Source organism: Scyliorhinus torazame, chromosome 18, assembly GCF_047496885.1.
Source record: "Scyliorhinus torazame isolate Kashiwa2021f chromosome 18, sScyTor2.1, whole genome shotgun sequence".
NCBI classification, from domain to species: Eukaryota; Metazoa; Chordata; class Chondrichthyes; order Carcharhiniformes; family Scyliorhinidae; genus Scyliorhinus; species Scyliorhinus torazame.
In genome coordinates, this window is record NC_092724.1 from 49,679,508 (window position 1) to 49,823,686 (window position 144,179).

General features: G+C 46.6%; 1 protein-coding gene and 1 long non-coding RNA gene across 2 annotated transcripts; one reads left to right on the plus strand and one right to left on the minus strand.

Moving 5' to 3' along the window:
• Nucleotides 1-5,792: 5,792 nt before the first annotated feature.
• On the minus strand, nucleotides 5,793-114,813 carry hdgfl2 (HDGF like 2). Its single transcript, XM_072482728.1, has 16 exons — nucleotides 114,600-114,813; nucleotides 84,585-84,661; nucleotides 83,846-83,984; nucleotides 66,201-66,347; nucleotides 62,104-62,223; nucleotides 61,476-61,547; nucleotides 52,059-52,281; nucleotides 51,594-51,672; nucleotides 50,838-51,150; nucleotides 48,951-49,081; nucleotides 38,382-38,452; nucleotides 37,520-37,590; nucleotides 31,983-32,084; nucleotides 20,804-21,005; nucleotides 12,722-12,854; nucleotides 5,793-7,160 (listed from the first exon to the last, which is right to left on the minus strand). The coding sequence occupies exons 1-16, from the start codon at nucleotides 114,669-114,671 to the stop codon at nucleotides 7,064-7,066; spliced, it is 2,049 nt and encodes a 682-aa protein (XP_072338829.1). The 5' UTR covers nucleotides 114,672-114,813; the 3' UTR covers nucleotides 5,793-7,063.
• Nucleotides 61,482-113,836, plus strand: LOC140395199 (uncharacterized). Its single transcript, XR_011936125.1, has 3 exons — nucleotides 61,482-61,657; nucleotides 99,401-99,515; nucleotides 113,767-113,836. It is a non-coding gene; the product is annotated as an uncharacterized lncRNA (long non-coding RNA).
• Nucleotides 114,814-144,179: the final 29,366 nt, after the last annotated feature.

A 144,179-nucleotide genomic window follows, 5' to 3' on the forward strand; every position in this document is an offset into this window, starting at 1 on the left:
CCCTATGGGTCCCCCAGGTTGTTGTCTTTCATAAAGACCGCCACTTCTTCCGGCGAGCCAAAATATAGTTTCCCGGTCCTCGTAGGTTACCCAAAGACGGGCCGGGTAGAGCAGTCCAAATTTTATTCCCTTCGCATACAGGGCCGCTTTAACTTTATTAAAACTCGCTCTCCTCTTAGCAAGTTCTGCTCCCAAGTCTTGGTAAACCCGAATTTCGGCTTCTTCCCATATGAACCGTTTTGTCTGCCTAACCGATCTCATGATACGTTCTTTTCCAGGAATCGGTGCAGCCTCACCACCATCGCCCTCGGTGGCTCACGACACTGTGAGCCCGGTCCATCTTCAACGGCCTGTCAAAATCCTCTGCCCCCATAATTTTCTCGAACATCTTAACATACGCACCGGCATCCGATCCCTCCTTTCCCTCTGGCAGACCAACAATCTGAATGTTCTGCCTGTGAGAACGATTTTCCAGGTCTTCCACCTTTTCCAGCAGCCACTTTTGCCGATCCTGTAAAATGCCAATTTGCAGTGCCATCCCAGTGGCTGTTGTTCCACCGCCTGTAGCTTTTAGATTGACTGTCCCTGGGCTGTCACTGTCACCTCCATCCGGTTGACAGCCTCCTTAATTGAGGCTACCACCTTGATCAGGTCCTCCGCACACTCCTTATGGGCAAACTTCTCATCCACGTATGTAGCAACCAATCCATCAACCATTGAGCCGGCGGGGCCGGACCTAGCTTCTCTGTCATTGCAGCCACCAAGCTCAGATCCTCACTTCCAACCAGCTTTTGATTCCTTCTTTTGCGATTACATTTTGAGCGTAGTTCCATAGGATAGGGGTTGCCTTCTTCTCACTTTTGTCCACTTATGTTAGAAAAGATTTCCACGAAAATCCAGCTTAAAAGCCGTTACAAAAAAACACCAAGAGCGGGAGCTGCTAAATGTGCGACCGTTCACAGCATGGTCGCCACGGAAGTCCAATTTCATACAGTCCTTAACCATGGACTGGAAGAGCCTTTCTTTGTAGAGGGAAGCACATAGCATGAGGGCTTCTTTTACTTCAGCCAGATGCATTAGATAAGAAAGCCAATCACACAATCTGAAAGTGAATCACAAGGAAAGGATCAGTATTTCGCCTGTGCGAGCATGTCCATGTGTTCATTCAAAAGTTAGAATTGCATCAGGAACGATTGGTCAAGAAGAAAGTTGTCCATTTTGCAATACTGTCATCATGACATGCCGAGGGAGTGGACCATGAGAAGTATGCTGCACTGACTAGTGGCTGGAGATAAATTGAAGCAGATTTGTGGTATTCAGGGGGCACTGCGATGAAATGAAGTTGTTTGCAGATCTATTTGGAACTGATGATGCTGATGCATTCCAGATGGAGCTAATTGAGATGCAGAATGACAGTGCCCTAAAGAGAGCTTTGGAAGACCATAACCATCTGACATTTTAGTTATGTTCCCTCAAATTCATATCCAAACCAGTCAAGACATGCTTGTTGTTTCATTGCATTGTTTTGCAGCACATATTGCTGCAAGTAGCTTTTTTCATGAATTAAGAGTATCAAGTCAAAATCAAGATTACTGTTGACAGATGAACATCTATCTGGAACTCAGCACTTCATGTGCAAGCAACAGCAATGCCATATTTCTCACTGGACGGTGCTTACTGTGTTGTGGAGAAGATAGTGAAAAATTAGTCTTCTTATATAGATAGACCTTACTCTTAAAGATGCAGATTGCTGTTGCGCGAGATTCATTTCAAATCATCTGGTTGTTTCCCTTTCTTCCCAGAATTTGCACACAGAGAGGATGTGAGGCAACTACGGAAATGTGGCCCCTCCCACAGAGGATGGAGAATAGGGAATCAGTTTCACTCGCGACAGGCGGGCATCAGGTCCGATACGTCATGGCGCTACATCATGTACATGGGCATCCATTAACAAGATCAGATATTTCACTGAACCAGTGCTAAATGGATGGAGACGTTAAGGCGATAAATTAGTCTTCTCATCTGCAGCGTGTTCAGAGATGCAGATTTGTATTGCTTGGAGTAACAGGGGGATAAATTTCCATCCCACTGCGCCAATTTCCTCCAAGAAATTGCTCCCCGTCCCTAGCATCGTTTAGAAGAATGAAAAGTGGTCTTATTGAAACATAAAATCCTGAGAGGACTTGAGAGAGTGGCTTCTGGGAGAACGTTTCCTCTTGCGGAGGAAGACTAGAACTAGGGCCACATGTTATGATCCTAGGCCAGACCCCTAAGCCGTTGGTAAGATCTGGTTAGGAACCTAAAACATTTTATTTGAAGTAGACAAAGTTTGTGATCCAAGACACCTGTTCAATGAAGAAAACCATAAGATTCCACGGGTTTTTAACACACAAAACATTACAAAAGATAAATCAATTCACACTATCTCTCTTATATGCCAACATTCAGGGTAAGTATGAGGTACATGTGAATTAACAAGCCAACTATAGGCAAATATATCACAATACACAATAAATGGCAGGTGCGACAGGGGCCATAGATATCTCAACAACCCACTCAGACATCAGTAACACGGAGTCAACAAATTTCACTAAAATCTTTTGTCTCTCTCATGAGGGATTTCAGTCAAAATTGGCAATCCCCCCCTCACTCCAGCTCATGTGGATTAATGACTGTCCAACTTGTAGAATTTCAATCTTGTCTCCTGAGATTCTGTTCCGCTAGATTCCCAAATATGCATTAAAAGAACCAACTTAAGTGCAATTTCACATCTACCACCACATCGAGCAGAATGCGACTGCTCCAAAGGTGTACCTTACCCAAATAGCCCACAGCGTGGAGTGATCAATCTTCAGATGTCTTTTTGGATCTTTGGGGCTGCTCTTGAGCCCTCTTCATTAACCAATTTTTACAGAAAGCCTGCAATTCTCTATCCTTTTCCTATTCGAAGCCTCCACCCACCCCCCACTCCCATTCTCTTTTTAACTGAACTGAGACCTCTTCCTTCCCCCTCTCTGGCACTCTTTTGGGGCCTCTCAATGTCCCATCTCCCTTTGGGATCTCTTCTTGTCCCACTCTCTTTTGGGACCTCACTTGTCCCCGACCTGAGATATTCCGCTCTCACTGGGAAGCAGATGTCCAGTTATTCAAACTGATGTCTACACTCACAGTCAAGTGTACACAATGAGGTTTGGCTGAGAACCCAGACATCTATTAGAACAGTACAGAAAGCCCCAGAAGAAACATTTTGTTTGATTGACAGCTCACGCTCTCTGCTTTACTGGAGTTTCCAAGAGTGAAGACCTGCTTGACACATACAAGGTCCTGAATGGTCTTGCCAGGGTAGACGTAGTACAGATGTTTCCTCTTGTGGGCGAAGTCAGAACTGGGGGGCACTGTTTTAAAATTAACAGTCACCCTTTTAGGACAACGGGGAATTTTTTCTCTCTGTGGGCTTTTACAATACTGCCTCAGGTGGTGGAGGCGGGGTCATTAAATATTTTTAAGGCAGAGCTAGATTCTTGTTAGGCAAGTGAAGCAATCTAAGGTTACTGGATAGGGATAGATGGGAATAAGAAATTCAAAACACAGATCAGCCATGATATTACTGCTCCTAATTCATGTTGGTATGTATGCTCATATGTATCGGTTATCACTATTACAATGTTTGCTTACATAGTTCAGTTGGTTTCAAGTGTTTGTGCTTTGTGAAATTTCAAAGGGCCTGGGTGATTGAGCTTTTATTAGCTTTCAGTCCTGACCTTCCATATGAGAAATTTATCAATGGCGTAAACTTTTCAAAGCTCTTAAACACATCCTAATTTACACTGTGATGCGCATTGATTTGAGAAAATAACAATGGGCCAATTAAAATGAAGCTTGGTAAGGGACCATGGAGGGTGGTGGACGAATGACAATATAGACACGAGTACGAGGGGGACCTTTTGAACTGACCGTTTAAAAGGTTCCCTCAAGCAGAGTAGGTCCCTCAACTCCTCTGGGGGCCGTTAACCCCTGCCTTGGTAAGAATCCAGGTCATTGTTCCAGGATATAAAGGGTTGTCCATCTAAGACTGATGGGCAGGGGGAAAAGAGAAATTCTTCTCTCAAAAGAATCGTTGGAATTCTCTACCACCGAATGTTGTGGAGCTGGGGTCATTGACTATATTTAAAAACAGAGTCAGGGGTCATGGGCACAGACAGGAAAGTGGAGTTGAGGCCAATATGAGTGCAGCCATGATCTTATTGAATGGTGCAGTGTGAAGAGACTGAATGGTATGCTTCTGCTCCTATTTCTTATGTCTGTGTCCACAGCCTTTTGAACAAATACCTAAATAAATAGTTTGGTGGGCTGTAATGTTTTAACATTTAGAAGTACAACATTTGAAACAAAATAGTGTAAATATGTAAGAAAACTCTTCCAACATACCAAAATTATGTACATGCCCTTTCTTTCTTCTTCCTGTCCCACTCGCAACCACATTTTGTTTTTTCTGCGTATTGTCATCGCTTGCACCTTCGTGATGACCACAGTAATGAATGATGGTTCTTAGAACCATAGAATTCCTACAGTGACGAAGGAGGCCATTCGGCCCATCGAGTCTACACTGACCTTCTGAAAGAGCACCCCACCTCAACCCACTCCCCCGCCCTATCCCCACAACTCCAACTGCACATTAAAGGTCAATTTAGCATGGTTAATCCACCTAACCTGCACATCTTTGGACTGTGGAAGGAAACTGGAGAACCCAGTGAAACCCACGCAGACACAGAGAGAAAGTTCAAACTCCACACAGTCATCCAAGGCAGGAACTGAACCTGGGTTCCTGGCGTTGTGAGGCAGCAGTGCTAATCTTGCGATCCAAAATTAATGGGATATTCAAATATGGCGCCAAATACCATTTGTCTGCTAAAAATTTTATGTGGTGACATTTCAATACAAATTGTACCAAAACCATGCCACGAAAGCCAATTTCTTCAGCTAAGCTACAGATTCCTACTGCTGTGTAGTTCTATGACTGCTAGTAGTCCTGCCCCAGTCTAGATATGAATCACAACAGAATGTTTGGCCATGGAGGACATAACAGCTAAGCCCCAACTTCTTTCACCAGCTGCAGATGTATGCACTTATGGAGTATCTGAAATGTTACCACCCAACGTCCTCCAAAGCTAAGGCAATAAAGACAATTGGACTTCTCCCAAAACAACCCAACTCCCAGAAGTTAATAATGTTCAGGAGCTAGAGCCTGTACAGACCAATTACAAACTACCCTTTGTTACTGAGCCCCTAGCGGAGCATGGCATTTTTTGCATCCTTGAAAAACTGGCACCTCTGTTGTGTCCAAGGTGATGGTGAGTATCCTCCTTTAGGGTACTACCACTTTGATGCTGTAACCTCTCAGCTGAAAGAAGTTTGAGATACAGATAGTGAATTCCCTGCCATTGAGCAATCTTCTTTACTTCAAATGTCTATGTAGTGAGGAGTTTCCATTGTGAATAAAAGCTTTTTAAAAGACATAAAAGCAAATAATTGTGATCTGATTTCTGGTCTATATCTCAGCTGCAGTAAAATACATTCATTTTAAATTTTATTCATTGTGTGAGCTCAGGTAGGAAGATGAAATGGTCACAACTATGCGTTTGAACAGCACTACTATAATATTTCAAATATGGGCAAAAGCACTCACCCAAGACAAATAGCCAAGTAAAGAGTCTTCTAATTTTCACAACGGTCAGATTGAGGTCATATTCACGATCCTTTGATAACTAGTAGAAACAAAGTCAAAAGAAAACTCCACACAAAATGTTTTTTTAATATATAAAAGTTCGCATTTTAAAACTTTCTAGATTAACCTGCTAAAGGCCATTTTTCCTTGGTGGTCTTTTACAACAGATTTGATTTTCTTTCCTTTAAATTATTAACAAACAAAAGCCAGAGGTCAAGGCTCACAGTGCAGACCACCACAGTTAAGACGAAAAGCGACAAGGAGGTTGATCAAGACGTAAAGGTTAGGCAATGTCAAAATAGAGTTTTATAAAGTCTTTAGGTTAAGGGTGGAAGGGGAGATAAAGAATTATGAATCACACACAGTTTTGAGGTCACATGAAAGAATTAGAGGAAGAGATGACGTGGCAAGTGTTGATTTCAATATAACAAGGATGAAGAGTATGTAGATTGACACATTTGGAATTTAGAAGGAATAAGAGAGGAAGACATTCAGAGGATTAACATCCATAAGTAGCTACAGGTCTCCCCTGCAGTGCTACTCTCTCGCACCCTATTAACAAAGTAACTTGAAAAGGGAGCTCACTACACCTGTATCGACAGCACATAAAAACTCCCACAAGGTCAAACTTTAATAACCGGTACTGATAATAAAGTTACGATGAGAAAACCAAAATCTCTACATAATCAATTCATCCTGTAAAAAAATAGGTTAAATGCTGAGAAACTAGCTGTTTGGGGAAATTATGTAATGGAACATTGCGGCTGGAAGAAGTTAAAAAAAGAAAATGAAAGAAAAACACATTTTCTTTGTCTACTTCTGTGAGCCAACTCATCATGGAGAACATACTTCAGATTGAAAAAAGCTTTACACAAATAACTTCATGAGAAGTCAAAAAAAACATACGCTCTGAAGTAAAGCATCCAGTATTAATTTCCTCGCGCGCTCTCCCGATTGGCCACTGCAGCAATAAAAAAAAACTGTTTACATGTCTAGCAAGGAATTCCACTGGTAGAGAGAACCAGGAGGAAATTCGTAGTGATAAAATTTAATCCACCAAAAAGCAGCCATTTCTGTACTTTGCACCTCATTCACTTCCTCTGCTCAAGGTAAGAAAAAAAGAAACATTAAATGTGCAGACCAATATTTTTGCTTCTTTTCAACAAAATGAAGAAATACAGAGTTCTGCAAAGTAAGTGACCTCGTTCAGCTTCTTCACGTGGGCAGACAACAAAACAGTCTTTACTAGGTTCTAGGACGATTCAAGTGACAAATGTTCTTCTTTGAAAGCAACCCAGGTTTTAAAACGTGTCCCATAGTTGATTATGGCTCAAAGCCTTAGCTCTCATTAGCTGATTCCAACTCCATTGGAACGGTCTCTTTATCGGTGGTGTGTTGCTCATCTGATGGAAGCACTTCAGATTCGTTTGGAGCACTGCAAGAGAAAATTATAAAAACATATAATTTTTATTCTATGCAATGTTAAAATCATTGGAACATGGCTGAAGCTTCCACATTTAATCTATTCATAAAGCTAGCACCTTGTAGGAGAAACTAAACACTTTTGCTTGTTAATTTTTAATAATTTATCATTTCAAAAACTGATTACCAAAACATCGTCAATGCTAAAATGAGCTATGTTATCCACATGTGAATTAGTTGTGAGCTGCTGATCTACAAAACAAAGGAATGTTCATGATTTGATCCTCAGTATGTTCGCTGTTCTCAACCAGGAAGGCAGCAACATGGCACAACAATTAGTTTCCTTTAGGTCACACGAGGCGGAGGAAAGGAAATCAGTTAGGCTGCCCTAATATTCATTAATGATTGACAGACTTGCCCTGACAAATATCTCCTGGTCATGACGAATATCCCCAACAGTTGAGAAAGCTACCAGCATTAACTGTGGGTTGCTTCCCCTTCCAACCTTTTCCTTGGCAAGTAAGGTTTGTAAAGATGCCTGGCTCTAGTTTGAGAGGGCATTACCTCTACTCTGCGATTCACAGAATTCTCCTTGCATGGTTAGGTTTTGAGGAAACTTGAATAACGGGGAAAAATAAGAGAAGCAACTTAAAGTTATAGGTAAAAAGACAAGATTGAAAATGACACAAAGGGACTTCCGGTGGCGGCTATGGAGGAGAAAGTCGCACATTTGGTGGCTCTCGATCCCCCAACTTTTGAGCGCTGGATCTGAAGGCATAGGCACTCAGGCACTGACTCCAGATATAGGTGTATGGAATTAAGAAGCAGAAAGAATCACAAACAGCTGAGGAAGTGGGCAAACAAGGGCAGTGTAGAAGTTGCTGCTGAGGACAATATGGCCGATGTCCGGACCCCGGTGCAGACAGCCCAGCCAATGACGGAGCATCTGCTGAAGGTCATCCAAGAGGGCTTTACCGCGTTGAAACGGGACGGTTTAGACTCGATTCAGAAATCTATCGAGCGCCTGGAGTATAGGCTAGATGCCCAGGATCAGACGATCCAGAAGCTGGAAAAGGCGCTGGAGGAGCAGGAGGATCACCAAACGGTGGTGGAGGCAGGGATGGAGAGGCTGAAGGATCAACAAAAAAGGTTCCTGGAAAAGGTGGAGGACCTGGAAAATAGGTCCCGTCGGCAGAACTTGAGAATCATTGGTCTCCCGGAGGGGTCCGAGGGAGAGGTTGCCGCAGCGTATGTGGCAGACATGTTCCAGAAAGCTGTTGGGGGATGATGTCTTCCCTCGCCCAGTGGAGGTGGACAGGGAGCACAGAGCACTGGCGAAGCAGCCGCGAGTGGCCGCCCCCCCGCCCGAGCGATGGTGGTCAGGTTCCACAGGATCGTGGACAAGGAGTGGGTGCTAAAGTGGGCCAAGGGCACGTGGAGCTGCCATTGGAACAACAGTGCCTTGCGCATCAACCAGCACCTGAGTGTGGAGGTGGCCAGAAGGAGGGCAGGCTACAGGCAAGTCAAAGAGATTCTGTTTAAGAAGGTGAAGTTTGGGCTGCTGTACCCGGCGCGCCTGTGGACCACGCACAAGGGACAGCGCCATTAATTTGAGGAACCCGAGGATGCGATGGACTTCGCCAAGAGAGAAGGGCTGGTGCCGAACTAAGGGCTTTTTGGACTTGTGTTAAAAAGACACTAAGCGATGTTTACATGTTTTTCTTGTGCTGTGTTTTTTTCCATTTTTTTCTCTCTCCTGTATTCGAGTTTTCGCTGGAAAAAGAGGGTAGTTAAGGTATTTGGTGCTGGGGGCTGTGTGTTCTGATCGGGATGGTTGGAAGTACCTATTACTTATTTTGTTTTATTCGATTTGCCCTAGCGTCGGGGTTTTCTTTGTTCCTTTTCTTTTCAGAGCAATGGCTCGAGGATGGCTGGTTTGGGGAAGTGGTGTTGACGGGCCGGGGGGGGGGGGGGGGGGGGTGTCAGAGGGAACAATAGGTGGGAGACTTGTTGGCGCTGGCGTCGAGTCACCAGGCTAGCTGGGTGAGCTGGTCTACGGAAGCCAGGTTTGGGGGGGGGTGGGGGGGGGGTTGTATATAGCTAGTTTATGGCAGGGGTTAGTTACAGGGTGTAGTTGCTGGGGGTGGGGTAGTTGATCTGCTGACGAGGGAGGGACTTGGGTTTGGGAACATGGAAGAGGTCGGAGGTGGGGGCTGCCAGGAGAAGTGCGACACAGGGGCTAGAGGCGGCCCCAAGAAAGGAGATGGTTGATCGGCACGGTGCCCCTCAACCAGGCTAATCACCTGGAACATTAGAGGGTTAAACGGGCCGGTAAAGAGGGCACGTGTGTTCGCGCATCTGAAGGCGGACATAATGCTTTTAACATAGTCCTTGACCCCGGCCTAGGCCGGTCGTGGGTAAGATGCAGGTAAGAACTGAGGGGGTTTATGGAGCAAATGGGGGTGCTGATCTACGGAGGGCTAGTTGGCCGACGGGGAGGAAGTTTTTGTTCTATTCACATGTTCATAAGGTGTATTCCCGAATTGATTTTTTCATCATGAGCAGGGATTTGATGGCGGCGGGGGACATACGTAGAATATTCGGCGATCGCTTTTTCGGACCATGCCCCACACTGGGTTGATCTGCAGGTCTGCAAGGAAAGTTTTCAGCGCCCTCAATGGAGGCTAGAGGTCGGTTTGTTGGCAGATGAGGCGGTGTGTGAGAGGGTGAGGAAATGTATGCAAAACTACCTGCAGGTCAATGACACAGGAGAAGTCTCAGCTGCGGTGCTTTGGGAGGCGCTGAAGGCAATGGTGAGAGGGGGTTGCTGATTTCGATTAGAGCACATAGGGACAGGACGGACAGGGCAGAAACTGACCAACTGGTAAAGGAGATCTTACAGATAGACAGGAGATATGCGGAGACCCTGAGGGCAGAGCTATTAAGGGAACGACTAAGGCTACAGACTGAGTTTGGGGTGTTGTCCACGGGTAAGGCTGTGGAGCAGCTTAGGAAGGCGAGGGGTGTGATTAATGAGCATGGGGAGAAAGCCAGTAGAATGTTGGCACAGCAACTGAGGAAGAGGGAGGCGGCTAGGGAAATAGGGAGGGTAGTCGACGGGGGTGGAAACTTGGTAGGGGATCCGGCAGGGCTAAACAAGGTGTTCAGGGACTTCTATAGTAAGCTTTACACCTCGGAACCCCCTCCGGGGCTGGGGGGGATGAGGTGCTTTCTGGATGGACTGACCTTCCCAAAAGTGGGCAGGGGGTTGGTAGACGGGCTGGGGGCCCCGATCAGGACTGAAAAAATATTGGGGGGCTTGAGGGCCATGCAATCGTGTAAAGCCCCGGGGCCGGATGGGTATCCGGTGAGTTTTATAAAAAGTTCTCAGAGATAGTGGGGCCGGTCTGGTTAGGGTTTTCAATGAGGCAAGAGACAGAGGGGTGCTACCCCCGACGATGTCACAGGCCACCATTTTCCTGATATTGAAATGGGACAAAGACCCGGAGGCATGTGAGTCCTATAGGCCGATCTCTCTGCTCAACATAGATGCTAACATATTGGCCAAGCTCTTGGCGGCTAGGATTGAGGACTGTGTGCCAGACGTCATTATGGAAGATCAAACCGGGTTCGTCATAGGCAGGCAGCTGGTGGCCAACCTAAGAAGGCTGCTGAATGTGATCATGATGCCCCCGGAGGCTAGGGAGGTAGAGGTAGTTGTGGCAATGGATGCCGAGAAGGCTTTAGACCAGGTTGAGTGGGACTATTTATGGGAGGTGCTGGGTCGATTTGGGTTCGGGGAAGGCTTTATCGACTGGGTCAGACTGTTGTACCAGGCTCATGAGGCTAGTGTAAGGACGAATAGGATGACATCTGACTATTTTAGACTGTACCGAGGGACAAGGCAGGGGTGTCCACTCTCCCCACTGCTGTTTGCGCTAGCAATAGAGCTGCTGGCAATTGCCTGAGAGCTTCTAGGGATTGGGATGGGCTGATACGGGGAGGGGTGGAACATAAGAGTTTCACTGTACGCCGACGACCTGCTCTTATACATCACGGATCCAGTGGCTGGGATGGATGAAATCATGGGAATCCTGAAGGAATTCGGCCGGTTCTCGGGGTACAAACTGAACATGGCAAAGAGTGAGTTGTGTGTAGTCTAGGCGAGGGGCCAGGAGGGTCGGTTGAGGGGGCTGCCATTCAGGTTAGATGGGGACAGTTTTAGATACTTAGGGATACAGGTGGCGTGGGACTGGGGCTGGCTGCACAAGTTGAACTTATATCGGTTGGTGGAGCAAATGCGGGCTGAGTACGGGAGGTGGGATACGCTCCCACTGACACTAGCGGGGAGAGTGCAGATGGTTAAAATGATGATCCTCCCGAGATTCCTGTTCGTCTTCCAGTGTTTCCCCATTTTCATTCCGTGGTCACTTTTCAAGAAGGTCAATAAAAGATTATGGGATTTGTATGGGCGGGAAAGTCCCCACGGGTGGAGATTGATGCTCGAGAGGAATCGAGGGGAAGGGGGGCTTGCGCTGCCAAACTTTAGTAACTACTACAGGGCGGCCAACATAGCTATGATAAGGAAGTGGATGGTGGATGCGAGGTCAGTTTGGGGGAGAATCGAGGCCGCTTCGTGAAGGGGCACCAGCTTGGCAGCCCTGGTTACGGCGCCCCTGCTGCTCCTGCCGGCACGGTACTCCACCAGCCCTATAGTGGTGACGACCTTGTGGATCTGGGGCCAATGGAGAAGGCACGTGGGGGAAGTGAGAGCATCGGTTTGGTCCCCAATCTGCGACAATCACCGGTTTGCCCCGGGGAATATGGACGGTAGGTTCAGAACATGGCGGAGGGCTGGGATTGAGAAGATGGGGGATCTGTTCTTGGCAGTGAGCATCCCGAGCATGAGGGCGCTAGAGGAGAAATTTGGGCTGGCGAGAGGAAATGAGTTCAGGTACATGCAGGTGCGGGACTTTCTACGCAGAGATTCCATCCTTCCCACGCCTGCCACTTAGGGGGATCCAGGACAGGGTAGTGTCCAGTGGATGGTGGAGGAGGGGAGGGTCTCGGATTTTTTTAAAGAACTTATGGGAGCAGAAGAGACGCAGACCGAGGAGCTGCAGACCGAGGAGCTGAAATGTAAATGGGAAGAGGAGCTGGGGGGTGAGATAGAAGAGGGCTTATGGGCGGAGGCGTTGAGTAGGGTAAACGCGACCGCAACATGCGCTAGGCTCAGCATGATTCAATTCAAGGTCGTCCACTGGGCCCACATGACAGTGGCCCAGATGAGTAAATGTTTTGGATTGGAGGACAGGTGCACCAGATGTTCGGGAGGACCGGCTAACCATGTCCACATGTTCTGGGCATGTCCAAAACTCAGGGGGGTACTGGCAGGGATTCGCCGACGTTATGTCCCGGGTACTGAAAACAAGGGTGGTGATGACTTGGCTCTACACACATCTAGCACAAAGTTTTGATAGCTTCCAATTAAGCAGAGCCGATTGGAACTAATGGTTCATGTGTAATGCAGTGTCAAGGATGTGATTCACTTGCTGTTGCTTATACCACACTCACCTATTCTGTTGGCCAACCAATATTCCCTCAGCATTCTTCTCCTTATCGGTCTGTGACGGATCTTCTTCTTGGTTCTCTGGAAGTATTTCATTCGTCTGAGATGCTGTCTCCCCATTTACTGCGGTAGAGGAATCTGCAGATAATTTATTGGGGAAAACAGAACAGATTAACTGCAGATCTTTATTTTTTTTCAAATAAACTTAGCTCAAGGATAAACACAGTAGTTAGCACTGCTGCTTCACAGCACCAGGGTCCCAGGTTCGATTCCTGGCTTGGGTTACTGTCTGTGCAGAGTCTGCAAGTTAAGAACAAAGAAAATTACAGCACAGGAACAGGCCCTTCGGCCCTCCCAGCCTGCGCCGATCCAGATCCTTTATCTAAACCTGTCACCTATTTTCCAAGGATGTACTTCCCTCTGTTAAGGAACAAAGAAAATGTTAAAGAACAAAGAAAGGTTCTCCCTGTGTCTGCGTGGGTTTCCTCCGGGTGCTCCGGTTTCCTCCCACAAGTCCCGGAAGACATGCTGTTAGGTGGATTAGACATTCTGAATTCTCCCTCTGTATACTCGAACAGGCGCCAGAATGTGGCGACCTGGGGCTCTGCACAGTAACTTCATTGCAGTGTTAATATAGGCCTAGTTGTGCCAATAAAGATTATCAAACTGGTACAATAATTAAATTATCACTCCGAGAAGCGAATGTTTGTTTTTGAAGGCAGGCAAGAACCCAGAGGAGATTGCTTTCTGTACACCAATCTCACTTCTGAATAATAATTTGGAAATGTTGTCTAAAGTGTAAGCGCGGCAATTGCAGGGAATTCTCACATTGATCATCGGAGGAGGGGAATCAAACCGGGTTCATAAAGGGTCGGAATTCTTGCAATGTCAGACGGTTACTGAACATTATCCAACTCTTTCAAAAGCAGCGTCGGATGGGTTAGTGATTTCCCTGGACTCAGAACTCTTTTTAATCAGGTTGAATGGAACTACATGGTTCATACGGAGATTTGGGTTGGGAGAGGAATATGTTAAATGGATACGTGTTTTCCGGGTCCTTAAGGGGGAGGGGGAGCAGCCCCAAGTTGTGGTCCACATTGGCACTAACGACATAGGTAGGAAAGGGGACAAGGATGTCAGGCAGGCTTTCAGGGAGCTCGGATGGAAGCTCAGAACTAGAACAAACAGAGTTGTTATCTCTGGGTTGTTGCCCGTGCCACGTGATAGTGAGATGAGGAATAGAGAGAGAGAGAGCAATTAAACACGTGGCTACAGGAATGGTGCAGGCGGGAGGGATTCAGATTTCTGGATAACTAGGGCTCTTTCTGGGGAAGGTGGGACCTCTACAGACAGGATGGTCTACATCTGAACCTGAGGGGCACAAATATCCTGGGGGAGATTTGTTAGTGCTCTTTGGTGGGGTTTAAACTAATGCAGCAGGGGCGTGGGAACCTGGATTGTAGTTTTAGGGTAAGGGAGAATGAGAGTATAGAGGTCAGGAGCACGGATTTGACGTCGCAGGAGGGGGCCAGTGTTCAGGTAGGTGGTTTGAAGTGTGTCTATTTCAATGCCAGGAGTATACGAAATAAGGTAGGGGAACTGGCAGCATGGGTTGGTACCTGGGACTTCGATGTTGTGGCCATTTCGGAGACATGGATAGAGCAGGGACAGGAATGGATGTTGCAGGTTCCGGGGTTTAAGTGTTTTAGTAAGCTCAGAGAAGGAGGCAAAAGAGGGGGAGGTGTGGCGCTGCTAGTCAAGAGCAGTATTACGGTGGCGGAGAGGATGATAGATGGGGACTCATCTTCCGAGGTAGTATGGGCTGAGGTTAGAAACAGGAAAGGAGAGGTCACCCTGTTGGGAGTTTTCTATAGGCCTCCAAATAGTTCTAGGGATGTAGAGGAAAGGATGGCGAAGATGATTCTGGGTAAGAGCAAAAGTAACAGGGTAGTTATTATGGGAGACTTTAACTTTCCAAATATTGACTGGAAAAGATATAGTTTGAGTACATTAGATGGGTCGTTTTTTGTACAGTGTGTGCAGGAGGGTTTCCTGACACAATATGTTGACAGGCCAACAAGAGGCGAGGCCACGTTGGATTTGGTTTTGGGTAATGAACCAGGCCAGGTGTTGGATTTGGAGGTAGGAGAGCACTTTGGGGACAGTGACCACAATTCGGTGACGTTTACGTTAATGATGGAAAGGGATAAGTATACACCGCAGGGCAAGAGCTATAGCTGGGGGAAGGGCGATTATGATGCCATTAGACGTGACTTGGGGGGGATAAGGTGGAGAAGTAGGCTGCAAGTGTTGGGCACACTAGATAAGTGGAGCTTGTTCAAGGATCAACTACTGCATGTTCTTGATAAGTATGTACCGGTCAGGCAGGGAGGAAGGCGTAGAAACTTCTTTACCAAAGAAGTGGAATCTCTTGTTAAGAGGAAGAAGGAGGCCTATGTGAAAATGAGGTGTGAAGTTTCAGTTGGGGCGATGGATAGTTACAAGGTAGCGAGGAAGGATCTAAAGAGAGAGCTAAGACGAGCAAGGAGGGGACATGAGAAGTATTTGGCAGGTAGGATCAAGGAAAACCCAAAAGCTTTCTATAGGTATGTCAGGAATAAGCGAATGACTAGGGATAGAGAAGGACCAGTTAAGGACAGGGATGGGAAGTTGTGCGTGGAGTCTGAAGAGATAGGAGAGATACTAAATGAATATTTTTCGTCAGTATTCACTCTGGAAAAAGATAATGTTGTGGAGGAGAATGCTGAGACCCAGGCTATTAGAATAGATGGCATTGAGGTACGTAGGGAAGAGGTGTTGGCAATTCTGGACAGGCTGAAAATAGATAAGTCCCCAGGGCCTGATGGGATTTATCCTAGGATTCTCTGGGAAGCCAGGGAAGAGATTGCTGGACCTTTGGCGTTGATTTTTATGTCATCATTGGCTACAGGAATAGTGCCAGAGGACTGGAGGATAGCAAATGTGGTCCCTTTGTTCAAAAAGGGGAGCAGAAACAACCCCGGCAACTATAGACCGGTGAGCCTCACGTCTGTAGTGGGTAAAGTCTTGGAGGGGATTATAAGAGACAAGATTTACAATCATCTAGATAGGAATAATATGATCAGGGATAGTCAGCATAGCTTTGTGAAGGGTAGGTCATGCCTCACAAACCTTATCGAGTTCTTTGAGAAGGTGACTGAACAGGTAGACGAGGGTAGAGCAGTTGATGTGGTGTATATGGATTTCAGTAAAGCGTTTGATAAGGTTCCCCACGGTAGGCTATTGCAGAAAATACGGAGGCTGGGGATTGAGGGAGATTTAGAGATGTGGATCAGAAATTGGCTAGCTGAAAGAAGACAGAGGGTGGTGGTTGATGGGAAATGTTCAGAATGGAGTTCAGTTACAAGTGGCGTACCACAAGGATCTGTCCTGGGGCCGTTGCTGTTTGTCATTTTTATCAATGACCTAGAGGAGGGCGCAGAAGGGTGGGTGAGTAAATTTGCAGACGATACTAAAGTCGGTGGTGTTGTCGACAGTGTGGAAGGATGTAGCAGGTTACAGAGGGATATAGATAAGCTGCAGAGCTGGGCTGAGAGGTGGCAAATGGAGTTTAATGTAGAGATGTGTGAGGTGATTCACTTTGGAAGGAATAACAGGAATGCGGAATATTTGGCTAATGGTAAAGTTCTTGGAAGTGTGGATGAGCAGAGGGATCTAGGTGTCCATGTACATAGATCCCTGAAAGTTGCCACCCAGGTTGATAGGGTTGTGAAGAAGGCCTATAGAGTGTTGGCCTTTATTGGTAGAAGGATTGAGTTCCGGAGTCAGGAGGTCATGTTGCAGCTGTACAGAACTCTGGTACGGCCGCATTTGGAGTATTGCGTACAGTTCTGGTCACCGCATTATAGGAAGGACGTGGAGGCTTTGGAGCGGGTGCAGAGGAGATTTACCAGGATGTTGCCTGGTATGGAGGGAAAATCTTATGAGGAAAGGCTGATGGACTTGAGGTTGTTTTCGTTGGAAAGAAGGTTAAGAGGAGACTTAATAGAGGCATACAAAATGATCAGGGGGTTAGATAGGGTGGACAGTGAGAGCCTTCTCCCGTGGATGGAAATGGCTGGCACGAGGGGACATAGCTTTAAACTGAGGGGTAATAGATATAGGACGGAGGTCAGAGGTAGGTTCTTTACGCAAAGTGTAGTGAGGCCGTGGAATGCCCTACCTGCAACAGTAGTGAACTCGCCAACATTGAGGGCATTTAAAAGTTTATTGGATAAACATATGGATGATAATGGCATAGTGTAGGTTAGATGGCTTTTGTTTCGGTGCAACATCGTGGGCCGAAGGGCCTGTACTGCGCTGTATCGTTCTATGTTCTATACAGGTGCCAAATCATAGGCCCTTGGTGGCAGTGCTCACAAATGGTTATAGACCTGAGTATTTTGGCCTTCAAAGAGGGACCAGGCAGGGGTGCCCCTCATCTCCCTTGTTGTTCGCATTGGCCATCGAGCCTTTGGCAGAGGCCATGAGACAGGAGCCTCTGGTTTTTGGGCTGCGCAGTGGTGGTGGTGGTGATGGTGGGTAGTTTGGGGGGGGGGGGGGGGGGGGGGGTGGTTTTTGGGCTGCGCAGTGGTGGTGGTGATGGTGGGTAATTTGGGGGGGGGGGGAGGAAACAGCACAAGATCATGCTTTTTGATGATGTACTTCTGTTTGTGTCAAAACCGGACATCTCGGTTCCTGCTATTATTGATGTGTTACATGTTTTAGTATTTTCTCTGGCTACAGATTAAGATTAATTTTATCAACTCTGAAGCTATGCCAGTGGGAGGTTTGAGAGGTAGACCACTACCTGAGCTGACTTCCCATTCAGGTGGTCCCCCTCAGGGTTTACTTATCTGGGTGTTGCAATTGCCACTTTCTTGAAGCACTTTAGGGCAGCACGGTAGCCTTGTGGATAGCACAATTGCTTCACAGCTCCAGGGTCCCAGGTTCGATTCCGGCTTGGGTCACTGTCTGTGCGGAGTCTGCACATCCTCCCCGTGTGTGCATGGGTTTCCTCCGGGTGCTCCGGTTTCCTCCCACAGTCCAAAGATGTGCAGGTTAGGTGGATTGGCCATGATAAATTGCCCTTAGTGTCCAAAATTGCCCTTAGTGTTGGGTGGGGTTACTGGGTTATGAGGATAGGGTGGAGGTGTTGACCTTGGGTATGGTGCTCTTTCCAGGAGCCGGTGCAGACTAGATGGGCCGAATGGCCTCCTTCTGCACTGTAAATTCTATGAATTGTACAGGGCCAATGTTCCATTGCGTCCATTAGGTCGGACTTACAGAATCACAAGGAGGCTATTCAGCCCACTGAGTCTGCACCGGCCCTCCAAAAGGGAACTCCGCCAGGGCCCAATCCCCTGCCCTCTCCCGGTAACACCACCTAGCCATTGGACACCAAGGGTCAATTTGGCATGGCTAATCCACCTAAAATGCACATCTTTGGACTGTCGGGAGGAAACCGGAGCACCTGGAGGAAGCCCACGCCAACAAGGCGAGAAAGTGCAAACTCCGAAGGTTGGAATTGAACCCGGGTCCCTGGATCGGTGAGTCAGGTCAACAGTGCTAACCACTGTGCCACCCGTTGATCTTCCCTGCCGAATTATGGCTAGTAGGATTGCATTGGTTAAGATGAATGTGCTGCCACAAATCTTATGAAAGCAAATTACTGTGGATGCTGGAATTAACAAAAACAGAAAATACTGGACAATCTCAGCAGGTCTGACAGCATCTGTGGAGAGAGAGAAGGGAGTTAATGATTCGACTCTGGGTGACTCTTTGACAAACCTTCTCTTTGTCAGACCCATTGAGATTGTCCAGTATTTTCTGTTTTTGTAGCCCATTATATTGTCTGCGAAGGTCTTAAAGGAGATCAATAGAGTGATCAGCTCGTTCATATAGAATAAGAAGCCTTGTTTGAAGTTGGCCAAGTTGCAGCTTCCAGGTTCTAAAGGAGGACTGGGGGTACCGAATCTTAGAATGTACCAATTGGCCTCGCATCTTGGGTTCATAAGGGACTGGGTTAGACGGGATCCAAACTCCATTTGGCTCAGTATTGAAGCAGCCCAGTCTGTGTATCCTTTACAGATCCTGGGTTGTTTTACGGGGACTTTAGACTGTGTTTTGTCAAGTGTAAGAATCCTATAATCATTAACACTCTTACAGCGTGGAGGTTGGACTGTCAATTAGAAGGGAGATCTAAGCTGACATCCCCACTCTCTCTCATTCAGGGCAACCTCGACTTCCCACAAGGTCTTATGGACTCTGAATTCGCTATTGGGAGAGAGAGGTATTTGCAGGCTGGGAGATATGTTCAGTGCTGCCTCCTCGTCATCCTTTAAGCAGCTTTGCCAACAGATTAACATTCCGAGACACTCCTTTTGTAAGTACCTGCAATTTAGAGACTTTATCCTAAATAAGAAAACTATGCCTCTTGACAATTTGGTTTCCCCGGTGGAAAAAAAATCCTGATTTCTGGGGTGCCTAAACAGTTAATTAGCAAGCTCTATGTCTTGTGTTCCAGATCCTGAGAGAGTATATTGGCTACCTTGCAGTCTTGGGAACGAGGCTTGGTAACCAACATTGTTGCAGAGACATGGGGTAATATATGGGATTATGCCAATAACATTTCAGTAAGTAACAGAACAAAGGAGACTCAATTCAAGAAACTGCGCCATTTGATCATTACTCAGAGTTTGAGACACACGTTGAATCTTGTTATTTCCCTGAAGTGCTTAAAGTGCCTGGTAGTCGAGGGTGATTTTATGCACTGCATTTGGTCCCGTTTCAAGATTCAATTCTATTTGTCTGGTAATTAAGGAGCTTGAGAGGATATTTGGTATGGCCTTGGAATTTGATCCTTTATTCCTAATTCTGGGCCTTCCCGATATGATAATTATTGACACTAATGAAAAAAGGCAATTTAACATCCTTACTTTTGCAGCTCCGAAAAATACTCTACTCCTGGATTAGTGACAAGTGCCCTTCAATTCAAAATTGGCATAAAATAGTTATGGAATGTATTCCTATGGAATCCTCATCTCTGTGATCGGTTCAAAGTCAGATACATTCCGTAAAGTCTGGGACCCCTATCTCAAATTTATAGGCTCTGCTCTGTCAGACCCACTCCTGCAAGGTTTTCCATGAGCCATGTTGCTAGTCTTGACCTCGCTATACATAAAGATGTGTAACTTGCTGTTATTTTTATTTTACCATGTTTGTATGGCTTTATCCTTGTTCCCCCGTACTCTCTGATTAATCCGTTGTGTAATTAGAGGTACTAGTTCTTAAGGACCATAACGTCTGAAATTATCCCATCTTTCTCTGCTCTTGTGTTTGCAGAAATAATTGTTCTGTACTGTACCAGTTTGTGTTTTGAAAGTTTGTTGCGTTATCTGTAAAAATTATCAAACTCGAATATAAATATATATTTTTTAAAAAACAGAAACTTTCTTGGTCTCCACATATTCAGATATTCTCATCAAGAATGAACAGCTGTGCAGGTTAGGTGACAACAATTGGCAACCAAGTCAAGTCTGGCCTGTCCTTGAAATAAACACAAATGCAGTGACTTTCCAGTATAGGCTGTTGGGTCAATCACCTTCTCCTTCCATAGCCCAAGGGCTCTCATGGCCACTGCAGTGGCCCAATTGCTGGTGACCAGCTAACTCTCAAACAAGAGGACTTTCACCTGTGAGATCCAGTACCAAATCAAAGAATATGATTTTACACTAAACCATCAAGGAAAGATATGAACATTTTAAACTGGTACTCATAGTGAATTGCAATCCATGCCAAAATGAAGAGTGAACAACAGAACATTATGATGCTTACAAGTTAAGTGATGCAAGTGATATGGTGAGCCCCAGCAGGTTGTATTTATATGGAGCTTTTAACATAAAAGGTTTCCGCAAAACATTTCACACATACAAAGAGACAGGGACATGAACACTATGTCACGGAAAGGGAGATTAGATGGGCAACAGACATGATCATAGAACCCAGCTGCAGTCTGCACCACAGTATCCCACTTAAACAGTGCTCACCGGAATCCTGCTTCTCCTTCATGCTGTTCTCAGCTTCTTTCTCCTCATCTTTGGTTTTGTTATTCTCTTGCTGCTCCTGGTCAGAATGAGTCTTCTTCAGTGTACTATTGCCAGAATCATCTCCCACAAACATGGACTTTAAATGACTGTAGATCTCACCCGCTTTTGCCATTACTTCCTGACTGGCTTTATAGCGGCGTATCTAGAAAACATTGCCAACAATATGTAGACACATGAGTTACAGCGGTCTTACATATGAAGGACAACATTTCATGTGCTTCTTAGGGTGGTCCCAGAGTTCTCACTGATGGAGATGGGGAATGGTGCAGAACAACACCTTCCAGTTCTCTCAACACTCTTTTCAGCTCTCAGCTTCATTCTATGTCTCTTCAAACTGCTTGGGTGAATTCAGGAAGAAAGATTACAAGGGAGGATTGTGGACAAAAGTGAAGCATCATTTCTTGCTTTAGCTTTATATAGGTCCATTAATTCAGTCACTTAGTCAGGAAGAGTTTTAAAAAACGGTGAGAATTTTGTCGCAAGTTTAAATTAAAAACTAATGTCAGATGTTACATCAGCTATTTACAACTCTTGAGGGAGAATTCAAATTACTTTTAAACAACCATATATTGTGGTATTTGTCCAGTTATTTGTATAATTGTCACTTACTTTTAAATGTAATCAATACCTATTCAAATCCAGGAATTCCCAGTAACTGTTTACAGGACTTTAGCTCTATTAGTTGGAGAGTCAGTTTAGAATTTTCAAGAGATATAGTTCAGACTAACAGCTCCCAAAGTGATTGAACGAATGTAAGAAAAAGAAAAACATCGTCTGTAAAAGTTAGCAGCAAAGTTCTTAGTTTAGCATTGAGATGGCAACCTTTCATGTTGAACAAGAGCATTTCGTAATCTTATGATCCTACAGGCACAGCACTAAAGCTTTCAAACCAAATCCTCTCCAAAATCATTTACTTCCAGTTTCACAACCAAATCAGCTCATGGCCACCCACTGTTGAAACACTTATTTAGCAAATTGTCACTTTGAGACAACCATTCTAATGAACCCTTTATTGGCGTTCCATCCTTCCAAAACTCAAACTTTCTCAAAACTGGAGCATATATTCTGCCCCACTTATCAATAATTCCATCTTTATTGACCTACTCAAGCTCACAATCTTTGAAAGCATTACATTTAAAGTCCTTGCTTGCATTTATAATCTCTTCATGGTTTTGAATCACCCTGGTTCTGCAATTTTCTCCAACCCTGCAGCTCTTACCAAACACTCCGATCTTCTGGTGATTCCCAACACTGTTGCAACTACTTAGACTTCTGCCATGCTAAGCTTACCAAGCTTTCAGACACTCGACTGTCACCTTTCTGGCTCACAATCTGTTTTTTATTACTTATTTCTGAAACACTTTGAAATGCTTGTGTTAAGGTGCCATATAAAAAGAAGGGGTGAAATTCTCTGTTTGGGAGACTAAGTGTTGACACCAGGACAGAATTGCGGTTCATTTTCTCATTGGGGGCATACTAATGGGCCAACATTCTGCAAATTCCGAGCAATTCCTGGTCCAGTGGATGTTCTTTTTCAAATTTTAAAATTATTTTTTACAAGTTTAGAATACCCAATTATTATTATTTTTTTCCCAATTAAGAGGCAATTTAGCGTGGCCAATCCACCTAACCTGCATATCTTTGGGTTGTGGGAGTGGAACCCACACAGACACAGGGAGAATGTGCAAACTCCTCGCGGACAGTGACCCAGGGTTGGGATTCGATCCCAGGTCCTCAGCGCCATAATCCCAGTGCTAACCACTGCACCACGTGCCACTCTTCCAACGGATGTTCTGACTGTTGGGGCCAGAGTTAGTGCCAAAGAGCCCGGCAGGTGGATCTGTTTTTAAGCACTCCACTTACCACACACTTGCTGCAGCACCAAGAAGGCTCAGAGAAGACCTGCCCCCGGGGCCGGGTGTCCGAGGTAAACCCACAGCTCCATGCCAGAGTGTAGCGAAGGGACACCCTCTTCCCCAGGGTGGGCCGCAAACTCACGCCTGTCCTCCTGAACACTGCCTGGGAGGTAGTGGCAGAGGCAGTCAACGCTGCCAGTCTCACAAGGATGAGACAGCTGGCGATCCGGTGGGGTGGGGGTCACTGGCGAGTCTTCTGCCCTGAGAAGGGCAGAGAACCAGGGAAGGTTCCAATGGCTGCAGTGCTGGTGTCCTCTGGTTGAAGACGAGTTCTGCTGATCCCTAGCTTCCTCTGCAGTCGGGCAGCGCTTCTGAGGAGTGCCAACACCTGGTGGGCTTCTGATTGAGCTTGGCACTTGATGATACAGCTGGGGTATGAGGGTGTCCGGAGGAGTGGCCTGGGTGGGCTCCTAGATGACCAGAGGCCTTCTGGGCATTTAAAGGACACAGGCAGCACTCAGCAGTGTGAGCAGCCAGGAACCTGTAGCACCAGAAGGATGCGCGTTTAAAAGAGAGACTGCAGCAATGGTGGTCCGAGCCAGTCCAATATTTGTAGTAATTCACGCCTGCGGGACTTCTGCCTGAGAGGGGCAGAGAACATGCTGGTCAAACTCACTGATGACATTTAAATGCATGTAAATGCCAGTTTTGCATGCCGCCACCTTGTTATCGCCACCAGCGAGAGACCGGAGCATGGCATCCGATTCAATTTTGGCCGAACGCCCGATTCTCCGCCCGATCGCCGTTCGCAGTGTCACGAGGTGGAGAATTTCGCCCAAGTTGTTTTCCTTGCGAAGAATTACTTCGGGTTTTTCGCTCTCACTTTATAGGCATAATTTTACTTTATTTCTACATTTATAATTCACCGAATTACTAAATATTTAATTGCTCAGGATGTACAATTCTCAGTAACACGGCTCATGAAATAAAACCTTTATTTACACTCAAACATAAGTACGTGCACTGTATCACCCAACAATCTTCAACATTTTAATCAAGTGCACAAGTATCTTATAGAAATGTAATCAAAATAAATAACATTAAAATGACACAGTCATATCTCTTGTGTTGAGCCATTTCATATATAATTACTTACATCTGAAACACAGTCCAGTATGCTTTTTCTAAACAAAGCAATGCTATTTTCCAAGACATTGGGAAAAACACCCACAATTTGTACATATAATGATATGGGATGGATCATATTTGCAGCACTCCAAACAGACACAAAATTCCAGTTTAGTTTCTCAACTGAACAGCAGCATTTCTATCTGTGCAGCACCTGGTGTATTGTCTTGGAATATCAGCAAAGATTCGTGCTAGAGTGCCAGAATAGGCTTGGAACCTACAATCATTTACAGTCAACTCCCACCATTTATGACCCCCTCCACCACGAATTTGTTCACCCACACAAAAATGTTTGTACACCTTATCATGGTTCACAAACCCAAATCTTTGCCCAAACACAAGTTAACATTTAAAACTTCTCACCTAAACAAATGTCGGTCCTGAAATAAATAAAAGACTGAATTTAGCGGCCATAAAAAAAATGTTTCCGTGTTGACATTCCCATGTAGAAAATGCACAGTGCGCATGGTTTGCTGTGATTACAGGAAACTAACTCCCAACCAGTATTTTGCAGTTCAGGTACAGTAAAGCACTTTACTGAAAATGAACAAGTCAGCTCCAAGCAGAAAATGTGTCAGGAAAGTAATGGCACTTGAACAAAAAAGGTCACAATTTTGGATAGACGGAAAAATATTGCAAATGCTACCATGGTGGCCAGGGAATACTCGCTGAATGAATCCACAATCGGGTACATTAGGCAGTCTGAGGAAAAAAATAAGGGGCAGTGTTAGTGTTTCTTACTGCCAGGTTAAATTTTGTGAGCAGGAGAGGAAATGGTGCAGTTACTCAACATGTTGATAGAGCACCAGCATGAAAGGAGGACCCCAGTTAATGGCCCAATTATTTGAAACAAAGCACTTGAATTGTACCAGCAGATAAAGAGTAGTAAAGAGGGTAGTACTGGTGTCACCAGTGATGATGTGGTGCGGAAAGTGCCTCTGCTTCAACTTCCAAAGGATTCTCAGCCAGCACAGAATGGTTTGATTGTTTTAAAAAGTGCTTTGGGCTGCATAATGGGTGGGGGGGCTGTTTCAGCTGACCTTGCAGCTGGAGCTTTCCAAAGTGCTGCAGGCACACATTGAGGAGTGGCTACCAGGTAAAGCAGGTCTTCAGCAGAGACAAAACTGGCCTGGTTCTGGAAGATGATGCCAAATAGGACCTACATTTTGAAAGAAGACAGCAGCGCCTGATTTTAAAGCAGCAAAGGACAGGCTAACAATTCTACTATGTGCTAATGTGGCTGGCTTTAAATGTAAACCAATGCTGGTTTATAGGTCAGAAAACTCTTGAACTTCTAAAGGGAAAAATAAATCTCATCTGCCAGTCTTTTGGAAAGCTAAAAGCAGTGCATGGCTTACAGTAGCAGTCTTTGAAGACTGGTTCGCCAATTGCTTTCTGCTGGAGGTCAGGATTTATCAGAGGGAAAAGAACCGGTCTCTCAAGGTCCTATTAATCCTCAATAATGTACCTGGGCATCCGAACACTCGCATAGAGCCACCCAGACGTTGGCATTTTGTTTTTACTCCCAAAAACTACCTCACTTATCCAACCAATGGATCTGGGAGTCATTCAAGGTTTACTACACCTGACAAAGTTTCAACCGTATTCTGCGCGATTGCTGGAAGCAATTCAACGTCCTATTAGCAATCGGCATAATTAAGGACTCATGGGGTGAAGTTTGATCTTTAACCATAAATGTCTGGTGGGAGTAAATTTGGTCTGAAGCTGCAAATTATTTCATAGGGCTCCCCAATGTGGCTGCTGAACCATTGAAAAGTTGCGGTGCAGTAAAAGGCTTTAGAAGTCTCTTCCTTAAAAGGCAGCGAAGCGGAGTCTTTGAACATTTTTAAAGCAGAGGTAGCTAGAGTCTTGATAAGCAAGGGGGTGAAAGGTTACTGGGGGTAGGCAGGAATGTGGAGTTGAGGCTACAATTAGATCAGCCATGATCTTATTGAATGGCAGAGCAGGCTCAAGGGAAAGAGTCGTCTGCTCCTAATTCATATGTTTGTACATATTAAATAATCACTTGAACACAAAACAGGATCTAATTCTATGGTGCTGTTAAGAGAACAGCTGATGGTAAACACCAGGGTGTGCAAGATCCCAAAAGTGAAACTTGAAACACCTGCTCTCAACTGTATTTTGCAATTTGGTATGTGAGGAAAGGTGTGAAAACCAGAGGAGGATGTCCCAAATGTCCTTGTGATGATTTTAAACAAAATGTTTATTCAACAACAAAATACATATTAATGTCAACTAGAAATACACTTAACTCAATGGCTCCACACATTATTCCTAAATTTATCCAGTTAATCCCTTTATTCCCCTAACTTAAGAGCTAATTCTCCCCAAACAACATCCTATAAGTTTTAGAAAAATCCAGCAATAGCGACCAAACGAGGCACCTTAATCTTTCTGGGTTGCTTCTGATGTCAGGCAGAGCAACTGCTTATTCCAACAGGATTTTCTACAGATACAGCTTGCTGGGAGTTCACACAGCTTTTCCTGTTGTGGGCTGCATTCTCAAAACAGCTAACCTGCATATATTGAAATTGCTCCTGATATACCGTTTCTCCATTATGTCTTCCCTTATCTGAACTAACCTCCTCAGAAGTCACTCTCAATTGATTTTATTTTGTGAGTACACCTTTTAGAATGTAATGACAAAATTCACACCTTGTCACCTCCTTTGAACTTTTAACATTACTCAAACCCCTTGAGATTCTATTCTTCATTGTTACCAACTTGCCTTAGGTAAACATTTGTTTACAGGGCTGCTTGATTTATCAACATATCAAAAGCACTAGTTCCATCGACCTAGCCAAACTGTCTTTACCACTAGTTTCCATTTGAAAATAGTTTTTTAAAAACATGGGGCGCGATTCTCCACTCCCACGCCGGTTGGGAGAATCGCCTGGGCTGCCAAAATTTCGCGGGACGCCGGTCCAACGCCCTCCTGCGATTCTCCCAAGCGGCGGGAACGGCCCGGTCGAGTTTCGCGGGCCGCAGGCCGGAGAATCGCCAGAGACACCGGAAATGGCGATTCTCCGGCACTCCCGCTATTCTGAGGCCCGGATGGGCCGAGCGGCCAGGCCAAAACGGCGGGATCCCCCCCTGCGCCTTCCACGCCTGGTCGCTGCAGTCGTGAGCGGTGCGTGAACGCTGGGGGCCCCCCAGCTGGGGGGGGGTGAGGGGGGATCCTGCACCGGGGGTACCTCAGATGTGGGGTGGCCCGCGATCGGTGCCCACCGATCGTCGGGCTGTCCTCTCTGAAGGAGGACCTCCTTCCTTCCGCGGCCCCGCAAGATCCGTCAGACATCTTCTTGCGGGGCGGACTGAGAGGACGGCAAACACGCATGCGGGGGTTGGCACCGGCCAACCCGCACATGCGCGGATGACGCCCGTTATGCGGCGCCGGCCGCGTCATCTATGCGGCGCCGCTTTTACGCGGGCGACAAGGCCTGGCGCGTGTAGATGACGCGGCCCCGATCCTGGCCCATTGTCAGGGCCCGAATCGGTCAGGACCGGGGCCGTTTCGCGCCGTCGTGAACCTCGACGGCACTCACGACGGCGCGGCCACTTCGGCGCGGGAGTGGAGAATCCCGCCCATGTACTCAGCAGAATACATTGAAGTTTTAATTGTTTTTAATGCAACTAGCAAGAAGAAAAACATTGCTCACTCCAATATTTCTCCTCACCTAAAACAGTCCACGTGATTCTGCATATGATGGTGTCATCCGACACAAGACTTCTTGCCACCCTGTGTTTTGCCACTCTATTTGTTAACTCATTTTATAATTACCTTTCTTTAAAGCAAAGCTGAAATCATAAGAGACATGTTATTATTTTGTTGACTTTCACCTGGACTGTGCAAACTATTCTCCATCCCCTCTACCAAAAAGCACCACAGTTTTAATTGGGGAAACTCACAGCTCAGGTTGAGAACTAAATAGTTATGGTACAACCTTCAACACTATCTCACTCCATCAAAATCTCATCCTACATTCATTATCTTGGAAACTTCCAAATTCAAGCCATCCACCTTAAATACAAAGCAATGTTGGAGACACCATTGTGCAAGTAGTCCACTCGCTACTCTAGAACATAGAGGTAGAATATTAACTGAGGGGCCATGCGATGTGAGCACAAGACTGGCTGCATTTTCGCGAATTCTGGCTCGGCTCTTTTAACGCGTCTTTTCATCCTCGCACACATTTCATATTTGCCTCTTCTTGGTTTGCATGGTTGTTATGTCCCGAGAAGTGTTTGGTCAGTGTTTTTGAATGAAAGATGATAAAATGCTTACATCTTCCTTTGTTCGTGGCAGCTGGAGTGGGTTGGGGCCCTGCTTTCAGTTGCGCAGTTGTTATTGTGCGGGCTTCCTCCTTAACGATGCTGTATGAATGATGGCTGCTAACAATGATGCTGAAATGGCTGAAAATCACAGCTTTGAGGTGGAGGTTTTTATGGTTTATTTCCAAGAATTGCAAGGTACTATTATGGAGGTGATGGAGGCACACAAGGAGGATCTTGCAACAGAGAGAGCAAGAGAGCACTGTCGCTGGTGTCACCTCCATACTGTTACATGGCTTGTCGTCCATTCTGGCGGATTCAGGGGAGAGATGGGGGCTGTGGTGGTATATATCACTGAGTCTTGCCGAGAGGTGATGGATGAGTGCCCGAGTGAGTTTGCAAATTGGCTGCCACGTTTTGGTAATCTTGAAGTCTGGCCCTATCAAATTCGATGGAGACAACATAGCCTGTCTTCAATGCCTGGGGTCGGTTTGGCCGACTAATCACTAGTCCTATTTTGTCCTGTTCCTGATGCTGTTGGGAAGGGTTGGAGGTGCCGAACTGGTCGAGCCATCTCCCCCGGCTGGGGCCTGGGCTGTTGGTGATGTCATGGTGTCTCTCGCTTCGATCACTGGAAAACTTGACAGATCCGGAAGGGTGCTTATTGGATCCTGTTTCACCCTTGGCTATGCATTAGAACATAGAACATAGAACAATACAGCGCAGTACAGGCCCTTCGGCCCACGATGTTGCACCGAAACAAAAGCCATCTAACCTACACTATGCCATTATCATCCATATGTTTATCCAATAAACTTTTAAATGCCCTCATGCATTCTTTGTGTATCCATGAAAAATCTTTATCCCAAGGGCTGCCCTGCATTTCAGTCGTTATCGTGGATGTTGCTCCCTGTTGATCATTTTGTTGTTTGCTTGATGCGGTCTCATTTTTTCCTACAGGGGATTGTCTAATACAGGTGCGATGGCCTGTATCTTTGGTTATCCTGATTTAGCAAGTCTGAATTGAGTTGAATGTGGAGAATCGGATTTGTGCACAGTTTCAATCCTAAACGTAATCATGCTTTATAATGTCTGATAATTTTATGGTGGAGGGAGGGTGCAATGTTCTTTATTAACTCACCCCCACCCCCCATCATTTAGGGGGAAGATAGGCACAGCCCAAGGAGGGAGAGGGGTGGAAGGTTGGGGATGGTAGGGCTAGTTTGTCCTCGCTGTGATTGAGGATCACCCTCCGTCCAGTTAGAGATAACCCGTTTTGGGTTTTCCTTTTGGTTTTGAGAATCCGTGTTTTCATCTTTCTTTGGCCTGGGCCGACTTCTTGTTATCCTGGGGAGGACTGGGTTCTAGCGACTCTCCCTTTGGATCGAGTTTGTCTTTTCGCCCAATATGGGTCACTCGCTCTCTTTAGCTGTTTTCGGTGCGATTGCAACAAATAGTGTGTCTGGTCCGGTATTGAAACAGACCGTAGTGGAGTCGGTGTCTGCGGCTGGGATGAGGATGGCTTGGAGTAATCTTTGTATGGCGATGGTTTCCGCGATCCAGTTTAGGTGTCCCCTGGCGGGGGTCCTTATTACTTCTCTTGTCTGGGTGAGTGACTGATCCTGGTTCTGGTCTGGTGGAGTGGGCAGGGGCATTGGGTGTCGGGGGAAGAGGACTGAACCTCCCTCCCAGGACAACAATAGATGGATGTCTTGACAGTACTTCTTCCGGACTGGGCTCCCCTCCTGGCTAGGACTGAAGTGCTTCTCCTTTCCCCTTTTGTCGAGATGGGAGTAGCACCTTGCTCCGGTTGGGATCTCCTGAGTGTTTTTTCCCTGAGGTTGTCCCTCCTGAGGGCATCTGGTGGGGGAAGCACGGAGAGGCTGCGTTTGGCACCCGGGTGTGTGGACATTTGGGGATGGCTGAGCGCTGTGCCGAGTAGATAACCGGTTTCTTTTTCCTTTGGGTAAGCGTGATATCCCCTTGTGGTTTGGATGGCTGGCTTCAATTCCTCGAGTGTGCATTAGGTGGTTGCTCGAAAGTTGGGGGTCTGGGTTGGATGCTGATATCCAGTGATTAGTTTTGATGGTTCTTGCTATTTCTTACCGTTTTTCTCTTCTGAGACACCGTGGAGGTGATTCTCACCTTTCCGCTAGGACCGAAGGATATCCTCACTTAAATTCTGGGGCTCATGGTTATCCTGTCGTTCCGCCTAGGGGTGTGTTGTTGCTTGGCACTCGAGTCGCCTATTCTCCCTTGGTTGATGGATCCTTACGAGTGTTGTGACTAGTAAGGACCTGGGAGGGTCAATTCTGGTGGCTCAAAGGTGGGATTCTCCGTTGCCCGTACATCGATAACAGGCGAAAAATTGACAACACGCCCAAATTGGTGCCGGCACCGCCGGTCAGCAATGCTCTGCCACCTCGGAAATGACATCATCGCATCGCGCGCCATTGCAACGCCGTTGCCGCGTCATCAGCGATGCTCAGCACCCCGCCATGGGCAGAGTTCCCGACGGCACGGGGCACATGTGGTCTCAATGGTCGGAAACCCGGTGTGGCAGCTGCGGACTGTGTCCAGTGCCGCCACACTCGGCTGGGTTCCGTGCCATTGGCCGGGAGGCGATCGGCCCGTGGGGTCGCGGATGGCCGTTCGCCTTCAGCCATGCGCATGCGCGGCCAGGGACCTGGCCATTCTCCGGACGTTTTTGGCACGGGAGCTTCACTCGGTGCTGCTGCCAGCCCCTCACGGTACCAGAATCGTTGAGGGGTTCGCGCCGATTTTTTCCATGTAAACCTCCTGCAAATTCTCCATTCGAGCCGGCACTTAGCCGCTGAAACAGAGAATCCTGCCCCAGGTTTTTCCCTTTTTTCTTCTTTTTCTAGGAGAGACCATGCGCCAGAGTATAATTTCGACTTGCTGTCGCTGGTGCTTTCTTCATAATTTTGTAGTCATATGACTGATGCCGGATCTGTCCTGGGCCTGGATCGGGGTTGATTTGCATGGTGAGGTACAAATGTAATTCCCCCTTAGTGCGGATTTCCTTTTTTTTGTAGTGCTGGTATGATGCATCTCCATGTTGATTTTTAAAAATGTTTTTATTCTCCTCCTTTTTCACATTTTCTCCCAAATTTACACCCAACAATAAACAATAATCAGTAACGAATGTAATGTCAATCCCCATAATCAATAACAATGATCCCATCCTCCCACCAAACCCCAGACATTAGCCCACACTTTAGAGATTACCCTAAAAACCTCCTTCCAGTAATCCTCCAGCTTTGGACAAGACCAAAATATATGAACGTGGTTTGCGGTCCCGTCCGTCCATTCTCCCCCCCCCCTCCTTCCATACCTTCTCCCACTTTGCCTTGATCCCTTCTAGCGGGCATCTCTATGCTGTTGATTACATCCTGCATTGGCACAGAAGGGATATTGTTCTAAATTCATCCTGTATTGTCTGTTCCCATGATTCTTGTTCTGTGCTGTCCTGTTTTGCATTGATAACCCTTTTCTTTCTTATTGTGATATTTGTAAAAACTTAAATATCCAATAAAAATGCTTATTAAAAAAAGATTAACTGAATCAAAATATTTTTAAATCAATTACACAGGCAATGGCAAATAGATACCAAAAAAGTTATTTGATTATTACTTAGCCTAAGTTTTCAAACAATGTAACACACAAGTAAATAAACCCGTACGACTAGACGATGCCAGAATGACTTGAATTAGGATCAAGTGCTGTAGACATCAATAGAACGCGCAGTACAACAAACATACCTTTTTTAATGTTGCGACCAGATCACTGTGTTTCTGCAAGAGCTGTGTCGTGACTTGCAGTGTCCGCAGTTCTTCAAGTGCCTCCACACATTTCTTAACATCCTACAAAACAACAGTAGTTAGAGCATTTGTTAATAGTTTGGCCTCTGTATACGGTTTGCTTAGCTTTCAATTACTTTTCAGCGGAATCTCTGTATCCCTCTTTAAGATCATAAGAAATAACAGCAAGAGCAGGATTAGGCCATTCAGCTCATCGAGTCTACTTGCCCTTTTTAAAAAAATATATAAATTGAGAGCACCCAATTCTTGTTTTTTTCCAATAAAGGGCCAATTTAGCATGTCTAGTCTACCTACCCCGCACATCTTTGGGTTGTGGGGGTGAGACCCATGCAGACACAGGGAGAACATGCAAACTCCACACGGACAGTGACCCGGGGCCGGATTGAACCTGGGTTCTCGGCCCCGTGATTCAGCAGTGCTAACCACTGCACCACCGTCTGCTTGCCCTTTCAATAAGATAATCTAATTGTGGCCTTAAGTCCTCTTTTCTGCCTTCGCCCATAATCTTAGACTCCCTTGTTGATCAAAAATCTGTCTATTTCAGCTTTAAATATATCCCATCACCTAGAGAGAGAAGAAATTCCTCCTCACCTCTATCTTAAATGTGGGACATTTTATTTTTAAACTGTATCCTCTGGTTCTAGATACCCCCATTGGAGGAAACAACCTCTCAGCATCTACTCGGGTGCACAGAGGGAGAATTCAGAATGTCCAATTCACCTAATGGCACATGTTTTGGGACTTGTGGGAGGAAACCAGAGCACCCGGAGGAAACCCACACAGACACAGGGAGAACGTGCAGACTGCACACAGACAGTGACCCAAGCCGGGAATCGAACCAGGGACCTTGGAGCTGTGAAGCAACAGTGCGAACCACTGTGCTACTGTGCCGCCCACTATGAGGTTATTAATTGACCCTGCCTCTTTACACATCACCATGTCTAAAATAGCTTGTTCACTGGTTGGTTCTGAATCATTTTGTTCTAAGGAACTGTCCCAAACACACTCCATGAACTCATCCTCCAGGCTACCGTGGCAAATTTGATTCAATCTATATGAAGACTAAGGTCTCTCACATTTATTGCAGTACTTTTCTTACTAGTCTCTGTAATTTCTTGATTTATGATCCGCTTATGTCCATATGCTAAACATCACAAGCTGTTATACAGCCCTAAATTCTTAAATTGTCTGGCTTCCCTGATATTTCTAATTCTGTTTTTTTCACATATTACTGTACTGTAATAGTAACAGGGTAACGTTTATTACTACTTTCTATGCAAGATCAGCCATGCCTGTGACTTTTAGATACACAAAACCAGAGCAATGATGCCATCCAGTGACTTGCTATGAACAATGCGTCTGAATAGCCTGACTAGAGAAGTCACTAATTCTGCTCTCAATCTCCAAGAAAATAGTTGTTTTCCTTTCATGTAACAATGGATAATACAGTAATAACGCTTCCTGTTGTATTTCAATTGCGCAGCTTGAAAGCTAATTCCTATTATTACAATCCTAGAATCCCTGCAGTCCAGAAGGAGGCCATTCGGTCCATTGAGTCTGTACCGACCCTTCGAAAGACCACCCTACCTCGGCCCAATCTCCCGCCACAGGCCCATCTCCTGCCCTGCCCCTGTAACCCTACCTAACCTTTGGATACTTCGGGGCAATATCTTTGGGGGAAACCAGAGCACCTGGAGGAAACCCACGCAGACATGAGAAGAATGTGCAAATCCACACATCACCCGGGGTCGGAGTCGGAGTCGAACCCAGGTCCCTGGCGCTGTGAAGCAGCAGCGCTAACCACTGTGCCACCAGATTCCAACAGTGGCTAGGATACTGGACCGAATAAACAATATTTTATTTTTAATTTTGTAAGATTGTGAGCAAAGGATACTTCGCTCCAGGAGTGATTGCATGAAGAAATGGGGATATGGTGTTTAAAACAAAAGTCTTACTTGTAAACATACCCTTACTTGCTATCTTTATTCCCACTTAAAAAGAAAATAGACCATCCCAGCTCTCAATCTGTCCTAAGTACCAATGGCACAGAAGAATACTTGCTTTACAGGCTTATTCTTTAAGAAAGAGATCTCTTGACACTGCTTTACAGAACTGATCTGACTCCAGTCTGAGCCCCTTGAAAAACTCCATCTGGATGTCTTTAAAACCTATTTTCAACAGGTTTGTTTCAGCTCCCCCTTAACCTCAGATAAGTCTGCACTACTTTTTTTAATTCGTTCTTGGGATGTGGGCATCGCTGGCTGGGCCAGCATTTGTTGCCTATCCCTAATTGCACTTGAACTAGTGGTTTGCTCAACCATTTCAATGGGGGCAGTTAAGAGCCAACCGCATCGCTGGATGGGTCTGGAGTCACATGTAGGCCAAACCAAGAAAGGAGGGCAGATTTCCTTCCCTGAAGGACATTAGTGAACCAGATGGATGTTTACAGCAATCAACAATGGTTTCATGGTGACCTTTCGACTTTTAATTTCAGATTTTTATTGAGTTCAAATTTCTCCATCTGCCCTGGTGGTATTCGAAACTGGGACCCCAGAGGATTACCCTGGGTGTCTGGATGACTAGTCCAGTGACAATACCACAACACCACCGTCTCCCTTTAAATATAGTTAATCTTTTTTAACTAACTTACAGTGAGAACAAACTGCCTTACTTGGTCTCAGCTTCAGCCAGATCAAAACTCAACTGAAAATGGTTTCTCAAAATGCCTGATGCCTTAGCTCCACCCAGCAGTGACATCATCTCACCAAGCTAAAATCTAATTAAAACAAATTTCATTAGCCCATGCTTTTACTTGCACCTTTTAATTGCATCTCAGGCTCCTGAAAGCTGTCCTTCAAACCAAGATTATTTTAAAAACATAACTGCAGCAGTCAAATACACTAACCCAGGCTTTTAACCATTACTTCACAATATAATTCAATATAGCTAAAATCCTACATTCATCACACTATCTTGTTTCTAGGTTGTAAATTCTGTGTTTAATAGGGCAAATAATATTAGTTCTACAAAAGTAGTGGAAATAGTGCAATGGGTTCGGGGGGGGGGGGTTCAGTGGTGTTGGTGGTGGTGTTGGTGCTGAAGCACAATTCTTGTTTTTCTGCATCAGTAATGTGCTTTCTGTGTAGGGGGTTACACATTTTGGGTTTCTACTGTACAGTATAGGCCTTTGGGTTCTGCATTTTGCAGCATATTCCTTTGGGTGCACTTTGTGTAATTGAATCAGCATCCTTTATGATCAGCAATTAACATATATGTGAACCGGATATTGCAATCTTACATCAGTCCCTCAATCTTCTGGACAGCACCTGCTTGTTCCAGGCAAGGCCAATTACAAAACAATAAACTGATTTATTTTACACATGGATGAACAGAGTAATTATACAATGATCTTTAAATAGTTTTCTTAGTACTCCTCTTAACATAGGGTCTCCACAATATCCACATTTAGTTGGCTAAATGTTTTCTGATTAGCATTCACCCACAGTCTAGTCATACTAGATCTAAAACAAGACTTTTTCTTATTTACTTCCTTACTCATGCAGACTTCTCATATTCTTTCACTGACTGTGCCTCCTTAATGGTGCATGAAGCAAAGATCTCTGACCCTTACTGCCACTATTATAGGCATCAGTTTCCTCTAATGATTTTCACCACATCATTCCACCACCGCCTCACCCTGCACCCAATCGTTGCTGGGCCCGCATGCATAAAGCCGTTCAGTGTCACACCCAATTTTCTGCGAGACACGTTGAAAGATTCAAATTTGCTCAAACCGATGTGGTACTTGAGAAATACATCCTGGACAGGCACCAAGTCTAATTCTCTATCTGTTGAATAATAATCCACAGTTCCAAAGGTTGTGTGTTGTGAATCTAACCTCAGTTTGACTGCATTAAACTTTTTAAAAAATATATAAATTTAGTGCAGCCAATTCATTTTTTTTCCAATTAAGGGGCAATTTAGCGTGGCCAAACTACCTACCCTGCACATCTTTTAGGATGTGGTGGCGAAACCGTGGCAAACACGGGGAGAATGTGCAAACTGCACACAGATAGTGACCCACAGCCGGGATCGAACCTGGGGCCTCGGCGCCATGAGGCAGCAATGGGGCTGGTTTAGCACAGGGCTAACTAGCTGGCTTTTAAAACAGACCAAGGTAAGGCCAGCAGCACAGTTCAATTCCCGTACCAGCCTCCCAGAACAGGTGCCGGAATGTGGCGACTAGGGGCTTTTCACAGTAACTTCATTTGAAGCCTACTTGTGACAATAAGCGATTTTCATTTCATTTTTTTTTCAACGCTAACCACTGCGTCACCGTGCTGCCTTGACTGCATTAAACCTAGCAGAATGTATTGATGCAGACTATCTGAAATTCCTCCAAGATGAAAACAATCCCAAAATAAGTTATTTGGTTAATTGGGGGCCTCACCTTTGTGCGGTTGGCTTCCCTTGGGAGTGTCATGGGAGTGTCCCTTTAAGAAATGTTTGTCTTATCACATGGCTTCAGTGATGTCATTGTGTGGGTGGAGCTGGGCTGTGGCTCAGAGTTTTTACTTTCGCTTTGAGTTTGGACTGGTTTGAACTGCACAGGTTGAAAGAAGTGTCTCTCTATTTTCATTTTAAAAGCTGTTTCCAAACTGCTTGCTAACTTAAAAGAGATGCTTTCGGGAAGGAATTCAAATCTGCTGTTTGAAAAGGGGAACAGAATATCAATAACAAGTCTTATATCAGTAAGAATGCCGTGTGCTGGGCCACACCTTGAAAAAGGGTTTTTTGGTTTTACTTGGACCTTGTTATTGAATTGGAACAGTTAAGGGGGGATTCATTAAGGATTATACATAGATTACTGTATTTGTGTGGGGTCCTTGTTTGTAATTGATAAAAAGTCTTGCTGTGTGTGTCTATACAAATGTTAACTAAGTTCTTCGAATAAAGCTTGTTTTTTTGATTAAAAGTGCCTAAGAAGTCCGTTGAATAACACCTGAAAGGCAGGCTCTTGTGCTTATCTTAGCCAAATTCAACAAACAGTTATAAGTCAGGTGAACTCCATAATATACTTTGGAGTTGTTAAACCCTGGCCCATAACAGGGGTCTAACTTAAATAGCTTGATGTATGTACTTGGTCCCAATCTCCAAGTGACTGGATATCCTTGGTTTAAGACATTTGATCTTAAAATAATATTTATCTTCCAAATCTGAATTGATATAACTCAATGCAAGTGTAAACTATGATATGTCCAGGCTGGAAAAGAATTCAGCACAACCATAACGCAAAAAAAATTAAATAGAATACAGAAAAGCTTTACACAAAATGATTTTCACTTTAAAGTTGCTTGAATCTTTAAAGTGTTTGGAATTAAAAAGACAAATTATTTTAAAATCCTATACAAGTTTCACATCAGCCCCAATGGAAATACAAAGTCTGGCCTTCAATGCAAATCTTTACTGATACTCACAGGATTGTCAACCTTCAGAGCATGTTTAATGTCTGTGTGTATCTTCTGAAGCTTCTGCTCTGCCGTCATCTCTGTTAAATAAAAGTGTCATCAGAAATGCGTTGGATCTTTCACAATGTCTTTATGAACCACAAGAGGGAGACAGCATGAACCAAATGATCAACTCACTTGATCTCTATCATTAAGGCAGTAGGGTTGATGTGTGCACATCACAGACCCTTGCTTCAGCCTTTTTAAAGAATACTGCCATTTTCTCCATTAAGTTCAGGAGACACAGTCCACAAGTTAATGGTCTGGTTACTTAAAGAGGGCAAGATGAGTTTGGCATATTAAAAATCACCCTGCTCTCAGTTATAAAAATGAGCTTCTGCAAATACAAAACTTCAGAACCCCAGATACTCTGGAGAGCCTGCTCCACCACAAAATATTGGCCAGGGTTTTGCAGTTGTAATGACAAGACTGTTGGCATTTAGCATCCTTAGTCTGGTGAAACTGACAGCAACATTAGGTGTCCGCACATCTCAATTTTTATTTTGCTTCTAAAATTATAGAAAGTGAACTGCAAAGCCTGATTTTACTTCTGGCTTGGTGCCTATGAGAATGCTTCAATGTGATTGGCTGCTTGGCTGGCTTGATAACATTACTATTTCTGGGTGCCATGAGATCCACTACAGCTAGCACTAGGATAAAATTCACATCGGGGGAGGTGAAATCAATACCAAGCAGAGCACTAGATCTTGTGGGCAAGGTGGGAGTGATGTCATTTCATGCTGACCGCCAAACCTGGGCTATCACATTCCCTTTAAGCTGCATGTTTAAACTGTTTGTTTCCAGCAGGTCTTAAATCCTACGAGGTATGTACCTTTTTTCTTTTCTAGTTTCCTAGCTTGCAACTTTTCTTCTTTTTTCTTTGCCTTTTCTGCTTTGGCTGCCCTGCAGAAAAATGAATTATATAAATGAGAAAAGAAGCAAAAAGTCTTCAATTAGTAACTTCAATTTTGGGTTTCGGGAGTGGCATTCTTCTTCTCCTAAACAATAAAGAGAAAGATTGCATTTCTGCAGCACCGATTTTGACCTTGGGGCATTGTAAAATGCTCAAGAGAATTACTTTATTGAAGTGCTGTTACTGGTCCAATGTAGGAAATGTGGCAGCCACTACGCATAGAACAAGGTCCCATAGTCAGAAATGTATTTATTCACCTTATTTTCATCATGTTCGCCATACAAACAATAAAACCAGGAAAACAACCATGCCAATGAGAAAACCTTAAACATCGACTCGTAAGTTAAAAAACGGAAAGAAAACAACGAACAAGCCCCCTCCCTCCCTAGCATTCAATGGCAACCAACTCCCGAAAGTGCATGATAAATAAATCCCAAGAATTGTAGAACCCCTCCTTTGTCCTCCTTAACTCAAACTTCACCTTTTCCAGAGTCAAAAACTCCAGCAGGTCCCCCCGTCAATCCAAGGCAGAGGGTGGAGAAGCGACCGCCGCTCCAACAGGACCGGCCTATGAGTGATCAGCGAGGCAAAGGTTAAAACGTTTGCCCCCGCAACCGGCTGCAACTCGGGCCGGTCCGACACCCCAAAAATGGCATCTGGAGGATCAGGCTCAAAATCCTTATGCCTGAGATGGTGCTAAATACCTCCCTCCAATATCTTTCAATCTTCGGGTAGGATCAAAACATATGAACATGGTTTGCGGGACCCCTCCCATATCACTCACAAACATCCTCCACCCGCTCAAACAACCAGCTCATCCTTGATTTTGTGAGGTGCACCCTATACGTGACCTTCAATTGTATCAGCTCCAACCTCGTGCACGAGGTTGAGGCATTCACCCTTCACTTCATTTACATCGCTCCTCCCCCCGCCGCAGGTCTATCTCCCATTTCAGCTTAACCCCCTCCATGGACACCCTGGGCGAAATTCTCCGGAAACGGCGCGATGTCCGCCGACTGGCGCCCAAAACGGCGCCAATCAGACGGGCATCGCGCCGTCCCAAAGGTGTGGAATGCTCCGCATCTTTGGGGGCCGAGCCCCAACATTGAGGGGCTAGGCCTGCGCCGGAGGAATTTCCGCCCCGCCAGCTGGCGGAAAAGGCCTTTGGTGCCCCGCCAGCTGGCGCAGAAATGACATCTCCGGGCGGCGCATGCGTGGGAAACTGTCAGCGGCCGCTGACGTTCCCGCGCAGTGGAGGGGGTCTCTTCCGCCTCCGCCATGGTGGAGACCGTGGCGGAGGCGGAAGGGAAAGAGTGCCCCCACGGCACAGGCCCGCCCGTGGATCGGTGGGCCCCGATCGCGGGCCAAGCCACCGTGGGGCCACCCCCCGGGGCCAGATCGCCCCACGCCCCCCCCCAGGACCCCAGAGCCCGCCCATGCGCCTTGTCCCGCCGGTAAGGTAGGTGGTTCAATTTACGCCGGCGGGACAGGCATTTTGGCGGCGGGACTTCGGCCCATGCGGGCCGTAGAATCAAGCGGGGGGGGGGGGCGCCAACCGGCGCGGCGCGATTCCCGCCCCCGCCGAATCTCCGGTGCCGGAGACTTCGGCAACCGGCAGGGGCGGGATTCACACCAGCTCCCGGCGATTCTCCGACCCGGCGAGGGTTCGGAGAATTTCGCCCCAGATCCTCCTCCAGAATCCTCAATAAATCGCCGGTACCACCCCTTTCTCCAACCCCCCCTTCTCCAAACGCCGCCACCCCACCCCCAGTCCCCGACAGTACCGCCTCCAACAGCGAGGGGCCCGGCATTATTGGGAAGGTCGAGAAAGCCTTCCTTGCAAAATCCTAAATCGGCAGGTACCTAAAGCCTTCATCCTGCGCCAACCCGTACTTCTCTCCCAGCTCCTCCAAGCTCACAAATCATACCCACAGGAACAGATCTTTCATTTCCTTAATTCCCCTCTCCTCCCATCTCCGAAAACCCGCATCATGCCTCCTTTCTCGAACCTATGATTCCACCTAATCAGCACCTCCCTGACCTGGCCCCCAGCTTAAAGTACTGTCTAAACTGTCTCCAGATCTTCAAAGTAGCCACCATCGGACTCACTGAATAACTGCCCTCCTCCATCGGGAGCGGCACCGTTGGCAGTGCCCTCAATCCCGTCCCCTCCTACATGAGCCCACCTCCATCTCAACTCATCAGACTCTTGCCCCCCGCCCCCCCCCCCCCCCCCCCCCACACACACACACCCTTAACCCAGCCCCACCCCTTCTCAGCATTCACCACCCAGTAATAGTACAGCAAGTTTGGGTGGCCTGGCCTCCCCACCTGTCGTCCTCTCTGCAAGAGCACCCTCCTAACCCTGGCCACCTCTGCCCACCCTCCATTCCATCCCCCCCCCCAAAATAAAAAAGGTGACCAATTTGTCCACCTCCTTGAAGAAAGATTACAGGAGAAAGACCGGCAGGCACTGAAGTAGAAACAGAAATTGTGGTCGCACATTCATTTTAACTGCCTACACCAGGCCTGCCAATGACAGAGGCAGATTGTCCCACCGTGCCAAATCAGCCTTCACCATCCCCACCAAACCAGTTAAATTATACCTTCGGATCCTATCCCAATCCTGCGCCACCTGCAACCCCCAGGTACCTAAAGTGGGTTGTCGCCATACGAAATGGCGGCACCCCCCCCACCCCCCGGCTGGTACAACATAAAATACTCGCTCTTACTTAGGTTCAATTTATACCCAGAGAAAGACCCAAATCTTTGGAACAGCGCTATTATATTCCCCACCGGCATGGGGGGACATAGGACACCCCTGCCTGGTAACCCTGTGCAGAGCAAAGTAGCCCGAAATTCATATTAGTGCGAACACTCACCATCAGCCCCCTATACTACAGCCGTTCTCGCGTCGTGAACCTCAACCCGATCCTAAATCTTTCTAAGATCATCATCATCAAATAACCCCACTCTTCCCGATTAAATACCTTCTCCGCATCTAGTGCCACCACCACCTCAGTCTCCTATCCATCCACCGGCAACATGATCACATTTAGCAACCTTCTGACATTCGAGAACAGCTGCCTTTCCTTCACGAACCCAGTCTGATCCTCTCCTATCATCTTCGGAAGACACCCTTCCAACCTTGTCGCCAGCACCTTTGCCAATATTTTGGCATCTATATTCAATAGGGATATAGACCTGTACGACCCACACTCAACCAGCTCCTTATCGTTCTTTAACAGCAGGGAAATTGAAGCCTGCCCCAACATCTGTGGCAAGACCCCCCCACCTATCACCTCCTCAAACATTCCCACTATCAGCGGTGCCAACTTGTCCTTAAATGTCTTTTAATATTCCACTGGGAATCCATCCGGTTCCGCCACTTTCCCTGACTGCATCCTCCCAATTGCCTCCTTTACCTCCTGTTCCCCCACCAGCCCTGCCCTGTCCTCCTACTCCAACCTCGGATACTCCAACCCGTCCAGGAATCCCCTCATCTCTTGCTCCGCTCCTGGTGGCTCCGACCTACACAATTTCTCATAGAGCTCCTCAAAGACGAGCGGCTATGACCTGCTAGGTCACGCGAACGGCAGCTCCTGCCAGGATTGGTGTTTCGGGCCGCTAAAATGAGCGGCGGTGGCAATTGACAGGAGAGACCGGCGTGGGAACGGATGTGGTGCATGGAGAGGACCAGGAGCTGAGCCAGCAGTCACGCGAACCCGGGGAAGAAGGTAGAGAAGGTCCGGGAGGACAAAATGGCGGCCGGAGAAGATCGGGAGGTGTGGGCCCAGTGGGCCAGAGAACAGCAGGAGCTCCTTAAAAACTGCTTCATGAAGCTGAAAACGGAGATGCTGGCCTCCATGGAAAGAATTGTGATGACCCAGAAGGTGCAGGAGAAGGAGATCAAGGAGGTGAGGAGGTCCGGGAGGACAAAATGGCGGCCGGAGAAGATCGGGAGGTGTGGGCCCAGTGGGCCAGAGAACAGCAGGAGCTCCTTAAAAACTGCTTCATGAAGCTGAAAACGGAGATGCTGGCCTCCATGGAAAGAATTGTGATGACCCAGAAGGTGCAGGAGAAGGAGATCAAGGAGGTGAGGAGGAAGGTGGCGGAGGACGAGGACGAGATCCTGGGCCTGGTGGTGAAAGTGGAGGCGCACGAGGCGCTCCATCAGAGATGGCAGGAGAGGCTGGATGACCTTGAGTGCAGGTCTCAGAGCCACAATCTGCGGATCCTGGGCCTTCCCGAAGGAGCGGAGAGGGCGGACGCGAGCACGTACGTGGCCACAATGTGATGGGCGCGGGGGCCTTCCCGCGGCCCGTGGAGCACAGGGTTCTCGGCAGAAAGCCGAGGGTAAACGAGCCACCGAGGGTGATGGTGATACGGTTTCAGCGCTTGGCAGACCGGGAGCAAGTCCTGCGATGAGCGAACAGAGAGCGGAGCAATAAGTGGGAGAATGGCGAGATCCGAATTTACCAGGACCTGGGAGCTGAGCTGGCGATGAGGCGTGCAGGTTTTAACCGGGCGGAGGTGGCCCTCCATGGTAAAGGGGTGAAGTTTGGGCTCCTGCACCCGGCGAGACTGTGGGTAACATACCAGGACAGGCACCACTATTTTGATACCCCAGACGAGGCGTGGTCGTTCATTAGGCAGGAGAAGCTGGACCTGAACTAAGGGACTGTTGTATGGGGGTGAAATGTGCGGGTGGGGAGTGACCGAGGGGAGGATGGCGGGCAAAGCATAAGTTTATGGGCATGTCTGCCCTAGTTTGGTTGGGGGTTTTGTTGTTTGTTCTGCTGGTTTTCCAGGTGTTTTGTTTTCCAGGTGTTCGGTGCTAGGGGACGGAAAACGCCCGGGACGGGCTGTCCGGGGCACGAGGAGGTCCCAGATTGCGCATGTTGCAAGAGACGCATTTAAAGCTCGCGGACCAGACGAGGCTGAGGAAAGGATGGGTGGGACAGGTGTTTCACTCGGGGTTAGACTCCAAGACCAAAGGGGTGGCCATTTTGGTCAGTAAACGAGTGGCGTTTGAGGCGGGGAGCATCGTGGCAGACAAGGGGGGCAGGTATATAATGGTGAGTGGCAAGCTGCAGGGGGCCTGGGTGGTGTTAGTGAACGTATATGCCCCAAACTGGGACGATGCAGACTTTGAGGTGTTGAGTAGGATCCCGGACTCGGAGATAAGTCACCTGATAATGGGAGGGGACTTTAATACGGTCTTGGATCCGAGCTTGGATCGTTCCAAGTCCAGAACGGGAAAGAGGCCGGCGGCGGCCAGGGCCTTGTGGGAGTTCATGGGCCAGATGGGGGGAGTGGACCCCTGGAGGTTTACGGGGCCAAGGACGAAGGAGTTTTCCTTTTTCTCCCATGTCCATAAAGTCTATTCACGAATACTTCTTTGTGTTGAGTAGGGCGTTAATCCAGAGGGTGGAGGGGGTTGACTACGCGGCCATTGCGGTCTCGGACCATGCCCTGCACTGGGTGGACCTGCGACTGGGGGCGGAACGGGGTCAGCGCCCTCTCTGGCGACTGGATGTGGGGCTGCTGGCAGACAAAGAGGTGTGCGGGCGGATAAGGAGTATTGAGAACTATGTGGGAGCGAATGACACAGGAGAGGTGACGGTGGCAATGGTTTTGGAGGCTCTGAAGGCGGTCATTAGGGGAGAGTTAATCTCCACTAGGTCCCATAGAGAGAAGGAGAGGGCGGAGAGGGAGAGACTGGTGGGAGAGATACTCAGGGTAGATAGGAGGTACGCGGAGGCCCCAGATGGGGGGGCTGTTGAACGAACGCCGGAAATTACAGGCGGAGCTTGACTTGCTGTCCACGGGGAAGGTGGAGCCGCAGCTGAGGAAAGCGAAGGGGACAGTGTACGAGTATGGGGAGAAGGCGAGTAAGATGCTGGTGCACCAGCTGCGCAGGAGGGAGGCTGCCAGAGAGATTGGGGGAGTGCGGGATAGGGACGGCAACATGGTGCTGAGCCCAGAGAGGGTTAATGAAGTCTTCAGGGAGTTCTACGGGAGGTTATATGAGTCGGAACCCCCCGGGGAGGGGGAAGGGATGAGGCGGTTCATGGACCGGTTGAGGTTCCCAAGGGTGGAAGCAGAGCGGGTGGAGGGACTGGGGCCCCGATTGAGTTGGAAGAGGTAGTCAGGGGGCTGGCAGGCATGCAGACGGGCAAGGCCCAGGGTCCGGACGGCTTCCCCATAGAATTTTATAAGACGTTCTCGGAGCTGCTAAGCCCACTCCTGGGAACCTTCATGTCGCAGGCATTGATCTCGCTTATCCTGAAGGAGAAGGATCTGCTTCAGTGTGGGTCCTACAGGCCGATATCGCTCCTGAACGTGGCTCTGCCGAACTTCTGCAGTTATTACTGGGCGGCCAATGTGGCCATGATCAGGAAATGGATGATGGAGGAGGGGGCGGCGTGGGGACAGCGGCGTGTAGAGGCACCAGTCTATGGTAACCTTGTTACGGCTCCGCTGCCGTTCCCGCCGGCGCGATACACCACTAGTCCAGTGGTGACGGCGGCACTGAGGATCTGGGGGCAGTGGAGGAGACACAGGGGAGAGGAGGGGGCCTCGGTATGGACCCCGATACGGAATAACCACAGATTTGCTCTGGGTAGGTTGGATGGGGGGTACCAAGGCTGGTACAGGGCAGGTATTAGGAGGATGGGGGAGGGCCTGTTTATAGACGGGGTTTTCCCCAGCATGCAGGTGCTGGAGGAGAGGTTCAGCCTATCCCCGGGGAATGCGTTCAGGTACCTTCAGGTTCGGGACTTCCTTAGAAAACAGGTGGGTACATTCCCGCGGCTGCCCCCACGTAGGATCCAGGATAGGGTGGTGTCTGGCGTCTGGGTAGGGGAGGGGAAGGTGTCGGACATATATCAGGAGCTGCAGGAGGTAGAGGAAGCCTCAGTGGGGGAGTTGAAGGATAAGTGGGAGGAGGAGCAGGGCGAGGAGCTGGATGAGGGCCTGTGGGCCGATGCCCTGGGCAGGGTGAACTCCTCCTCATCATGTGCCAGGCTCGGATTAATCCAGTTTAAGGTAGTGCATCGGGCGCATATAACAGCGGCAAGAATAAGTAGGTTTTTTGGGGTGGAGGATCCGCCTGAGGTGTGCGGGGTGTCCGGCGAATCATGCCCATATGTTTTGGGCATGCCCGACGCTTAAAGGATTCTGGCAGGGGTTTGCAAGGGTGATGTCTAGGATTTTGGACGCTCGGATGAAGGCGAGCCCAGGGGTAGCGATATTTGGGATGGTGGAGGATCCGGGAGTGCAGGAAGCGAAAGAGGGCGAGGTACTGGCCTTTGCCTCCCTGGTAGCCCGGAGACAGATTCTGTTAATGTGGAGGGACTCGAAACCCCCGAGCGTGGAGATCTGGGTTAGTGACATGGCGGGGTTCCTCAGCCTGGAGCGAATAAAGTTCGCCTTGAGAGGGCCCTTGATGGGGTTCTCACGGCAGTGGCAACCTTTCCTTGACTTTCTAGGGGAGCAGTAAGTGTCAGCAGCAACAGCATCCTGGGGGGAGGGGGGGTACTGTTGATATGTGAGTTGAGCATGGAGACAAAACCCACCTTGTTCTGTTTAAAAAATTTTTTAAATTCTGTTGTGTAAGTAGTTTCATTGTAAGCTTGGGCTATGTTTATTGTTATTTTTTATTACTATCTGTATTTCTATTTTTGTTATGTAAAAACGCTCATTGGAAAAACTTTAATAAAATATTTATTGAAAAAAAAAATTCCTCAAAGACTTCATTGATATGCTCAGAGGGCCATCACTAGCTTATCCGTCTTATCTTGTACCTGGACGATCACCCTCACCTTCGCCTCCCTCCAGAGCTGGCCAGCCAACATACGCCCGCCTTCTGCCCATATTCATAAACTGCCTCCCTCACCCTTCTTAATTGGCGTACCGCTTTCCCTGTGGACAACCGATCAAACTTTGCCTGAACTTCCTTCCTCCTGGCCAAAAGGGCAGGACCCGTGTCCCCCACGTATCTCCTGTCCACCTCCAGCATCTACTCTGTCAATTTTTGGTGCTCCTCCCTCTCTTTCTTGTCCACCTTAGCCTGAAACAAGATCATCTCGCCCCTCACTACTGCTTTCAGAGCCTCCCAAACCACCGATTGCGAAACTTCCCCAGTGCAGTTAAACCCCACATATTCCTCGATCACCTTCCCTATCTTATTGCAAAAACTCCGGTCCATCAACAACCCCACATCCATTCTCCACCCTGGGTTTCTGGGCCACCCACCTCTCCAGAACCACATCCACCCAATGCGGCGCATGGTCCAAAATAAATATCGCTGAATACTCCGACCCTTTGGCCCCGGCCTATAACTCCTTGCCCACCATGAAAAAGTCTATTCTCGCATACACTTAATGTAACGGGGAGAAAAACGAACTCTCCCATTCCCTCGGGTGCAGGAAGCTTCACGGGTCCACTCCTCTCATCTCTCCCATGAGCCCAGCCACAAGCATGGCTGTGACCTGTCCATCCTCGGCTCTTGTATCAAATCACCTCAGTCAAAGTCTCGACTGTGAAGGACGCGGCTCCAGCCAGCGACCCAGTTTCTGCGATCTTTCCTGCAGCCGGGCTGACCCGCTCGCTCAACAGTGAACGTTCACTCACCCCCTTCTTCTCAGCAGCTTTTTTCTGGGTCTTCGACATTCCCCTCCTTCCTTAGGTCTACTTGCACCAGCTTATCCAAAAACTGCTCCTGGAACCAGGCATTAAACTCCAAAAGTCAGAGCCTCAAGCAGGGGCCACCCAAGGTGCGACTTCCACCTACATGCCACCAACGGGAGTCCTCCCCTGTAGCCAGTTAAAATGGCTAACTCCCGATTTAGGATGGCTAACCCCCGATTTAAAATGGCGAACGGCAAAAGCTGATGGGAAAATCAGCCAACAGGACTAAAACAAGCAGCTGCAGGTAGACTGTGTATTCACCTCTGGGAAGGCCAGACAAGATCAATACCAGTAACCATCAGCACAACAATACAGCAGCCATCTGCATACTAATGAGCAATCCCCGGGAACAATGTGACAATTAGACACACAAAGCCAACCCAGACTCGGCGGCGCCAGCAGAAGCCTACACAAAGAAAGGTGAACGACCACCTCAAGACAGCCCATCGATCAAGGAATCACTCCAGCATTGGAGAATATCGAACCAAGTGATTGGGACAAAGTCCAATCACTTGGAACCAGGTACAGGGTCCGCCCCGAAAGGCGGGAAGCCCCTGGGGACTATAAGAATAGAGTCCAAGTTCAAATCGGCCCTTCTGCTTGCCCCTGCCGCACCCTTCTTCGTCTTCTGACCGGGTCACTCAGCAACGCAGACCAACCGTTGAGTGACCGGTCCAGCCATCGCAAAACATCCCGTAAGTCTTACTTCAATGCTCGCAACGAGATAGGCGCTCCTAGCTATCAATCTGTACCAGCTTCGAATCCCGCAGGCTCAGAACCCGAACGAAAGGCCATTTGTTTCCCTGACCTGGTGGGCCATTTCCAAGTTAAGTATTGGCCTGTTAATTGTAGGAAGTAGCTTAGATGTAGAATTTATGCATGAGTATTGATTACTGTATATAATAAATGTGCTTTGATTTAACTCTTACTAAGCGGTGTATTGGATTATTGATCATTACTCGGACTTGAACCACGTGGCGGTATCTGAAAGATACCTGGCGACTCGCAAAGGTGATAGAACAGAGCAATTAAACTAAAGCAAAAGTTAGCAACACCCCTATCGTCATAAATGTGATCATGACCAAATTGCCGTCTACTTTTAAAGTGTTGGTTGAGGGATAATTATTGACCAGGGGTGCTACCTTATGATTCTTTATAATATAGTCATGCCATCTTTAAAAAAAAAAAAAAATTAGAGTACCCAATTCATTTTTTCCAATTAAGGGGCAATTTAGCGTGGCCAATCCACCTACCCTGCACATCTTTGGGTTGTGGGGGCGAAACCCACTCAGACACGGGGAGAATGTGCAAACTCCACACGGACAGTGACCCAGAGCCGGGATTGAACCTGGGACCTCGGCGCCGTGAGTCATACCATCTTTTCGTCCAACCGAAGATTGGGTCGTGATTAAAAAATCTCAGGAACTTTTTACAGGCTGTGGTTCCATGGCACCGGTAGCCCTCTGACAGCTATTGTTTTGGAAGATTAGCGGATTCTTAGTCAAGAACGTTACCTACAAGTCGAATACTATTTTTAGCTGAGGCACTGCAAGTGCACTGGGTTATGACTGCTGTGAGAACTTTGGCTGATTTTGCTTCCTTAGTCCAGGTAATTATCCAATTGCTTGTCTGAGATCAGTCATGGATGGCTTTCTCCAAAAAACAGGAAGGCATGATTTACTGAGAAATTGAATGTTTAATAGATTTGATCACTTTTGATACACCACTGGATAAACAAAAAGTGCTGACGGCTGACTTGTTTTAGTTGCAGAAGTACAAAACAAAACAACTCACCTTTCTTTGTGACGTTCTTCCATCTTGCGTTCTTCCAGCTTACGTTTTCTTTCTTTTTGTTCTTTTTCTTTTTCCTGTTGATTCTGCTTATTTGTGGGCTCGGGGGGTGATTTCTTAGACTTTTTCTTCACCTGCAAATGATAAAATGATACTTATTTACTTTTGTTTAACAATAACCGCCCACTTAATGTATCCTGTTTTTCCTAAATTTTTCTGATTTTCATATATCTTTTTAAAAAAGATTTAGAGTAGCCAATTATTTTTTCCACCTAAGTTGCACATCTTTGGGTGGTGGGGGTGAAACCCACGCAGACATGGGGAGAACGTGCAAACTCCACACGGACAGTGACCCAGGGCCGGGATTCGAACCCGGGTCCTCAGCGCCATAGGTAGCAATGCTAACCACTGTGCCACCGTGCTGCCCTATTTTCATATATCTTAACCTTCCAGAAGTAGAGTTCGATTTTTCTGGTACGAAGAGGTGTTCTGCTGACCAACTTGACGAAAGCAAACAAAAATCTTGTTCTACCAAAGCAGCAACTCCCTCTCTTCTCTCCAGGTGTACTCCGTAACCAATATAAATGTATATTCATAACCAAGTCATCTTAGGCAGTATTTATAAAACAACTTTAGCATCAATTCAGGCAGTTTGCAGTGTAAATGAATCTAATTAAAGTGGACCCATGTCCTTTGTACAGTGTGAGGCAGAGGCAGTGGAAGACTTCCTCATCCAGGGTGCACAGTCAACACAACCAGGTAAAAACAATCAACAGTTCGTCAACTTGCATGCAATGAACTTAAATATTTAGGGAGTGGAGACAGTGGCTCGCACACCAGTTAAACATTCAAAATTTAAATGCATACATACATTTACAAAAACACAGTTCTCTCACCTGAGCAGCAGAATTTATGTTTCAACTAGGCAATGTAAACAGAGAACGACCAAAACAAAAGCCAAAGCTAGCAGTCTCAAACTGGCAGCTGGAGTGAAACTGCTCCACCAAGTTGGAGTTGGGCTAGTTCTTTTCACTGGGCGACATAATCCAAAAGACTGATTAATAATATACTTCTATTCGTTTCATGCGTCTCCCTGAATGCATCTATGCATCAAAACTCAACAGCTTAGCATGTTCCACAGGTAACCAGCTGTCTATTATAATTCTCAAAGTCAAACCTTATAGTTGTCTCAAGTTATCGCATATGTATTAGTTGATGCATCTCTGTATCTCATTTTATCTTTGATGAACTAGCTAATTTTGTCGTGTGGTGTGCTTTGCTGTGATCAGTGCCGTTTATGAAATATTATTTGAACTGAGAAACAATACAGTTCATGGGAAACCCAAATTGTGGAATCTAAATATCGATGATGTTTTTCATATGGACTTGCAGAAGGTATTTCACAAACTCCCTCTTAAGAGACTGTTAGCTAAAGTCGAAGCTCATGAAATTGAAGACACCTGGCTAGGAAATTGGCCAAGTGACAGGAGAAAGTGTAGGGATAATGGGCAAATACTTAATTGGCAGAATGTGACCTAGTGATGTCCTACAAAAATTATCTTGTTATGTGGCTGATCAGGCTCAAGGTACTAAATGGCCTGCTCCTATGTTTCAATAGAGGTAAATATAGACATTTTGCTCACACAATGTACAAAGTAACAGCTCCCATCATTATTATTATTATCCAGTCAAATAGCTTGCCACCATTCACAGTGTGGACACACACATTAAGTACAGCAACTTGGATGAGTATCAGTTGGCGGCTAATGGCCATAAAACGGCAACCCAAAATGAGTCTGTGCCTTCAACAATGTTAGCATGAACATTTGAATGAAAAAAATAAACATTTTAAATTCAACAAATAATGAATATATATGAGAAAGCAGTCACCTCTTTTTCCACCTCTGAGTCAGAATCAGAGGCATATTTCAATTTAGTCCTATTTTTTTTTGTCTTCTTTGATGAATCTTTCTTCTTTATGTCATCTACTTCATCAAGTATTTTGTCCTGTTTCTCCTCTTTTTCTTTCTCTTCTTTCCGTTTCCTCCTTTCTTCCTCCTCCTCCTCCCTTTCCTTTTCTCTCAACTTCTTCAGCTCTTCTTCCTGCTGTTTCCTCCTTCTTTCCTCTATCTCTCTCTTTCGTTCCTCATCCCGTTTTTTCCAGTCGCTGATCTTGCTTTCAGCATCGCTATCACTGTCACTGCTAAAAATTAAATACTAAATTAAAGATACATACGTCATTTCACATACGTCATTTCACATACGTCATTTCACATTTGTCATTTCACATACGTCATTTCACATGGAATTTCTAAACAACTAGTACAGGTGCAATGGGCCAAGCAGAGAAGCTGTATTTTAAATTGTTGCAACTACAGGTGGGGTTATACCAATTCTTGGATTTACTAATAAACTTGTGTTCTTTAACACAAGTCAGTGATTTTTAAAAATTTATTATTCTGCTCATATCAAGGTAATCTACAAGGCAGTAATAACCAAACTTCGACTTTACGTGGACAATTCTAGACGATTTCCAAATTCTTTTTTCCTTTAACATACCAACATATACTTCATTCTGTTCCAGTAACTTTGTAAATCCAGTTTGGTCTATTTTCAAAACCAAATAGTTTTGACAATTTTACTAACCTGAGGCTGCTGGAGACAGATGGTAACCTTTCAATCTTTGGCTTCCTCCCTCGTGGTTTTGGAGTCTTCTTCTGAATTGCTGAATAGAAAGAAAAAAAATGGATGAGGTTCTGTCTAACGTGGGCCTGTAGTTAATCTGATATTCACAATTTATTTGTTGGCTGTACAAAGCTCTGTATTTTCAATATAATAAACTAACCACATTATATCTTCAGAAAGTTAGATATTGTAGGCCTCAAAATAGCAAACAACATAATTATTTTGTTTAATTAATCCATCACAGGAGAGATAGATTACAAATGCTAATAATGGCAGTGACAGATTGCAAATTGATTAATGTTTAATTGTAAGTGTGTAAATAATTAAACTAATAACAAACTAGTCCACTATCCAATATTTGGACACGACCAGGGGTTATGAAAAGAAATGCTGAGTTCCAGAAATTATTGACCCTCATTGTTATACCTGGTTTCCTGCCCCTGGCAGGTTTCTTTATAGAGTCATCAGAGTCAGATTCTTTTTTATATTCTTCATCATCATCCTCTTCCTCGTTAGCTTGTTCCTGCTTCTTCTGTTGTTCCTTCTCCTCCTCCGCCTCCCCGCCCTCCTCCTGATCGTCGTCATCATCATCATCATCATCATCATCCTGCTTCTCATCTTCTTCCTCCTCCTTTTCAGAATCAGACTTCTAGAAAAGGTTTACATAGAAAACAAATGAATAGTTTTCCTATTCATCTTGTGGGAGGGGTGGGGTTGGAGTCAAACTGCACAAAATCTGAGTGGTTGGCTTCATCCAAAAATTAGACAGTTGCTTGCAAATCACTCAACAATAAATGACATTTGCATTTAGCACTTTTAACTAATAAGATGTCCCAAAATGCTTTACACCGAGAGCCAAATGAAAATAAATGTTTTGAGGAAATTTTTAAAGGCATGGAGGGAAGTCATGCAAAGAGGTTTAGGAAGCAAGTTTTAAAAAGGTTGAGCCAACATAGTGAAGGCACTGCCACCAATGAGGTAGCTGAAGGGAATGGGTTCAGAGCGAGAGAGAAAAACAAGAGTCAGAGATGGTTCAGAAAAATTGGGGATCAAGTTTATGAAAGATAGTGACGTAGTGGTAACGTCACTGGACTAGTAATCCAAAGGTCCAGGCCGGTGTTCTGGGGCCACAGGTTCAAATTCCACCACCGTAGCTGGTGGAATTTAAATTAATAAAATATTGAAATCGGGGCAGCCCGGTGGCACAGTGGTTAGCACTACAGCTTCACAACACCGAGGTCCCAGGTTCGATCCCGGCCCTGGGTCACTGTCCGTGTGGAGTTTGTACATACTCCCCGTGTTTGCATGGGTTTCGCACGGATGTGCCTGGTAGGTGGATTGGCCAAAAAATTCATTGGGTACTCTAAATTAAAACAAAACAATTAAATCATTTGTTTTTTCAATCTGGAAATGAAAGCTCGTCTCAGTAATGGTGACCATGAGGACTTCCGGTGATGGCTATGAAGGAGTAAGTCGCACATTTGGTGGCTCCCGCTCGGGTTGGACTTTTGGACCTTTTCCTCCAATTTTCTACCAGACTTGAACTGTAAAACTGAAGACAGAGGCAATTGTTCACTGAATTCCCACATCGGTGCATGGAGAGAAGGACTAGAAGTGCTCGTAAAGGCAGAAACAGAAAGACAGAGAAGGCTTGGGTTGAAGCTGCAGCGGGAGACAGCATGGCGGAGGACCGGACCTCTGGTTTGTCGACCCAGCGGTCAACAGAGCAGCTGATGCAAGTTATTCAGGAAGGCTTTGCTAAGCAGAAACGGGACTGCTTGGACCTGAAAAAAGAGTTGATTGAGCAGCTGGAGCTTAGATTGGACGCCCAAGATCGGGCGATCCAGAAGGTGGAGAAGGTGCTGGCTGAGCAAGAGGAACATCAAACTGCAGTGGAGGTGGGGATGCGGAGAGACCAGCAGAAGAAACTCCTGGAGAAGGTGGAGGACCTAGAGAATAGGTCCCACCGGCAGAACTTGAGAATTGTTGGGCTCCCGGAGGGGTCCGAAGGAGCAGACGCTGGGGCATACATTGCAAATATGTTTGAGAAGCTGCTGGGGGGATGGGGCATTGTCCCGGCCCTACTTGGTGGACAGAGCTCACAGAGCACTTGCGAGGAAGCCGCGAACGGGAGACCCCCCCCCCCCCCGCCCCCCCCGAGGACAATGGTGGTGAGATTCCACAGGTATTTGGATAAGGAGCGCATTCTACAGTGGGCCAAACAGGCACGGAGCTGTAAGTGGGACAATAGTATCGTGCGGGTCTACCAAGACCCGAGTGTGGAGGTGGCCAGGAGAAGAGCATTCTTCAACCAGATTAGGTCGATCCTTTTTAAGAGAAAAGTGAAGTTAGGACTGTTGTATCCGGCCCGTCTCTGGGTCACGTCTGAGGAACAGCACTTTTATTTCGAGTCGCCTGAGGACGCACCGGACTTCGTGAAAAGGAAAGGACTGGTGCTGGACTGAGAACTTTTGAACTTTGCTGCAACATGCATGTGTTTTTTTTCTTTTTGTCTCTCTGTTCTTTAAAAAAAAGTTTCTCATTTTTTGTTTTGTGGAAGCTGTTGGTGATGCCTTCTGTATTGATTTGGGTGGCAGAGCTGAGTGAGTGAAGGTTCTCATTTGCACTGTTGGGGGATGGAGGTGTGCTTGTTTAGATTTTGGTGTTTTTCTGTTGGGCAATTGTGTGGGGATTGTTTGATGTGGGAGTATGTTTGTGCGAGCAGGGGGGAACAATAGGTGGGAGACTATCCGGCACCAGTGATGGGGGCCACCAAGCTAGCTGGGCGGGCTAGCTCACGGGAGCGCAGTGGGGGGTGTGTGCATATGTTTGGTATAACAAAGGGGTTGGGTCACAGAGTGTTGTTACTCGGTGGGGTGGGGGGGGGGGGGGGGGTGGATGTTCTGCTGACGAGGGAGGGACTCGGGCCAAGGGACAGAGAGGAGGTTGGGGGTGGAAGCTGCCTGGGGGCGGGCCGGTGGAGGCGTGGATCATGGGCTGGAGGCAGGCCCAAAAAAGGGGATGGCTGATCAGGGGGGGGAGGAGGGGGGGGCAATGAGCCCCCCAACTAGGCTAATCTCCTGGAATGTTCGAGGGTTAAATGGATCGGTCAAGAGAGCACTGTGTTTGTGCATCTTAGGGGACTGAAGGTGGACATGGTAATGTTGCAGGAGACGCACCTTAGAGTAACTGACCAGATCAGATTGTGGAAAGGCTGGGTCAAGGCAGGCCAGCAGCATGGTTCAATTCTCGTAACAGCCTCCCCGATCAGGCGCCGGAATGTGGCGACTAGGGGCTTTTCACAGTAGCTTCATTTGAAGCCTACTTGTGACAATAAGCGATTTTTATTTCATTTCATTTCATTTCAGTCAGGTATTCCACTCAGGACTGGATTCAAAGACTAGAGGGGTCGCGATCCTGATCAATAAGCGGGTGGTGTTTGAGGCGGGTAGAATAGTTTCGGATGTGGTACATTATGGTCAGTGGGAAACTGAAGGGGGTGCAGGTGGTATTAGTAAATGTGTATGCGCCAAATTGGGATGATGTGGAGTTTATAAAGAGGATGCTGGGGAAGATACCGGACCTGGACTCGCACAGGTTGGTCATGGGAGGGGACTTCAACACAGTTATTGACCCTGGCTTGGACCGGTCAAGCTCGAAAACGGGCAGCAATGGCAAAGGAACTAAAAGGGTTCATGGAGCAGATGGGGGGGGGGGGGGGGGGGGGGGGGGGGGGGGGGGGGGAGAGATCCAGAGAGATTTGGGCAGCCAAGGGTGAAGGAGTTCTCCTTCTACTCACACGTGCATAAAGTGTATTCCTGGATCGATTTCTTCATTTTGAGCAGGGCCTTACTGGCAGGGGTGGTGGACACGGGATAGTCGGCGATCACAATCTCAGACCATGCTCCGCACTGGGTTGACCTGCAGGTTAGTAAAGACAGTAACCAGCGCCCGCACTGGAGGTTAGATGTGGGACTTTTGGTTGACGAAGGGGTGTGCGAGCGGCTGAGGAAATGTATTCGGAACTACCTGCAGGTCAACGACACAGGGGAAATTTCAGCAAGAATAGGTCCCGCCGGCAGAACTTGAGAATCGTTGGGCTCCCGGAGGGGTCCGAAGGAGCGGACGCTGGGGCATACATCGCAGATATGCTTGAGAAGCTGCTGGGGGATGGGATTTTGTCCTCCAGGATTGAGGATTGTGTTCCGGACATTATTGAGGAGGACCAGATGGGGTTTGTTAAGGGTAGGCAGTTGGTGGCCAAAGTAAGAAGGTTGTTAAATGTGATCATGATGCCCCCAGAAGGTAGGGAGGTGGAGGTAGTGATCGCAATGGATGCAGAAAAGGCTTTTGATCGGGTAGAATGGGATTATCTGTGGGAGGTGCTGGGACGATTCGGATTTGGGCGGGGCTTTATTGACTGGGTCAGGTTGCTGTATCAGGCTCCTGCGGCAAGTGTACCAACGAATAGGACAACATCGGACTATTTTAGACTGCACCGGGGGACGAGACATGGATACCCCCTCTCCCCACTGTTGTTCGTGCTTGGTATAGAGCCGTTGGCAATTGCTCGGAGAGCCTCAAGGGGCTGGTCCGAGAGGGGTGGTCGAGCACAGAGTCTCGCTCTGTGCAGATGACCTGCTTCTGTATGTATCGGACCCATTAGAGGGGATGGAAGAAATCATGAGGATTCTCGGGGAATTTGGCCGGTTTTCGGGGTACAAGCTAAATATGGGGAAAAGGGAGATGTTTGCAGTCCAGGCGAGAGGACAGGAAAGGCGATTGGGGGAGCTGCCGTTTAGATTAGTAGGGGGTAGCTTTAGGTACCTAGGCATTCAGGTGGCGCGGGAATGGGACCGGCTGCATAAATTAAATCTGGCCCGGGGGAGTAGACCAAATGAAGGACGATTTTCGGAGATGGGACGCGCTCCCGTTGTCATTAGCTGGGAGGGTGCAGACTGTGAAGATGACGGTCCTCCCGAGATTCCTGTTCGTGTTTCAATATCTCCCCATCTTTATTCCGCGGTCCTTTTTTAAACGGGTCAACAAAGTGATCTCTGGCTTTGTTTGGGCGGGCAAGATCCCGCGGGTAAGGAAGGTAATGCTTGAGCGGAGGGGGAGGGTGGGCTGGCGCTGCCAAATTTTTGTAACTATTACTGGGCGGCGAATATAGGCATGGTCAGGAAGTGGGTGGGGGGGGGGGGTCAGCATGGGAGTGGATGGAGGCAGCTTCATGCAAGGACACCAGTTTGGGGGCATTGGTAACTGTGCAACTGCCGTTCCCACCGGCACGGTACTCCACCAGCCCCGTGGTGGTGGCCCTGAGAGTCTGGGAGCAATGAAGGAGACATGTGGGAGCAAAGGGAGAATCGGTCTGGTCCCCAATCTGTAATAATTGTCGGTTTCCCCCGGGAAGTATGGGTGGGGGGTTTGGATATGGTGGATTGAGAGGATGAGGGGATATGTTTATAGAGGGGAGTTTTCCGAGTACGAGGGCGCTGGAGGAGAAGTTTGGGTTGGCGAGGGGAAACTAATTCAGGTATCTGCAGGCGGGACTTCCTACATAAACAGGTGTCAACCTTCCCGCTCCTACCGCTAAGGGGGATTCAGGACAAGGTAGTTTCCAGAGGGTGGGTAGGAGAAGGGAGCGGCTCGGACATTTACAAGGATCTTATGGGGTCGGAGGAGACGCAGACCGAGGAGCTGAAGCGCAAGTGGTAGGAGGAGCTGGGAGGAGAGATAGAGGATGGTGTATGGGCAGAAGCGTTGAGTAGAGTCAACGCGTCCGCAACATGTGCCAGGCTCAGCCGAATACAATTTAAGGTCGTTCACCGGGCTCACATGACAGTGGCCCGGGTGAGCAGATTCTTTGGGGTGGAAGACAGGTGTGCAAAATGTGTGGGAGGACCAGCGAACCATGTCCACATGTTCTGGGCATGTCCGAAGCTTAGGGGATTTTGGCAGGGTTTGCAGATGTCATGTCCACTGTGTTAAAAACAAGGGTGGCGCTGAGTCCAGAGGTGGCGATTTTCAGGGTGTCGGAAGACACGGGAATCGAGGAGGAGAAAGAGGCAGACGTTCTGACCTTTGCTTCCCCGGTAGCCCGGAGATGGATACTATTAGCTTGGAGGGACTCAAAGCCCCCGAAATCGGAGACCTGGCTATCGGACATGGCTAGCTTTCTCTGTTTGGAGAAAATCAAGTTCGCCTTGAGAGGGTCAATGTTAGGGTTCGCCCGGAGGTGGCAACCGTTCGTCGACTTCTTCGCGGAAAATTAATCATCAGCAGAAGGGGGGAGGGGGGGTTAGTTTAGCTTAGAGTAGGGGGTTAATAAAGGTGTGACCTGTAAGGGAGGGAGACGGCTTTTGGACTATGTTTATAGTTTCACGTACATTGTTTATTGTGTTGTTGTAATACCAAAAAATACCTCAATAAAATGTTTATTTAAAAAAAGTAATGGTGACCATGAAACTATCAGTGATTGCCGTAAAGACCTATCTGGTTCACTAATGCCTTTTAGTGAAAGAAATCTGCCATCTTTACCTAGATTTGACTCCAGATCCACAGCAATGTCCTCTGAAATGGTCTAGAAAGGCAGAGTTCAAGGTCAATTAGGGAAGGGCAACAAATGCTGACTCTGCCAGCGACACCCACATCCCATGAAAGAATAAAAACAGTGTTGCACTGGTTATGGGGTGACAATTGAAGTCAGCAAGAATTTAGTGTCACATCATAATTGAAGGTTCTTTTGTTTTTCTGCCTCCGTAGATAGTTCAGGCAGTGCCCTATTGGGCCCTCTCCTCCACCAACACCCCGACTCCCTCCCTCCCACCACCCTCCTTTCCACGCTCTCCCCACTCCCGCTCTCCTTTCCCTTCTGTCGGTACAGAGGCGAGGGTATCTGGTCTCTCCAGCGCAAAGTTTAGTGTTTGTACCATTTGTTTTTTGTAGAAATGTGTTGTGAACCGTTTTAATAATCAGAGTATCCACCCCCCTCCCCGTACATTGGTGCTGAGGGGAAGGTGCCCTGTTTCTCCAACACAAAATTAGTGTTTGTACCATTTGGCCTTGTATATTTTTTTTACTGTTTTAATAAAAAGATATGGATGAGGAAGTAAGCACAGGATTGTGAAACAGCTGCGTAACAAAGGCAGAATAAGGGATAGGAGTACAGGTAGACAATATTGTGGCAGTGATAAGCCTTGGTTATAGACAGGATATGGGATTGAAGCTCAAATCAAGGTCAAGAGAACATCAGTATTGCATAGCATGTTTCAGCCTCATCACTGGAGGGAAAGAATCACAGAATTGTTATAGTGCAGAAGGAAGTCATTTGCCCATAGTGTCTGCACTGGCTCTCCAAATGAGCATCATGACTAAGCAGGAACAGTTTCTCCCCTTCTACTCTCTCCAGTACCGTCATAATTCTGAACATCTCTATCAAATCTCCTCTTAGCCTTTTTCTCTCCAAGGAGAACAGTCCCAATCTCTCCAATGTATCAAAACTGATGTTTCTCTCCCTGGAACCATTCTTGTAAATCTCTTCTGCGCTCACTTCAGTGTATTCACATCCTTCCTCGAGTGTGGTGTCCAGAATTATACACAATAGTCCAGCTGAAGTCTAACTAGTTGTCTTGTATGAAAATAGTTTCATGGTCACCATTACTGGTGCTCATTTTATATTCCAGAATTACTAATTCATTGACTTTAGATTAAACCAGCTGTCAAGATGCGATTTGAACCAATGTCCCCAAAGAATGAACTAGATTTTTGATTGATGCCACTGTCTCCCAAAAACAAACCAGCCATTTAACTTTACACATAGGCTTAAAGTATTGGAGCTGGTGTCCGTAGGTTAAAGCTTCTTCTGAAATTCTCATTCCACATCTTGGTGGCTAATTTGTATTGGTAGTCTCTAGTTTAGCTCTTCCTTACAAACAGAAACACTGTCTATTCAGTCAAACATTTTCATAATTTTAAAGACCTATATCCGCCCTCGGCCTCCTCTTTTTATGGGAAAAGAGACACAGTTCGATCTTTGCCAATAAGTGTAACCTCAGTTTTGGAACTGGAGAGAGTGTAAATAAGATTTGCACTCTCTCCAGTTCCTCAACAACCTTTTTATAGGATGTCCATTTCTGGACATACTACTCAAGGTTTAACACAAGTTTAGTAAATCTTCTCCAGGTTTCCATTCTATCGCTTTAGAAAATGAACCCTAGTGTTTAGCTTGGTTTTATTACGCCCTCATGGACCTGCGTTACTAATTTGTATACCCTGATCCCGATGCTCCTCAAACCCGCTTGATTCTTATCTTTCAAGAAATATGTGACCTCGATTTTTACTTACTAGAATGCAATTCTTCACACTTATGTTGATATTCAATTGCCAATGATACGCCCATTTTCATAGAATTTACAGTGCAGAAGGAGGCTATTCGGCCCATCGAGTCTGCACCGGCTCTTGGAAAGAGCACCCTACCCAAGGTCCACACCTCCACCCTATCCCCATAACCCAGTAACCCCACCCAACACTAAGGGCAATTTTGGATACTAAGGGCAATTTATCATGGCCAATCCACCTAACCTGCACATCTTTGGACTGTGGGAGGAAATCGGAGCACCCGGAGGAAACCCACACACACACGGGGAGGATGTGCAGACTCCGCACAGACAGTGACCCAAGCCGGAATCGAACCTGGGACCCTGGAGCTGTGAAGCAATTGTGCTATCCACAATGCTACCGTGCTGCCCATTTTGATTCCCTGTAATTTGTACAGTCCTCCTCAGTGTTGACTATTCTTCTCAATCCACAAATTCATCCACAAATTTAGAAATGCTGCTTTTGGTTCAAAGTCTAAATTGAAGAGGCCATGCACTGATCTTGGAGAGGCCACACTTCCTGCCTTTTGCAACTCAATAACTACTCCTTATTGGAGATTGACAGATGATCAGATAGAGGTATTTAAAATGTTAAAAATATTTAATAGAGCAAATATGCAGAAGCTATTTTCTCTATGGGAGGTTAGGGCAGCATTTCTAAATTTGTGGATGGCTGATTGAAAAGAATAGTCAACTGAGGAGGACTGCACAAATTACAAGGAACTATTAATAAACTTGCAAAATGGGCATATCATTGACAATTGAATATCAGTAATCAAGGCGGTCTAATTAGAGGAACATCGGGATCTGGGTATACAAATACATAATATGTAACGCAGGTAAAAATACCCTATCCCTTAATAACACTTTCTTAATCTCATAACAGAAATCCACTCAAGCTCCACCCTAAAAGCAAAATGCCTTTTCATATACTGGTAGATATGTAGGTGGATAAATAACAAATAAATAAATTCCTTTCTAATAATAATAATAGTCATCTTTATTAGTGTCACAAGTAGTCTTACATTAACACTGCAATGACATTACTGTGAAAATCCTGTGGTCACCCCACACACCGGCGCCTGTTCGGGTACACAGAGGGAGAATTCAGAATGTCCAATTCACCTAACAAGCACGTCTTTCGGGACTTATGGGAGGGAACCGGAGCACCCGGAGGAAGCCCACACAGGGAGAATGTGCAGACTCCGCGCAGACAGTGACCCAAGCCGGGAATCTAACTCAGGTCCCTGGCGCTGTGAAGCAACAGTGCTACCGTGACACAAAGGAACTTAAACTTGGCAGGACTGGGATTTGGAATTGATTCATTATAACAGAAATATTACACCTTTGGATCATTAATCAATCAGGCATTTTCCAATCTTCATAAGAGAACTCCGTTACCCTGTCACAACCAGACATTAGTACAGTGCAATTCAGTCACAAAGTTGAAAATGCGAATTACCTTTTTCTTCCTTCCAGCTGCAGGACCTCGCCGAGGTGTTCTGGAAACTACTTTCTTTTCTAGCGTGAATTCCTAAAGGGACAAATGCGAGAGAAATCAAATATCTTCGATGGTGACTGCCCTGGGGATTATCCTTGGCTGCTGTGCATTCGACTGGACAGATTCGTCCTCACTAACTTAAGGTACCAATTATCATCTCACAGCAGCAATTAGCTCACCACAAACTGGGACAAGTCGGAGACCTTTCTAGCCTGTGTAGCTTAACTATTCAGTGGATAAACACTCGAGCCATCAAGAGAGCTTTCTACTTTAGAGTGAAATGGTGAGGGAGGTGGCGCAGGGCAGGGGAAGCAGAGGGAGAGGAGTGTCAATTAATGTGTCTGGCACTGTCGAAACGGAGACCGATAGATTTCTACGCATTAAAACAGGAAGCGATAGTGCGGGAAAACGGTGCTGAAATAGATCAATCATGATCTCAGTGAATGGTGGAACGGGCTCAAAGAGCTGAATGGCCTATTCCAATTTCTGTTCTTATGGTCTCCAAAAATTGTGCGCAAGTATGAAAAGGTAAAATCTCATTTTTATTATTTTCCCTTTGATGAATCAATATTTAAATGTTTATACTTACTTGGTCACTATTTTTCTCAGATTCGGAAGAGCTTGCTTCAGAATTCTCCTCCAGCGAGTTGGAACCACTTTCCTCTTCCTCTTCTTCACTTGATTTACGAGCTCGCTTTGGAGGTGGTTTCTACAGATTTACAAAAAAGCAAATATATATTTTTTTCCATTGATGAGCATTTGTTTGCTGCGGGTTGGGATTTATTGCTTTAAAAAAAAGGCAATTATGATTAACTTGAATTAGAGATAAATATGCTACAATTATTCCGGACACACTTTCATTAGTTTCCCATCATATGACCAGAGGAAATAGGAACAGGAAAAGGCCATTCAGCCCTTCGAGCCTACTCTTACCATTTAATAAAACTATGGCTAATCTAACACTCACTAATCCCACTTGCCTGTTTTAGCTCCAGAACCTTCAATTCCCCTGCTGATTAAAAACCTGTCAATCTCAGCCCTGAAAATATGCAAGGACTTGACCTCCACAGCATCCTGGGGTAAAGAATTCCAACGATTCACCACTCTCCGAGAGAAGAAAATCGTCCTCATATCTTTCTTAAATGAGCAACTCCTTAGTCTGTGACTATGCCTTCTGGTCCTCCACTCTTCCATGTGTGGAAATAGCCCCATAACATTTACCCTGTCTAACTCGCGTATACGTTGCAATCATATCACTTCTCATTCTTCTGAACTCCAATAAGTACAGACCCAATCTGCTTAACCTTTCCTCATATGTCAGTATCTCCATACCCGGGATCATACTAGTAAACTTCCTTGATACTGCCTTCCAATTATAATACATCTTTCCTTAAATAGGCGGACCAAAACTGTACACAGTATTCGAAATGTAGCCTCACTTGTACCTTATACAGTTTCAGCAACAGCTCTTCACTTTTATATGCCAGCCCCTTTGGAATAAAAGCCAGCATTCCATTTGCCTTCCCCATTACCCTCGACACCTGTAAGCTAGCTCTCTACGTTTCATGAACAAGGACCCCCAAATCCTTTTGTGCTACTGCTTTCTGCAGTCTCTCTCCATTTAACTAATAATCCGCCTTTTAATTCTTTTTTCCAAAATGAACAGTCTCACATATTCTCACACTGAATTTCTTCAGTAACTACATAAGACTGGAGGATATTATTTATATGAGCTACAATATGTAACCTTTCCAATAATTTCTCCAATCCTTCAGAAATACTCAGCTTCTGCTTTGCATGAATGATTTCTTATATTAAATACCACAAAACAACAGTGTAATTCCATGGAACTCCACGCAAGACTGATTTCTGTTATTAATACCTATTTTAGGGGTGGCATGGTGGCGCAGTGGTTAGCACTGCTGCCTCACGCGCCAAGGACCCAGGTTCGATCCCAGCCCCGGGTCACTGTCCATGTGGAGCATGCACATTCTCCGTGTCTACGTGGGTCTCAACCCCACAACCCAAAGATGTGCAGGGTCAGTGGATTGGCCACGCTAAATGCCCCTTAATTGGAAAAAAAATAATTGGGTACTCTAAATTTATAAATTAAAAAAATTAATACCCATTTCTGATTCAATTTTGACAGCAATAAACAAACCCTTTAAAAAATGTTAAAGGGCTAAATTGGGCCAACGGTATACCAAGATGAGGAAACAATGCACATTTGTAAGCCCCAAATTAGGATAGAGCATCCTAATTCAGACATCTGGAAAACAGATCAAGTGCCTACTGTCTGTTTGCAGAAGGAATGACAACTGCATCATCAATGTAATATATTGATAGGAGGATGGTAATCCTAATTTGAAAAAGTCTGGGTCAACACTGCTAAAATTGTAATCAAATTTGTCGAAATTCACGTCGGATAAACCAGACATTTTTTTTCTGCCCAGCTAAATGAAAAGGCAGAGTTATGGTATTGTGGCTTTCTTTGAGTTAAGTCAGTAGCATTAATTTGATGATTTTTCTATAGGTTTTGTTTACTTTGAAAAGAATCCACAATCAGGTCGTAACAGATAATCTGTGTTGGGAGGCAAAGGTAGCTCATGGGAGCATTTAGAGTTTTGATTGTACAGCATTTATTTAATTTATAGGATTTTTATAACATTAAGTGCAACATTTTTGACACAACATAAACCAGTCGCCATAAAATATGTTGATGAACTTGGCTGTTGAAGCCAAGGTAGCTTATTTTCTGTGAGATTTTCATCTGTGTGTGAATCAAAGAGGAAACATGAGGCCAGTCAATCAAAAAGACCCAGCGCTGACAACATCTTGGGCTTAGCAAGAATGGTCTTCATTCATTGTTGATGACAGTCTATTTTGTCTGTTGAGAGATGTGTTGGAAGCAATTTTGAAAATTAAGACGTCAGTAGCATTTTCAAATTCACCCATTTCTGGTTTTAACAGAGCCAGGATGAGTCAGTTGACCAATCCACCCTACTGTTAACTTCTGTCGGATGACTTTTCGATCAGAAAACGGGAAAGTAAAGAGGGGCAATCGGGAAGCGATCCAGAAGTCATGTGCCTTTACATCACTGCTTGTGGGCCAGGAGGAGCAAGTGTTTCTTCATGGCATAAAGAACTGACCCTGCAACCCATCCGCCCAAACTGCCTGACCCAACTCCATGTTCATTGATTGTTAATGTAAATATCATAGAATTTACAGCGCAGAAGGAGGCCATTCGGCCCATCGAGTCTGCACCAGCTCTTGGAAAGAGCCCTACCCAAGGTCAACACATCCATCCTATCCCCATAACCCAGTAACCCCACCCAACACTAAGGGCAATTTTGGACACGAAGGGCAATTTATCATGGCCAATCCACCTAACCTGCACATCTTTGGACTGTGGGAGGAAACAGGAGCACCCGGAGGAAACCCACGCACACATGGGGAGGATGTGCAGACACCGCACAGACAGTGACCCAAGCTGGAACCGAACCTGGGACCCTGGAACTGTGAAGCAATTGTGCTATCCACAATGCTACTGTGCTGCCCATCCTATTTTAATTCGGGAAATGTTGCAGCATCTAAAATAGTACCACGTGTCCAAGTTCATAATATCCATTGGGTTTCATTAGGTTCCAATGCATCACGATAATTCACCAGTTTTGATTACAACATTGCTGTTGAGGGATTCGATCATTTAATACTCCAAAACCATTACTTCATTACACCTATATTGCATTAATACAGAATTAAAATTGTACAACATTACCTAGGACAACAGCAGCATTAATATTCAACAGAGCCATTGGTCACCATTAACAATGCAATTTTACAGAGGTAAATAACAAAGACCACAATGGTACCTGCTTGTACCAGTACAAATAATAGCAAAAGTATTTGAACATCCCTCGATTAGTGCTGCAGGAAACATGTCATGGCATTTCTTTGTTGATAATGTGATGTTGTCAGTAAGAATACACTGCAGCTGCAAGGGAGGGAGAAAGAGAAAGAAAAAAAAAAAGGGAAGGAAAGAGAGAGTGAGAGAAAAATAATGGAGAGAGAAGGAAAGAAAAGGAGAGCGAGAGGGAGACCCAGAGAGAGAGGGAGGGAGACCTTCCACATCTTCCGAATGTCCCAAATGATTCATCAACATTAAAATATTCTAAAACGATTATGCAGACAAAAGCAGCAACCAATTTGCACACAAGGGCCCCACAAATTTCAATGATGTAGTGGATTAATTATTTACTTTCTTTTTTAAGAGTGGTGTTGGTTGAGGCCCTAATTAGAATTCCTTGCGCTTCTTTGAGAAGGGTTGTGAAATCTTTCATATCCACCGGAACAAGCAGCTGGGTCCTTTGTTTAACCTCTCACCCGAAAGACAAACCACCAGTCCCTTTGGATTGCATGGGAATGTCACCGTGGTGTATCTAAGTTCATATCAACCCGTTGACCATCAAACTCAGGCGAGCATGCTACCAGTGAGACAAGCTGGCACATGCTAGCACCAAGAGTTACAATGCAACTATATTTCAGCATGAATTAGCATCTCCAGGAGAGATGGAGATAATGTGGGGAACTAGGGTGCAGGGACAGAAAGAGGCATCGCTGTTAAAAAGATAAAATTTCTTTAAAAGCACAAAGACCAGTCAATAGTCTCACTTGTAAGGATGTACCTTTGCAAGTAGGGGCTTCCTCTTCATTCCACTCTGTTCAATGCTGTCCTTCTCAGATCCCACATCACTCGCTTCTTTCTCCACTTCTGCCCCACTTCCTGGGACTACTTCATTTTCTGGAACTTCACTGTCTGATGAACTTGATGGCTAAACAAAAGAATTAGAAAAGGGGTCAGCTACCAAATCTTAGCAAAATAGAAAATAAAAGCTCCAGAGTCTTGCTTATTCATTCTCTTCATTTTCAAGGAAAACATACATCCAGGCAACAACTCTGGAAAAGCAGTATAAATAAACAAGTTACATTTAGAGAACATTTAATAATATAAAACATTCCCAAAGTGCATCTCAGGAGCATAATCAGACAAAAGTTGACTGAGCTGTAAAAGGAGGTATTCAAGATGGGTGACTATAAACTTGGTCAGAGACATCTTAAAAGAGAGATGTGGAGAGTTTAGTGAGGGGCTACGTAGTAGCAGTTAAGAGAAATAAGATGTTGATGGTACAATTCAGGTTTCCCCAGGTACTTTATCTTGCATGCAACCCAAAGTTTGGCTCCCATTCACAAGCTCTTAGCCCTCCTGTGAAGCAAAGCAAGGTCTTGTGTGCCTGTAGTACTTTTAAATACAGTGCCTTCGATAAACATTGGCTTAATATCTCTGGATTACATATAGACTTTCGACATGATGCCTATGTCACTTGATTGGTATCAGTCACATCAGACACATTCTCAAGTGAAATATTCAGAGGGGCCATTTGTAGAAGCTGCATTAAAAGCCAATTATGGTACAAATACCAGCCCATGAAGTTGCAGTAAATTACAATACCCTTCTGAACAATAAAAAGTTGCTAAATTCTTGCAGAATAGAGTTCTGTGTAATGAAGTGCAAGAATATTCCACCGTCCCCGAATGTCAACTGGTTACTGAAACTAGTTCTTCAGAAAATTTAAATTAGGCAAAATGTGATTGTCCATCCCACACTCTTTGATATCTGAATTGAGACAAAGAAATTTGTAATGGCATATTTTCACAATTAAATAAAACTGATAATCAAATCTAGAGTTAAAGACATAGATCTTTTTCAATTCATTTTTACGGGTGTGGGCTTCGCTGGCTAGGCCAGCATTTGTTGCCCATCCCTAATCTTCCTCGAGAAGGTGGTGGGTGAGCTGCCTTCTTGAACTGCTGCAGTCCATGTGGTGTATACCCACTGTGCTATTAGGGAGGAAGTTCCAGGGTTTTGGCCCAGCAAGTGAAGGAACAGCGATATATTTCCAAGTCAGGATGGTGACTTGGAGGGGAACTTCCGAGTGGTGGTGCTCCCATGTTTCTGCTGTCCTTGTCCTTCTAGATGGCAGTGGTCGTGGGTTGGAAGGAGTTGCCTAAGGAGCCATGGTGAGTTCCTGCAATGCATCTTGTGGATGGTACACATGGCTGCCGCTGTGCGGTGGTGAAGGGAGTGAATGTTTGTGGAAGGGGTGCCAATCAAGCGGGTTGCTTTTTCCTGGATAGTATCAAGCTTCTCGAGTGTTGTTGGAGCTGCACTCATCCAGGCAAGTGGGGAGAATTCTATCACACATCTGACTTGTGCCTTGTAGATGGTGGACAGGCTTTGGGGAGTTACTCACTGCAGGATTCCAAGTTTCTGACCAGCTCTTGTAGCCACAGTATGTATATGGCTAGTCCAGTTCAGTTTGTGGTCAATAGTGTTATGGGCGAGGCGTTTTCAGAACCCTAAAATGTATCATGGAGTTCAACCAACCTCTCCCTTTAATGTGTTTGTTGCTTTTCCTAGCACACGGCTTGTTCCCTGATGTCGAAAACTAATCTTTGATTTATGAACTAATTCATAATCATCTGCCATTTCCGCTGCTAATCTCGCAGTTTTAACCCTCTGTTCTTCCACATGAGTTCTCACTACATCAGGAATTGAATTCTTAAACTCCTCCAAAAGTATAATTTCTCTGAGAGCTTCATATGTTTGGTCTATTTTCAAAGCCCTTATCCACCTATCAAAATTACTCTGAGCCTTTCAAACTCCATGTATGTTTGACCAAATTCTTTCCTTAAATTTTAAACCTTTGTCTGTAAGCTTCAGGCACTAGCTCATATGCACTTAAGATGGATTTCTTCACCTCCTCATACGTTCCAGATACCTCCTCCGGTAGTGATGCAAACACTTCACTAGCTCTACCTACCAGCTGTGTTTGAATCAGTAACACCCACATGTCCTGTGGCCATTTCATTTGTTTAGCTACCTTCTCAAATGAAATGAAAAAGGCTTCCACTTCCTTCTCGTCAAACCTTGACAATGCTTGGACATATTTAAATAGATTCCCACCAAGCCTTCGACTATGACACTCTTTCTCACTATCCTCATCACTATCATCCAACTGTACATTTCCCTTTACGTCTGCCAATTTTAACTGACTGTCATGTTTCATGGTCATTTTCTGAAGTTCAAACTCCCTCTCTTTATCTTTTTCCCTGATCTGTATCTCCCTTTCTTTTTCTTCTGCTAGGGCTATTCTTTCTTTTCTCCTTTCTTCTCTCTCCTTTTCTTTTTCCTCTCTCTCTCTTTCTCTTTCTTTTTCCTCTCTCTCTCTTTCTCTGTTTTTCCTCTCTCTTTCTCTTTCCTCTCTCTCACTCTCGTATGCCAGCCGCTTTAATTCTTTCTCATGTTCCATTTGTTTAATTTGCAACTGAATTTCTGCCATTTCCAATGAGTCAAACTCGATCTCAGGCACTATAAATGCTTAACCACCGCCATAATTACCTCATCTGTTCGCATTTTGTCAGCATGTTAACTGCAATGTTCTTGCCAAATCTAATAGTCTGTGTTTCGTTTCTGTCCGTAAAGTACTACGTGTGACATTCTCTTTTATCCCCCTCGAGCCCCCTATTGTTATGGGCGAGGCATTTTCAGAACCCCAAAATGTATCATGGAGTTCAACCAACCTCTCCCTTTAATGTATTTGTTGCTTTTCCTAGCACACTGCTTGTTCCCTAGGTTACAATTAAGGACGCGTGGGTTTTTAAACACAAAACAATGTGTATTCCATGAACTCAACTTAACATCTTAAATAAACATTGGATCTCATAACACCCCTTACTTCAAAGATAACTCAGAAAATATTGCAACAGTAAATACTTCCTTAAAATGATCCTTCAAACTTCCAAGAGACTTAACACCTTTAAACAAAATCACATCAGGTTAAAGGCTTCACTATTATAAGTTTAAATCACCCAAATGATCCAGAGATAGTCTTTCATGGGAGAGATCCAGCTCACTGCAAACACAGACACACACCCAGCTCTTTTCAAAACTGAACCTAAAAACCTGCAAAACTAAATTGCAAAATGGCTGACCTGACCTCAGCCCCACCCACTCTCTGACATCACTGTTTTCCTAAAGGTACATTGCTTAAACATCCATGTCTTAAAAGTACTCTCACATGACAATAGTAACCCCCAGGATGTTGATAGTGAGGGATTCAGCGATGGTAATACCATTGAATGTCATGGGGTGATGGCTTGATTCTCTTTTATTGGAGATGGTCATTGCCTAGCACTTCTGTGGCGCAAATGTTACTAGCTACTTGTCAGCCCAAGCCTGGATATTGTCCAGGTCTTGCTGCATTTGCACGTGGGCTACTTCAGTGTGAGGAGTCGCAAATGGTACTGAACATTGCGCAATCATCAGCAAACATCTCCAAATCTGACCTTATGTTGGAAGAAAGGTCATTGATCAAGCAGCTGAAGATGGTTGGGCCGAGGACACTACCATAAGGAACTCCTGCAGTGATGTTCCAGGACTGAGATGACTGAGCTCCAACAACCACAACCAAATTCCTTTGTGCTAGGCATGATTCCAACCAGTGGACAGGTTTCCCCTTGATTCCCATTGACTCCAGTTTTGCTGGAGCTCCTTGATGCCACACTCTACCAAATGCTACCTTGATGTCAAGGGCAGTCACACAGATCTCACCTCTTGAGTTCAGCTCTTTTGTCCACGCTTGAACAAAACAGGAGCCAAGTGGCCTTGATGGTACCCAAACTGAGCGTCAGTGAGCAGGTTATTACGAAGTAAATGTCGCTACGTTCTGTCTATCACTTGTTGCTTCGTTTTTTTTTGATGACTCCTCCTATCAATTTACTGATGATTGAGAGTAGACCAACAGGACGGTAATTGACGGTTGGATTTGTGCTGCTTTTTCTGAACAGGGCATACCTGGGCAATTTTCCACATTGCAGGGTAGATGCCAATGTTGTAGCTGTACTGGAACAGCTTGGCTAAGGGCGCAGCAAATTCTGGAGCACAAGTTTGCAGTACTATTGCAGGAATATTGTCAGGGTTCATAGCCTTTGCTGTATCCAGTGCGTTCAGCCATTTCTTGCCATCATGTAGGGTGAATTGAATTGGCTGAAGTCTGGCATCTGTGATGCTGGGATCTCTGGAGGAAACTAAGATGGATCATCCACTTGACACTTCTGGCTGAAGGTTATTGTGAATGCTTCAGCCTTGTCTTTTGCACATACGTGCTGGGCTCCTCCATCATTGAGGATGGGGATATTTGTGGAGCCTCCTCCTCCAGTTTGTTTTTTGTTTAATGTCCATCACCATTCACGACTGGATGTGGCAGGACTGCAGAGCTTAGATCTGATCAGTTTGTGGGATCACTCGGTTCTGTCTATCACTTGTTGCTTACGATAGTTTTTTTTTTTTAAAAAAGAGTGCCCAATTCATTTTTTCCAATTAAGGGGCAATTTAGCGTGACTAATTCCACTTACCCAGCACATGTTTGGGTTGTGGGGAGAAACCACGCAAACACGGGGAGAATGTGCAAACTCCACACGGACAGTGACCCAAAGCCAGGATCAAATCTAGGATAGTGGCATTTCAGGGTTGATCCCCTGGCTTGGTCATTTGCCTCGGTGCCGTGAGACAGTAATGCTAACCACTGTGCCACCGTGCTACCCAGTTGCTGATTGCTATTTGGCATGCAAGTAATCCGGTGTTGTAGCTTCACCAGGTTGACACCTCATTTTTCAGTATGCCGATGCTGCTCCTGGCATGCCCTCCTGCACTCTTGTTTGAAACAGGGTTGATCCCCTGGCTTGGTCATAATGGTAGAGTGGAGGATATGCCAGGCCATGAGGTTACAGATCGTGGCAGAGTACAATATTTCTGCTGAACAAAGAACAATACAGCACAGGAACAGTCGCTTCGGCCCTCCAGGCCTGCGGTGACCATGGTATCTGCCTAAACTAAAACCGTCTGCACTTGCAGAGTCTGTATCCTTCCATTCCCACCCTATTTATATATTTGCCTAGATGTCCCTGAAATGCCACTATCGTACCTGCTCCCACCACCTCCCCAGGCAGCGCATTCCATATATTTACCACCCTCTTGTGTAAAAAAAAAACCTTACCTCGCACGTCTGTTATGTCCCCGAGTACTTAACACTCCTACCCGAGAAAAGAGCATCTGACTATCAACTCTGTCCATGCCACTCAGGTCACCTCTCAACCTCCGTCATTCCAGTGAGAACAGACCGGGTTTGTCTAACCTCTCCTCATAGCTAATGCCCTCCATACCAGGCAACATCCTAGTAAACCGCTTCTGTACCCTCTCCAAAGCGTCCACATCCTTCTGGTAGTGTGTTGACCAGAATTGTACACAGTATTCCAAAAGAGGCCTAACTAAGGTACTGTATAGCTGCAACATGACTTGCTAATTTTTATATTCAATGCCCCAACCAATGAAGGCCAGCATGCCATATGCCTTCTTGACCACCTTATCCACACGCGTTGCCACTTTCAGTGATCGGTGGACATGCATGCCCAGATCTCTCTCCCGGTCAGTAGTCGCAAGAGTTCTACCATTTATTGTGTAATTCCTACATGCAATGGACTTTCCAAAGTCCATTATCTCACACTTGTCCGGATTAAACTCCATCTGCCATTTCTCCACCCAAGACTCCAACCAGTTTATATCCTGCTGTCTCCTTTGACAATCCTCTTCACTATCCGCAACTCCACCAATTTTTGTGGCGTCTGCGAACTTACTAATCGGACCAGCTACATTTTCTTCCAAATCATTTATATACACCACGAACAACAGAGGCCCCAGAACTGATCTCTCTGGAACACAGCCTTCCATTCAGAAAAGCACACTTCTATTGCTACCCTGTCTTCTGTGCCCAAGCCAGTTCTGTATCCAACTTGCCAGTTCTCCTCTGATCCCATGTGACTTCATCTTTTGCACCAGTCTACCATGAGGTACCTTGTCAAAGGCTTCACTGAAGTCTATGTATACAACATCTACTGCCTTTCTCTCATCCATCATCTTTGTCTCTTCCTCAAAAAACTCGGATCAAATTAGTGAGGCATGATCCCCCTCACAAACCATGTTGTCCATCACTAATAAGTCCATTTGTTACAAATGTGAGTAAATCCTTATTTACAACAATCAACAATGGTTTCATGGTCATCATTAGACCTTTTTATTCCAGGTATTTATTGATTCAATTTCCACCACCTGCCATGGCAGGATTCGAACCTGGGTCCCCAGAGTATTATCCTGGGTCTCTGGATCACCAGTCCAGTGACAATAGCACTATGCCACTACCTCCCCTTTGATACTGCCTCATTTGTTTTTTTGTACCTCTGGTATTAAAAAAATCTTTTCCCCCATGGAGGATGCCCTGCATCATTCATGGTAGTTGTACAACTACTGGTTAACAATTGAACGGACATGGCTTTTTAAATGACATTTGCAGGAAACGGTGACAGTGAGAGAATGACACAGGACTAGTAATCAAGAGACCAGGCTAATGCTCTAGAGGCATGGGTCTAAATTCCCACCATAGCAACTAGTCTAGTCCCTCCAGAGCCCTTGGAAGAATGCTGCAACTTCCCATTTTTGGCGCAAGTGTCATGCTGTAAGTTACAGTGCTGGTGCAGTCCTCAACAGCGGCATATCTCTCAGCATTCACCGCCATTGAGGCCATAAAATCCATTTAAATGTCAACTCTAATTCTCCTCTTTTCATGCTGCTTTTATGTTTTTCCTTTTGAAATATTTATTCGATTCTCTCTTTGAAAAATGTTGGAGCCTTGGTCTCAATAGCCATTTGTGGAATGCACACAGGGAGTCAGGAGCAAGTCTAGTCTTTAAATGGTAAATAATTGGACCATTATTTTTAGGTTTAAAGGAGCCACCTTTTGAAAGTTATGCATTCTGTCCTTATTTTTAACATTCCAAACTATAAATTATGCCAAAATCTACAATGAAAATGGCATGCGTGTACATTTCCTGTAAAGCCAAAACTTAGCTTACGCACTGTACTTAGCAGAGTCCTCAAAGTGTGATTCTCATGCTACTGTTGCATACTCATCTCAGACTATACAACTTTCACGTCCAAGTTGGGACATGCTCCTGTCTAACCATACTACCATTCCCATGGGCTATGGACCGGGTGCAGAAAGGTGAGATTAGAAAGGGCACCTGGGTGTCCTCAGGCTGGCATGGACAAGATGGGCCTAATGGCCTCCTTCTGTGCTGTAACTTTTCAATGATCTCATAGAATTGGGCCTGCATTACCGAACTGTTGCTCCACCTTTTCACTGACCCACACCGTGACTGGGGGCCCTCAGACATTGCCCTAACCTCAAGTCTCTGTCCTCCTTGCCACCAACTACTAAACTTCAGGAGTGCTAAGCAAACTGGTGTATATTGTATCGTGCAGTTTTAAGGTCCATTTTTACAGAACGTTAATTAATAAATGCATTTTAAAGCCCAGTTAGAGTTCTCCGATCCTGTTGTTCAATCACCAGGTTGTCTCAAAATATGACAAAGGTGTATTATCAAGCATTTGCTATTCTTAAGACACATTATTTTACAAATTCTTCTCCTGCAATTTGCACACTGTCTTCACATACAGTAGAGGAAATTTCATGACAACACCTATGGCGAGTCTGCCCTGTAGTGTTAATGATTCAGCAGTGCATTATAAACTATGATAAAAGGACGATAGGTTCTAAATAGCAGCAATGAAAATAATATGAAAATTAACAACTTCTTTTGTTCTGCCTTCATGGAGGAAGCACAATTAACTTCCCAGAAATGCTATGGAATGAAGGGTTAGTGAGAAAGAGGAATTGGAAGGAAATTTGTATTACTAGGAAAATAGTGCTGGAGAAATTAATGGGACTGAAAGCTGATAAATCCTCAGAGCCTGATAAGCTATATCCCAGTGTACTAAAGGATGTGGCCATGAAAATAGTGGATGCATCACTTGTCATCTTCCAAAATTCTGTAGATTCTGGAACAGTCTCGGCTGATTGGAGGGCAGCAAATATAAACCCCCTATTTAAAAAAGGTGAAGGAAAAAACAGGGAATTACAGACCAGTTGGCCTAATAGGTAAAATGCAAGGGTCTGTTAAAAGGATAGTAATGCAATAACAGTACACTTAGAAAATATCAACGGGATTAGACAAAGTCAACATGGATTTTTGAAAGGGAAATCATATTTGACAAATCTACTGGAGTTTTCTGGTGACGTAACTAGTAGAATAGATGAGGGTGAAACAGTAGATGTGGTGGATTTGGATTTTCAGAAAGCTTTTTGATAAAGTCCCACATAAGAGATTAATGTGTAAAATTAAAGACAATGAGATTGGGGGGGGGTAACATCTTGGCATGGATTGAAAATTGGTGAGCAGACAGGAAAGAGTGTAAGAATAAATGGATATTTTTTTTTAAGTGGCAGGCAGCGGCGAGTGGGGTTCTTCAGGGGTCAGTGCTTGGGCCCCAGTTATTCACAACACCCATGATTTGGATGAGGGAACCAAAAGTAATATTTCCAAGTTTGCTGACGACATGAAACTTGGTGGGAACATGAGTGGTGAGGTGGATGTCAAGAGGCTTCAAGATGATTTAGACAAGCCGAGTGAGTGGGCAAACATATGGCAGATGCAGGAAATTGTCTACTTCGGATGGAAAAACAGGTGGCAGGGTGTTATTTAAATGATGATAGATTGGGATATTTTAACAGATAGGGATCTGTGTGCCTTAGTACACCAGTCACTGAAAGCAAGTATGCAGGTGCAGCAGCTGTTAGGAAGGCAAATGGTGTGCTGGCCTTCATTGCAAGAGGGGTTGAAAACGGGAGCAAGGATGTATTGTTGTCACTGTACAAGGCCTTGATGAAACCGCACCTGGAATTTTAGGACGGTGAGTGATCGGCACTCGCCATCCTGAGAGTCGGTGTGTATCGTGCTCCAGTCGACTTTCAGAAGTCCACTTCTATTTAGCACTCAATTGAGCATTGATTGGCAGTGTGTGGGAATTCTGTCCCCCTTTGGAAGGAGGTCCCACCTTGGAGAGCTGTCAGCCAGAAGAGGTACTGCAGCACCCTGCCTGGAACTAAGTCCCGGGACCAAACGATCCTCAAACTATTCTCCTAAGACAGGCTCAATTAACTTATGGATGTGTGTTTTTTTAAACTGCTTGGACACAATTGCAGAGCATGTCCATTCAAATTTACTAGTCCTGGATTTCACGCTACAGTACCTACAGTCCTCAGAGGTTGAGAATTCCAAAGATTCATAACCTCCAAGTAAAGTTTCTCTTGATCTTCGTCTTAAAATGGCTAATCCCTAATCCCAAGACTAGTTCTACACTCTTCAATCAGAGGAAACAGCATCTCAACACCTACCCCATCAAACTCTCTTAAGAACTTTAAAGTTTCAATAAGATCTCTCATTTTACTAAACTCAAGAACATATTCCACTATTCCCATTCCAATAAATCTTTCATTAGGACAACCCATTCATCCTGGGCTTGGTTCTAGATCTTGGCATTGAGCACCAGGAATCGAGGTGCTCTATGGGATCCATGTATACCTGTCACACCATTTGCAGGCGTTAATCATCCCACTCCCAAAGGTTTGTGTTGGGACAATGTTGTTCATGTCCATGTCCAGAAGGTGTAGAAGGCACCTTCACCAAAGGCATAGTTAGAATATGTGACAAAAATTCCATAATATTTCAATTGTTCATATTTTTATTGTGATTTTATACAAGCTAAAGATTTTCCCACACATCCTTGGTTAAAATAACGATGTAATTTAATCCTGAGTATATAACCCCTGCATTCTAATTCTTGTGGGAGTCTTTAACAATCAAGCCTATTTGATCTTGGTTAATAATCTGCATATTTGGCATCAGCATTGCAACTCAAAAGAATCCAACTGAATCTATTGAGCTTCTTATACAAAACGAGCAACTATTTAACCCAGTCCTCAAGTCCCTAAGCTCGGGAATGCCCTTCCTCGATCTCTACACTTGACCCAGTTCTCCTTTAAGATTCTCCTGAAGACTTGCTTCTTTGATTAAGTTATTTTTCTTATTTAGGTTGGGGTCAAATTTTAAACCATAGAATTTACGGTGAAGGAGGCCATTCGACCCATTGAGTCTATACTGGCCCTTAAAAAGAGCACCCCACTTAATCCCATGCCTCCACCCTATCCCAGTAACCTCAACTAACCATTTGGACACATTGGTAATTTATCATGGCCAACCCACCTAACCTACACAACTTTGGACTGTGGGAGGAAACCGGAGCACCCGGAGGAAACCCACGCAGGGGCTGGTTTAGCACACTGGGCTAAAGAGCTGGCTTTTAAAGCAGACCAAGGCAGGTTCAATTCCCGTACCAGCCTCCCCGAACAGTCGCCGGAATGTGACGACTAGGGGCTTTTCACAGTAACTTCACTGAAGCCTACTTGTGACAATAAGCGATTTTCATTTTTCATTTCAGACACGGGGCGAAAGTGCAAACTCCACAAAAACAGTCACCCGAGGCCGGAATTCAACTCGGGTCCCTGGAGCTGTGAAGCAGCAGTGCTAGCCACTGTGTCACCATGCCACCCCCAACCTGCAATCTTCTAACATCATCACTAAAATCACCAAAGTCAGTTTTGTTTGATAACGCTTCTGATAAGTGCCTTGGGACATTCTACAGCATCATATAAACACAAGTAGTGTTCTTGTTGAATTCACAATGAGCAACATATCTTTCAGAGTGTCATTTACACCACTGTGTATGTCAATTTGTCGGAGGATGGTATTGGGTAGAACAGAATCATAGTACATAGTATTACCACACTGAGCGTAGCATTGACTGGGATATCAAAATAGCACTCAGATCAGGCAGAATATCTTCTGGAAACCAATCTGGGTTAACATTTCTACCACGGCCATGATGTTGGTATATCTTAGGGCCACTATTTCTGGATACCATAATTACACCAGGGTTTTTCAGCTGGGGCGTTACTGCCACCCAAGGTTTGAAAGCATTCATCATAAATACAGGTACACATAACTACCACAAAAACCTAATCTTTCTGCTGACCTGCAGCACATTTCCTGATTTTTGATTCCCAAAATTCAGTGATTCCATTCTGTAAATCAGAAATCAGTACTGCACCTGCAATAGGTGAAATTAAAATTCCCCAGGACCAGGCAAAAGAAATTCAGTCATTCCCAATCTTCTATCACAATTCTCTGCCATATCCTGGCCCAAGAGCACCAGATTCCATGCCCCCAACCTCAACGTTAAACCATTTACATTCCAGCTAATGTGAGCGAAACACTGGACAAAACTGGCCAGTGGAATGAAAAAAGAACGTAACTTGGACAGGACAATGCATTGCAGTTGTTAGTCAAGTGAGTTCAATGCGAGTTTGAGAAAGCAGGAGCACGGGATTGTGTGCATGTTGTTGCTACTTATATCAGAACGAGTGGGAAGAAAATTTAAGTGGGAAGGAGTTATAATATTTTTCCTGTACAAAAGGTTGCACGAAAAATTCCAACATCAAAAATTGATCATTTAAAGTGCTCTCCTTTCTGTTCAATTGTTGAAAAAGCACCAATTGTCTTGCTAACCTATTCAGTCTGGTGGTTGATCTACCTCCTTGACAGGCCATTCCAGTAACGATGGGTGGACAATGGATATGTTTGAGCTCTTATGTTCTTTCACTGAAGAAACATTGGGTCAGATTTTTGGAGTTGGGAAGACTCTGCGGATCTTTAAACAGTGAATGGGGCCGGATGTGCAAGTCCTGCCCCCACTTCCTATAAATTCCATTTCTGTTGGAAGTGGAATGGGGATGATGCACGATCCACGTAGGAGAGAATCCAAACCTCAGTAGAGCCATTTGAACTCCGCTAAGTTCAAACAGATCCCATTTTGGCTTTGGTAAGGGCCTTAACTCACAGTGTGTCACAAATTTCTAAAGTAAACATTCTTGAAGGGTGGATATGCTCTGTTTCCTAGTCATGAGCGGAGATTTTTTAAATTCGCTGCTCTTCAAACTGCAGCTGTTAGTTTAGAAAATACCGCTGCTGGACTGCTTTGACTGGCAGGCCATCTGATGTGCATCTGTTAGAGCAGTTCCAATAGAGTTCTTTGTTGACACTTTCCCAAGGGCTATTTATTTTGAATGCTTGGCTGAGTCTCAATGGCTATAATTATCTCAGTGAGGTTCAGAGTTCACAGTTTGACAGCTTAACAAAGCCCAGCCATGTCAACCTTGTATAGTCTGTCGACTCTGCAAAGTCCTCCTTATTAACATCTGAGTGCTGGTGCCAAAATTGGAAGAGCTGCCTCACAGACTAATCGAAAAGCAGCCGGACATAGTCATACCCATGGAATCATACCTTCCAGATAAAGTCCCAGATACCATTATCTGCAGTCCTGGGTATGCCCTGTTCCACCGGCAGGACAGACCTAGCAGAGGTGGAGGGACAATGGCATACAGTCGGGAAGGAGTTGTCCTGTGAGTCCTCAACATCGACTCCGGACCCCATGAAGTCACATGGCTTCAGGTCAAACGGGCAATAAAACCTCCTGCTGATTACCACATTCTGTCCAATCTCAGCTGATGAATCAGTATTCCTCTGTGGTGAACACCACTTGGAGGAAGGGGGACAAGGGTGCAGAATATACTCTTGGTGGGGGACTTCAGTGTCCATCACAAAGAGTGGCTCGGTATCCCCACTACCGAACGAGCCCTAAAGGACATAACTGTTAGACTGAGTCTGCGACAGGTGGTTTGGAATCCAACAAGAGGGAAAAACATACAAGACCTCAGTCAGCAAACTGCCTGCTCCATATGAATCTGTCCATGACAGTATCAGAGGGGTGACCACTGCACAGTCCTTGTGGAGACGGAGTCCCGTCTTCACAATGAGGATACCATCCATTGTGTTGTGTGGCACTACCATCATGCTAAATGGGCTAGATTCATAACAGATCTAGCAACTCGAGACTGGGCATTCATGAGGCGCTGTGGGCCCTCAGCAGCAACAGAATTGTACTCAGCCACAATCTATAACCTCATGGCCCAGCATCTCCTCTGCTCTACCATTACCACCAGGCCAGGGGATCAACACTGTTTCAATCAAGAGTGCAGGAGGACATGCCAGGAACAGCTCCAGTAATCCAAAAAATGAGGTGTCAACCTTGTGAAACTACAACACAGACTACCTGCATGCCAAACAACATAAGTAGCAAGTGATAGAGCGAAGTGATCCCACTACTAATGGATCGGATCCAAGCTCGGCAGTCCTGCCACATCCAGTAGTGAATGGTAATGGTCAATTAAACAACTCACCGGAGGAGGAGGCTCCACAAATATCTCCATCGTCAATGATGGAGGGAGCCCAGCATATATGTGCAAAAGACAAGGCTGATGCATGCACAATAATCTTCAGCCAGAAGTGTTAAGTGGATGATCCATCTTGATTTCCTCCAGAGGTCCCCAGCATCACTGATGCCAGTCTTCATCCAAATCGATTCACCCCCACGGGCAGCACGGTAGCACAGTTGCTTCACAGCTCCAGGGTCCCAGGTTCAATTCCTAGCTGGGTCACTGTCTGTGCGGAGTCTGCACGTTCTCCCAGTGTCTGCGTGGGTTTCCTCCGGGTGCTCCGGTTTTCTCCCACAGTTCAAAGATGTGCGGGTTAGGTGGATTGCCCTTAGTGTCCAAAAAATGTTAAGTGGGGGTTACTGGGATAGGGTAGATACATGGGCTTCAATCGGGTGCTCTTTGTAAGGGCTGGTGCAGACTTGATGGGCTGAATGGCCTCCTTCTGCACTGTAAATTCCATTATATCAAGAAACAGTTGAAAGCACTGGATACTGCAACGGTTATGGGCCCTAACAATATTCCGGTAATAGTACTGAAGACTTGTGCTCCAGCACTTGCCGTATGCCTAGCCAAGTTGCTCCAGTACAGCTACAACTCCGGCATCTACCCGCAATGTGGAAAATTGCCTAGATAGTGTAGCCACCTGGGTTGGCCACTTCCCGATTTAAAACGGAGAACCGCAACGACTACAGGGAAATTCAGCCAAAACAGGCAAAAAACTAGCAAGTGCAGAAATCCTGTGTATTAGAACCTGCAAAAGCCCAGACAGCACTGAAACACACAGCCATCTGCATACTAATGAGCGATCCCCGGGAACAATTGAAACGTTTAAGGTGAATAAGGCCAAGCCAGACTCCTCGGCGCCAGCAGGAGCCAAGACAAAGGAAGGCTAACGGACACTTAGGAACCGCCCAGCGATCAGGGAACAACTCCAGTATTGGAGAAATCGATTCAAGTGATCGGAACGTAGTCCAATCACTTGGAACCAGATACGGGGTCCGCCCTGAATGGCGCGAAGCCCCTGGGAACTATAAAGTAAAGCCTCCAAGTTCAATTCGTCCTTCTTGGCAGGGTCACTCAGCAACTCGAATCAACCCTGGAGAGTGAACTGCCTAAGCTGCCGCATCAACCAAGTAAGTCTCCAGTCAACGCACGCTACGAGATAGGCGCTCCTAGCTACCAGTCCATACCAGCTTTGAATCCTGCAGACTCAGATCGAACAAAAGGCCATTTGTTCCCCTGACATGGTGGGCCAGTTCCGAAGCCAAGTATAGGCTTTTTAGTGATAGAGAATAGTCTAGAAAATAGAGTTGATGCATGAGTAATGATTTACTGTGTATAATAAATGCGTTTTGATTTGAATCTTACTAATTGGTGTGTTGAGTTATTGATCAGTACTTGAACTTGAACCTCGTGGCGGTATCATAAAGATACCTGGCGACTCTAGAGCAAAGGTTATAGAAACAGAGCAAATTCAGTAAAGACCCAATGGGCAACGAATTAAGAGCCAACCAAAGTGAGCAACAATATGTCCGGTACTCAGAAAGCAGGATAAATCCAACGCAGCCAGTTACTGCCCTTCAGTCTACTCTCAATCATCAGTAAAGTGATGGGAGGGGTCATCAATTATCAACAGTTCTATCAAGTGGCACTTACTTATCAGTAACCTGCTTACTGAAATGCAGTTTGGGATCTACCAGGGTCACCCAACTCCTGACCTCATTACAACCGTGGTTCAAATATGGACAAAAGACCTAAACTCGAGAGGCGAGGAGAGAATGACTGCCCTTGACATCAAGATTGAATTTGATCCGAGTTGGGATCAAGGAGCCCTAGCAAAACTGGAGTCAATGGGAATCAGGGGGGGTTAACTCTCCACTGGTTGAAATCGTACCTATCGCAAAGGAAGATGGTTGTGGTGGTTGGAAGTCAGTCACCTCATCCCTGGGACATCACTGCAAGTGTTCCTCAGGGTAGTGTTCTAGGCCCAACCATCTTCAGTTGCTTCAACAGGAGATCAGATGTGAGGATATTCACTAATATTTGTTCAGTACCATTCGCAACTCCTCAGACACTGAAGCAGTCCACGTGCAAATGCAGCAAGACCTGCACCATATCCAGGTTTGGACTGACAAGTGGCAAGGGATGTTCACGCTACATGTGCCAGGCAATGACCATTTCCAATAAGAGAGAATCAAATAATCGTGCCATGACATTCAATGGCATTACCGTCACTGGACCCTCCACTATTAACATCCTGGGGGTTATCACTGACCACAAGCTGAACTGGACTAGCCATCTAAATACTGTGGCAACAAAAGCAGGTTAGAGGTTAGGAATCCTGCAGTGAGTAACTCATCTCCTGACTCCCCCAAAGCCTGTCCACCACCTAAAAGCTCGATACCATCCAGGACAACACAGCCCACTTGATTGGCACTCCTTCCACAAGCATTCACTCCCTACAACACTGCTGTAGAGCAGCAGCAGTGTGTACCACCTACAAGATGCATTAAAGGAACTTACCAAGGTTCCTGCAGCAGCACCAATCACTACCATTTAAAAGGACATGGGCAGCAGATACATGGGAACATCACCACCTGGAGGCTCCCCTCAAGTCATTCACCATCCTGACTTGAAATATATTGCCATTCCTTCACTGTTGCTGAGTCAAAACCCTGGAACTCCCTCCCTAACTGCAGAGGTGCACCTACACCACATGCAGAGGTTCAAGAAGGCAGCTCACCACCACTTTCTCAAAGGGATGGGCAACAAATGCTGCCAGCAAAGCCCGCATCCCATAAAAATGAATTTTTAAAACCATTTGAAAATACTTCTTAATAATGGAGAAGACAGCATCTGCTCAGACATTCTACAATATTCAAGTTACATCACTGGAGGTATGCAGCTTATAAAAATGTTGCCACTCTCTGTTCTCCCTGCACTTAACCCTGGGCTCAGCAAGTGGATGTCAAGAACTACTTCAAATAGTCATTGGCAGTACAGCAAAGGAAGCACTATTGGTTGGAACACTGCCAGTTGGTATTGATCTCCGTTGTCAAATTAAAAAGCCTTTCCTTATAATTCCACTGGGCTTTTTGGTGCCCTGATGACCTGTGCGACCCGAGCTGGCCAGGCTTTGAGCATAAAGTCAATCTGTTGAACTTGCTTAGGCTTCCCTAGTTGGCGGTGTGCTGGGAAATTTCATGCAAGTAACCCTAGTGGGCTTTGACAGGAATCTCCTCCCCCTGAAGCCTCTGGCCAAGCTGTGTTCTGTTGTGGAATCCCTTGCTGCATCAGGTGGCAACTGCCATTAGCTGCCTTGAGGTTGCTTCACCCTGGCTTTTCTTTCCAGCCTACACCTAGCTCTGAATAGTGGACTTCCAAATCAAGATTGACGCTGCACCCACACAATACATCACAGAATAATGCATCTTACTCTAGTGTACACTTCCACCGTTCCAAAATTTACTTGATCAGGTAGACCTCTTATTGCCCTGAACCTGCTGCAGAACAGTCTTCCCCTTCATTCTGATCATTCCAGAATTTGTCTTTTCCACACTGGGACAATTAGCGTATAGAGACAAAGTCGGATGTGTCAAACTCTTCTTCCCCATTTTTCCAAAATATAAATTAACAGAACACAATACTAAAATAGGTCATTCCTAATTCCTCCATAATGCATGCGCTAATTTGATATTGTGACTTAGTCTTCAATCTCAAATTTCTGGAAAGTTCACCAATTTGAACTGTGCTACAGCTAACATAGTTACACAAGGGAAGCTTTCCTAAAGTTCATAGTATAATCTGGCTATTGCAAGAATTTTGGAATTCTTAATCACTACAAACTGTCACATGCAGAAAGGCCACATCTCTCACTAACAAGACGTCACAGCGGAATTAAACACATGACAGGATAGTGTCTAACTCACCAGTTGTGCAGTAAAGCTGACGTTTGGGTTGTTTTGTATTTCCCACAGTCCTTCATTGAATCCTTTCCTCTTGTTTGGTTTCCCATATTTGTCTTTGTACTTTTCAAATAGGAAAATATCTTTTGGTCCCAAAAAAGCCCTGGATAACCAAAATAAAACAAACTAAGCGACCAAACTTAAGGCCAAGAGTCAGCGTGACCTTCAAAAATCATCTATGCATCAATATACAAAAAAACTTCCCATTATTTGAGGGCAAAATGGAAATGGAGGGAAGGGAGATTTTCAGAAGGTTAAACTCATAATGATAGCAAATCAGAGAATATTTTCCCCAGATAACCCTTCTTTTTCTTTTCCAGTTTTGTTTGGTTTAATACTAGAAATGCTAAATTTGAGGTTACTTTATGGACTGTATTTCCAATCTGTATTTGCAAGGCTGTGGCCCATCTACGCACCGCAATTAATGACATTTACTAGGCTTTCTAAAATACTCGAAACCACAATTTATTTTTGAACCATGCATATAATTAAGGTTCTGCACTGTAAATTCTATAAAACTATAAGCATCACTTTAGGTTTAGCTGCTTTTACTTAGCAGAATAAAGGCATGTTCCTGTACAAAAACATTATGTTGATGAAAAGTTGGATTGAAAGCAAAAAAACAATGGTCTAGCTTGGCAAACAAATCCAATATTAGGGCTGATTATACATTACATAGCTGTTGTAAGGCAGAGATACATACGTTTCGTGAGTGCCATAGAAGAAAATTGGGTACTTATTTGATGGAGGTTTCACGGCTCCCTCTGCAACATCATCAATCTGAAATAGAACAATGTGGAATTAATATACTGCAGCGTTATCATTCATTTATAAATAAAAATATTCCACCAATTTTACATAAGAACATAAGAACTAGGAACAGGAGTAGGCCATCTGGCCCCTCGAGCCTGCTCCGCCATTTAATGAGATCATGGCTGATCTTTGTGGACTCAGCTCCACTCTCCGGCTCATACAACATACATACATAGCTCATTTTACAGGTTTGAAACAGGCATGCCCAATGATTTGTTCCAGTCATAGTAACAGTGACCAGTGTTTCAGCATGCAAATTATCTGCACATTAATAATCAGGGGAACAAATGTTGTAGCACAGTAACAATTTTCAATGATAACTACACCCATTTTTGAACTTACTAATTACCATAATTTCAGAATTCAGTGGCAGCTTTGTGCTTTTAATTCAGATTTTCCCCTCTTTTGGCATCCACCTCCCGCTCCTTAAGTCACAAGCAGGTTGGCTGCTCAGCCATGCAACCAAGGCACAAGAAAATGCCCAGGCAGGCTACATGATTCACCAGGATTTGGCTTCCTTCCCACAGCAATGCGTCTAACGTTGAATCAACATTCAACAAAAAACACAAACCTGGCTCCCAGGAAAGATTTTTATGCACCTCGAGGTGAAGGATTTGCATTTACATAGCACCTTTAATGACCTCGGCAAGTCCCAAAGTGCTTTACTGTTAACGGGAGTATTTTTGAAAGGTTGTCATTGCTGAATAATGAGAAAACCCAACGGGCAATTTGTGCACAGCAATGTCTGACAAATTGCAACGAGATAAATGACCAGATTATCTGTTTGAGTGATGTTGGTTTAAGGATAAATATTAATAATAATAATAATCTTTATTAGTGTCACAAGTAGGCATACATTACCACTGCAATGAAGTTACTGTGAAAAATCCCCTAGTCACCACACTACGGCGCCTGTTCGGGTACACCGAGGGAGAAATCAGAATGTCCAATTCACCGAACAAGCATGTCTTTTGGGACTTGCGGGAGAAAACCCATGCAGACTCCGCATTGACAGTGACCAAAGCCGGGATTCAAACCGGGGTCCCTGGCGCTGTGAAGCAACAGTGCTACCGTGCCGCCCACACTGGTTAGGACACAGGAAGAGATCCAACAATTTGGTTACTCAGCCTAAATCCAAAAGGTACAAATAGATGACCTGCTAAACGGCAAAGACACAACCATCAGCCCTCCAACAGCAAAGGGATTATCATGTCCTGTTGATCACAGCTCATTAAACAGCTAATGCGATTTCCACTTACAGGCTTTAGAACTTAATTTGTTCCTCTTTTCACTGATATCATTTACAGTTGTTTGAATTCATGCCTCTGGTGTACTAAAAATATCCCGGTGGCACAGTATGCAACCACTGCACACACATGGCCAGAGTTTAGAAACTTTTCCCTTAAAGTTCTCTTGTAAACTATTTATTTATTCTTCACCTAGAAATGGCCTGAGTTATTACAGCAAGCATCCAGACTAAAAGCATGGTACTGCTCATCGTTGTAGCACAGTTTTCTGAACTCAACTTTGGCAATTAAACTGGGATTTCTTTTCTTTGCCTTTTTGAATAGGAGTCAAAAGTTGCAACTACAAGAACTATCAGTCTGGAGCTTGCAGCAAAATATACAAGCAGCTCCATTCTCAAAGCAACACAAGTATATTTTAGTTTACAGTAATCTATATTCAAGGTAATCTATAAACTTGCCTGAAAAGGTGTTGGAAACGGATTCAATAAAAACTTTTAAAAAGGGACTAGATCAATGCTTGAAAGGGAAATAAAAATGGAGACAGAGCTGAACAACAGAATGACTAATTGGATACCTCTTTCAAAAGAGCTGGGACAGGCACATTGTGATCAATAGTCCCCTTCAACTCTATAATTTCAAATCTCAGAGCAGCACCGTGGCACAGTGGTTAGCACCGCTGCCTTGCGGCGCCAATGACCCGGGTTCGATCCCAGCCACGGGCCATTGTCTGTGTGGAGTTTGCAAATTCTCCCCATGTCTGTGTGGCGACTCACACCCACAGCCCAAAAAGATGTGCAGGGTAGGTGAATTGGCCACACAAAATCGCCCCTTAATTGGAAAAAAAACCGAATTGGGTACTCTAAATTTTATTTTACAAATTTAAAATCTTGTTTTTCCTTTAAACATAAGATTCTTTTAGTGGGTAGAACAACAACTTGGCTGAATAGAACCTATAAAATTGACCCAAGTTCGAAACACAATGCAACTTTGAAGTATCCTTACACTCTATACAGGATAAGTTATGCAGTTTCTTTCAGATTAGGTAGTTTGAAATATTCTCATTACAAGCAAGATTTTATTTAATGAATTAAAACGCAGCATAAAGATGGTATTCGTTTATTTTTGAATATTTTAAATGTATTTTCAAACAATGAACTGAAAATAAATACGCACCTTGCAATGTGTTCAAGAGGATCACAGTGCAAAGGCAAAATAGGTGTTGCAGGCCTGGGTACAAGTTCTCTCCGACAGTATATTTGCAATTCATAGTTTTCAGATCCAAATATAGTTATTACTCTCTCCAAAGTTCCCCACTGACCTTATAAGAAAACAATAGGTATCCCATGTATTATTATTTCAGATGATCCTAGGTCCAGATCTATATGGAGTCAGTTGAGCTCTGTCATTGCAGTAACAGGGAAACAACAGCTGGGATCAAGACTGTGGAGGGAATATTACTTATTTTGTTCTATGCATTTTCCCAGTTCTTGACTATAAGAGTCACCCAATAATTCCTGTTGAAAATGTGTGCGAGTACAGAAATCAGGAGAGTATAGCATTTGAGTTCAACTGGTTGAATAGCTTGCTCACAATTATTGCTGGGCTCAGCTTTTGAAGAATAGTCTGTACACCCTCACAGATCAGGAGCCTCAGAACAGGAGGGATGAACAGTGAAAAATACATATCCTGATTCCCAGTTGGTGGATTTAGTTGGATTTGCAGATGTAAGTAAGTAAATTTGCCATAGGCCCAGATGACCATAGACTGCTTTCCTCTTTGAGGAGGAAATCATTAAATTTACAGTGCAGAAGGAGGCCATTCGAGTCTACACCAGCCCCTGAAAGAGCACCCTATCCAAGCCCACACCTCCATCCTATCCCTGTAACCCAGCAACCCCACTTAACCTTTGGACACTTCAGGGCAATTTAGCGTGACCAATCCACCTGACCCGCACATCTTTGGACTGTGGGAGGAAACCGGAGCACCTGGAGGAAACCCACGCACACATGGGGAGAATGTACAGACTCCACACAGACAGTGACCGAAGCCAGGAATCGAACCCGGGTCTCTGGCGCTGTGAAGCAACAGTGCTAACCACTGTACTACCATGCCGCTCACAGGGAGAGCTGACTGGTGATGATTTAACCCGAGGATCACCACACCCTGGGCGAGGGGCAAGGTTGAGAAGGCATGCCTTCGTGACGCTACAGATGATCTCCACAACCTGAGGTTGGATGGAAATTGGAAAATATCTTGACCCAACAACATTATTAAAAGTGCATATGAAGATGGATTACATTCAGCAGTGCTGCCCATGTGGCTAGGGAGCTTGGCAACACTTTATACAAAGCTCCTATTTGAATAATGGCCATTTGACTGAGGTATTGGAGGGCAACTAGAACCTATGCTACTGTAAACTTATAAGGAATTAATGGTTACAGAAAACTGAAAGCTGGCAAGAAAAGAACATGTCCACACTTCTGCTCATCGCTTCTTTAATGTAAGCCAGAAAGCTTTCCATTTAGGCACACCTTTAGTCACAAAAGCTTTTTGACTGTTTATTTTCCTTGTCTTCCATTTCTCTTAATCTGTAATGCATCAATTTCCCATGCCATTTCAGATACACATGCAACTTTCAGATGAAATTGTGAATAACTGGACTGGAACATGTAGTGTAATTCAGCCCTGCTTGCAAATCACATGTTCTATGCTTATATTTCCACTATAAATTCCTACATCTAATAAAAATTGCTCATTTAAACTTGGATCAGACCCTCACACTAGTCGGAGTTAATCTGTCTCCATTGGTGTGAAGATGTAATTACAATGCGACAAGTTTATATGAGCAGCTTCCACTAATTTCAGATGGAGGAATTTATAACTGAAAATGTTGGCAGAGATGCCTCCATCTCTTTAGCGTGGACACCACCACTGGATTTGTCGAGTAACTTGCCGGCACCAACAGAAGTGGCGCTGTTACCAATGCCCCCAAACTTGTCCCCCTACATGACCCTGACTCTATCTGAGCCCAGAGAGGCCCCAGGTTTCCGCACCACCCCAACACCTCTCCGCTCTGGCCATTGTTGCTCTTTTTAGCCTTAGTTTTATTAGCTCTGATTATGTCACCTTTGCTCACGAGTCGCCAGGTATCTTTCTGATACCGCCACGTGGTTCAAGCTCAAGTTATGATTAATAAGTCAGCACACCGCTTAGTAAGATTGAAATCAATGGTCATTTATTATGTACAGCAATCAATACTTACACAATAATCCTACTATCTATATCAAAACCTACCACTACTGGCCAATACTTAACTTTTGGGGATGGCCCACCAGGTCAGGGAAACGAATGGTTTATCGAATTGGATCTGGCCTGCGGGATTCAAAAGGCTGATATGGGTCGATGGCTAGGAATCTCTATCGGGTAGCGATCGCTGGAGTCAGACTTACTGTTTCTAGTCGATGTTCTTGCGAAGGTTGCGAGCAGAAGAAGGGAGAGAGAGAGATCTGAACTTGGCCCCCAGGGGCTTCCCACCTCTCGGGGCGGCCCTTGACCCTGAGTCCCAAGTGATTGGACTTGTTCCCAATCACTGGGTTCGATATGCTCCAATAATGGGGCGATTCCTCGATCGGTGGGTGGTCGTTCACCTGTCTTTGTTTCAGCCAATGCAGGCGCGAGAGGTCTGGCCCGGCATTCAATTGCTAATATGTTGCAATTGTTCCCGGGGATAGCCGATTAAACTGCAGATGTCTGTGTTGATGTGCTGCTAATAGTCTTAGGTATCGATCTGGGCCAACTTCCCCAGAGCCGAATACGCTATTCTGTCTGCAGCTGTCCGTTTGTGTCCTATTGGCTGCTTTTCCCATCAGCCTTTTCGGTTAGCCATTTTAAATCAGGTTTTGGCCAAATTAATAGGGAATCAGCCATTTTAGGTGGCTACACCACCCAATAACAATACAGCAAATGTGCCTGTCTCTCCCTCTGGAGTATCCCCTCCGAAACCGCGGGGTCATACCCGCCCAAATAAACGTGGAAACAAGCCGCTAGACCCTTCCGAAAAAACAAATTGGACAGGTACACCAGGAGAAACTGAAATAAAAATAGAAATCTCGGCAAGATATTAATCTTAACTGATTGGACCGGGCCCGCCAACGATAATGGGAGACTATCCCACCTCTGCAAGTCCACCTTAACTCTACTCACCAGGCTTGTATAATTCAACCTCCAAAGCTGTTCTCTGGATTCCGAGGTATTAAAAACTAGCCCCCGCCAACCAAAACGGCAACCCCAAACCGGCTCCCCTCCCTGATGCACTGACCACAAAATATTCACTCTTCTCTATGTTCAACTTATAACCGGAAAAGGCACCAAAGTACTGCAAAATACCCATAATGTTCCCTATAGATGACCCCAGGTCCCTAACATAAGCAAATCATCAGTGTATACCGACACCCTATGTTCTACCCCCCCCTCTAATGATCCCACTCCATGCATTTGAGGCCCTCAAAGCAATGGCAATGGCTCAATTGTCAACGCAAACAATGGAGACATCAGACAACCCTGCCTCGTACTCTAATGCAACCAAAAGGACCCAGAGCTTATGGTGTTGGTGCAAACACTAGCAAACAGGGCCGCATACAGCAACCACACCCACGACACAAACCCAGGACCAAACTCAAACTTCTCCAACACCGCAAAAAGGTACCCACACTCCATCTGGTCGAATGCCTTCTCCACGGCCAATGATACAATTATCTCCGGTACCGGCCTGGCCACAGGGATGAACACCACATTCGGCAACCGATGCACATTCGACAAAAACTTCTGGCTCTTCACAAACCCCATACTTCCCCTACTACCTCCAGGAGGCAAGGCTCCAACCTTAATCCCAAATAACTTGTCACCTACATTTAACAGAGAAATCAGGCAATATGACCCACACTCTTGTGGGGTCCTCATTCTTTTTTTTTTAATAAAAAGAGCAGCAACATGGACTCCTGCCCCAACGTCTCTGGGAGGGCGCCCCCTGCCAAAGAGTCCCTAAGCATGCCCAGCAACAATGGATCCAACTGATCCAAAAACTTCCATTCGGTCCCGATGCCATCCCTGCCTGCGTTTGCTTCAACGCTATCTGAATATCCTCCAGGTCCAGTAGCACCTCCCACAATTCCTCCTCCACTGTGGGAAACTCCAACCACCCCCAGGAACTCTCCCATCCTTTGTTCGTCCTCCGGCGGCTCCGACCTATACAACCTCTCATAAAAGGCCCTAAACACTCCATTCACATTCTCTGGGCCAGAGACCAGCCTATCCTCCAAATCCCTAGCCTGAACAATTTCCCTGGCCGTCTCCTGTCACCTTATTTGGTGGGCCAAGAGACAGCTGGCCTTCTCCCAATACTCATACACTGCCCCTTTGCCCACCTCAATTGCCACACCACCCTGCCCATGAACAGCAAGTCAAACTGCATTTGCGGTTTTTTTCCTGCATGCCAGGGAGGTAGCGAATTTTAAAGGCGAAGCATGATGAGCTTTGACCTGGATGGTGCCACATTCATCCAGGCAAGTGGGGAGTATTCCATCACACTCCTGACTTGTGCCTTGTAGATGGTGGACATGTTTTGGGGAGTTACTTGTTGCAGAATTTCTATCCTCTGACATGTTCTCATAGCCGTGGTATTTATACGGTTAGTCCAGTTTAGCTTCTGGTCAATGGATAACCAGGGTGTTGTTGATGGGGTTTCAGTGACGGCAATGCCACTGAATATAGTTATTGAGCAACTATTGAGAGTTAACATCAAAATCATTCAAACCGCCGGTCTGCGGCTGGGAGTTACTATTTCGGATGAGTTAATATGCATAGAATTGTTACTGTATTTGCATTGCAGGCTATGGCAATAACAAGAGGAAATAAACAAAGTGCAGAGTGCAAGTGAACCAATAGCTGAAATTCATCAATAACTACAAGTTTCAAGTTTAGTCACAGTGTCTACCGAAAGTTGCAGCTGGCATAGTGCTTCAGGGACTGGTTTAACGTCACTTGAAAATACTAAATACAGGTCTTGTTCTCCTGATGTTTTTTTTAAATTAAAATGTACCTACCCTGCACATCATTGGATTGTGGGGGTGAGACCCACGCAGACATGGGGTGAATGTGCAAACTCCACACAGATAGTGACCCGGGATTGAACCCGGGTCCTCGGTGCCGTGAGGCAGCAGTGCTAACCACTGTGCCACCATTCCAGTCCCGCTCTCCTGATGTTATCAAATCACAAGGTACTATGCAATACATTGACAGCTTGCAGGTCAAATGTAATAACATGTTAAACAGCAAATCTAACTGGCTATCTGCAAGCACGTAACTACGGCTACGGCTAATAAGAGTCCCATAATTCAGTAAAGCAAGCATATTGCTTAAACAGTAACAGATACATTCGTACAGTGAATGACTAGTACTAATTACCCACAACAAATTTCAGGAACATATAGATTCTATCCTGGCACCTTGTGTTAGCACTCAGTCTCTAGACAGACAAGGAGTCACAAAAAAATCATCAGCTCATGCAAATATTTGTGGCAAGAGGTAGGACCAACAAATGAAGGCACAAAGTGCTGGAGCACAAATGCAGAGATTTGTGACACTAATAAAGATTTTTATTACACAGTGAAGAAATCCTCCACTCCACGGGTTTATGACCAGTGTTGTACCAATTCAGGAGTCACAAATGTGAGAATCTTTTTTTTTTTATATAAATATATTTTATTAAAGTTTTCAAACACAATTTTTCCACCTTACAAATCAAAAGATAACACAATAACTAATAAGTAACATTATTAAAATAAAATAGTGAACTAGCAAAGTAACAAAAAAAAGTGCCCCCCCCCCCCCCGGGCTGCTGCTGCTGACGATCTATTTTCCCTTAACGTTCCGCGAGATAGTAAAGGAACGGTTGCCACCGCCTGGAGAACCCCTGAACCGATCCTCTCAATGCAAACTTCATCCGTTCCAGTTTTATGAACCCTGCCATATCGTTTATCCAGGCCTCCACGCCGGGGGGGTTTCGCTTCCTTCCACATGAGTAAGATCCTTCGCCGGGCTACCAGGGACGCAAAGGCCAGAATATCAGCCTCTTTCGCCTCCTGCACTCCCGGCTCCTCCGCTACCCCAAATATAGCTAACCCCCAGCCTGGCTTGACCCGGACCTTCACCACCTTTGAAATCACTCTTGCCACTCCCCTCCAGTACTCATCCAGTGCCAGGCACGACCAAAACAGGTGTGTGTGGGTCGCCGGGCTTCCCAAGCACCTCTCGCACCTGTCCTCCACCCCGAAGAACCTGCTCAGCCTTGTTCCAGTCATGTGTGCTCTGTGTAGAACCTTGAATTGTATCAGGCTAAGCCTGGCACACGAGGAAGAGGAATTTACCCTACTTAGGGCATCAGCCCACTGATCCTCCTCAATCTCCTCCCCCAGCTCTTCTTCCCATTTTCCCTTCAGTTCCTCTACCAGCGCCTCCCCCTCGTCTCTCATCTCCTGATATATTTCGGACACTTTGCCCTCCCCGACCCATACCCCGGAAATCACTCTATCCTGGATCCCCTGTGTCGGGAGCAGCGGAAATTCCCTCACCTGTTGCCTCGTAAACACCCTCACTTGCATGTATCTAAAGATATTCCCCAGGGGCAACTCATACTTTTCCTCCAGCGCTCCCAGGCTCGCAAACTCCCCGTCAATGTACAAGTCTCTCAATCTCCTAATTCCTGCCCGATGCCAGCTCTGGAACCCTCCGTCCATCCTTCCTGGGACAAACCTATGGTTATTCCTGATCGGGGACCACACCGAGGCACCCGTCACACCCCTATGTCGCCTCCATTGCCCCCAGATCCTTAAGGTTGCCGCCACCACTGGGTTTGTGGTATATCTTTTCGGGGAGAGCGGTAGCGGCACCGTCACCAGCGCCTTTAGGTTCGTTCCTTTACAGGACGCCATCTCCAGCCTCTTCCACGCCGCCCCCTCTCCCTCCCTCATCCACTTGCGAACCATCGCCACATTGGCGGCCCAGTAATAATCGTCCAGATTCGGCAACGCCAGTCCCCCCCTGTCCCTGCTGCGCTGCAGGAACCCCCTCCTTACCCTCGGGGTCTTCCCTGCCCACACGAAACTCATGATGCTCCTATCTATTTTCTTGAAAAAGGCCTTAGTGATCAATATAGGGAGACATTGAAACACAAATAGGAACTTCGGGAGGACCATCATCTTAATCGCCTGCACTCTGCCCGCCAGTGACAGCGGCAGCGTATCCCACCTCTTGAAATCCTCCTCCATCTGCTCCACCAGCCGCGTCAGATTGAGTTTGTGTAAAGTTCCCCAGCTCCTGGCTACCGGAATCCCCAAATAATGGAAGCTCCTTTCCACTCTCCTTAACGGCAGGCCGTCGATCCCTCTTCCCTGATCCCCAGGGTGTACTACGAAAAGCTCACTCTTCCCCATATTAAGCCTATATCCCGAAAAATCTCCAAACTCCCTCAGTATCTGCATAACGTCTGTCATCTCCTCCACAGGATCCGCCACGTACAGCAGTAGGTCATCTGTGTAGAGTGACACTCGGTGTTCCTCTCCCCCTCTAACCACCCCTCTCCATTTCCTGGAGTCTCTCAACGCTATGGCCAGTGGTTCAATTGCCAGCAAAAATAGTAATGGGGACAGGGGGCACCCCTGCCTTGTTCCCCTATGTAACCGAAAATACTCCGAACTCTGCCGATTTGTGACTACACTTGCCACTAGGGCCCCATAGAGGAGTTTGACCCAACTGACAAACCCCTCCCTGAACCCAAACCTCCCATAAATACTCCCACTCTACCCTATCGAATGCCTTCTCTGCATCCATCGCTGCCACTATCTCTGCCTCCCCCTCCGCTGGGGGCATTATTATCACCCCCAACAGACGTCGCACGTTGACATTCAATTGTCTCCCCTTTACAAACCACGTCTGGTCTTCATGCACCACCCCCGGGTCACAATCCTCGACGCTGGCACTTTTGCCAGCAACTTGGTGTCTACATTCAGGAGTGAGATAGGCCTATATGACCTGCATTGCAGCGGATCTTTATCTCGCTTCAGGATTAATGATATCGTCGCCTCCGACATGGTCGGAGGTAGAGTCCCCCCTTCTCTGGCCTCGTTAAAGGTTCTCACCAGCAGCGGGGCCAACAAGTCCACATATTTCCTGTAAAATTCCACCGGGAACCCGTCTGGTCCCGGGGCCTTCCCTGCCTGCATGTTCCCAGCCCTTTAGTCACCTCATCCACCCCGATTGGCGCCCCCAGACCTGCCACCTCTTGCTCCTCCACCTTCGGGAACCTTAGTTGGTCCAAAAACTGTTGCATCCCCTCTTTTCCCTCTGGGGGTTGGGACCTATATAGCCTCTCATAAAAGGTCTTAAACACCTCATTTACCTTCCCTGCACTCCACACCGTAGTTCCCGTTTCATCCCTAACTCCCCCTATTTCCCTCGCCGCTATCCTCTTACGAAGCTGGTGGGCCAGCAACCTGGTGGGCCAGCAGATCTCCTTGTAAGCCCTAATGGAGATCAACTCTCCCCGAACCACCGCCTTCAGCGCTTCCCATACTACCTCCACCTGGACCTCGCCATCATCATTGGCCTCCAGGTACCTCTCAATACATCCCCACACCCTTCCACAGACCCCCTCATCCGCCAATAGTCCCACATCCAGTCGCCAGAGTGGGCGCTGTTCCCTCTCCTCACCTAGTTCCAGATCCACCTAGTGCAGGGCATGATCTGAAACGGCTATGGCCGAGTACTCCGTTCCTGCCACCCTCGAAATCAGTGCCCTACTCAAACCCCCCCCCCCATTACCAGGCTTCCTACCTCCAGGTCCGGGATACGTCCCAGCATCCGCTTCATAAATCCCGCATCGTCCCAGTTCGGGGCATATACATTTACCAGCACAACCTCCTTTCCCTGCAATCTACCACTCACCATCACATATCTACCACCGTTGTCCACCACTATATTCCTAGCCTCGAACGACACCCATTTCCCCACCAATATCGCCACCCCTCTATTTTTTGCGTCCAACCCTGAGTGGAACACCTGTCCCACACATCCTTTCCTTAACCTAACCTGATCCGCCACCTTCAGATGCGTCTCCTGAAGCATGACCACGTCTGCCTTCAGTCCTTTTAAGTGCGCGAACACTTGGACCCTCTTAATCGGCCCATTTAGGCCTCTCACATTCCACGTGATCAACCGGATTTGGAGGGGGGGGGTCGCCCACCCCGCCCGGCCGACGAGCCATCCCCTATTCTAGGCCAGTCCCACGCACTCACCCGTCCCCCAGGCGGCGCACTCCCGTCCCGACCACCTCTCCCCTTACCAGCTCCCTCTCGCTCCCAGCAGCAGCAACCCAGTTGACCACCCCGCTAGATCCCCATCTAGCATGGTTACTCCCCCCATAATGCTTCCGAAAGTCAGCTGACTCCAACTGACCCCCCCCCCCCCCACCCCCACCCCCCGTGTGTGGAACTCTCATCCTCCTTCCGCCTATCTTCCCACCATCATCTCCCTAGCGCGGGAAAAAAAACCACGCTTTCCTGGATCAGCCCCGCCCTCTATGGCAAATGTGAGAATCTTAAAGAGGCAAAAACAATCACAACTATTTTCCATCAAGAGGAATTTGTTCCTTTCACAATTAAAGCAAAAGTTGTAGAAATCAGTTAAGTTAAAAAAATTGCCATTGATACAAGTTTGTCAGCCGAATTCTGTAAGTTGCAAAGAAAAGACAAACTGTCTTACACTGGTCGGGGTTATTCGATTTATTTTCTAGGCCCTTTCCTTTATCTCTACTTTTAACTTCCATCAAAAGTTTTACAATTTGGTTTTTCTTACTCTTTCAAGTTCGTGTGTCACTGAATAACTTCTGTTGAACTCAATCTAACAAGGTCTTAACTCAGACCGTGCTGAGCATCCTTTAAACCAATAGCAATGCATCACACCTCAAAGCTACAAACTGCAATTCTGTACGCCAAAACACTGAATCATGCTTGCTGTTCTAAATGGACAAGAAATTCAAAAGTACTTTGATACTTTATATCAATATTTCTAAATGAATCCCAGACACATACACCTGAGCAAGCAGGAGTGCAACAGAGAGATTATTCCAGTAGTACATTTTATACACAAACACCCTTTTTGTCCATAAAGATCCTCAATATCCCCTTGCACACTCTGCAACCTCCACCTGATGTTATCATTGCATGCCATTTTTTGTTTTATTTTAACTATTTCCTTTATCATTCATGGAGATAGTTCCTGTTTTGGCAAATATACCCAATTTTAACCCAAACATCTCTGCCCTGAAGGCCTGTCATTGTATTTTCATGGTTTAATTGTTCTGTATCCCTTTCCATAAAAATATTATCACTATTCCCAGATGTTCTCTCACTGGAAGCTCAACTGGATAGCTTCATTCCATAGAACTAGATTGAACACAGTTCCTCTCTTGTTGGGATAGAAATTTGTACAAAAAGGTTTTTCAGCCTCCTTGTCCTTACTTTATGTACCCCCCCCCCCAGTTCACATTGGGCCACTGGAATCCTGTGTGTTCTATTATATTTTACATTCCTTTGGAAATTCTCTACAGATTTGCTCCTCCATCTCACAGTTTGTGTGGTGTTAACACCCTGCACCGTAACATTTTTTTTTCAGTTTCTTAACACCAATAGTTACTGAATAAATACAACTGCATTATCCTTGATCGATACTGCCACCCCTTTACCCCCAACCTCTTCATTTCCTTTTCCAATGTCTTTGAAATATATTGTAGCCAACTATGTTTAGTTTCCATTCCTGCCCAGGTTTAAGCCAGGTCTCATTTTGTTGCAACAGGTACACTTCAAACATATTTAATTGGGGGGCAGCAGGGTTGCGCAATGGGTTAACACTGCGGCCTCACGGCACCGAGGTTTGATCCTGGCCCTGGGTCACGGTCCGTGTGGAGTTTGCACATTCTCCTCGTGTTTGCGTGGGTTTCGCCCCCACAACCCAAAAGATGTGCAGGTTAGGTGGATTGGTCACGTTAAATTGCCCCTTAATTGGAAAAAAAAATGAATTGGGATACTCCAAATTTTTTTAAAAACCGTATTTAATTGGTTGTAAAGAACTTCAGGATGCCGGGTGATCATGGAAGGTACTATATAAATGCAAGTCTTCTTTGACTTCTGTTATAGTTACTTTATCATAAACCCATAAGACAACTTGTGTCTGCAACTGATCATGTTTATTTATAATACTCCTCATATTAATACATGCATTCCAACAATATGGTAGCCTGCCTTGCATTTTTCCTCCCACTACAAGTAATTTTTTTCCCCCTTCAACATTATTTTTTATTCTGTTGTTTTTTCCCCCCTTCTGGCTTTCACCAGTAGTCTTTCACCTGGCACATCCTAGTTTGCCTCCCTGCCAAATTAGTTTAATCCCTCCCCAAATGCACCAGTTAACCCCCTGTGGACCCAAAGTTGCCCAAATTAAACCGGTCCCGCTATTATTAAGTCCATTCTGCCCCAGAACTGGTCCCAACGCTACAAGAATCTCAAGCTCTCTGCTCTTGCACCACTACCCAACTGCGCATTCACTTGCACCTCACCACTATCCAACTGCGCATTCACTTGCACGCACCACTACCCAACTGTGCATTCACTTGCACTACACCACTACCCAACTGTGCATTCACGCGCACTGCACCATTACCCAACTGCGCATTCACTTGCACTGCACCACTACCCAACTGCGCATTCACTTGCATTGCACCACTTCCCAACTGCACATTCACTTGCACCTTACCACTATCCAACAGCGCATTCACTTGCACTGCATCACTACCCAACTGCACATTCACTTGCACTGCACCACGACCCAACTGCACATTCACTTGCACTGCACCACTACCCAACTGCGCATTCACTTGCACTGCACCACTACCCAACGGCGCATTCACTTGCACTGCACCACTTCCCAGCTGCGCATTCACTTGCACTGCATCACTTCCTAACTGCGCATTCACTTGCACTGCAACACTTCCCAACTGCGCATTCACTTCAACTATCTTCCCGTTCCTAAGTCCATTGCAGATGTAGTAATGCAGAGATCTTGACTTGAGGTTATGTATTGTTCCTGGTCCTGAAACACTACCTGTTGAATCTCAACCTTTTCTTGCCTACTAGTCACAGTCCATCGCAACGTTTTCTGTTCCAAACTAGGTGGGTGCGCTCTTCTTGGTGGTCTCACTTAAATATGCTTTGCCAGATCTTCTTTGGTTGTCCTCGTCTTCTGCTTCAGCTTTGCGGTGTCCACTCTACTGCCACTCTGGCTGGGCACCTATGTCCAGGACGCAAAGGGCATGTCTTGCCAGCACTCACCCTCATTAATGTCCTCGCAGGTGCATCTGACCAGTCCTCTTGTAGCCCTTCCTCATTGGTGATGCACAGGATCTTACCAAGGCAGCGCTGGTGAAAGACATCCAACTTACCTGTTCTCTTCTGTGCCTTGCTGAGGTAAGTTGAATTTGGTGCTACTCTGGCCAGATAGAATCACTTGGCTTCATGGCGCGAGTAGAAATCAGCTCATTTAGCACTGACTACTGGTCAAATTTACCTCCAATGACAAATAAAGGGTTGCATTTATATAACCACCAAACATATTTACAGCCATTAAAGTACTATGGACGTGTAGCTACTGTTGTAATGTAGGAAACATGGCATCCATTTTGAACACAGCAAACTCCCACAACAACGTGATGATGATATCCAGAGAATCTGTTTCTGTGATGTGATTGAGCGATAAGTATTGGACCAGACACAAGCAGTAACCAGTAACTCCCCAGTTTGGGATGCCTTGGGGACATCCACCCAAGATGGAGCTTCGGTTTAACGTTTCATCCAAAACATGTCACCTCCAACAGTGCAACACTTCTCCAGCACTGCGCTGGAGTGTCAGCCTTCCTTATGTATAATATGAAAACATATTCTAATCAAATAGTTTTAAGCCCTAAATTCACATTTTATACAAATGTATTCATTCTGGCATCCACTTAAGAAAACATTTGGGTAGCACGGTGGTTAGCACTGCTGCCTCACAGCGCCGGTGACCCGGGTTCAATTCCAACCTCGGGTGACTGACTGTGTGGAGTTTGCACATTCTCCAAGTGTCTGCATGGGTTTCCTCCGGTGCTCCGGTTTTCTCCCACAATCCAAAGATGTGCAGATTAGGTTCCGGGGTTATTAGGATAGGGCGGAGAAGTGGGCTTGGATGGAGTGCTCTTTCAGAGGGTTGATGCAGACTTGATGGGCCGAATGGTCTACTTCTGCACTGGAGTGATCCTAAGATTCACATACAGTGAACGTAACCTTGACTTGAGTACAGGATGATTTTCATTTGAAGTATTCAAGCCGAAGACAGACCACTTCAAATACAGAATAAGATTTAATTTGGGGCAAAAGCATCTCAATTCCCTCACATTACATGAAACTTTCACAATCGAAAAGGAGAGTCAATTAAAAGGAGTAACTGCAAAGGCAAAGCACCAAATTACAGAGAGAAAGTCATCTGCTACCAAACTCACAACAGAATCTAAGTTTAAAGGAAGTTCATAGGCACGCACAATTAATCATTTCAAAACGTTTTTATCTAGAGATAACATGCCTTAAGTACTTGCTTGCAACTAGAAAATTAATTTTTTTTAGCATGACTTGTAAAAATTTGATGTTCAGACCACGCTTTAGGTTTTAGTTGATGTATAGCTTCTTTAATATCAAAAATGTCAACAACCTGATCACTTAAGCAAATTAAATATGTGGATGATGTTAATCCTACCAACCCAGTGAAAACTGGATTGGTAAGCAGTTAAATGTCATTTAGTTACCGGGCCTGAAACTGCCAGTATTCTATGTTGTGAATTTAACTTAAACTCTCCTGAGCAAGCAGCAAGACACCCACCCAAAGTTGGTGGGATCTTGTTTTGTATAAGCATGTTAGGTCCCACTAAGGTCATCTGTACTGCCTGAAATTCTAAGTGCACAGCTTCTTCGGCTGTCCAGGGTGGCACGGTGGTGCAGCGATTAGCACTGCTGCCTCATGGCGCCACGGACCCGGGTTCGATCCCGGCCCCCTGTCCATGTGGAGTTTGCACATTCTCCCCGTGTCTGCGTGGGTCTCACCCCCACAACCCAAAAAAACAAAGAACAAAGAAATGGACAGCACAGGAACAGGCCCTGCGGCCATCCAAACCTGTGCCGGCCATGCTGCCCGTCTAAACTAAAATCTTCTACACTTCCGGGGTCCGTATCCCTCTATTCCCATCCTATTCATGTATTTGTCAAGATGCCCCTTAAACGTCACTATCGTCCCTGCTTCCACCACCTCCTCCGGCAGCGAGTTCCAGGCACCCACTACCCTGTGTAAAAAAACTTGCCTCGTACATCTCCTCTAAACCTTGCCCCTTAAACCTATGCCCCTAGTAATTGACCCCCCTGGGAAAAAGTCTCTGACTATCCACTCTGTTTAGGCCACTCATAATTTTGTAGACCTCGATCAGGTCGCCCCTCAACCTCCGTCGTTCCAGTGAGAACAAACTGAGTTTATTCAACCTCGCCTCATAGCTAATGCCCTCCATACCAGGCAACATCCTGGTAAATCTCTTCTGCACCGTCTCTAAAGCCTCCACATCCTTCTGGCAGTGTGGCGACCAGAATTGAACACTATACTCCGAGTTTGGCCGAACTAAGGTTCTATACAGCTGCAACATGAATTGCCAATTTTTATACTCAACGCCTCGGCCAACGAAGGCAAGCATGCCGTATGCCTTCTTGACCGCCTTCCCCACCTGTGTTGCCCCTTTCAGTGACCTGTGGACCTGTACACCTTGATCTCTCTGACTGTCAATACCATTCACTGTATGTTCTACCATTCACTGTATATTCCCTACCTGTATTAGACCTTCCAAAATGCATTAGCTCACATTTGTCCGGATTAAACTCCATCTTCCATCTCTCCGCCCAAGTCTCCAAACGATCCTAAATCCTGCTGTATCCTCCGACAGTCCTCATCGCTATCCGCAATTCCACCAATCTTTGTGTCGTCCACAAACTTACTAATCAGACCTCCAAATCATTTATATATACCACAAACAGCAAAGGTCCCAGCACTGATCCCTGCGGAACACTAGTCACAACTCTCCAATCAGGAAAGCACCCTTCCATTGCTACTCTCTGCCTTCTATGACCTCGCCAGTTCTGTATCCATCTTGCCAGCTCAGTTCTGATCCCGTGTCACTTCACCTTTTGTACCAGTCTGCCATGAGGGACCTTGTCAAAGGCCTTACTGAAGTCCAAATAGACAACATCCACTGCCCTACCTGCACCAACCATCTTTGTGACCTCCTCGAAAAACTCTATCAAGTTAGCGAGACACGACTTCCCCTTCGCAAAACAGTGCTGCATCTTGCTAATACGTCCACTTGCTTCCAAATGGGAGTAGATCCTGTCTTGAAGAATTCTCTCCAGTAATTTCCCTGGATTATCTTTGCTGCCCTTCATTTTTTTTTATTCTCCTCCATTTTCACATTTTCTCCCACATTTACATCCATCAACAATAAACAATAATCAGCAAGATATGTCAGTCCCCATAATAACAACAACGATCCCATCTACCCACCAATCCCCAAACCTCAACCCGCATGTTTACATAAACAAATGACAAAAATAAATCAGCGATTACCCGTAGTCACCCTTAATCTTACACAGCTCTCACCCCCCCCCATCCCAGGACTCCAGCTCCTCCCGTCCACTGCCTCTTGTAAAACTCCTCCCCCTACCCTCGGTTCCTTCCCCCCCAACTTTCCACCCCGGCTAGACCACTCGGACCCTGTTCTGCCAGGCTCCGATAGCCGCAGCCCCTCCCCCCACCTCACTCCCGTTCACTGGCCGGCACACACCGGCCAGCGTGGAGGCCCCCGCCCAGGTCCCTTTCCCACTTGCCCGGCCCCAGGAAAGCCCAAAGATCCCCTTTTAGCACACAAACCCCGCATATCCACCTACACCCCAAAGAACTCTAATTTCGAGTCAAAGTCCCGTCCCATGTCCAAATATATACAACATTGGCTCCTTTAGCCTCTACACCCGCGCGCAGTGATACAAAAAAGAAGAAAATACAGTCATGAGGTTACATCGGCACATGGCCATTCCTCAATTTGTCAGTTCTGCCACAGTCCTTCTGCTTTGGCAAACTCCTTAGCAAGGTGCGGTGCGGCATTGTATATCCAGCGAAGCTGAGGGTGACGTACAAGCTCAGGGACTTTTATTTTGGAACGGCGGAAGCAGCGGAGGAGTTTGCCAAAGCAGAAGGACTGGATACAGTGCCCTCTTCACCCGGTTGAAGGCAGCCCGCCTCCTTGCCAGCTCCACCGTAAAGTCCTGGTATACATGTATACCAGCTCCAGCCCACTGCACCACCCGCTTCTGCTTGGCCCAGCTCAGGACCTTCTCCTTCACCCTGTACCTACAGAAGCACAGAGTCACTGCCCTTGGCGGCTCACTCGCCTTTGGTACAGGCCTCCACGACCGATGAGCCCGATCCAGTTCATATCGGGAGGGGTCCTCCCCCTCCCCCAATAGTTTTGCCAGCATCGCGGCAAAATACTCAGTCGGCTTTGGTCCTTCAACTCCTTCGGGCAGCCCCACAATCCTCAAGTTCTGTCGCCTGGATCTATTTTCCAGGTCTTCCATTTTTCCTCGCAGATCCTGGTTAGTATCCATCACCTTCCGCATCTCTTTCCCCATCGAGGCAAGTTGATCACCGTGCTGCAATAACGTCTCCTCCACTTCCTTCAGTGCCTCCCCTTGCTCTCGCACCTCCGCCACTGCGCTCGCCACCTCCGTCCTCACCGGGGAAACCGCCTCCTCCACCAGCACACTCAAAACCTCCCTCATCTCCTTCCTCACCGTCTCCATGCATTTCGCAATCTGCGCCAACTGCTTTTCAAATTCCGCAGCCATCACCTTGGTTATTTCTTCGGCCGTAAGCAGTGCGGCCTTCCCTGGTGCTCCAGCCTCCATTTTTCCTGGTGACCCCGCGGTGACCTTTCCACTCCCCGACAGACCTCCAGCTGGTTTTTTGTCTGCCGTTTTTTTTGCTCACCCTCGCCATTTTTCTTTGGGGGTTTTTTCCCTCCCGTCTCTTCTCAGTGCCTCCTCCGTGCCTTCTCCCTGCTTCTGCCGCCTCCGTGGACCCTGGGACCGGGCTTAAAGCCCCGAAATTGCCGTTCTCGAGCGGGGGCTCTCCATTGTGCGGCCGCCTCCCGCCCGCCGTCACCGGAAGTCTTTTGCTGCCCTTCTTAAACAAAGGAACGACACTGGCTATTCTCCAGTCCTCTGGGACATCATCTGTAGACAGTGAGGATCCAAAGATTTATGTCAAGGCCTCAGTAATTTCCTCTCATGCCTCCGTCAGTATTCTGGGGTAGATCCCATCAGGTCCTGGGGACTTATCCACCGTAATATTTTTTCAAAATGTCCAACACCTCGTCTTTTTGGATCTCAATGTGACCCAGGCTATCTGCACACCCTTCTGCAGACTCAACATCCACCAATTCCTTCTCTTTGGTGATCTTGGATCACTCCTATCCTTGTCTACCAGCACTTTAAAACTTACTGAATTGTGGTCACTGTTCCCAAAATGCTCCCCTACTGAGACTTTTACCACCTGGCCAGGCTCATTCCCCAAGTATAGCCCCTGCCCTACTTGGACTATCTACATATTGTTTTAAGAAGCCCTCCTGGATGCTCCTTACAAACTCTGTCCCGTCCAAGCCCCTAGCACTAAGTGAGTCCCAGTCGAGGGGCAGCACGGTAGCCATGTGGATAGCACAATTGCTTCACAGCTCCAGGGTCCCAGGTTCGATTCCGGCTTGGGTCACTGTCTGTGCGGAGTCTGCACATCCTCCCCGTGTGTGCGTGGGTTTCCTCCGGGTGCTCCGGTTTCCTCCCACAGTCCAAAGATGTGCAGGTTAGGTGGATTGGCCATGATCAATTGCCCTTCGTGTCCAAAATTGCCCTTAGTGTTGGGTGGGGTTACTGGGTTATGGGGATAGGGTGGCGGTGTTGACCTTGGGTAGGGTGCTCTTTCCAAGAGCCGGTGCAGACTCGATGGGCCGAATGGCCTCCTTCTGCACTGTAAATTCTATGATAATCTATGAATATTGGGGAAGATAAAGTCTCCCATCACAACAACCCTGTCGCTTTTACTCCTTTCCAAAATCTGTCTACCCATCTGCTCCTCTATCTCCCGCTGGCTGTTGGAAGGCCTGTAGTAAACCGACAACATTGTGACTGCACCCTTCTTATTCCTGATTTCTACCCATATAGCCTTGCTTCCATCTGAGGTGTCCTCTCACAGTACAGCTGTGATATTCTCCCTAACCAGTAGTGCAACTCCTCCACCCCTTTTACCTCCCCCTCTGTCCCGCCTGAAACATCTAATTCCTGGAACGTTTAGCTGCAAATCCTGTCCTTCCCTCAATCAGGTCTCTGTAATGGCAACAACATCATAGTTCCAAATACTAATCCAAGCTCAAAGTTCATCTGCCTTACCTGGTATACTTCTTGCATTAAAACAGGTACACTTCAGGCCACCAGTCCCGCTGTTTTCAGCAACATCTCCCTGTCTGTTCTTTCTCGGAGCCATACTGGCCCTATTCCCTAGTTCTCCCTCAATTTTTCACCTTCTGGCCTATTGCTCCGGTACCCACTCCCCTGTCATACTAGTTTAAACCCTCCCGTGTGACACTAGCAAACCTCGCGGCCAGAATACGTGCAGGGTAGGTGGATTGGTCACATCTTTTTCTTGAAACAGTAAAAAATATATACAAGGGCAAACGATACAAACACAAATTTTGTGTTGGAGAAACAGGGTACCGTCCCCTCAGCACCAATGTACGGGGAGGGGAGAGGGGTGGATACTCTGATTATTAAAACAGTTCACAACACATTTCTACAAAAAACAAATGGTACAAGCACTAAACTTTGCGCTGGAGAGACCAGATACCCTTGCCTCTGTACCGACAGAAGGGAAAGGAAGGGGGTGGTGGGGAGAGAGGGGAAAGGAGGGTGGTGGGGAGGGAGGGAGTCAGGATGTTGGTGGAGGGGTGGCCCAATAAGGCACTGCCTGAACTATCTACGGAGGCAGAAAAATAAAAGAACCTTCAATTATGATGTGCCAGATTCCAGGAGTTGACCAAGCTAAACTGCCCTTTAATTGGAAAAAAAATGAATTGGGTACTCGAAATGATTTTTTTGTAAATAAGCTTCTTTAGCTTTCCATCAGGCTATCACCCTGGATGACAAAAAATAGTAGATTTTAAACCTCTCCTTTGTGGGAGAATTAGAAGTGCTATTCAGAGCCCAACGAGGGAAACTTAGGCACCACTGTACCAGACTCAAATCCCCTACGAGGCATCCCTGAACCAGATTCCACCACAGCTCGAATTTTCTGCCAGGAAGTCAAATGAGATGGGAATTAAGTTAGATCTTGCTGTTAAATTTGGCACATTAGTTGTCAGTGACAGACTTAACTAAAGCCGACTTAACTGAAGCAAAAGAGTAATAATTGATTGCAACTACATTTCACCCAATGTGCTGATAGGTGGGACTAAACAAGCACTTATGTTGACCAATGTAAAAATTTCAAAACTGGTTATTCTCATGGAATAGGCTCCCAACAGTGCAGAAGGAGGCCATTTGGCCCATTAAGTCTGCACCGGCCCTTGGAAGAGCACCTTAGTTAAACCCACACATCCAACCTATCCCCGTAACCCCACTCAAATCTTTGGACACTAAGAGGCAATTTAACGTGACCAATCCACCTACCTGCACATCTTTGGACTGTGGGAGGTAACCGGAGCACCCGGAAGCAACCCGGAGCAGACACGGGGAGAAAGTGCAAATTCCACAGTCCCCCGAGACCGGAATTGAACCCAGGTCCCTGGAGCTGTGAGGCAGAGGTGCTAACCACTGTGCCACCCGTGTTTTGTAGAACACACACAGAAGTAATTCCAAATGTACCTTCCTATTTCTAAATAAGATAGACTATATTTTACTGGTTAGTAAACAAATGCTCACTTTTGTTTTGATTCTTTCCTGTGAGCCATCACAATAACCTGGCCAGCTACTCTTACCTAGTTCCAGTCCCAATCCTCTATTCATTTTATTTTTCATTTTAATCCTGTATCCAATTTCCTTCTAATTATAGAATCTCTGCCTCAAAAGCTACTCATGGCACTACAGTCCACATTCCAAATAACAGTTTCAAAAATTCTTCTAACCTCCGCTATTCTTATTCTAATGATAAACCCGATTCCACGTCTTGTTATTTTGTCATCCAGAGGGAACAATCCTCCATTAATTCCTACCTCAACAAGGGTCTGGTAGCACAGTTCCTGAAAAGGAATTCAGAGGCCTGGACTAATAATCCATTCAATAGAACGCAAGCTCAAATTCAGCCATGGCTGTTTGAGGAATGATTCAGTTTGAATAAAAACATAGCCAGAATAAACAGGCTTGTATCAGTACAGGTGTTGTGACTGACTCTGAACTTACCTCTGAAACTGCTTAAAAATCCAGCCACTCAGTTGCATCCAGTGGTTCAAGAATACAACCTGCTGCCACCTTCTCTCGTTAACAGGGGATATGAAAGAAATGCCTGGCCCCTAGAAACTGCCATTGAAACCTACATCCGGAGCATTATTATTATTTTTTTTTTTTTAATTGGGAAAAAAGCTCCATTAAATCCTCCCGAGGTGTTTCTAGTGAATCTTTGCAGTACCCTTTCTGTGCCTGTAATATTCTTCCCAATGCAGTACCCAAAACTGTGTTGCCCTTGCCTCCTTGAAAAAAACTACAAAACATCCAACTACAACATAATAATGGATCACACTGCAATCAAGTGACTCAATTAAATTATCTCTGATATTCTTATTGGTTTGGTTATGCTTAGGTTATGATTATTATGTTCCTGCAATACACTGTTCTGCAACTAGACAAGGTTCTTCCCATACAACGGTAGCCTCCACTAAAACAGCCCTTCCATCATTGGATACTACCAAGTTCATGGTTAAATCATGCCTCCTACCTCAGTATAAATCAGTCATAAGTGATGAATGCATTACAAATTTTAAAAGGCTATTCTACAAACCTATGAATAGTCAGTAAATGTTACTTCAACAATGCAGAATGGTTGATGTAAAAGCAGAATACTTTATAATGCAATTCATGAAGTAGCTCCTCCAGGCACTTTAAGAAAATCTATGTTACAACAAAAGCAGGACGTGTATGTTTGACTGTGTCAAAGTGACAACAGATTGGGTTTACAGCCATAATTCCACACATCAAGTGTTCCTTTAAGAAGGAAAAGTAAGGCCAGTGTGAGAATTCTCCTGTTCCAATCCATTCTGGCTTATTGGTTCAACAAAGATTTAATAACGTATGGCACCTGAGAGTTTGCTGTATTTTCCTCCTTTTAGGTAAGGTAAGAATACAAGTAAGAGTGTACACACAAAACTATGCTTAGCAGCACAGTAAAACTCATATTTACATCACGTGAATCTTATGTGAACAGATGTGTGATTTATTGTATTGAAGTAGAAAACTCAAACAGAGTGAAAACTTTACCAGGTGTCTTCACCATATTAAAATATTTACAAATCTATTATCGCTGAAATGTCAATGCTCCATTAGTGTACAGTACAGAAGCAGGTCATGCAGCCTAAGTGATCCATGCTGCCATTTATGCTCCATATCAGCCTCCGCCCACTCTACTTCAACTAACCCCACCAACATATCCTTCTATTGCATTCTCACATGTTTAATCTAGCTTCCCCTTAAATGCATCCATGCCATTCGCCTCACTTACTCTTTGCGGTAACATGCCCTACAATCTAACTACTCTGTGGAAAGAGTTCGCTCCTGAATTTATTAGTGACCATTTATGGTCCCCAGATTCAATTAATAATGAAGTGGAATAGAGGGGCAAGATGACACACTGGTTAGCACTGCTGCCTCACAGCACCAAGGACCCAGGTTTGATCCTGGCCCCGGGTCACTGTCCATGTGGAGTTTGCACATTCTTCCCATGTCTGCGTGGGTCTCACCCCATAACCCAAAGATGTGCAGGTAGGTGAATTGGCCACACTAAATAGCCCCTTAATTGGAGAAAGAGAGAGAATTGGGTACCCTAAATTTTTATTTAAATAATGAAATGGAACCATCTTCTCTACATCTTTCATAATCTCAATGACATCGATCAGGTCAACTCTCAGCATTCCCTCGTTTCTGGAAAAAGTAACCCCAACCCATCCAATCGCTACTGATGGGATACCACCATATGCTGACATCATCCTTGTAAATTCTATTTTGGTCCTATGTATCCTATTAAGAATATGGAGACAAGGGGCGGGATTCTCCCATTCGGCGGCAAAGTGTCCACGCCGTCAGAAATGCCGTCGCGTTTCACGACGGCGTGAACGGGCCGCTGGGAGTACCGATTCTGGCACCTACAGGGGGCCAGCACGGCGCTGGAGCGGTTCATGCTCCCAGGCTCCCATCCCGGCTCATGCGCGGTGGCCTCCCTCAACGCGCCAGCCCCGACGCAACATGGTACGGGAGTTCAGGGGCTGGCGTGGAAGAAAATAGGCCAGGGAAGTGAGAGGCCGGCCTGGCCCCCATCGGAGGGCCCCCCCCCCCCCACACAGGCCGCCCACTGACCCTGCGCGCAGAGTTCCCGCTGGCTGCAACAAGGTGTGGACGGCGCCGGCGGGACTCTGCCTTTTTAGAGCGGCCACTCGGCCCGGAGAATCGGCGGACTGGCCGCGTACAGCTGCCGCCAATGGCAGATTCTCTGCTCCGCAGAGAATCGCGTGCTGGCATCGGGGCGGCGTGGCCCGGTTGCGGGGATTCTCCGGCCCGGCCCGGGAGAATCCCGCCCAAGAATTGTGCACAGTAGACAAAATGCATTATAGTCTCCAGGGGGGGTTTAACAACACCACCTCAATAAATGCTCTTTAAAGCCACAGATCTATGCATAATATCTATACTTCAGCTTTATTACCAGTCGGAAGAAAAAAAATTGTACTTGGTCTCATGTCCATTTTCTACGATAACAGGGTGTTATGTCACTTCCTCCACGGTGGTTCAACCTGCAACTAGTGATTCAGCTTAGTTTCATACAGCATACAATGCTCTCTTCAGATTCAGTGTAAACTTCCATGATGAATGTTTTTGCAAACACGGAGCAATATGCTTTAACTACATCCTAGTGTCCAGTGCCTGTCTTGTAGTTACATAAAAGACATCAAAAAGGCCCCAAATTTGCTGCAATGGGGATTTTGTTAACAAATGCCATGACTGGCTGTTCCTTCCGAGGCAAATTTATGTGCCAATTTACTGGTAAAGCAATCAGTAAATGTCATAGCAAGCACAGCAGTGAATCAATAGATGAGTAGCTAACAGCCAAAGTAAAAACAAATTGCAGAAAATGTTGGACAACTCAACAGGTCTGGCAGAATCTGTAGAGATAAAAAGAGTTAACGTTTTGAGTCTTCGTCAGATCTCTGAAGACGAGTCATGCAGACTCGAAACATTAACTCTATTTTCTCTCTCCATAGACAGTGCCAGACCAACTGAGTTCTTCTAGATTTTTCTGTTTTTGTTTTAAATTCTAGCACCTGTCGTATTTTGTTTTTATTTATAAAAACAAATTCCGATGTGCTACTATTCAACAAAACGAGCGTTTTGGATTTATATGGTTCCTTTAACATGGTAGGTTTAACAAGGTATTTCGCAGAAGCATTAGTAAACAAAATTTGAGACTGAGCTATACAACATGGATATTAGGTCAGATGTCCACAAGCCTGGACAAAGAGTTTGGTTCAAGGAGTGTCTTTAAGGAGCGGAAAGTGGAGCTGAGGCAGAAAAGATTAAGGAGGGAATTCTAGAGACTCTAGAGCTGAAGCAGCTGAAGTCACGAACACCAGAAGTGGAGTGATTAAACCCAAGGAACACGAGGTCAAAATTGGAGAAGTGCATATATCTTAGAGGGTCGCAAGGAGATAAGGGTGAGCAAGGCCATGAAGGATTTGAAATAAGAACGAAAATCTAAAAACTGTACTTGGTGCGAGTTAGGGTATAGGCAATAAGGTTTAGGATGAGCTCAAGTTTATCATAGAATTTACAGTGCAGAAGGAGGCCATTCAGCACATCCGAGTCTGCACCGGCTCTTGGAAAGAGCACCCTGCCCAAGGTCAACACCTCCACGCTATCCCCATAACCCAGTAACCCCACCCAACACTAAGGGCAATTTTGGACACGAAGGGCAATTGATCATGACCAATCCACCTAACCTGCACATCTTTGGACTGTGGGAGGAAACCGGAGCACCCGGAGGAAACCCACACACACACGGGGAGGATGTGCAAACTCCGCACAGACAGTGACCCAAGCCGGAATCGAAACTGGGACCCTGGTGCTGTGAAGCAATTGTGCTATCCACAATGCTACCGTGTTGCCCCTTTATGGAGGGTAGAAGATGGAAACCCAGCCAGGAATGCACTGGAACAGTCAAATCTAGAGGTAACAATGGTGGCAATGATAAACAGATCCACTGAGGAAGGGCTGAAGTCAGGCGATGTTACAGAGGTGGAAGTAGGCAGTCTTAATAGCAAAGCAGATGATGATGCAGAGGTCAAAGACAACACCAAGGCCCAGAAGTGTTTAAAATAGTTGTTTAAATGATTGAATAAATGGACAGAAACAAGCATAAATTTGCCTTTAGGGCATTTTTTATTTCTGTCTGGTTAGTTCCTGGGACGATGCAGTGACCCCCAACTTCCTATTGAAAGATCAAGAATAAATCGGAGTCATTTTGTTCTCATTAAAAGCAGTCTGGAATCCTTGTGCCATTTCTGTTTTGCTCAATATATTGTCAGAAGGTGCAAATTGGCATGTGGTAAGCAGTTCCATTCATAATGCAGAGGATATATGATCAACTTTACATTTTTTTAAAGAAGCTCTATTTGGATGGCAGCTTAACTCTGGGAATGGAAAACCTACTCTGATTATATATAACTTATGTTCCTTTGTCCCAGAAATCCTAGATACAGTCATAACTAGACCAATGTAATAATGAAGAAAATAATTAGGGAAACAGATTTAATGTTTACAGTGAAAAGATTCCTATGATTCCAAATGTTTTGAGCCTACAAGCGCCATTCTCCAATGGTCTAAGAGGTTGTGGAGGTCATAGGTGGTGTTAATTAAGCAAACTCAATCTCCCCACTGATTTTAATTAGAATCAGGTCCATGATAATTATCTGTTTAATTTATTCAGCCAGGAAATAGCATAAAATTATCAAGAAATTATGGCATGGTACACATAATGGCATAATTTCCTGGGATTTCTGCACCATAATATTGGCGTACACTGTAAACATGTCATTGCAGTATTCTGAATTACCAATAAATTCCAGATCTACACAATCCTGGTTTTGACTCCCAGTGATCACATTCAGAACTGGGAACAGTAGGAAAATCTCAATTGGTTGGCTTGAGAATAATTTCATCTCCACAATACATCCACATTCACAATCATCATCAACAAAACATCGCTCAATAAAAGTGTATTTTTAAAATGTTTTTCTAATTATAATGACAGGGGCTTTTCACAGTAACTTCATTTTGAAGCCTACTTGTGACAATAAGCGATTTTCAATTTCAATACAAAATGTTAATAATTTAAATGCATTAATCAAGCTTCAGAATAAAATAAATATAATCAATCTACAAAACCGGAGCCTCTTGGCAGCCTTAATATCACTCTCCGTAACCACTATGTTTTTAACTTCTCGATTTTCCTGCCTCCCAACGAAAGTGCAGTTCAAATCATCTTTGTTCCACTGAGCCTATCCTGCAAACTAATACAGGTAATTGCAAGTCTGCCAAGAATCACATTCCGAAATATCCAAGGCATTTATATTATCACGTGGGCCAGGTCGTGCCAAAAAACGAACAGTACTCCCGCTTCCAAATGACAGCAAAAAGCATAACACTAGTATCAATGAGTTTTGTCAATATTTTAGGTTTTCCTTCCAATTTTCAGACAAAATAGATGGAACTTGTGCCTTTAGAACAATTCATTTGCCTTCAGGTGAGCAAAAGGCAGAAGGGTTGTGGGTCGGCCTGAAGTTATGAAAGATGCTATATAAATGCAAGTGTTCCTTTTTATCACATCCTCTTGGCATCCCAAAGTGCTTCACAACAAAGGGAAACACTCTTATTACAGTGGCAAACATGGCAGTATTATGGATGTTTCAAAGCACTTTACAAGCAATTACATTTTTACTCAAATGGTCTCTCCCCTAAAAGGCTGTGGATGCTCAGACAAATACAGTTTTTATGGCTGACAAAAATTTCCATCAAGTAAAGTTATCAAGGGAGATGAAGCAACGGTGTGGCAATGGAGTTGGGAGGCAGGTCAGCCATGATCCAAATGCATGGCAGAGCAGCCGGGGAGCATAATGGTCTACACCTGATCCCATGTTCCTTAGGAGCATTTGGAAGTGTAGTCCCCATTGTAATGTAGGAAACTTGGCAATTAAATTGCACACAGCAAAGCCTCACAAACAACAATGAAATAAGTGACCAGGTCACTGGTGCTATTTAAAAAATAAACATCAGCAGAACAAATGAACTCTATTTCAAATAGTGCCATAGAATCTTGATGGCAGATTTCATCCGAAAGATGTATTTCCAACACTGTGGCAGGCCATCAGTACTGCATTATGGAAGGTCAGCCAAAATTAAACCCACAATCTTCCAACAGAAGTCAGGAAGGCTACTGAGGTAAGACTCATATTATTGTTACATCAGAATGTAAAGCTGCTAGGTGATCACCCATTATATTAATTAATGATTTTGGTTGAATCTAGTTTCAAATATCTGAAGAAATTTGACCTGAACCTTTTTTCTCCAGGTAACCTGTCAGATAATGATGATACACTGGCAGGGGATAGGTTGGCGAAAGCTGGTGTGTGCACAGAAGCCCTCTGCGCGCTGGGATCTGTAGTCCTGCGGGGCATCCACGCCTGCGCGGGGCCGCTTGCAGCGAACAGGAGGGACTACAACTCCCGTCGTGTATCCCGAACGCCACGCATGCGCATTACCACCAGTGCGTTCAGTAAAATCCACTGTACATCCGTTCCCCAACAAAAAAAAACTTTCAGGCACAAATCCCACGCCAAGAGACCCCCACCCCACGTTAACATTTGCTTTTTTTTTTAAATAAAGTTCCTACGGGGGGAGAAAAAACTCCCAGGGCAGCGCCGTCCCTTTGCCTTAATTATCAACGGAAACAAAAGAATTAACTACGAGAGAAAAAAAGACAACATGCAAATGGCAGATGGGTTGCAATTTACCTCACGCTGGTTCCAGTGCCGTATGTAGAATACGAAAAGTTTTGATTAGTGCTTTGTTTCTCCCCCTCCCCTGTCAGACTCTCGCTCCCTCCCGCCAAAGCGTCTCAGGCAGCGGGATACTCACCCGAGCCGGCCAGTGTGGATAACCCTTCATCTTGGCGAAAACCAGGTCTCCCGCTTTGAAACTGTGAGGCATCTTCTAGCCGATCGGGTCTCGATTCGAACCAAATCTGCTTTCACGCCAACACACAGGCCGCGCGCCAGCCGCACCGCAGCGCGATTCCCAGTCTTTCGAATACTGCACAGGGCCCGAGGGGAGTTGTGGAGGGGAGAGAGAGGGGGGGAGGGGAAAGGGGGCGGGAAGGTAAAACCGAACCTGCTGCCCAGCACAAATCCCGCCTCCTCCCTCCTCTGATTGGCCGCCGTCGGCTCGTGGCGCCGGACCGACGCTCTCCGATTGGAGGGCGCGGCTGTCAAGTCACGTGACGTCAATGGAGGGCAGGCTCGTGTGATGCGAAGAAGAGGGGATGGGTATTTTTTGGGGGGGGAATGGAGCTGGATAGAATGAGCTGTGCATGTGGGTGGTGGGGGTCCCTGTACTATTGCATGGATGCTGCCAGTGCTGAAAGAAACCGATGCACTCTATGCCCTGTCAAATCTCACCTGTTGTGGTCGTCGTACAAATTTTATGAATTAAGTGGAATTTTGGGAGAGGGGAAAAGCAATTTTCCGAGATCACTCCCCACCGAGAACCATAGAAAAGTTACAGCACAGAAGGGACCATTCGGCCCATCTTGTCCACCCCAGCCCGATGACACCCAGGTGCCATTTCTAATCCCACCTTCTTGCACCCGGCCCATCACCCTGTAACTCATAGCATTAAGGTGCAGATCCTCTGAAATGTTCCTTCTCTTTCTCTTAGCGGGATGCTCACCAAGCATTGGCAGCTGTCTGCTATTTTGTGAAAGGGGAGACGTTGGGAGACCACCTCTCCATACTTTGGAGGGGAGGGTTGGAATTGACTGGTAATTTTGATAATGATGGGCAATTCATGGCCAGCTCATGCATAGCGGTTCAGCATTTGCTATTATGAACTGCAGACCCCTCTCATGCATGCTCTTTGCATTGTCCAGGATATTGTCCAGGTCTTGCTGTATTTGGACATGAATTGCTTCAGTATCTGAGGAGTCATGAATGGTGCTGAAGGTTGTGTAGGCATCTGCGAATATACCCACTTCTGATCTTATGATGGAAGGAAGGTCAATGATGTAGCAGCTGAAGATGGTTAGGCCTAGACCACTACCCTGAGGAACTCCTGCAGTGATATCCTGTAACTTGAGATAATTGTGCTCCAGCCACCTCAGCTACCTCCCTTTATGCCAGATGTGACACTAACCAGTGGAGAGTTATCCCTCTGATTCCCACTGACTTCAGTTTTGATAGGGCTCCTGGATGCCATACTCGGTCAAATACTGCCTGGATGTCAAGGGTAGTCACTCTCACCTCACCGCTGGCATTAAGCCCTTTTTTCCATAGGCAACACGGTGGCGCAATGGTTAGCACTGCTGCCTGACAGCGCTGGGGACCCCGGTTCGATCCGGCCCTGGGTCACTGCCCGTGTGGAGTTTGCACATTCTCCCCATGTTTGCGTGGTCTCACCCCAACAACCCAAAGATGTGCAGGCTAGATGGATTGGTCACACTAAATCGCCCTTAATTGGAAAAAAAGAATTGGATACTCTAAATGTAATTTTAGAAAAAGCATTGTTGTCCTACGGCGCCGAGGACCCAGGTTCGATCCTGGCCCCGCATCACTGTCCATGCAGAGTTTGCACATTCTCCCCGTGTGCGTGAGGGTCTCACCCGCACAACCCAAAACTTTGTTCAGGGTAAATCATGCTAAAGGGTCATGCTAAATTGCCCCTTAATTGGAAAAAAAAATTGGATACTTTTAAATTTATATTAAAAAAGCTCTTTTGTCCATGTTTGAACCAAGACTAACGAGATCAGGAGCTGAGTTACCCTGGCGGAATCCAAACTGAGAAACTGTGCGCAGGTTATTGCTGATTAAGTGAGGCTTGAGAGCGCTGTTGATGACCCCTTCCATAACTTTGCTGATTATCGAGAGTAGACTGATGGGGACGATAATTGACGAGGTTGGATTTGTCCAGTTTCTTGTGTACAGGATGTACTTGGGCAGTTTTCCACATTGCCAGATAGATGCCAGTGTTGAAGTTGTACTGGAACAGTTTGGCAAGGGGCCCGGCATGTTCTGGAGCACAAGTCTTCAATATTATTGCTGGAATATTGTCAGAGCCCATGGCCTTTGCAGTAGCCCATCCCTTCAGCCATTTCTTGATATCACGCGGAGTAAATCGAATTGGCTGAAGACTGACTTCTGTGATGCTGGGGACCTCCGGAAGAGACTGAGATGGATCATCCACTTGGCACTTCTGGCTGAAGATTGTTGCGAATGCTTCAGCCTTGTCTTTTGCACTGATGTGCTGGGCTCCTCCACCAGTGAGGATGGGGATATTTGTGGAGCCTCCTCCTCAGTGAGTTGTTTGATTGTCACCACCATTCACAGATGGATGTGGCAGGAATGCAGATCTTAGACCTGATCCATTGGTTGTGGAATTGCTTTGCTCTGTCTCTTACTTGCTGCTTATGTTGTTTGGCATGCAAGTAATCCTGTGTTGTAGCTTCATTAGGTTGATGCCCCATTTTCAGGTATGCCTGATGTTGCTCCTTGCATGCCCTCCAGCACATTTCATTGAACGGGATTGATCCCCTACCTTGATGGTAATGGTAGTGGGGGTTATGCCGGGCCATGAGGTTACAGTTAATGGTTCAGTACAATTCAGCTGCTGTTGATGGGGTGTATCTTCAACACAATGAAAGGTATCCTAAATGTGAAGACATTTAAAAAAAAATTTAGAGTGCCCAATTATTTATTTATTTCGAATTAAGGGGCAATTTAGCGCGGCCAATCCACATAACCAGCACATCTTTGGGTTGTGAGGGTGAAATCCATGCAGACATGGGGATAATGTGCAAACTCCACATGGACAGTGACCCAGAATTCGAACCCAGGTCCTCAGCGCCGCAGTCCCAATGCTATCCACTGTGCCACATGCCGCCCTCAATGAGAAGACATGACTTTGGCTCCACAAGGACTATGCGATGGCCACTCATACCGATAATGTCATGGACAGCTGCATCTGCAGCAGGCAGTTTGGTGAGGATGAGGTCAAGTATGTTTTTCCCTCTTGTTGATTCCCTCACCACCTACCGCAGTCCCAGTCTCCCAGCTATGTCCTTCTGGACCCAGTCAGCTCTATCTGTGGTGGTACTACTGAGCCACTCTTAGTCATGGACATTGAAGTCCCCATCCAAAATTCATTCTGCGCCCTTGCCACCCTCAGTGCTTCCTCCAAGTGGTGTCCAACATGGAGGAGTACTAATTCAGCAGCTGAGGGGGGGAATGGTACGTTGAAATCAGGAGGAGGTTTCCTTGACCTGGTGCCATGAGACTTCATTGGGTGCAGAACCGATGTTGAGGACTCCCAGGGCATCTCCTGACTGTACACCACTGTGTAGCCACCTTTTCTGGCTCTATCCTGCTGTTGAGAAAGGTGATGGTGGTGCCTGGCTCATTATCTGTAAGATATGATTCCATGAGTATGACTATGTCAGGTTATTGCTTGACTCGTCTGTGAGACAGTTCTCCCAATTTTGGCACAAGCCCCCAGATATCACTAAGGACTTTTCAGGCTTGACAAGGCTGTGTTTTCCATTGTCGCTTCCAGTGCTTTGGACAATGCCGGGTCGTACGTCCAGTTTGATCCTTTGTGTTTTCTTTGCAGCGGTTGAATTCAACTGAGTAAGTAGCTGGGCCATTTCAGAGGCCATTTAAGAGTCAACCACATTGCTGTGGATCTGGAGTCACATGTAGGCCAGACCAGTAAGGACAGCAGGTTCCCTTCCCTAAAGCACATATGTGAATCAGTTGGGTTTTTATAACAATTGATAATCGTTATCAATTATAATAGTTACACCTTTTCATTTGAGGTGTTTTATTGAGTTTACATTCCACCAGCTGCCGTGGTGGGATTCGAACATCGAGGATTACTCTGGGCCTCTGGATTACAAGCCCAGCTATTACGGTCCTGGACCAGACCCCAACAGTTGCTAGGATACTAGACAGAAACCCCAATATTTTATTGAATTTTGTAAGACTGTGAGGAAAAAATATTTCACTCCAGGTACAAATAGGGATATTGTATATTTTATTGTGAACACAGTATTATTAACTTTAATATCCTAAAGGCAGTTGATGCCGGGGCAAAATTCGTGGACTTGTATGACAGCAAATCTGGCGCCACACCTGGACTGATTCAACGACCGTTAAGAGGGTAGCACTGCGCCACGTGGAACACAATCAATTCCATCGGGAAGCAGTGCCGGATTCGCCGGATTCACGCATGACACTCAGGAGGCTAACATATACACACTTCACTCCCCATACACACCATCCCAACCAACAAGATGGCAGTGAGAAGAACAGCACCCAGTTTTACGGACACCGAATTCGAGAATCTGTCGGATGCCATGGAGGAGGTTGGGGGGGGGGTGGAGAACTCTGCATTGCGGCCGGGAAGGAGGCTGCCAGCTGCCGCCGTTCGTCGGGTCTGGGCGCAGGTGGCAGAGGCCACCAGCAACACTGTCCAGACCGGCCAGCAGTTGTGTATTGGATGGGTGTTGGAGGTGGGTTTGGCTCAGGGACTGCAGTTCAGCCAACGCTCACCCCTCTGGTGTGCCCCCCCCCCCCCCACCGTCCGCGACCCCAGGGATTCAATGGGCCCGTGTGAAGGAATGGCTCGCTTGCATGCAGGGATCACCCAGGTGGACAGTGGAAAGTGCTACTGTGGGCAGGAGTCAGATGTTGTCAAACGATGCGGAGCGCCAGAGCTCATCGCAGAGCGGGTTGTCATCATCCTCCATCCCATGGACCAGACCCGCTGTTACTGCCAACTCAGGGCCCGTACCCTGAAGTGCAGCAAGTATGTATTGATGTGTTATGTACTCTGGGATAACACAGGCTGCAACTCGATGCAGCTTTGACCAAAAGATACTCCAGACTTTGAAGTAAGTTCAATGTGATTTATTGAACCATTAGCACAGTTCTCTATGAGTTCGACTCTCCTGCTAATCTTGCTATAGTAACTCAGTCTAACTAACCAGTCTGCTCTAAACCACATGGAGAGGGTGATGTTTCTGATCTGCCCCTGTCCTTCTCTCTGAGTGTCATCTGCAGAAAGAGACAGAGCATGTGTGCCCTGTCCTTTTATATGGGTTGCCCCCTTGTGGTAGTGTCACCTCTGGGTGTCGTGACTGCCCATTGGTCGTGTCCTATTCCATGTGTTCATTAGCTGTATGTCTGCATGTCATGACATCTCTGGTGCTCCCACTAGTGTTTACTTAGTCGTAGTGTATTTACATTAACCCCTTGTGTATTTACAGTGAAGCATATCATCACATCCCCCCTTTTGTCGTGTTCCATATTTTCTGTACTTGGTTAAAGAAAATTGAACAAAACACGTAGATAAGTGATGACATGTACAAGTCATGATCACAGTGATGATTATACAATACCAAATAGGCAGCACGGTGCGCAGTGGGTTAGCCCTGCAGCCTCACGGCGCCGAGGTCCCAGGTTCGATCCCGGCTCTGGGTCACTGTCCGTGTGAAGTTTGCACATTCTCCCCGTGTTTGCGTGGGTTTCACCCCCACAAGACAAAAGATGTGCAGGCTAGGTGGATTGGCCACGCTAAATTGCCCCTTAATTGGAAAAAATTAATTGGGTACTCTAAATTTTAAAAAAACAATACCAAATAATATGTATGAGTCCAAAGTTCATGAATTTATATGGGCGAGTGGCTTTCTTGTTTTGTTATGGAAGTATCGATGTTGATGTTGTCATATCCTTGTGAACCAAGTGTCCCTGTGCTTAAGGAACCAAGAAGTCATCAGGAGGTGTGCAAATGGTCAAATCACTTCGTTGTCTGATCTGGACTCTCTTTTTCGATGCTTGTGGTAGCGATGCAGTATGTCATCTTTCCTGTCTGACCTGGACTGGTGTCTGTTTGCGGTATTGATGCCGTATGTCAGCTGCCTTGAAAGTTGGTTTGCTTGTTTGTAGTGGAGCAAACCTGAATTTGTAAGATGCGTTATCATGCCATGGTATGTCTGCACACTTGCCATGGTCTTGAGCTGTGCTGTCACAGTGTCCTGCAGTGGCAGAGTTGTACCATGTCGTACCAGTCGTTGTTCCAATGTTGTTGTTTTCGTCGTGCTTGTTGTTGACGTTGGTGCCTTTGGTACGCTTCTTGTTGTTGTCTGTGTTGTTGTTTTTGTAGGTTTTGTTGTTGTGCTTGTTGCGCTCAATGACCACACCGAGTGGAGACTTCGAGTCCTTCACAAAGTTACTTGTGTCAGTGACTTTTGTGGCATCTGCTGTTTCATTGAGCGTGCCGTCTCCGATTCCTCGGCGCTCCCCGTCTGGAGTCATGTCCGGTTCACTGGAATCAACTTTGGCTTGTCGATGCTCCCTGTCTGGAGACCTTTCTGGTTCACCTGAATCATCTTTGGTTTCTTGATGGTCCTCTGTTGGAGTCATTTCAGGTTCTTGTGGAGAGGCTCGAGTAGATGAGGTTTGAATTGACGTGGTGTCACTGGAGTCACTAATAGCCTCACTTTGATTGTCGAGTGCCTCTGTACCTACTAGCTGAGATCTGTCAGTCTCGCTGAGATGTCGTACATCTTGTATGGGAATTGTGAAGCCTTTGTCACTTGTTGCACATACAGTGGGAAAACCTTCAGTGTCTTCTTGTCGGTCAGATGAGTTTGGTAGACTGTCAGAGTCTTCTTCTGGTGACTCAAATAATCTGGGTAGACTGTCATAGTCTTTTTGTTGTTCATGTAAGCGTGGTAGACTGTCACAATCGTCTTGCTGTGCACTTGAGCGTGGCAGACTTGCATCGTCTGTTGCTGGTTGCTCAGATAAGGTTGCTAGACCTTCATTGTCTTGTTCTTGCAAGGACTGTGCTCTGGAGTCTTGCGTTGCTTCCATCGTGGAGTTGTGAACGAGCACGCTGTGGAGACTTGTACCGTTCTCTCTGTGGAGTCTGGCATTTTTCCCTGTGTGGAGTCATGCAGTGGTCTCGCTGTGGGGCCTTTCTGTGTTCTCTGTGTGGAGACGTGCAGTGGTCTCGCTGTGGAGTCTGTCATTGCTTTCTGTGCGGAGTCGGGGACTCTTCGTGGTGCATGGACCACTCTTCGTGGTGCGTGGACCACTGGTGTGGCGTCAGGCCGCTCTCTGTGGGCTTATACCTCTCTCTGTCTCTTGGCGTCAGGCCGCTCTCTGTGGGCTTATACCTCTCTCTGTCTCTTGGCGTCAGGCCGCTCTCTGTGGGCTTGTACCGCTCTCTGTCTCTTGGCATCAGGCCGCAGCAGAATCCTGTACTCATGGGTAGGGATATCGTCTATGCTGGGTTGAGGATCCTCAAATCCGAAGAACCATCCATGACTGTGTTGGATTTGGTACCGAGGTCGCCACGTCCAATGATGAAATCATCTTCCGAGTCGTAGTCTTCAAGGACCATATCATCACTTTTTCTGTTGGAGCTGTCATTGTGCTCGCTATGTCCAAGGAAGAAATCAACGTCTGAGTCGGGGTCTTCAAGGACCAAATCATTTCTTAGGGCGGTGCTAACTGCATGTTGCAGGGTTCTGCGGAGGTTACTTTCAGCTACTGGTCGAGGTTCAGGCATTGTGCTGCCGTTCCAGGTGAAGGAATTGTGTTTTCCGGCTTTAAATTTTTTTTCACTATTTTGGGACATTTCCCCTTTAAGTGGGCATGATCCGGGCCTCTGACGTAATGACGCTTGTGACCTAGAGTGTAGGAATGGATTGCGCATGCGCAGATCGCTTTTCGTTTACTGTGCGCTCTGTGCGCAACCCCCCACAAGTCAGTGAAACTGGAGGCGATCAGAGGGTCGCGTGCACGTTGGCCCAGGTGCATATGTCACATCGCCCCTCTGCTGCGCGATGTTCTGGAGGACCCAGCAGGCGACCATGATGTGGCCACCCCTCCCAGCGCCATACTGGAGGGCCTCTCCAGAGCATTCCAGGCACCTGAACAGCATCTTCAGGATGCTGAAGCACTGCTCGATCACGCATATGGTCACGACATGGGTATCATTGTAGTGGGTCTCCGTGTCAATCGGTAGCACCCAGATAGACGCTATCAGCCATGACCGCAGCGGATGACTCCTGTCGCCCAGGAGCCAACCCCCCAGATGGCTGGTGCCTCGAAGAGGCCAGGAATCATCACATGTGCCAGGATGAAGGCATCGCTGGCATTGCCTGGGTATCAGACGTGCATGATACACATGTGATGGTCACACCGGCTGCACATTCATTGAGTGGAACCCCTTTTGGTTTGTGAAGAATGGTCTGTCATCTGCAGGTGCTCATAGGGCGACATGCATCCCGTCGATCACCCCCTGGACACGGGACATCTCGGCGATGGCGCGAACCCCGTTGCACGGGCATCCTGGTGGAGTCGGTCCACATTAAAATGTATGTATTGATCCGCCTGGGCATATAAGGCCTCCGTGACGTGCGCGGATGCACCTGTGCACTGAGGTCTGTGAGATCACGGACAGGTCCCCACCTGGCGACTGGAAGGGGTCTGTGGATGATTTCGCGTATGTGAGACAATCAAGCCGTCTTTAAGTCTTGTGGGCACCCATAACAGTCCCAACCAAAGCTGCAGTCAGTCTGTCCTACCAACCTCTTATAGGACAGGGACATGCTGCAGCTTGTCTCTTGAAAGTCCATTTCATCCCCCTTGAGATTCCAATAGGCTCTGTGGTTTTAATGTTGCAGTCTGCCTTCTTTTCTACTTTTGTACTTGGGTGTTCACATTCCATTTCACAACCCTTTGACTGTGACCAGCCTCCAGCTTGACAGCTGAAGGCTATCTCAAAGGAGGGATTAGTCTTGTTAGTTGTGATAGCATTTGACAGTCCCTGAACTCTCAAGTGCCTCCTTGAAAACTCAGGTTGATATGTGGACTGAATGTCCTGCAATCTTTGACACTCAAACAGTGTGCCTTTCTCTAGGTGTATCAGCACCATAGAGGCAGCTGCCAACAATCAAACAGTAAAGAGCGGGGGTTCACCACTGAAGATCCTTTTGCGGCCAAAGGGTAACTATCTGGATGAGCAGAAGAGAGCTGCGCATGACATCTCTGACATTGCTGGCAGAAGTCTGGGATCTAGGAATTCCTGATCTGAGCGGGAGTGAGTGTGCAGAGCAAAGGTTGCCAGCACATGTGGCTCACTGGATGGGACTCTGTCAGAAGGCAGGACAATCATGGTAAAAGTGGGGTAGGGTTGGAACACTGACTCCCCAATGGGCTTAAAGGCACAGTACAAGCTCTGGCAGCACAGGTGCTTTGAGTGTAATGGCGCGACAGCAACAGGATCTTGGGTTGCCAAAGCTGGGTATTGACCATACATAGTTGTATCTTCCTGCGTTGACTCTTAGTTTTGTTAGACTACGACAACCATTTGGCCATCATCATTATGACTCAGCACTCTCCAATTCAGGGCCAGAGGAATCCTTTATCGTTATCTTGGATGGTTGCCCACTCCTGTTTATACAAAAGAACAGATCTATGCCATGCACATGCAAATAATCTGCCATTGATGGGCAAATAGATCATCAGACTCTGTGAAGAGCTGATGGCTGGTCAAATGAGGTTACCCGAATGACAATGCATCTTGAGTGGATCATCTTGGCTGTACCGGGGCATCCTGTGTATCCCCAATGGCGAGGTTAAGTCTGAATGGGACAAGGTAGCTCAGACCGCGGGTGTATCCGTCTAACTCTGCTGCTCGCAGTCTTTTCCTTCAGTCTGTTGAACCCCTAAATTGCCTGCAACATCTTGGACCTCATTTCTGGACCTAAGTTCTTAATATCTCCCTATCATGACACTTCCCTTCCCAGAAAAAAATGAACAATCAATATGCACAGGTGGCTTCATTTTCTGAACCCTTTCAATTCTAAACATTTATTAAGATTACATACAGTTGACATTCTATATGACATATAATTTCTTTTCATTTTTAAACAAGCAAAGATCACCTGAATATAGTCCGTTGTAATCTTTTCCCATATCACAGTCGTAATAGGGCATCAGCAATCACATTTTCTTTTGAATACTTTTGCAGTAGTTCTGGTATTATTAGTAGTTCTGGTATTATTAGACCTACAAGTGGTCTCAGTGGCAGTCACCATACATTTACGCAACAAAACCAAATCAATAATTCAGTTACATGCAGTGGTTTGGCTTTACGAGCAGAGTTTTTCCATTTGACCATATGACTGATTGTTGTTGCAGCATTCATCATCAGTTCGTCACATTTATCACTGGTTTTGGATCCTGTTTCTTTTGCTGTCTGTTGAGATCGCTAGTGCATTGGACAGTGTCAAACACCAGTCATTGCATGTTGAAAAGTTTGCTGACTATTCTGGCTACATTTGTACCAGCTCTTCAGCCTCCAGATTCCATATTCCACCATGGACAATGCTCTCTGAAACGGTGTTACAGCTTTAGTACTTCATCCGTTCCTCACTGTCCGTATTCCAAAGAACACCACATCTACCACTATCATGGTTTTCCTTTTTTCTCTGAGGCACACTCTCCTTAACATCACCAACTACACCTCCTCTGCGTGGACCCCATGTGAACTTCTCATATGCCCAGTTTATGTTCTTCGCAGATTTATGTTGATGTTGGACATAAACATTGCTTTATGAATCAATTCAAAATCGTCAGTCATTTCTGCTGCGGCCTGTCTACCAATCTTAACTCTCTGCGCTTCCACATGAGTTCTCACGACTGCGAGAAGTGAATCTTTAAATTCCTCTAATATGATTATCACCCAAAGCGCCTCATAACATTCGGTTTATTTTTAGTGCCCTTGTCCAGCTATCAAACTTGGCTTGTTTAATTCTTTGGAATTCTATATAGGTTTGACCTGGTCATTTTTTTAGATTTCTAAACTTCTGCCGGTAGGCTTCTGGCATTAGTTCATAGGCACTTAACATGGCATTCTTCACCACATCATAATCCACAGATACCTCCTCTGATAGTGAGGCAAACACATCACTAGCTTGTTCTTTATTCTATCTACCAATTTTATCCAACACCACCAACATGGTTTTTGGCTAATACAATTGTTTAGCTACTTTCTCAAAGCGTATAAAGAAAATGCTTCAACATCGTTCTCATCGAATCTTGGCATGTCGTGCATATATTTAAACATGTCCCTCCTAAACCTTTGATTGGGGGTATTTCTTCTTCCCCTAAAACTTCCTCCTGCCTTTGCCTCCAACACTTTAAGTTGTTTCTCTCCTTGCAGTGCCAGCTTCCGAAGTTCAAATTCTCTCTTTTCCTTTGTTTCTGCCAGGGCTAAGCACTCTCTCTCTCTTTCTTTGCTAATCTTTCCTTTTCCATTCTCATTTGAAAAACCCACTCTGGGTCCTTGGGCGGTGGCACAGTGGTTAGCACTGCTGCCTGCACCACTGAGGACCTGGGTTCGATTCCCGGCCCTGGGTCACTGTCCGTGTGGAGTTTGCACATTCTCCCCCTGTCTGCATGGGTTTCACCCCCACAACCCAAAGATGTGCAGGGTAGGTGGATTGGCCACGCTAAATTGCCCTTTAATGGGATAAAAATTACTGGGTAATCTAAATTATTTAAAAAAAAATATTGAGCTATGGTTTGTATTATATTTGCCCCTTTTGGCAGGGCTAACTGCAGTTTGTTCACCAAACTCAAAAGCTATGCTTTCGATTCTCATTTTAAATCCCCCTGAGTGATTTCCGCCACTCCCTGTTGTCTGACATGCCGGGTACCCTCAATCAAGGACAGGTTCTACCCTACTCTGTCCTATGGGTCAAAATATTTCCCTAAATTTCCCTAACGCAACACATATTCTAAATATTCCTAAGGGGCATTTAACATTCAAAGCTATATTTCGGTCTCCTTACACAAAAAGGGGAACCGCTAACTGTCTCTAACTAGACTACACTCATGCTGCTATTTAACAATCAAAGAACTTATCTTACAATACAAATAATATAACCAAGAGCAGCATCACATTCCTACTTATCAAATGTCTATGTACGAAGAAGTAACTTTATTAAAGAAACAACAACCGCGGAATTTATTAGGGAGGAAGGGTTCAGAAAGAGTGTGGGGTTTGCTGGAGTCTGAAGAAAGGGGCTCTAAGTGTGTATACTGGAGGGCGGGAGGCTCTCCTTCTCCATTTCCAAAGTCTGATTGTCTGGATGACACTGCACAATATAGCTATGACCAGTAGAGCTTCTACCGTGTATGACAGGGAGTACCATTTAATGAGATTCTCACACCAAGTGGGGATATCAGTGGCTGTGTCTATGTGTGGTGTAGTGTCCGGGCTGGGGGTACTGTGTTGGGTAGTCGTGTTCGGGGCCTGTGTGGTGAGGGAGGTAGGGGTGGGTAACGCGCGCAACTGTATTGTTCCAGTGACGATCATGATGCAGATCATCAGGTTCGTCTTCATCTTGTTCGTGCTTTTTTCCGTCTTCAGGTATCTTCGTACCTTCCTGGGGGTTGTAGCCATCAGGGATGGCCACTTCCAGAATACAAAATGGATGCTCGCAATGAATGTGGGGAACTATGGACAATGTTAGAAAAGCAAGTAGGCACAGAGCCTGTATGCATATTGGAAAGGCAGCTCCCAGACGGGACTGAAACTGTAGGTCAATTAATATATTGATGGCCCATCTCCGGAAACAAAGGAAAGACACTGACGCAACCGATACAGCTCCAGACATCCCGGCGTCAGTTCCCCAAACCGAAAGCGCAAACAAAGCAAGGCCAACGGTCACTTAAGACACGCCCAGCCATCAGGGCACCCACCCCTTTATTGGTCAAAATCTATACCAGTGATCAAGATGCAACCCAATTAATTGGGGCCAGGTTTAAGGCCCGCCCAAAAGCGCGCGAAGCCCCTCCGGGTATAAGAAGAAACCCCCGAGAGAGAATCACTCTCTTCGACTTGGCTCTCAAAGCGGAGCGACCCGTCCACCAGCTGCACCAGAAGCAAGTAAATCCAAGGTCAACGCTCGCTACCAGACGGATGACCTTAGCTGTTCTCCTGTATCTCTTCGAACCCAACAACCTCAGATCCGAACAACGGTCATTGTTCCTCTCACTGAGTGGGCACCCGAAGCTAAGTATAGGGGTTAGCGTTAGAGATAGTTTAGTTTGTAGTACTTTGTGCATGAGTAGATATTACTGTGTGTGTAAATAAATAGTATTGACTTTGAACTAACTAACTGGTGTATTGGCTCTTTGATCAGTATTCGGGTTTGAACCTTGTGGCGGTATCGAGAGATACCTGGCGACTCTAAAGCAAACATAATTATGATTAAGGAAGGCGACCATATTGACCGCCATATTTAGAACCAGAGAAACAGAGCAACATTACTGGCGACATCTGACGGGAGTCGACCTAGAAGTGGCCTAATCACTCTGAGAGAGCACAAAATTTGAATTAAAATCCAATTGGAAACAGAAAAACCACAAGTGTAAGACCAATACTGATCAAACCTCCAAGATTCGGAAGTGTGTTATTTGCATGCGTACAAACAGAGATGTAAGGTAAACCTGAGAGATTTTGTTGCGTAAAACTCTCGGGAGTTTTGTAGGCCGGAAATTAGAGTAAGCGTACCCGTGTTTACATCACAACTTTATCACCCCCTGTTCCAAATTCGGTAGAGATCCCAGAGATAGTGATAGAAATGGCAATGAAGGCAATGGAATGCCTTATGAACCGCCAAGAATTGGAGGTCGCAGCGACCAGTAGAGTAGGACAGTGTCCCGTATGGGAAGAGGAAATCAGAAAGTACCTCAAAGGGAAAGGATGACCCCTTTGGAGCAAATTCTGCGTGAATGATGAAACAGGTCCCGGAAGTATAGGGTATACTTGGTGGGAGAACCTGACAGAGATCCATAGGAAGAGCTTAGGGAAAGCTCGCAAGCCGATGGCAATCGTGTCCTGCTTGGCACAATTGCGAGGCACAGAGGAGGTCGTGAGGACGCTCCATAGAGAGATTGAGGAGAGAGACAAGAATAGTGAAGGAGACGTGAGTGAGTACGAGAAAGAGAACAGGGAACTGAGAGAGCAGTTGGCAGCGAAGGACAAGGAGATGGCTGATGCCAAGCGGGCACACCAATCTTGTCTCGCACATTTAAGCAGCTTTCAGTCGCAATACGACAAAGCCTACCAAGACACGCAACGCGCGGTGTTGGTAAGGGAGGAAACGGAACAACAAGTTGAGCAGTTACAGAAACATTGTAACGATCTTAAAGCAGCGCTACGAGCACTCCACACTTTCACGACGGAACAAAGGCAGAGCTCGGTAGACCACGCAAAGTGCCGGAAGCAAATTGCAGACCTCTGCTTTCTGTCCAGAATGGGTTCCAGAGCACGTTTGGACCCCAATTAGACCAAGAAAATGGCCCCGACTGGCAGGAGTTAAACTGCCCACAGATATGTACATGGCACATGTACACAGGAAAAGCCACAAAAGAGAAAAGCACTCCAACCCCCGACTGCACAGGCAGAACACATCCTATGAACCCTGTCACCACATAGCGCAGGGCCACAGCGGAAGGAAATCCAGATTTTCTATACACCACCCTGATGTGTTAGGCAGGTAGGTTCGATGTGGACTGCACTCGATGTAGGGAAACTAGAAACAGATGTCTAACACTGGAGAAGGTCCAACACTGTTTTATCCATCAATAGAACTGATAAACATATTCAGCTGTGGGTCGACACTATACTGAACTGACTGGAGACCTTGTAGTAGCCTGACCAGACTTACTAGCTACCGCATGGTGTTTGCACTTGCTAGCTCGTGGACTCTGACTGTCTCAGTGGCTGGGTCCCGAAAGAGCGGGAAACCTAGTGCCATCTGGCTTTATAGTGGTGGTGTCCTGTCTGGTGATTGGCTGCACTGTGTTGTGATCTTACTGGTCATCCTGTGTGTCAATCACTGCCTGTCTGCATCTCATTATATACATGAGTGGATATTATGACATCTCCCCCTTTTTTTTTGATAAATAAATACTAAGGTGTGCGTGCATATATATATATATATACCTGACTATATACAAAAGGTGTCTAAATGAATGTATATACATAGGAAGGTGTCGATAGTGCAGATACATGGCAAACAAAACAATATTTACAGAGGTTAAATCGATGAAGTCACAAAATGTACAAAAGTTCAGTCTGCAGATTCAGTCTTTGTGGTGGGCGACGAATTCTTCGATCGCCGCAGAGATGGATCAGGAGCCCCCTGCACGTGGATAGGCGGGATCGCTGCCATCGCGGTGGTCGCATGGGCCGGCAGGATTGCTGGTAGATCGGAGGCTTCGTGACAGGGTGCGCTCGGAGGAAGCATCGTAGGCGGCGGGGCACTTTGGTCACGTAGCAGGCGTGGAACTCTTCGCAGTGCCCGTCTGTTGCGCCGTAGCAGGGAGCCATCAGCCATGCGGACAAGGAACGATCTTGGGGTCACTTGTTTGATCGCAACAGCTGTGGCTGATCAGCTGCCCCCAGGCAACTGGACACAAACATGATCAGTTGGGGCCAGTTCGGGTAGATGCGTGGCATGAGCATCGTATGTGGCCTTCTGTTGGGCCCGTGACTGCTGCATTTTCTGTAAGACTGTGAGGTGGTCAAGGTCTGGAACATGGATGGCTGGAACTGTGGTCCTCAGCGTGCGATTCATGAGCATCTGCGCTGGAGACAACCCAGTGGACAGTGGGGTTGCCCTGTATGTCAGCATCGCCAGGATGAAGTCGGAGCCTTAGTCTGCAGTTTTGCACAGCAACCACTTTACAATATGGACACCTTTCTCGGCCTTCCCGTTTGACTGCGGGTAGTGGGGTCTGGAGGTTACGTGATGGAAGTTGTAGGACTGTGCAAAATCAGACCATTCCTGGCTGTAAAAGCAAGGACCGTTGTCGCTCATTACCGTGAGCGGAATCCCATGCCTGGCGAACGTTTCTTAGCATGCTCATGGACAACGCACGTCTCGATAGCGACAGAGAGGGTCAACTGTTTGACTTTCAGGAGCTGCTGCCGAAGGGAGTCGGAGTGGACCCCAAAAACGATCTGATCCCGGATCATGGAATCAGCCGTCGAGTCATAGTTACATGACTGCGCTAGGACGCGGAGATGGGTCACGAAGGACTGAAAAGGTTCATCCTTACCCTGAAGCCTCTGCTGGAAAACGTACCGTTCAAAGCTCTCATTCACCTCAATGTCGCAGTGGCTATCAAACTTCAGCAGGACTGTTTTGAATTTTGTTTTGTTTTCGCCGTCAGCGAACATAAGGGAGTTGTTGATGTGGATGGCGTGGTCCCCCAACGGTGGAGAGAAATAGCGCGATCTTCCTGTCATCCGATGCTGCTTCGAGGTCAGAGGCCTCGATGTACAAGACAAACTTTTGCTTGAAGATTTTCCAATTGGCCCCGAGGTTGCCGGAGATGCGGAGCTGCGGAGGAGCCTGGATGTTTTCCATTTCACCAGATGGCTGCTTGCTGGTCAATGCTGATTCACTCGAGGTAGGTCCGTCAAGATCAGTATCACTCTAGTACCATGATGTGTTAAGCAGGTAGGTTCAATGTGGACTGCACTCGATGCAGGGAAGTGTAGCCACCTAAATTGGCCAACTCCCGATTTAAAATGGCAAACGGCATGGGCTGATGGGAAAGTCAGCCAACATTCTGCACTGTAAATTCAATGATAATCTAGGACAAAGGTTCGGCACAACATCGTGGGCCGAAGGGCCTGTTCTGTGCTGTATTTTTCTATGTTCTATGTTCTATAGACAGAAACCAGCAGCTGCAGGTTTGCTGTGTATTTACCTCTGCAAAGGCCAGACAACATCGATACCAGCGACCATCAGCATAACAAAGTAGCAGCCATCTGCACACTGATGAGTAATCCTCGGGAACAATAAGTACCATTTTGGACACACAAGCCAGACTCCTCGGCGCCAGCAGGAGCCAACACAAAGGAGGTGAACGAGCACCTCAAGACCGCCCATCGATCAGGGAACCGCTCCAGTATTGGAGAAAATCGAACCAAGCGATTGGGACAAAGTCCAATCACTTGGGACCAGGTACAGGGTCCGCCCCGAAAGGCGGGAAGCCCCTGGGGACTATAAGAGTTAAGCCCCAAGTTCAAACGCTCTCTCTTCACCTCTGCGTCCTGCCCGGGTCACCCAGCAACAAGAACCAACATTGACCGTGACCGGTGCAGTGACTCCCGACAAAGTCAGTCTTAATCCAACGCTCGGTACGAGATAGGCGCTCCTAGCTACCTATCCGTACCAACTTCGAATCCCGCAGACTCAGAACCCGAACTAAAGGCCATTTGTTCCTCTGACCTGGTGGGCCAGTCCGAAGTTAAGTATAGGCCTGTTAGTTGTAGAAGTAGCTTAGACGTGGAAATTGTGAATGAGTAGCGATTACTGTGTATAATAAATGTGCTTTGATTTAAATCTTACTAATCGGTGTATTGGGTTATTGATCATTACTCGGACTTGAACCTCGTGTCGGTATCATAAAGATACCTGGCAATCCGCGAGCAAAGGTAATAAAACAGAGCAATTGAACCAAGGAGAAAATCAGCAACATTATTTGGCGACATCTGACGGGACCCGATCTAGAAGTGGAAAACCACTCCGGGAGAACCCAAGAAATTGAATTAGAGATCCAATTGGAAACAGAAAACCACAAGTGTTCAAGCAGTTCTGATCAATACTCATAATTTGGAAGTGTGTGTATGCATGCGTAACTAACAGGGCGATAAGTTTGTTGCGACAAAACTGTCGGAAGTTTGTATATCGGAAAGTAGTGAAAGCCGTACCCGTATTTATAGCACCGCCTTAATACCCCTGTCCCAAATTTGAAGAGCAGCATTCGGATAGGGAAGATGGCAATGCAACACCTCATGAACCCAGAGGAATTTGCGGTCGCAGCGACCAGCAGCAGTAGAGTGGGACAATGTCCCATTTGGGAGGAAGAGATCAGGAAATATCTCAAAGGGAAGGGATGCCCCTTTGGAATGAATTCTGTGACAACGAGGAATCAGGCCCCGGGAGTATAGGACATACTTGGTGGGAGAACCTGAGCGAGATTCACAAAAAGAGCTTAGGGAAAGCTCGCAAGCCGATGGCAATCGTGCCCTGCTTGGCACAATTGCGAGGCACAGAGGAGGTCGTTAGGACGCTCCGGAAAGAAATAGAGGGCATACATCGAATGAGTAAGGTCAATGTAAACGAGGTAGAAAAAGAGAACTTAGAATTGAGAAGGAAATTGGCAGCAAAAGGCGGAGGATGCCAAAAGGGCACACCAGTCTTGTCTGGCGCACTTAAGCAGCTTCCAGTCTCAATATGAAAAGGCCGATCAGGACACTCAATGTGCAGTCCTGGTACGTGAAGAAACAGAAAAGCAGGTAGAAGCGTTGCAGAGACAATGCAGCGATCTAAAGGCAGCATTAAGAGCACTCCATGCTGCCACCACAGAACAAAGACAAAGCTCGCTAGATCACGCAAAGTGCCGGAAGCAGATTGCAGAGCTGCAATCGCTGCTTTCAGTTCAGAAAGGCTTCCAGGAAACCTTTGGAGTGAAATTAGATCAGGAAGATGGCCCTGATTGGGAAGAATTGAATGAAACAGCACAGAGATATGTTCAGGGAACATGTGCGCAGGGAAAGCCACAAAAGAGGAAAGCACCCCAACCCCCCACACAGCAGATAGTTCAGGCTCCAATGAACCCAGCCACCAGCCACCGCACAGCCACACCGGACGATGTGGAATTTCTATACTCCACCCCCTTAACATTGACCCAATTACGGGACGTGTGCGATAAGGTCACACCGTTCCTCCCCACCTCAGACCCCCACCATTTCTTTGCCACAGTAAAGCTTCAGGCGGCCATGTACGGCCTGGATGAGCGAGAGCATGTAAAGCTCACAGTTTTAAGTTTAGACCCTTCAGTAGCAGCAGCCCTTCCCGACCCACAGAATGTAGGAGCAGTCTTCCTTGCAGAAATGCATACCGCGATCCTGGATGCGATCGGGTATAACCGGGGTGACCCCGTAGATGGCCTCAACAAATGTAGGCAAAATAAATCCGAGCACCCCACAGCGTTTGCTGGACGCCTGTGGATCCACTTTGCAGCAGTCTTTGGAGACTTAGACCGTGCCCATTTGTCCCCAGACAACATGGTCAAATGGACCCGCACCCTTACCTCCCATGCCACAGAAACAGGACAGAAAGCTTGCGCGAGTTATGATCCCTCAGAGGAGGCCCATAACGAGAAGTGGGTAGTGAAAAGATTGTCCCGCGCTTGGGAGCAATCTATACAAAGCAAACCCGCAGTCAAGAATCCCGAGGAAAAGCAGGCCGCCGCAGATGTACAGGCAGTTACAACCCACCAGAACACCGCATGGGTGAATGAAGGAAAGAACAGCCCCCCACCCAAGTCACAGGAGTGTTACAACTGTGGACAGTTGGGACACTTCGCAAGAGAGTGCAATGCCCCTAGAAAGCCACAGAGAACCCAGCAGACGTGCACTCTGAGTAAGAAGAAGACAGAGCCCATTCATAATGTTAGCGCCCGTTCAGATCAGACGGACCTGACCGGAACGGACTGATGGTGTACGGGCTCCCCCAGTTGGGTCTGCGACACCCTTTGGGATAGGTCCGGACGACCGGTAGTTGCAGCGAAAATTCGGGGACAGCCCATCGAGTTTCTCTGGGACACAGGAGGGTCCCGCACCACAATCAATTCCTCCACCATGTTTCAAAAAGAAACGTGGCCCACTACTGCCACCATCACCCTCAGCGGCTTTACAGGCCACTCACAGCAGGGACACATCACAGCCCCTGTACCCATTCAAATCGGTACCATTACCACCAAGCACCCCGTGGTTTTAGTTGACCTGCCCCACACAGCAGAACACATTCTGGGAATGGACTTCATGAATTCCCACAATCTTTCATTTGATCCAGTCAACCAGTGTGTCTGGAAGATGGCAAAATCTGCAAGAGCCCCCGCAACGCTCAACACAGGAGAATACGCGAACAAAATTAGCGCAGTAGGCGAATTTTGGTTCAACCCGACCACGCTTAGCACGGACAAGCAGGTTAGGGCAATTCTACAAAAGAACAGGGCAGCATTCGCGACCCACAAGCACAACTGTGGACGGATGACTGGCTCCGTACAAATAACAGGACCTGACCCTAGACCCCCAAAACAATATGGATTTCCCCAAGAGGCAGAGGGAGAAATCTCAAAGGTAATAGAAAGCTTATTAGAGCAGGGCGTACTTAGATCAGTAGCCTCCACTAATAATGCCCCGATTTGGCCAGTGAGTAAGCCCGATGGATCATGGCGACTGACCATCGATTACCGGGAACTCAACAAAATCACCCCCGCAGCAGTCCCCACAGTAGCAACAAGTCCCGAGACCATGCTCAAGCAGGGATTCAATTCCAGATTCTTTACGGTTTTGGATACCAGTAATGGATTCTGGTCCACTCTATTGGCAAAGGCGTGCCAGTACAAATTTGCCTTCACCTTTAAAAATCAGCAGTACACGTGGACATGCCTGCCACAAGGATTCCACAACTCCCCCTCCATTTTCCACCGACAGCTGGCAAATGGTTTCGCCAAATTCTCTCGCCCCGAATGTCTGGTTCAGTACGTAGATGACCTACTACTGCAGACAGGCACCAAGGAAGAGCACATTGAGCTTCTGTCCGAACTCCTGGAACTCTTACACTGAATCGGTTGTAAAGTCAACCCCAAAAAGGCCCAGATTTTGGAAGATAAGGTGATATATTTGGGAACAATTATCACACATAGTAAACGCGAGATCGAGCATAAAAGGATTGACTCGATTGCTAAATTGCCCCTTCCCCAGAACATTTCAGCCCTCCGGTCGTTTTTAGGACTGGTTGGCTACTGCCGAAACCACATTGACGGTTTCGCCAGCCAGGCAGCACCCCTCTCAGACCTCCTAAAGAAAGGAGCCCCCTGGGAATGGCTTCCGCAGCATACGGATGCTGTGGATGCGTTTAAGCAATCACTCATGACTTCCGGTTGCGGCTATGCCTAGGTAGGTTGCACGTTCGGCAGCTCCCGCCGAGAACAGACTTTTGGGCTCTCCAGAGGAGCCCCAACGGCAATTGTTCGACCGCTTCCAGTGTGGGAAGGTGACAGCAAGGTCCTCCCCGCAGTATATGGATTGGACCAGGAGTGGAGCGGTGAAAAAAGTGATCTTGGAGCAGCGAAAAGTGAGAGGGAGGAAAAACAAGATGGCGGCGGGTGGAGACCAAGCAGCATGGGCGCAGTGGTCACAGGAGCAGCAGGAGTTTCTTAGACGCTGATTTGAGGAGCTGAAGACCGAAATGCTGGCGCCACTGAAGGCGGCAATTATGAAGCTAGTGGAGACCCAGAAGGCCCAAGGGGCGGCGATTCGAGAGGTGCGGCAAAAGCCTCGGAGAACGAGGACGAGATCTTGGGCCTGGCAGTGAAGGTGGAGGCGCACGAGGCGCTGCACAAGAGGTGGGCGGAAAGATTTGAGGACCTGGAGAATAGGTCGAGGAGGAAGAATCTTCGGATTCTGGGTCTCCCTGAGGGAGTGGAGGGGCCCGATGTCGTGGCATATGTGAGCACGATGCTCAATTCGCTGATGGGCGCGGGAGCCTTCCTGAGGCCTCTGGAGCTAGATGGGGCTCACCGAGTCCTAGCAAGGAGACCCAAGGCCAACGAGCCGCCAAGGGCTGTAGTGGTGAGGTTTCACCGCTTTATGGACAGAGAGTGTGTCCTGAGATGGGCCAAGAAGGAGCAGTAGGTGGGAGAATACGGAGATCCGAGTCTACCAGGACTGGAGTGCAGAGGTGGCTAAGAAAAGAGCTGGTTTTAATCGGGCCAAGGCGGTGCTCCATCGAAAGGGGGTGAAGTTTGGTATGCTGCAGCCAGCGTGACTGTGGGTCACGTCCCAGGATCGACACCACTATTTCGAAACGCCTGATGAGGGATGGAGCTTCATACGGACTGAAAAGTTGGACTCAGATTGAGGGTTTGGTGTGGGGGGATGTTTGCTGTGTTTGCTACGTTTGGGGAATGTTCTTTTTGTTAGGGTGCTGGGTGGGGATGGGTGAAGGGATTTGATGGGGAGACTGTGGGAGAGTGTGTGCGTCGGTGCTGGAGGGGCGGGCGGGTGCGGGGGTGCATTGAAAGATATTTGGAGGCCAACGACAACGGGGAGGTGCAGGTGGGGGTAGTCTGGGAGGCGCTGAAGGCGGTGGTTAGGCGAGAGCTAATCTCCATTAGGGCCCATAGGGAGAAGAGAGAGGGAGGTTGATGGGGGAGATTTTAAGGGTGGATAGGAGATATGCAGAGGCCCCCGAGGAGGGGCTACTCAGGGAGCGGCGGAATCTCCAGACGGAGTTCGACCTGTTGACCACAGGGAAAGCAGAGGCACACTGGAGGAAAGCGCAGGGGGCGATGTATGAGTATGGGGAGAAGGCGAGTCGGTGCTGGCACACCAGCTTCGTAAGAGGGAGGCAGCGAGGGAGATAGGTGGAATTAAGGATAGAGGGGGGAATACGGTGCGGAGTGCGGTGAGAATAAATGAGGTATTTAGGGACTTTTATGGGGATTTGTACAGATCTGAGCCCCCAGCGGGAGAAGAGGGGATGCGACGATTCTTGAATCAGCTGTGGTTCCCGAGGGTGGAGGACCAGGAGGTGGCTGGTTCAGGGGCGCCAATAGGGCTGGAGGAGCTGGTTAAAGGATTTGGGGAGCTTGCAGGAAGGGAAGGCCCCGGGGTCGGACGGGTACCCGGTCGAGTTTTATAGGAAGTACGCGGATCTGCGAGGCCCGTTGCTAGTGAGGACTTTCAATAAGGCTAGGGAGGGGGGGACCTTGCCCCCGACAATATCCGGGGCGCTGATCTCTCTGATCCTGAAGCGGGACAAGGACCCACTGCAGTGTGGGTCGTGTAGACCAATCTCGCTCCTCAATGTGGATGCTAAGTTGCAGCACACAGCTAAATCGCTGGCTGTGAAAGCAGACCAAGGCAGGACAGCAGCACGGTTCAATTCCCGTACCAGCCTCCCCGAACAGGCGCCGGAATGTGGCGACTAGGGGCTTTTCACAGTAACCTCATTGAAGCCTACTTGTGACAATAAGCGATTTTCATTTCATTTCATTTCATTCATTCATTTCATTTCATTTCATTCAAAAGTGCTGGCTACGGAATTGAGGACTGTGTCCTGGGGGTAATTCATGAGGACCAGACGGGGTTCGTAAAGGGCAGGCAGCTAAATACTAACGTGCGGAGGCTCCTCAACGTGATTATGATGCCCTCGGTGGAGGGAGAAGCGGAGGCAGTGGCAGCTATGGACGCGGAGAAGGCTTTCAACCGGGTGGAGTGGGAGTATCTTTGGCAAGTGTTGCGGAGGTTTGGGTTCAGGGAGGGGTTTATCAGCTGGGTCAGATTGTTATATAGAGCCCCGGTGGCAAGCGTGGCTACGAATCGGCGGAGGTCGGAGTACTTTCGGCTGTACCGAGGGACGAGGCAGGGGTGCCCCCTGTCCCCCTTGCTGTTTGCACTGGCATGTGAGCCCTTGGCCATGACACTAAGGGAGTCTAGGAAATGGAGGGGATTGGTCCGGGGGGGGAGAGGAACATCGGGTGTCGCTATATGCGGACAACCTGTTGCTGTATGTGGCAGACCCAGTGGAGGGGATGGCGGAGGTCATGCAGATCCTAAGGGAGTTTGGGGACTTCTCGGGGTATAAGTTGAATGTAGGGAAAAGTGAGCCCTTTATGGTGCATCCAGGGGACCAGAGAAGGGGGATAGACGACCTGCCGCTGAAAAGGGCGGAAAGGAGCTTTCGGTACTTAGGGATCCAGGTGGCTGGGAGTTGGGGGGCCCTGCACAAACTCAATTTGACATGGTTGGTGGAGCAGATGGAGGAGGATTTTAAAAGATGGAATGTGCTGCCACTCACTGGCGGGCAGGGTGCAGTCGGTTAAAATGGTGGTCCTCCCGAGGTTTCTATTTGTGTTCCAGTGCCTTCCCATTATGATTCCCAAGGCCTTTTTCAAACGGGTAAGCAGGACCATCATGGGTTTCGTGTGGGCAAAGAAGATCCTGAGAGTAAAGAGGGTGTTTCTGGAGCGGGGTAGGGACAGGGGGGGGCTGGCTCTGCCGAATCTGTGCAGATACTATTGGGCAGCCAATGTGGCGATGATCCGTAAGTGGGTAATGGAGGGAGAGGGGGCAGCATGGAAGAGGTTGGAGATGTCATCCTGTGTGGACACGAGCCTGAGGGCACTGGCGACGGCACCGCTGCCGATCTCGCCGACAAGGTACACCATGAGTCCGGTGGTAGCGGCAACGCTGAAGATCTGGGGGCAGTGGAGGCGACACAGGGGCGAGGTGGGAGCCTCGGTTGGGTCCCCGATTCGGGAGAATCATCGGTTCGTCCTGGGAAGGATGGATGGGGGATTTCGGAGCTGGCATCGGGCAGGGATTAGGAGAATAGGGGACCTGTTGATAGATGGGACGTTTGCGAGCCTAGGGGCACTGGAGGAGAAGTTTGGGTTATTCCCGGGGAATGCTTTCAGGTATATGCAAGTGAGGGCGTTTGTGAAACGGCAGGTGAGGGAATTCCCGCTGCTCCCGGCACAGGGGATTCAGGACAGGGTGATTTTGGATGTATGGGTTGGAGAGGGCAGGGTTTCGGCGATCTACCAGGAGCTGAAAGAAGAAGAGGAGGCCGCGGTAGAGGAGCTAAAGGGCAAGTGGGAGGAGGAGCTTGGGGAGGAGATAGATGAGGGTCTGTGGGCTGATGCCCTGAGTAGGGTTAATTCTTCCTCCTCTTGCGCCAGGCTTAGCCTAATACAATTCAAGGTTGTTCACAGAGCGCATATGACAGGGGCGAGGATGAGTAGGTTCTTTGGGGTGGAGGACAGGTGTGGGAGATGCTAGGGGAGTCTGGCAAATCACGTCCACATGTTCTGGTCGTGCCCGGCACAGGAGGGGTTTTGGAGGGGTCTTGCGAGGACTATGTCGAAGGTGGTGAAAGTCCAGGTCAAGCCGGGTTGGGGGTTGGCATTATTTGGGGTAACGGACGAGCCGGAGTGCAGGAAGGGAAAGAGGCCGGTATCCTGGCCTTTGCGTCCCTGGTAGCCCGGCGGAGGATCTTGTTATTGTGGAAGGACGCAAAGCCCCCCAGTGAGGAAGCCTGGATAATTGATATGGCAGAGTTCATTAAGCTGGAGAGGATAAAGTTTACCTTACGAGGGTCTGTGCAGGGGTTCTTCAGGGGGTGGCAACCGTTCCTAGACTATCTCGTGGAGCGTTAGAAGGAGGACAGCAGCAGCAACCCTAGGGGGGGGGGGAGGGTTGCTGTTGGGGGAGGGGATGGGGGGGGCTTCCCTACGAGTACCTTTAAATGTCATATGGGGGGGCTATTGTACATGGGGAAAGCCAATGTGAATGTTTTGTACAATGTACAATGTTTAATTGTTGTGTTTGCGTTTCTTTTATCTTCTGTTATTGCGGGGGGGTTGTCAAAAATTTTGTTGGAAAGCTTGAATAAACATATTTTTTTTAAAAAGCAATCACTCATAGCAGCCCCCGCACTACAAGTTCCAGACCCGCTTTCCCCTTACGCTATGGAGGTAGCAGCCACAGACCGCACCCTTTCAGCCGTGCTCCTTCAGGAACGGCACGACCAGTTAAGGCCCGTAGCTTACCCCTCCAAACTTTTTGATGCTGTGGAGCAGGGATTTTCAGCCTGTGAGAGGGACCTGCTCGCAGTATTCTGGGCAGTCCAGTGTTTTTTGTATATTATCGGACTGAACCCCATCATAATTCTCACCGAACACACCCCACCCAACTTTTACTGACTGCCATCGCATATATAGGGACCACCCAGATTCCTTCCCCAGCCCAGCAGACATATACTCGGACAGCCTCTACGTCTGCAACAGCCTCACGGAATTCCTGCCCCTGTGGAAAGCAAGAGGATTTGTTTCCGCAGACGGAAAACCCCTCCCCTCAGCCCCATTGCTCCGTCACATTTTAGAGAGAGCACAGAACAGGACTTTTGGGATAGTCAAAGTTCGTAGTCACCATTGTTCCTCCCCCCCTGGAAATGTAAAAACCGACACACTGGCTAAAGCAGGTTCCAGGCATGGATATTTTTGGACACCCCCCGGAAGCGCACCAGTGAATGCAGTTCAGGTCTCGCAGACAAAGATCGAGGATCTAGTGGAGGCCCAGAAGCAGGACAGCAATCTCAGGGAGATTGTAAAAGGAAAGTATCCAGCACCCGAGGAGAGATTTAAAAATGCTCTGACCACACATGACGGTGTGGTGTTAAAAGACACCCTTTACGTGGTTCCTGAACAGGACAGGAATCAACTGATTTGTTTATTCCATGACGGTCATGGACATCAGGGAATCGATCCCACTGCAGCCCACCTCAAGCAGCTTTGTTGGTGGCCAAATTTAAAGGACGATGTTAATCACTACATCGAGAATTGTCTTATCTGTGCCCAGAATAATCCGGACAGATATGCCAAAAAAGGCTCAACTCAGCCACACCCGACCCGTTAATGGCCCCTGGACTAACCTCCAGATTGATTTTAAAGGACCATTGCCCCCTTGCAGGAATGGCTATAAATATGTACTCGTGGTGATAGACACATTTACGAAATGGGTGGAAGCATTCCCAGCCCGAACAAACACTGCAAAAACCACAGCCAAGATTTTGACCCACGACATCTTTACAAGATGGGGACTCCCCCGCAGCATTGAATCCGACCAAGGTTCCCATTTTACGGGACGTGTCATGCAGAACGTCCTCACGATATTTGGCATCACCCAAAAATTCCACATAGCATACCACCCACAGTCGTGTGGTATCGTGGAGCGCATGAATCGGACCCTAAAATCCACCCTCAGAAAAATGGTCCAGCAAAACAACAACACTTGGGACTCAGTCCTCCCTTTTGCGCTGATGTTTTTGCGTAATACAATTTCAACTTCCACAGGTTACACCCCACACAGCCTCATTCCCGGACGCCCCATGAAAGGCACAGAATTTTTATTAGGTTTAGACTTGACCAGCCCCGAAGTGACGGCCGTCACACACGAGAAAGCAGTAGAGCAAATAGTGGAAAATGTTAAAACAGCTCAGCTAGCAGCCGCAGTAAAATTGGGCACCAGAAAGAAACAGAGCAAGGCTTGTTTCGACAAGACAGTGCATGCGACTGAGTACAGTATAGGACAGCAAGTCATGCTCTCCGTATACAACCCCAGCACATTCCTGTCACCAAAGTACTCGGGTCCATACTCCATTGCGGACAAAGTAAGCCCTTCCGTATACAAGATAAAGTATCCCAACGGTAAGACAGCGTGGTTCCATATCAAACAGCTGAAGGCATATGGAACACAGTCTAACCACTCACACCACGTCATGCTCGACGCAGCACACCACACCCCGCCCACAGCCAACGTAACCCTACCATCCCCCAACACGTCCAGCCCAGCCACGGACTCGACCTCGACTCCACCCCCGAAATATACACTCCGCCCCGGAACGCCCACTGACTGCAGCAGCAGAGACTGTGACTCGGACAATAGCCACAGCACACCTCCCTACTATCCCCATGCAACAGGACCCACACCCAGCGAATCCGACTACGATCCGAGTGATCCCTTCATGATCACTTTCCTGAACAAACCCCACCACTGACCACCGAACTACACTGACGACCCCGATTCCGTCCCCACACAACTAGACACCACCTATTGGCACAGAGCCAACTCATACAGACTCGTCCGAAACGACAAGAGCGACCCCAAATCACACCATGCAGCCCTATCAACCTTAATACATTCAAGAGTTTGGCACCCTGGAGAAGGTGACGATCTTGAGTCTGACTCCCAGAACGACAACCCCTTTGCGACCCTGTTCGCAACCGATAACTGAAGTGTCCAGATGATGTTTTAAAGGAACCGATTGGGAGAAGTGGTGTCCTTTCTGATGGAACCTGCCGCATGTTTTATGTTGTTTTTACGTTTGTTGAATGTTGTTTGTCAGACCGCAAAAAAATGTTTTCACGGCACCACGCCCTTTCGGCCGAAACCTCTGACGACTTGCCCACAGAGACTTGCCACTGTCCCAGACGCCAGTTCAGAGGAACTCGTCTGTCGGCAGACGCCCATTCATAACTGCCCTTCTGGTTCGAGGGAAGAACGAATACGGCAGCCCCCCACGATGACTACATTTCTTGCCCGTTCTTGTCGGTTGCTCAGGCAGTGGAGAAACGGCTTGGGACCCGCCCTGCCTGGGAACCCCCCCTCTGGTCAACTACGCTCGGGTAGAGGAGACACGGCATTGGTAGCCGTCCTACCTGGGGACTCCACCCAACTCTTACCCATCGAGGCCCATACGCACCTCATTTTGGAAATTTTAGTTCAAAAAGTTTTGGTTTGTTTCAGGTAACCCTTAGGCTGCCAACCACATGCTATTTATATCCTGAAACATTTGGATGGTAAATCGCACAGTCTGCGAGACGGCTCACACTGGTTCATTATTTGAAAGTGTGTCTTGTCCTAAAATTCGGTTTTTGGAAAAAAAAATGAGGGAGTCTTACATAGTGACCAATTATAAAGGGAGTAATTGGCACTAAAGGACAGACAGACTATCGTACGAGATGTTAAACCAAGATAGTTACAGACACTATGCTTGATTCCACAGAACTCCAGAAGCTCCAGGACCGGAGAAGAGAAAGGAAGAGAAGAGACGTGAAAGAAGACGCACCATGAGGACATCGTCCGGACTGTGCATCATGATAATGGACATTTGGTTACGAGTGAACGCGAACCCCATGATCTCAAGCCCCCCAGCCGTTAATGTTTCACTTCCCCACAGTACCCAGAGCCCAGTCACCAGCGACATCACACCATTTTGGTGTGCCAGGTTTATAACCTCGTACTCCCTGGCCTACGTAATCGAATCCTTGCTGGTATTGGCGATACTCTGCTGCATCGTGCAGCCTATGCGTCTAAGAAAATGGAGAAGGAGAGCCTACCGCGCTCGCACCCCGGTATATAGGATCAGATCCCCTATTTTCGGATACGACCAGACCCCCGACCCCCGCGATCTATAATAAAGAGCATTCATTTGCGGTTTTATTGTAAATAAATAAATGTTCATGATCAATTGTACGATCCTGAGCTTGTCTGCCAAGCCAGGAAAAATGTGTATAAACTGCTATGATTTTGTTTGTATGGTTGAGGAAGTTAGAGTGATGAAATGTTTAAGTGAGTGTAGTGTATTAAGAATAGTTAGAGGTTCCCACTTTTGTTTTGTTATGCATGTCCCTGTTTGGCATAGCGCCCCTTAGAATTGTCAGTTAAAAAATGTTTGCATAGTTATGGTCAGTGTAGAGGCCATGAAAG

Bases quoted from the DNA above. Each gene is read 5' to 3' on its own strand.
- hdgfl2 (XM_072482728.1), bottom strand. From the start codon at position 114,671: ATGCCTCACAGTTTCAAAGCGGGAGACCTGGTTTTCGCCAAGATGAAG. The intron at 66,348-83,845 runs GTGAGTTAGACA...TCTTTTGTTTAG, and splicing joins TCAGCTTTACTGCACAACTG to CCATCAAGTTCATCAGACAG. The intron at 32,085-37,519 runs GTGAGTATCAGT...GTTGTTTTGTAG, and splicing joins CTCTGAAGGTTGACAATCCT to GATGTTAAGAAATGTGTGGA.